The sequence below is a fragment of the Pseudorca crassidens genome, chromosome 7, assembly GCF_039906515.1.
Source record: "Pseudorca crassidens isolate mPseCra1 chromosome 7, mPseCra1.hap1, whole genome shotgun sequence".
Classification (NCBI taxonomy): Eukaryota; Metazoa; Chordata; class Mammalia; order Artiodactyla; family Delphinidae; genus Pseudorca; species Pseudorca crassidens.
In genome coordinates this window covers 108,486,122-108,624,201 of record NC_090302.1, presented here as the reverse complement: position 1 = coordinate 108,624,201, position 138,080 = coordinate 108,486,122, and the positions used below count along the sequence as shown (strand labels likewise).

General features: G+C 47.2%; 2 protein-coding genes and 3 long non-coding RNA genes across 9 annotated transcripts; 2 read left to right on the top strand and 3 right to left on the bottom strand.

Annotated features, from left to right (window-relative positions):
* Positions 1-26,416: 26,416 nt before the first annotated feature.
* On the bottom strand, positions 26,417-29,541 carry LOC137228206 (uncharacterized). The gene is made up of 3 exons (XR_010945196.1): positions 29,373-29,541; positions 28,939-29,119; positions 26,417-26,958 (listed from the first exon to the last, which is right to left on the bottom strand). It is a non-coding gene; the product is annotated as an uncharacterized lncRNA (long non-coding RNA).
* A 9,028-nt stretch (positions 29,542-38,569) lies between these two features.
* LOC137228205 (uncharacterized) lies at positions 38,570-48,871 on the top strand. Its single transcript, XR_010945195.1, has 3 exons — positions 38,570-38,664; positions 39,113-39,763; positions 48,018-48,871. It is a non-coding gene; the product is annotated as an uncharacterized lncRNA (long non-coding RNA).
* Positions 48,872-59,641: 10,770 nt separating this feature from the next.
* LOC137228204 (uncharacterized) lies at positions 59,642-62,070 on the bottom strand. Its single transcript, XR_010945194.1, has 3 exons — positions 61,918-62,070; positions 61,297-61,416; positions 59,642-60,194 (listed from the first exon to the last, which is right to left on the bottom strand). It is a non-coding gene; the product is annotated as an uncharacterized lncRNA (long non-coding RNA).
* CTSB (cathepsin B) lies at positions 60,674-89,718 on the top strand. The gene is made up of 10 exons (XM_067745336.1): positions 60,674-60,831; positions 81,739-81,889; positions 82,872-82,957; positions 83,868-83,982; positions 85,531-85,649; positions 86,389-86,474; positions 86,763-86,906; positions 87,237-87,353; positions 88,369-88,497; positions 88,832-89,718. The coding sequence occupies exons 2-10, from the start codon at positions 81,764-81,766 to the stop codon at positions 88,915-88,917; spliced, it is 1,008 nt and encodes a 335-aa protein (XP_067601437.1). The 5' UTR covers positions 60,674-60,831; positions 81,739-81,763; the 3' UTR covers positions 88,918-89,718.
* A 3,627-nt stretch (positions 89,719-93,345) lies between these two features.
* FDFT1 (farnesyl-diphosphate farnesyltransferase 1) lies at positions 93,346-132,848 on the bottom strand. 5 transcript variants are annotated; one of them, XM_067745332.1, is made up of 9 exons: positions 132,637-132,779; positions 129,949-129,995; positions 123,220-123,317; positions 122,237-122,420; positions 117,317-117,445; positions 113,155-113,346; positions 107,844-108,020; positions 106,572-106,724; positions 93,346-94,231 (listed from the first exon to the last, which is right to left on the bottom strand). In XM_067745332.1, exons 3-9 carry the CDS (start codon positions 123,222-123,224, stop codon positions 94,010-94,012), a joined length of 1,062 nt encoding a protein of 353 aa, XP_067601433.1. In that variant the 5' UTR covers positions 123,225-123,317; positions 129,949-129,995; positions 132,637-132,779; the 3' UTR covers positions 93,346-94,009. The 5 variants fall into 5 exon arrangements, with proteins under 5 accessions (XP_067601433.1, XP_067601430.1, XP_067601432.1 ...); XM_067745329.1 differs by lacking the exon at positions 129,949-129,995 and having other exon boundaries at positions 132,637-132,845; XM_067745331.1 differs by lacking the exons at positions 117,317-117,445; positions 129,949-129,995 and having other exon boundaries at positions 132,637-132,848.
* Between the last annotated feature and the right edge of the window lie 5,232 nt (positions 132,849-138,080).

Below are 138,080 nucleotides of genomic sequence, written 5' to 3'. Positions count from 1 at the left end.
AGAGGTACCCACTGCTGGAGAGGACAGCCTTGTGGTCCAGCTGCTGGGGAGATAGATACTCCCACAGCCAGCACGTCTCCCCCAGCCATGGCCACACCCCACCCTCAGCACCTGCCTACTAGGAAACCACATGATTTGCACACGAAGTCCTGGCCTGGGAGCCCGGAAGCTGGGATTTTCCCCACTCATACACTAACCATCTCTATGACCCTGGACACATCACTTCAACTCTTTGCACTAGGAAGGGTGGGCTGGATGTACCATGGTTCTTCCTGTGGAGGAGGGTGCCAGTCTAGAAAGCAGCCTGGAGACAGTAGCAGATGCTACTGTTCATGACTAGCTTGCTGGCATCACAGACACACGGAGTGTCCCTTGGGCAGCGTCCTACCAAGGGCAGAGAGGCAGTGGACACATCCCCTCAGCAGGCATTAAGGGGAGGGTGCACTGTCTGAAGAGGATTTAAAAACGATCATAGGGACTTCCCTGGCGGTCCAGTGGTTAAGACTTCGCCTTCCAATGCAGGGGATGCAGGTTCAATGCCTGGTCAGGGAGCTAAGATCCCACATGCCTTGCGGCCAAAAAACCAATACATAAAACAGAAGCAATATTGTAACAAATCAATAGAGACTTTAAAAATGGTCCACATCAAAAAACAAAAATAAATAAAAACAATTATAAAGCCAACTAACAGCCAGTCTACTATTATCACCACATGCCAGCAATTCTAAACAATGCCAATGATAAAACACTTCTGGGGACAGGGAGGGGCTACCACTCCTATTGCCCTAGATCCACAGCTCCCATCTCCTAGCCTGTAGATTTCCTAAAATGCTCCCTGTCAACCCCCACCCCTCTCTGTCTAGAATAATGTTCTTTTTCTCTGTGCCCCAGCTGCTGACGTCTCCCCCCGGCCCACTGCAACCACTGAGATCACCCAGATTTGAGAGCCTCAACCTTGAAAGCCCTAAGTTGCCCTCACCTTTGCTGTGCTCCCTCCCGGCTCTGTACCTGGCATGGAATCCTGACCAGCAAAAGAGAACAAAAGCTTGAATGTTAGTTATACCAACTCTGCCACCTTGGGCAACTCAGGTAACCTCTCTGAAACCTCAGTTTCCTCAGCTATAAAATAGGGATAATACACAGCACACACACTTGTGAGTATTGACCAAGATACTGCACATGCAAGCCTTTGAAAGATTTACACAAGTTTGAGTTGCTTTTGTCTTGTTTTGTTTATCCATCACCATTTTTACTATTTTGCTCAGCTCACTTGCTCTGAGCCACAGGACGTGGGTCGGAGCCCTGTGAACCTCTGCTCTGCTCTAAAGCTCAGTGTCCCAGGCACAGTTTTTCAGGCGTGCTCTGGCCAGCATAGAGACACCAGCAGCCTCCCCTCCCTGATTCTAGATTCCAAAATCCCATGAATGCAGCCTGAAACCAAATTCCCTTTGCAAGAATCGGTGACCACCAGTTTGAATGCTCCATCTACAGGAGGCACTTTTTCTTTTTCTCTGATGCTGTAATTAATCCTCCCAAAACGGATACTTGTGTCACTGATTTTTTTTTTCTTAAATTTGGCTGCGTTGGGTCTTCGTTGCTGTGCGCGGGCTTTCTCTCGTTGCGGCGAGCGGGGGCTACTCTTTGTTGCGGTGCACGGGCTTCTCATTGCGGTGGCTTCTCTGTTGCAGAGCATGGGCTGTAGGTGCGCGGGCTTCAGTACTTGTGGCACGTGGGCTCAGTAGTTGTGGCTTGCAGGCTCAGTAGTTGTGGCACAAGGGCTTAGTTGCTCTGCAGCATGTGGGATCTTCCCGGACCAAAGTTCAAACCCGTGTCCCCTGCATTGGCAGGTGGATTCTTAACCACTGAGCCAATCAGGGATTTTTTTTTTTTTAATCTAAGGGCACAAACTTACATTTATTCCAGTTTGCCTTTGTTTTGTTAGATTTGGCCTCTCAACGCCAGTCTGTTGAGATCTTTCCGGATCCAGACTCTGCCACCCTGGCAGAAGGCAAGAAGCTCTTGGCGGGGAGTGGGGTGGGGGGCAGGTCAAGCCTGAAACCTCCCCCAGGAAAACAGGGCGCCACAGGCCAGGCCCAGGGAACATCTGCGCCCCATACTCCACTCCTGGGATCCTTGCCTTCTGTTATGAGTGTACGTTCAGGGCAGTAATGAACAAATTATGAGGCAGAGGATGTTCGTATTTGAAACCTTCCATCTTTCTCTTTGCTGTCACCTTCCTTCTCCTTTGCTAGACCACCTACTGCCTCACTTTCAGCAGAGTTCATCCCAGAGTGTCCAAGGCAATTGACTCCATAAAGGGAATCTCAACTTCAAGACTCAACACACTTTTTCTGGAAGGGTCAGAGAATATACGTATTAAGCTTTACGTCCGGGCTTCCGTGGTGGCGCAGTGGTTAAGAATCCGCCTGCCAATGCAGGGGACGCGGGTTCGAGCCCTGGTCCGGGAAGATCCCACATGCCGCAGAGAAACTAAGCCCATGCGCCACAACTACTGAGCCTGCGCTCTAGAGCCCAGTTGCCACAACTACTGAAGCCCGCGCACCTAGAGCCCGTGCTCCGTAACAAGAGAAGCCACTGCAGTGAGAAGCCCGTGCACCACAACAAAGACCCAACGCAGCCAAAAATAAAAAATAAGTAAATGTATAAGCTTTAGGTCCATGTGATCCCTGTCACAGCTACTCAGCTCTGCCTTTGCAGTGTGAACGCAGCATGTTTCAATAAAACTTTATTTATAAAAACAAGCAGTGGGTAGGATTCCACCCACAGGGCTTGGTTGGCCAAGCTCTGCTCCAGGGGATGTTTCAGCCCCTTGGCCGACTGTGGAAGCCACGGGAAGTGCCGAGGGCCAGAGAGCCTGGGCCAGGGTGTCTGCCCTCAAGGGGCTTACAATCTACATGTATTCATGATAGATGAATAAGTACACGAATGGAAACATTTCATGGTATCTATCAGTATCACCGCTGCTTTTTCATTCGCTCCTCGAATATCTGTTGTTGACCTGCTATGCGCCAGGCACTGTGCTAGCCTGTGGGGGACGTAGAGGTGGAGCCCCAGCACTGCCCTTGGAGCCCCTCCTCCCACTACTGGCTGAGTGAGCAAGGCTTCTGGACTTCTACCCCAGGGCTATGTCAGGGATCACATGGTCAAGAGGGTAGAGGACAACAGCAAGAAGAAGCAAGGTCCCCAAGTCGCCCCATATACCTTCCTTCTTTATCCATCAGTGTGACTTTGGACCAGTCACTGAACTCCAAACCTCAGCTTCTCCTCCTAGTTAAGAAAAAAAAATTATTAGGGTGCAATGGAGTCAGAACTATTCAGCAAAGAAAAAGTTCAAGTGCCACGACTGGAATACTAAAGCACGGACAAATGCTTCATGTGTACTGAAAATGTCAATTTGGGATTAAAAACATTTAAATGTCAAAAAAATAATATTTATCTCAAGGGATTTTATTAAGTTTAAATGAGACATTTTCAAGACACAGGGCCTGACATATATTAGATGTTTAATAAGTGATAGTTACATTGATTCAAAAAATCTTCCTGGGCTTCCCTGGTGGCGCAGTGGTTGAGAATCTGCCTGCCAATGCAGGGGACACGGGTTCGAGCCCTGGTCTGGGAAGATCCCACATGCCGCGGAGCAACTAGGCCCGTGGGCCACAACTACTGAGCCTGCACGTCTGGAGCTTGTGCTCCGCAACAAGAGAGGCCGCGACAGTGAGAGGCCCGCACACCATGATGAAGAGTGGCCCCCGCTCGCCGCAACTAGAGAAAGCCCTCGCACAGAAACGAAGACCCAACACAGCCATAAATAAATAAATAAATAAGTAAATTTAAAAAAAAAAAAAAACCTTCCTTATAAACGCTATTCCTGACCATTCTATGCAATTCTGAGTCATGTTTACTCCTTCCAGGGCAAGAACGAAGCATCCCAAAATACAAAAACTCATTCGTGTCTTCATTCGTTTTTTGTATTCATTTATTCATCTAACAAAAATAAAATTCTTGGCTACTATGTGAATAGGCACACACACACAAAGGGTTGTGATCACCATCCTCTTTGAATTTATAACATACTAGCAGTGATAAACCAAAAGTAAATAAATAAAAAAGCAAGCAAATCAATAATCACAAAATGATTACTTCATATCTTTCTAAATGTTTACTGGGTTATCATTTTAAAATGTTGCCTTAATCATTAGATTCTATAGGAAAATCATAGTAAAATTGTCTTTATAAAAATCTATTCCCCCAAACATTTTAATGGAGCTTATATGACTTCACCAATTCTCACAAAGTTGAAGTGAAAATTACTATTGCCTTGTACTAATAAAATATATTTTGGTGAAATTATCTACTCAGTTACCAAAAAAATCACAAAAATGGTAATTGCTTTGAAGGAAGGGTGTAGGGACACATTAATATATATGTATATGTACATACATACATACATGTGTGTATGTGCATATATACATAAGTGTGCATACGTAGCACACAACCTATGTAACTACACCCAGATCAAGATATAGGATATTTCCACCACCTCCAGAAGATTCTCTCTTGCCCCTTCTCAGTCAATAACCCCTTCTTTTACCATCCGTTAGTTTTGTCTATGGTTGAACTTCATGTAAATGGACTCATACTGTGTGCAGTCTTATGTGCCTGACTTTCATTCAACACAATGTTTATAAAATCCATCCACTGTGCTACATGTAACAGTAGTCTGTGCTTTTTTATTACTGTGCAGGTACCACCGTGTATTTATATACCAATTTCTTCATGAATACTGACAGTTTCCAAATTGGCTGTGCCAGTTTAACTCCCATCAGCAACGTGTGAGAGTTCAGGTTGCCCTGCATCTTCACAAACACTTAGCATTGTCAGTCTTTACATTCTCACCGTTCTGGTGGACGTGTCTACCGTCTCTTTGTTATTTTAATTTGCATGTCTTTAATAAGCATAATGCTGAGCATCTTTCACATACTTATTGGCCACCTGGAGAGCCTGAGTTATGAAGCGCCTGTTCATACCTCTGGCCAATCTTTTATCGGGCTGTTTGTCATTTTTTTATTGATTTGTAGGACTTATAAAACATTTGAGTTGACAAATATGTCGACAGTAATGAAATGATCTTTATCTGCTTTAAAATCGAGCTGGACAGCCCTGGCACCATAGCTAAGCCATGAGGACATCACTAAGTTAATGACGGAGCCCAGACAAGAGCTTGGGTCTCCCAACTTCCACTGTGTCGCCTATTCCTCGGAGTATTGTAATGTTCATACACGCAAACTTGATACGGGGAAGATGAGAGGGGATGTGGGGGAAAAATGAGCGCCACAAAATGCTATTAAATTGTTCCTTTTTAAAACAATGAACAGTTGAGTTGTCACCCTGGACCAGGTCCCGGAGGATGTACCTTACTTGCTTATCACCTCTCGTTATGATTAAATAAATAATCGTGACCTGTCCTACAGACCAAGTCTAAATATCAATAGATCACGGGGCTGAAGGAAATCAATCCGTACCAAGGCAAAAACAACTTCATTTATGGAACAGTTCCTTCTGCTCTCTGTACCAGACGCGTGGCCAGCCAGCTCTTCCCTTTCTGTCCTGCTTGTTCGGGGGTAGCTGCACAGAGCACCCCGTATGGGGCAGTACTCTTTCCTGCCACCAGGCGGCAGACTCTGCCTGTTTTGCTCCCTCCGCAGCCTTCCGACTTAAGAGTCCACCGGGAGCACCCGCTGACCACCGCAGGACGTCTTCTCCAACGTCCAGCTTAACAACCAGCTCCTTCGTGTCCTTTAAGGTCCTCATGGTCAGCGCGATACTGGGCATAGAGTCAGCATTCAATCAAAAGCACAATCGATGAATGGAAGCAGAGCCCCCTCTGTGCAGTGATTTCTCCGCAATGCTGTCCACTTTCCAGAGGGCTCTGTTTACAGAACATGACAGTTTACAGAAACGAGGGTCCCAGCCACACAGCAAGTGAGAGTCAGACCCCACATGAAAATTTAAGCCAAGGACCACAGCCATTAGTGTCCTAACCGTGGGTTGGGGGAGGGAGCAGAGCGGGCTGAGGCTCTTGCCCTGCTGGGTCTGACCCAAGCACAGGCCAGTGAGGAAGCCCCCTCTTGTCTGAAAACACTCATGCACCGATGCCTGGGTCTGGAAAGGCCCTTAGAAATCATCACCACAGATGAGAAAACGGAGGCCCAGAGAGGGGAAGGGAAGCCACTAGTGAGGCCAGAACCCAGGAAAGGCCCCAGGTCTCTGAGAGGCAGCCCCGTGCTCCCTGCTCCACACCACGTGCATTTAGGGAAGGAGCTGGTCAAAATGATGGGCCACCATTTACATTTTTTAAATCTTTTTAACCGTGCCTGTTTGGGAAAATTGATGCGTGCCAACTTGTGTAGGACTAGAAATAAATTGGACCGAAATTAAATGCATCCGATGATGGTCCAAAAGGGACTCGAGTCGCTGAAAAGCCCCTAAGAGCTTTTGCTCTGAGCAGGTGAGTGACCGTGGGCGGGAAGACCCCGCCCACCCCATCCCCACCCCTCGGCGGGCGAGCAGGTAGAGCCTGTTCTCACCACCAGGGAGCGCTGCCTACCTGCTTTTCCCGCTCGGACGGGCGGCTGAGGTGTGCGCGCTTCTCCCATCCCCGTGGGCGGGAAGACCCCGCCCACCCCATCCCCACCCCTCGGCGGGCGAGCAGGTAGAGCCTGTTCTCACCACCAGGGGGCGCTGCCTACCTGCTTTTCCCGCTCGGACTGCGGCTGAGGTGTGCGCGCTTCTCCCATCCCCGTGGGCGGCGGTCTTTGCAGAGCCCAGACGACCCCTCTCGCCACTTTTCCACCTGTAGGAGGCAACATTCAACAACTTTTGAAAGAGTGGGACAGAAAACTGGAAGAGTGTGAACTTGGATATAACCTCACATCACACAGTAAGAACCAGAGAAATGAAATTGTACGTTGTTTGGTTTTGGGGTTTGGGGGGAATTTTTTTGCGGGGAGGGGAAAGGGGATTGGAAGGGGAGAGTATTCCAGTTTTGTAACGAAAGTCAATTTCTGACTGTTTAAGACATGGAAATCATTAGCAAATATAAATTGATAAGATGTATCAATTGGAGGTGAAGTTTTTTTAATTGTACGTTAAAATGTATATGAAAGGAAAGAAATTAATTTGGGGGGAAAAGGGGAAGGCAGAGCAAATGTAATAGAGAGTCAGTGACGAGAACAGCACTGAAGTGTTATAGACTCAGATGCAGCCTCCCTGCGTCAGGCCCAAGTGTCACCTACTAGCTGAGTGATATTAGGAAAAGCATTGAACCTCAGTTACTCATATGTAAATGGAAAATAATAATCACTCAAGAGGCCATACATAAGTTCATGCGGTTGGCACCGTGTCATGGTATGAGTCAATAGATGTGGTATCTATTTGTTGATAATAAGAATCAATGACACGGGTCAGATCTGTACCCAGATTCTGTTTCACAAGAGGTGAGAAGAGGCATGTTCCAAGGTACATCAGTGTTTTCTTATATAATAGTTCTAATTTTAATATGACCTTTGAAGTTCTCTGAATATGTATTTTTCATATCCATTTTTATACTTCAGTATACTTCTTCCTTTTATTTCACAATATAATGTTCAACTAGTTGAACAAAAAATCCAAAATCATTCTTTTGGAATGTTTCCTATGGAGTCAAAAATCACCACCAGGGGGCGCGGCTTACCTGCTTTTCCCACTCGGGCGGGCGGCGGAGGTTTTTGACTCCATAGGAAACATTCCAAGAGAATGATGCTCTGACTTTTGAAGGTGTGTTTCAAAATAATGATGGAGCTCTAATTTGAGAATAGTCACTGTCAGCTGGCTGGGTATCACTTAAAGAGCACATCAGCTGCAACTAGTCAAGAGCAGCTGAAAAAGGTAAAGACAGCTTTAGGGCCACACCTGAGAGCACTGCCCCGAGCCTCTAAAGGCTCGCCCTTCCACTGCTTACCAGCCACACCTTAGCAGGATGCCTGGCACTTGGGCACTGGTGGCACCACCTCCTCCAGCGGCCCCAGGGCCACCTGGTCTGTAACTGTCAGGTGGGCTCTGCAGCGGGCTCAGGGGCGTATCAGGGATGGGCTCCCTCTCCTGCTGTGCTCTACATACTAACACAGAGCAGCCAGCTCTGGATCTGGGTGGTTCACAGGGAGCACAGAACCAGATCCTGGGGCCCCACCCTTCCTGGTATCCTGGTGAGGCTGTGCTGTCCCAGGCCCAGCCCAGGGCTAAGGGCATCAGCTTGACATCTTAGCCTATACCGGCTGCTCTAACAAGATACCGCAGATTGGGTGGCTTACAAACAGCAGAAATTCACTGCTCACAGTTCTGGAGGCTGGAAGTTCAAGATCAAGGTGCCAGCAGATTGGGTGTCTGGTGAGAGCCCGCTTCCTAACTCACAACCTTCTTGCTGTGTCCTCACATGGTAGAGGGGCTAAGGAGCTCTCTGCGGTCCCTTGTAAGGGCACTAACCCCCCTCCTGGGGGCTCCACCCTCATAACTAAGCACCTCTCAAAGGCCACTCCTTCTAACACCATCACCTTTGGGGGTTGGGATTTCAACGTGTGAATCTGGGGGGGCGGACACAGACCACATCAGAGGGTGTGAGGCCCTGGGTTCCGGGCTTTCAGCTTCCCTCTGTTTCTGACCCCTCCCCTGAGTACATGCGCATCGTATCCCATGCTTGAGGAAGAGCACAACGTTTTTCTCTGTCTGGAGAAGCAACCCAAGATGGGCCTTCACTCCAGTCCAAGAGACCCACCCAGCGCTGGACTCAGTTTCCCTCATGCTCCACTAATCAAGAATAATGGCTGACATGGTGAGCGTTCCTCTGAGGCTCTTTGCTTCTGCTTCCAAGGCTCTGCCTGCTTTTGTCCACCTCCGTCCAGGGCTTGTCTCCGGCCTCTCTGTCCCCTAAGAGACACATCCTTCACTGTGCCTGGGCCCTGGACCCTGGGGCACAGATGGTCATTCTCCTGGTCTTGATTTCTTGATGTTTGGTTGGTTGGGTCTTACGCCCATGGGTGCCCTTGCCCTGAGTGGGCTCACACTTCTGTCACCCTTGTTACTTTGCCCTGCAACATCCTCTGTTGCTTCATTTAGGCACGAGGAGGTAACTTCCAGCACCGTCTCTCCAGGACGCCCCTCCCCCTCTCAGAGAGCTGGATTGGTCCACCGCTTCCCGGCGACCTCGGCACTTTGGAATGTCCTTTAGGTTCTTTCCTTCTTCTGTAGAGTGGCACATGGTCAAAGGAGTGCTTACATCAGATCCCGATTGAATCATTCCCGGTATCAGCTAGACAAACTTTGCAGAGACCTACAAATGCCCCGATCCCTGACATTTCCACCAAACTCTCATTTTCTCTTCCAGATTTGCTGACAATACACAGGCCTTCCCACCGGGCCCCCCGCCCTCCTAGGGCCCCCATTCCCACCCACCATCGCCTCCCCGCAGCGGGCACTGCCTAGATAAGACTCAGGCTTTCCAACCCGTGGCGCCAGCCTGGGGAAGGCAGACAGAGCAGGGGCCCTGTGGCCCCTCGGCCTGCTCCCCCAGCCCTTCCCTTCCCTGGCACCAAAACAGATGACTTCATGGCAGAACCCAGCTCCTATCAGCTCGGCCTCCCTGGGACCGGAGAGGGGAGGGAGCCTGGAGGCAAAGGACAGCCCGAGCTCTGGTTACTTTGGCACAGGCTGAGCCTCTGCAGACTGTCAGCCGCAGCCTTCAAATCCACGTGGCCCCGGCCTTTTTCTGGGGGTTCCTGCTGCCCCGGCCATCAGGGCACATGGCCGCCTCTCCTAGCTCAGCTTCCACCCCCCTCCAAGCTGCACTTGGGAACAAGGCCAGCTGCAAACAGAGCCACCACTTAGCCAGGCACAGAAGGGCAGAGGGAGTCTCCCCTTGTCCCCTGAAATAAAAGTCCGTGCTTGCTCCCAGGTCCCCACGACCCAGGCCATTTATTTCCATCCCTGTTGGCCGTCTCAGTCCAGCCCAGCGCGGCATTCGTCCAGCTCAGGAATTAAAGTCTCCGGCACGGTGCAGGCTCAGCATCCACTGTCCTCCTCCGGTGTCGTGTGGGTCTATGGAGAGAGCTGTGGGGAGCTGGGGGAGCCCAGGGGAACAGCCGTGTCACTGCTCTGCTGGCTTCACAGCTGGGGTCAGTTTCCAGTCTGGTCCAGCACTGCAAGGGCTGGTTTCTGCCCTGGCCAGGTGGGGCTCGCCTTGTCACCCCCGGAGGACAGGCCTGGAACTGGGCTTCCCACGGCCATGTGCTCTGAAGTAGAGACAGTTCCCTGAAACTCCAGTTGCCACATCTGTAAAATGGGAGTGTAACTGTTACTCCTCAGAGCATGTTGCAAGGACCAAATAGACTAATACATTAGTACTTCATGCCCGGCGGGCAGCAAACACTCAAGAAACATGTTCTTTTCGTCCCCTGTCTCTGAGAGATGGTGGTCTGCCCCTGCCGGGCTCCCTCAGCCCCCAACAGTCTGCCTGCACCACCTTCAGGTGTACAAATGAGGGTTCTATAACTCCCCCCCAGGGGCCCCCGGGCCCCCCTCTTGCTGGATCACAGGGCTCCAACCTCTCCCCCGAGACCAGGACACAGTGATTCCCGGTGCCTGGGCACTTCAGCCACCTCCTGACTTCAGGAATCGCTAGATGGAGAAGGGGACGTTTGTCACACATGAGGGGAGAACTGCACCGTGCCTTCCCCCGCCCCACACGGGTGAGGTGCCAGTGATGGAGAATGTGCCACCCGTACACATCCCAGGGCCTCTCTCTCCCTTCTGCTCGCTCCCTGTGCCCTTCTGGAAGCACCAGGCCAGTCGACTCTCACGAACGTTTGGGCAGACTCTGAGTGTCCCTTCTTGGCCAGGAGTCATCTCCCAGGTAAACCCTGCACCTCCCTCCTAGAGGTTGGATGCAGGGCAGATGGTCAGGGAGCACAAGGGGCCTAGAACAGTATTTCTCATCCCACGTGCCACCCAGATCTCACATTGTTGCCCATTTCCCTCTTAATACCTCTGATAGCTTCCTGCATTTTTGTGAGACTTTTATCTTTCCCTACCTGAATTGAATGCACCTCATCTCCCCGACAACAGCTCCACGTATTGGAAACGTGGTTTTTCCGTCTCTATCTTGTGCTCAAGAACATTGAGAAAGGAGAGAGCCAGTGACTTGCCCAAGGTCACACAGCTGGTTCGAGAATAGGATCTGGACCTTCTGGTTCTGGTTCTAAAGAGCAGGCCTGTATCTGTCCGGCTGCCCCCAGGGAAGAGGCTCGCTCCCTCCTTTAGGGATGGCGGGGCCAGGACACCTAAGGCTTGGCCTCCAGATTCCCCTCCCAGGCCCACAAACCCTCCCCCCCATCCGGGTGATAACCGTGAATTGCTAATACTTACTGAGGGTCTTCCACGTGCTGGGCACTTAAATTCCCCCAGACAGTAAGACCCTCCAGGACTATAGTCTCATGAGATCCCATTTTTTTAGTTGTAATATCAAGTACAGCAAGTCCCCTACATACGAACCTTCAAGTTGCGAGCTTTCAAAGATGCGAATGTGCACTCACATGCCATCACCTAAGTTAGCTCACGTGACTGGTGTACCGTGTCACGGGGCGTGCCTCCTCTACAAGTGGTTGTGCTTTTGTGTACTTTACTGTACAGGACTCTATAGAGTACAGTAGTACAGTATCTTTATTTCAAACCCAGGATGTCTGGAAGCAAGAGTAAAAGCAGCAGTGATGTACCTGGTACTACTGTACTTTTCAAGGTACTGTATTGTAAGAGAAACAATTATAACAGTTTTAAACATTAAAAATGTTTATTTTTTGTGTTTTTTTAATGTATTTTTTGTGTGAAAAGTATTATAAACCTATTACAGTACACTACTATATAGCCGCTTGTGTTAGTTGGGTACCTAGGCTAACTTTGTGGGACTTACAAACAAATTGGACTTAAGAACTCACTCTTGGAAGGGAACTCGTTCGTATGTAAGGGACTGACCGTATGGGCAAGAGTGCTGGTCAACAGGAACTGTCACCCCTTGCTGGGAGCAGTGAAAATTGAAACAACCTTTTTTGGGGGGAGATCGGACTCCACGGTTCAAAACACGTTAAAACCATGACCCGCAAATACTGCAGTTCTTCTCCCTGACCCTCCCTTCTGCTTCCAAACCTCTTCTTGACCCAGCTCCTAATCCCAGCTCCACATTAAAGCTTCACTCCTGCTTCTGGCCCAGTTTGGCATTGGGTTTTCCCGCTGTTTGATATTTAACCCTAGATTCTTTTATAGAATTCCGCCGTGGACCCCAGTGTATGACTCTTCCCAGTCTAGACAGGCTGTGCTTGGACTTGCGCAAGTTGTGGCCCTCACACCCAAGCTCAGGGCCCCGTCACACGGCTGTCACTGGGGTCAGGAGGCCGATGTGCGGTAAATCAGCAAGTAAAAAAGTCTGAGGGTTTGGGGTTTCAATCTGACTGGAGAACAAAAGGCTCAGACTATTTCTAAGGAAAAAGCCAGCAGCTTCATCAACTAGTGCTGGGAATATTAGGCTTATACACACACCCAGCCCATAAACCCCTCAAGCCCGCCCTTAATGTCTAATTTCCCCTTCTTAACCTTATTACACCTGGAGACTCATGTTGGGGGCTGAGCAGGGCATAAATGTGACTTTCTCTGTCTCCCGTCTCCCTAAGGATGCACACAGGGGCCTGGGCCCCAGGAGAACACAAGGGATACCCCCACCTCGTCCACCGAGAGGGCGCTTGCCAAGCTCCCGTGGATGTGACCAGTGGCTGGGCCCGCATTCCTCAAGTCCAGAGACGTGGGTTCTTCCCTTCCCAGCTGTGCCGCCTGGGGCAAGTCATTTAACCTTTGCAGGCTTCAGTTTCTCACCTGTAGCAGATGTGAGGAGCCCTGCCCCTCCCGCCCAAGTGGGAGGACCAGACATCATCAGGACGGGCCACCTTCACGCTCTGCACAGCCTGACAACATCTCCAGGCTTCCAAGCAGAGTCTCTCCGGCTCCAGCTTCTCCTTCTGAGCCCTGGATGCGGGGAGGTGGAGCCGTGTATTCCTCTGGCCTCAGGTTCGTCGCTGCTGGTCTCCCATGTGCCCGTCTCCAGGCTTTTACTTCACAAATAGCAGTAAGGACTCAAAACAGGCATTGTGAGCAGCTGATCTATCAGTGGCACCGAGACCATGAACGTTGGACACAGCAGCAAGGAACACGGGGCAGGGAGACATGGTCTAGGATTATAAAATAATTATAATGCCAGAGGGATCTGAGACACGTCTCCAGACCATGAGGTACTTGAGGGCAGAAGTGAGCACTTAACTGTGTTCCATTTCCTTTAGGACGAGCAGAGTCCCTGGCACTGAGTAACCTATTGCAGAAGCCGCAGCGTAGAGGCTGACAGGGCTGGGAAAGGAGGGAATGTTGGCAGCAGAGGGAGTCTTGTTACCAGCGCCATCCCACCCAGAGTGCCTGGTAGACAGAGCGGAGGAAGGTTCACACACCTGTTGGACGCACCCCTCAAGCTTGGCCACTTTGCATCCTCCCTTCCAGGCCACAGTGATAATGTGGGCCCCTGGGGTTACTCTCATTACTCCGATTGGCTGCTGCCATTCCCAGGTGATGCTGGGCACCCGGGCATCCCCAGCCACGCCGCAGTCGTGGCTGTGACCCCTGCTCCTAGGTCCTCATTGCTGTCCGCCCGCTCATTGCTCAGAGCTGCTGGCCCAACCCAGCCGCAGGCACAGCCGTGACGACGGTGGCTTCTCAGGACGGGCAGGCTGAGGGCTGCAGAGAAGCTGTCAGCTGGAGTATTATTGTCCAGATGTGGGAGGCCACTTATCTGGGACGCCCACACGGGGAAATGAGATAGTTTGCGGCACTTTTCCCACCAATAGTCTTATCTTGACTGGAAAGAAGATTGCGTTTGTGTGTGAAGACGTGTGTGTGTGATTTGACAAATTTCCGTGGATGCCTGTTTGAGTGATTTTCACTCCATGACTTCTGACCATATGGATTACGTTTGTGTGCTTTTATGACTTGAATACAAAGTATGAGTCTCTGAAGTGTGTCTGTGTTTGGTGTGTCGGAAGAGAGGCCGATGGCACAAAGGGATGGAGAAGTGGGAGAGTAGTGAGAAACAGCGTCAGGGAAAACATTGAAAAGATGAAAACAACCGGTTTTGGTGAAAGGATGAAGATATAGGTATTGTTATCATTTTTTTAAATTGATATATCGTTGATGTGCAGTATTATGTTGGCTTTTGGTGTACTACATAATGATTTGACATTTGCCTATATTATGAAATGATCACCGCAGTGAGTCTGGTAATCCTCTGTCCTCATACAAAATGCGCGGGCTTTCTCTAGTTGCAGTGAGCAGGGGCTACACTTCGCTGCAGTGTATGGGCTTCTTATTGCAGTGGCTTCTCTTGTTGCGGAGCATGGGCTCTAGGCGTACGGGCTCAGTAGTTGTGGCGCACGGGCTTAGTTGCTCTGCAGCATGTGGGATCTTCCCGGACCAGGGCTCGAACCCGTGTCTCCTGCATTGGCAGGCGGATTCTTAACCACTGCTCCACCAGGGAAGTCCTGGTATTACAATATTAATGGCCATATTCCTTATGCTGTATATTAACATCCCTATGACTTATTTATTATGTAACTCGAGGTTTGTACCTCTTATTCCCCTACACCTCTTTCACACACACCACCCACTACCCTCCCTTCTGAAAACCACCTGTTTATTTTCTGTATCTATGAGTCTTTTTGTTTTGTTTCTTTGTTTTGTTTTTTAGATTCCACATGTAAGTGAGATAATGTGGTATTTGCCCTTCTCTGTCTTACTTATTTCACTCAGCATAATATCCTCTGGATCCATTCATGTTGTTGCAAATGGCAAGGTTTCACTTTTTATGGCTGAGTAATACTCCATCGCGCATATATGTGTGTGTGTGTACCACATCTTCTTTATTCGTTCATCTATCAATAGACACTGAGGTTGCTTCCATATCTTAGTTATTGTAAATAATGCTGCAATAAACATTGGAGTACATATATCTTTTCAAATTAATATTTTTGTTTTCGGTGCGTAAATACCTAGAAGTGGGATTACTAGGTCATACGGTAGTTATATTTTTAACTTTTTGAGGAGACTCCATACTGTTTTCCGTAGTGACTATACCAATTTACAATCCCAACAGTGCACAAATGTTCCCTTTTTCTCCACATCCTTGTCAACACTTGTTATTTGTTGTCTTTTTGATGATAGCCATTCTGATAGGTGTGAAGTGGTATCTCGTTGTTTTGATCTGCATTTCCCTGATAATAAGTGATGTTGAGCACCTTTCTGTGTGTCTGTTGGCCATCTGTATATCTTCTTTGGAAAAAAGTCTATTCAGGTACTCTGCTCAGTTTTTAGTTGGGTTGTTTGGGGTTATTTTCTATAGAGTTGTATGACTTCTTTGTATATTTTGAATATCAACCCCTTATGAAATATATGATTTGCAAAGATCTTCTCCCATTCAGTAGGCTACCTTTTCAACTGTTAATAGTTTCCTTGACCGTGCAAAAGTTATTTCCTTTTTTTTGGCTGCGTTGGCTCTTTGGTGCTGCGCGTGGGCTTTCTCTAGTTGTGGTGAGCAGAGGCTACACTTCGTTGCGGTGCATGGGCTTCTCTTGTTGCGGAGCACAGGCTCTAGGCACGCAGGCTTCAGTAGTTGTGGCACACGGGCTCAGTAGTTGTGGCTCACGGGCTCTAGAGCACAGGCTCAGTAGTTGCGGTGCACAGGCTTAGTTGCTCAGTGGCATGTGGGATCTTCCCAGACCAGGGCTCGAACCCATGTCCCCTGCATTGGCAGGCAGATTCTTAACCACTGTGCCACCAGGGAAGCCCTAAATTTATTTTTTAATCCTGTTTAGGACTGTGTTTATTGAATCTAAGGCTACTTGTCTTTCATTAATTCTGGAAAATTCTTAGATACTACCCCTTCCAATATTGCCTCTTCAAATAATGCATTTTTTGCATTCCCTCCTTGTGCTTTAGTTTAGGTGCAAGTAGTTTATTCTGGAAGTGATCTCAGTGACCAGAAATAGTGAGGTATGGAGAGTGAAGCAGGAAATTCAAAAACGTCTGAACTAGTTACCACTGTGACCAACTGGGACTCAATCCTGCAGCAGATTCTTTAGAGAACTTTTAGCATATACCCCCAATTGTTTCAACAAAGGACAGTTTAATTGAGACATTTATTTACTTACTCTCATCCTCCATTGACTGAGGGCTGCTACTGCAAGTGTTAACACCTTCAAACTTCCAGCCTGTGCTTACGTGTAAACTGAGTAGGCTTTTGCAGTGTTGGTGAAAGCCCAGGTTCAGAACAGAGAAGTGGCACATGGTTGAGAAAGGATGTTGGCACTGGGCTTGGAATTATCCACCACCACTGCTCTAAATCAGGTGGGTCCAGGGACTAGCGCAGGGCACCACCAACATCATCTTCAGATTTATAGTTAAACTTCTCATTCCATCTTTCATGCCTCTTAAACTCACTTTTATATTTTCCATCTCTTTTTTGTTCTGGACCTCATTTGTCGAAGTTTCCTCAGACCTGTTTTCTCATTTGCTAATTTTCTCTTTAGCCATATCTAAACTGCTATTCTTCTGTATATAGTATGTTTTAATGGTTTCTAGTTCTTCTTTCATCTCTAAGATATTTATTTTCTTTTAGATTGTCCCATTATCTCACTCTCTTGGGTGGTAATCCTGCTGTTTCTCTATCGAGGTAGGTGATTTTCCTGTGTTTTGTAATTTATTACTATGAAACTATTTTCAGTGAGGATTCACCCTACCCCATACCCTGTCTCTCCACTCTACTGTGGGAACCAATACACTCTGAGAAGAGGATGGTTCCTCCAAGTAGAATTTTATTTGATTCTGCCAAATGCTCCAGGGATACCATAAACTTGGGACCAATTTTTTTTTATTGTGGTAAAGTATACATATATAAAATTTACCATTTTAATCATTTTTAAGGGTACAGTTTAATGGCATTAAGTACATTCACATTGTTGTGAAGACATCATCACCATCCATCTCCCAGAACTTTTTCATCATCCCAAACTGAAGCTCTGTCCCCATTAAACACTAACTCCCTGCTCTCCCCTCCCCTCTGCTGCTGGTAAACACCATTCTATTAGTTTGACTCTATGTCTCTATGAATTTGACTACTCTAGGTACCTCACAGAAGTAGGATCGCACAATATCTGTCTTTTATGTGACTGACTTATTTCACTCAGTGTAATGTCTTCAAGGTTCATCCACATTGTATCACGTGTCAGAATTTCATTCCTTGTACAGCTAAAACTAATACAATGTTATACATAGATTATATCTCAATTTTTTAAATAAATAAACAGCATTTTTTTCCTTTTTAAGGCTGGATAATATTCCACTGTATGTATATGCCACATTTTGTTTATCCATTCATCCATGGATGGTAGTTGAGTTGCTGGGAACTGATTTTTAAGTGAATTTCTCAGCTGGAGTTTGGGTTATCCTGGGAGATGTTTTCCCACCTAGAGCCCCAGGCACACAAAGTCTCCCTCACCAGTGGGTAGGCGATTTCTAGTCCCCCCCTTTCACTGAGCAGGGGTCTCAAGTCCAGCTCCCCTTTTTCACAGGCCTGGGGCCTCATCACCTGTCCCTGTGAGAATGTTGAAACCCAAGCCTTTAGCCAATCAGATCCATTTCCTGGTCAGAATCCACCCACCCAGGCTCCAGGGCCCACAGCACCAGCTTTCACACCAACACTCTGGCTTTCAATTCCCTCTTCACCCCCAGAAACTTGGGATTTCCCTTTCTTGCTTTGAAGAAGTGGTTTTCAACCTTGGCTTATAAGAGAATCAACTGGGGACATTTAAAAAATCTCAGGACACAACCAGACCAATCACATTCAAATCTCTGGTAGTGAAAAGTGAGTTTATGTAAATAAAAATATACTGTGTAAATAAACTACAAGAGGTAGCCAAACATGTAAAAAATTTTGAAGGTGAACCTGAATTGTCAAAATATGGTGATCCCTGCTGACTTTGTTTTTGTTTTCGTTTTTTGGCGGTACGCGGGCCTCTCACTGTTGCGGCCTCTCCCGTTGCGGAGCACAGGCTCCAGATGTGCAGGCTCAGCGGCCATGGCTCACGGGCCCAGCGGTTCCGCGGCATGAGGGATCTTCCCGGACCCGGGCACGAACCCGGTTCTCCTGCATCGGCAGGCGGACTCTCAACCACTGCGCCACCAGGGAAGCCCAGCCCTGCTGACTTTGTTAGGCGACTTCTGGGTTATAGTCCCAACTGTGGGAAGCTGTGGTCTGTGATCATCCCTAGGCTGCAACGTTAATCTGGAGATAGTACTGACTGTCAATTGTAACTACCTCCTTCAGCCTCCTACATGAGATCTTACGTGCAAATCCCAGATTCGGTGCCAGTAACATTCTGACGTTTTACACCACATCTCCTTATGGAGACTGGACCATTCTTCAGCAACAACGAAGAAATGAGTCTGTCCAGTATCAAACCAGCAAATGCATGTATCATCTTCATCTCGTCACCTCTACTGAAGAGCGCCATTCATCTTTAGCCCATACATGAGTCTTTGGTTGCTATTCAATTATTTGCATCAACTGCGGTAAACCTGTTAATTATAATAATAGCAGCCAGCAAGTATTAACAACTTTTGCTATTTAAGCTGCTCTGCTGCCATCAGTGCCAAAAACCTGGACCCCAAATTTTACATTCTTATTTTTTATTGTCCTTACATACATGTAATTATACAATACACCGTGAATATATAACTTTACTATATAATATAGTACAATAAACATATACTGTATAATAATCATTACTATTATTATAACCTATATTAAACGAAGAGATAAGTGCAGAAAAACACTCCATTATTACCTCCTCCAAGATTTAATTGATGTTGGCACTTTTTCATATCAGCTTCAGATTTCTTTAAAGGAAAAAAATAATTATTACATATAGAGCTAAAACCCTTACCACACTCTCCATCTCTACCCTCCCCAGAGGTAAGTTCTATCTTGAATGTATGCTTGTCATTTGAAGGCATATTTTATACTTTTTCTGCATGTGCTTATATTCATGAATAACATATGAATTGCATGCTTTTACACTTTTTTACACACTATAAACTGTTGGAATTAAGGGACGACTCGTTGCCCGGCGCACATGCACTGCCCACAAATTCCGGTAGATGTCGCTAGCGCTCCAGTCATGGGGATCCGGTTTCTCCGCTCTCAGTGCCGGGCTTGGGATTTCCTTCTGCGCAAGTTTCAACTCTCGTTTGCAGTTGGAAGCTGTCTACAGGTAAGATACCGGAGCGGCACAACCGTAAGCAGTGAGACCTCCGATGATTTCTTTCAGTTCTTTCCCTAGAGGGAAGGCCTGTGAGCTCTGGGGTGCGCAGAATGCTTTCAGCAGCGCCAACCTGGGCAGGCACGTTGGGTCCCTGGGCCTCGGTGCCAAACCCCCCTCACCACCCCCTCAACCCACCCCGAGAATCAGTGGTAGCAAATCGCTGCATCTCCCTGAGGCACTCCGGTCCTTTGATAGAGGCTCCCTGGGGGCTGCTCTGGGCAGAGGAAGGAAAGATTCCCTAATGCACGAGGACAGAGGGGAACTGGCCGCCTGCAGCCCGGTGTTCGCCATCCCAGAGGTGATGAGCTCTGGGGGGTCCTTCCGGCTCGAATCCACCTCCCATCCTCCCCAGGTGCTGTGTAGCAGCCCCCAGCGACTCGCAGGCCCGGGCCGTGACCATCTCCCATCGTGGTTACACGGGTTTCTATTTATCATTTTCTTTTTGAAGTGGCTGTGGCTTGAGTCCCAGGAAGGCTTAGCTGAGATGAAACCTTCTCGGTGGCGGCTTCAGGGTCAGAGCACAGAGGTTGAGAAAATGTTTGGAGCGTGATCAGGCCTTGGCTTTTCCTGAAACCACCGCCCAGATTAGCCCCGGGTACCGTCCCACCCCATCCACAGCAGGGCCCTGAACACGGAAGAGACAAATCGGACAACATGCTGGATCTGGTTCATTTACTTTAACCTTTGCTTTCCGCTGCTTTTGTTCACTGAAAAGATACTGTGTATACATAATGGCCTGCCTCAGGGAACCCTGCCCCTCTGCCTGAATATTGAACCAAAGTGCCTTTGTTCAGGGAAGCATCCGGACACTGTTCCACCTGGGGCTGGCAGCAAGAAAGAAGAAATTAACACATCCCCTCCCCGAGGCTGGCGATTCCAGAGGATATTTGCAAAACTTACTGGCCTTTTAACTTTAACTTCCTCATCTCCTCCCCGTCTCCGTGCTATATAAGAAACTGACATCCAAACCCCAGTAAGATGGTTATTTGGAGACTTTAGTCTGCCATCTTCTCGGTCCCCTTGCCTCGACACCTCGTCTCAGATTTATTGGCCTGTCGAGCGGCGAGCAGAGCGAGCTTGGACTCGGTAACAAATGCCCGAGTCTACTTCCCCACATACTAAAATCTGCCAGCAGATACAGCAAATTGCGATGAGACAAGAAAAAGTCCAGGGAAGGAAGTGCTGCCAGTTTGACATCTTCCCAGGAGTTACTGTGGCCAGTGGTCTGCCCAGCACACGTCCGTGCGTCCTAACAACTGTTTGGCCTAGAGGCAGGGGCTCGGACCAACAGTAAGGCCCTGAGCCCTGGAAGCCTGGGCCCCTGTGGGATCTCCTGAGGACCCCCTCCTGCTGGCCCCTCCCTGACCTGCCCCCTCTCTGGCCTCAGGGCCCTGGGGGAAGCCTGCCCAGGCCGTGGGAGTTTGGCTACCATTATCCGGCCCTTATCTGGGCCCACTTAGTTCAATGACCAGGAGCCGACCTGAGGGTCACGCCTGTCTCCAGGGAGCCAGTGCTATCTCGGTGACCTGCAGAAACCCTGGCGTGAGCTCATGTTTTCTGACGACAGAGAGGACCCCGCCGTATCGCTGCCCTGCATCCCCACCCCCAGCGTCTGGCAGGAGCCCGGCGGAGGCTCCACGGCTCCTCACTGAAATAGCAACGTTGATAACTGGGGCAGACAGAAACACATTGATGAATTTCCATTGAGAAAAGTGCCCCCTCCCATCCTCCCCCCTGTGTTCCCGAGGTCCCACTCCGGGGGACATTCGGGGCTCACAGGCGGGACCTTCTTCACAAGTGTCCTCAAAATTGTCCTCACCCTTACCACCACCACCATGAACTTGTGCGGTGACCCCAAACCCCTAGAAAAAGGATGTATCCAAGAATTCCTGCTGAAACGTACTTGTTCCTTGTTCAGGATAAGTAAGGATAGAAACTTTGTTTTCACCCATCTGTATGTTCCAAACTCTGACACCACCCAGCACGCAGTGGGCTGCTCAGTACTGAGAGACTGGGTTTGATTGGACTGGGTAGGGCTGGAAGAACACAGGACTAGGAAGCAGGGTGCTGCCCCCTGCCCCCGGACTCCCTGGGAACTTGGGTAAGTTAGTTTCCTCTCTCTGGTCCACACAGAGTTACTTTACACCGACTTAAAACCTTTGTTACAGGAGCATTTAGTGCATTTACATCTAATGGGATTACTAACATATTTGAGTTTACATCTACCACTTCTGTTGTGATTTTCTTTTGTCTTGGCTGCTCTAAGTTTGTTTTTCTCTCTCTTCTGGGCATCACTTGACTTGATTAATTTTATCATTCCTTTTTTTTTTTTTCCCCTCTCTACCACCTTGGAAGTTATAAGCCCTATTTTTATCATGATTACCCTGAAAATCACAGCATGCAGAGTTAACTACTTATCAAAGTGTAAAGTTGAACAATATGTTTATTCCACTCCCAGACAGTATAACAACCTATAACACTTTAATTCCACTTACCCCTCCAGCTGGCGTGCTATTGCTATATATGTCCGGTTTCCCAGTTCTTCTTTCAAATTAGTATTTTTGTTTGATACAGTGTATGTTCATTTACATTTACCCATATTTTCACTCACCTGCTTGGATCTCTATTATTGCAGCTCAGTCCTTCCATCTGGGATTGTTTTACTGTCAGTAGAATTCCCCTACATGGGTCTAATATTGAAAAATTCTTCTGGTCTTATTTATCTGAAAATGTCTTAATTTTGCTCTTATTCCTAAAAAAAAATGTACTGTATAGAATTCTAGATCGGCAGTTATTTTCTTTCAGCACATTGAAAATATTGGATTACCTCCTAGATTCCATTATTACTGGTGTAATCATCTCTGTTTTTTCTCCCTCTGGTGATTTTTAAGATTTTTTTTTCTTTGTCTCTGGTTTTCTGCAGTTTTAGTAAGATGTGTCTAGTGTGGATATATGTTTTCTTCATCCACCTAGGGATTTATTCTGTTACACTTGAACTTGTGGATTGGGACCTGTTACCAATTCTGGGAATTCCTTAACTATTATTTCTTCAAAGATTGTCTCTCTTCTATTCTCTCTTGTCTCCTTCTGAGACTCCAGCTATACATATGTTTCCCTCTTATTCTATCTTCTATATGGCTCACCCTTTCTTCTCCATTTTCCATTGTTTTGTCTCCCTGTGTTTCATTCCAGATGATTTCTTCTGGCTAATTTCCTGTTCTTCTACTTAGTTGTGTCTAATGGACTGTTATTTCCAGCCACTGAACTTTTAATTTTTGGTTACTGTATGTTTCATTCATAAACGTTCTGTTTGGTTCTTTTAAGATCTGTTATGTCACTTTGGAAAATTTCCTGCAGATATTTTCAAGCTTCTCTTTTATTTCTTTAAGCGTATTTAGTATACTTTTTGTGGGGATACACTTGGAATATTCAGACAGAGAGGAGAGCGACGTATTTGTATATCTGTTTCTATTATCTGTTATTTATGCTGGTTCTCCTCATGGTACCTTGTTTTCTTTTGGTGCCAGTTTATCTTCTATTGTGAGCTGCTCATTGTACTTGAAAAAATATTTATAGCAATAATTTAAGATCTGGGGTCAAACTACCATTCTCCAAAGAGGATTTTGCTTGCTTCTGTCAGGTATGTAGGGGCTATGCACCTCCAGAGCTGCCTTAAACTAAGTTCAAAGCTTAAGGTTCCTTGGACCACCCAGACAATGGGAATGCAATTTCTAACCCCCAGTAGGATGACTGTACATCAAGTTCACCCTTACTCTAGGGATGTAGCCCTTTGTGATGCCAGCATATTGCGGCAGGAATTTTCTATTAGACTTTCCAACTTACATGGGCTTGGACTTTTATTCCTGTCCTCTATCATCCAACCCATGAGACTGTCAAAGGAAAGTCCAGATTTTCCAGGATCAGCAAATGCCCTCAAGGCAAAAGTTGTTTCCAGATTCTGCTTACATCTCTAGGTACTTGTTTATACTTCAGTTTTGACCTGATAATTTGTTGCTGTTATATCCATACTTAAATGCTTTTAAGACTTTTTTTTTTCATTCCAGAATTTGTTGTTTTCGGGGGGGGGGGGTGGTATTTGGCCCAAATAACTTATCAGTAATTTGCTATGGCCTGATGTCTTGAACTTATTTAACATTCATTTAATGAACGGTGGTTTCCATCAACCAAAGAACATTCTGTCTGTCTCAGAGGACTATTTAAAGACAGTTAACTACGTACATCTTTGAAAGGACAGTTTTTGTGATTTCGTTCAAGATGTTTAAAACTAAAAGTAGTGTATCTTAATCTTTAACTTAACTGGATAATATGATTCCCATAGTTTTTCATGGTATTTGACGTACGTCAGTGTTTGCTACCTATTGCCACATAACAAATGATCACAATCTTAGGGACTTAAAAAAAAATGACATGTATTTATTATCTCACAGTGTCTGTATATTGAAGTCCAGGAACGGCTGACCTGAGTCCTCTGCTTCAGCTTCTCTCAGAAGGCTGCAATCAAGAGGTCAGTCAGGGGCTTCCCTGGTGGCGCAGTGGTTGAGAGTCCACCTGCTGACGCAGGGGACACGGGTTCGTGCCCCGGTCCAGGAAGATCCCACATCTTTTAGATACAAGGGTACCTTGAGCAAGTCAGGTAACCTCTCTGAGCCTCCGTTTCTGCATCTGTGCTGAGATCCTTGTCCCACCCACCTCCCAGGGGAGGACCTCCTGCTAGATGGTAAATTTGAGCTCCTTGTAGCTAAAGCATTTTATAACGCGGGTTATGTTCCCCTCCTGTTCCCCAGCTCCTCCCTGCCAACCCAGGCAGCCGGCACGACCCTCCGGGGACCTCCAGAGACTGCATGGAGGATGCTGGCCAAATCCGAGTCCCATCCCCATTTTCAACGCGATAAGTGTCCCCTCTCGTGGCACCCGCTCCACCCTTAGACGTACTGAACTGCCCCGGGAGCCTGTTTCAGGGTTCACGTCCTACCCGTTCATTCACTGAACTGACACTCTGGATGTCCACTGGGTGTCTGGCCCCGTGTTAGGCCTCTGCCACCAAGGGAAGACACAGCTCACAGGGCCACAGGGGTCAGGGCAACCAAGCGAAGAAGTGCAGGGTCTCTAGAGCACGGGGGAGGGTGTTCCACCACCTCGCCAGCCAGAAGAGGAGGACAGGCAGTGCTGCCCGGGCCCAGGAGGGTGGCAAGGGCCTGTGAGGGGACCGGTCTGTGCTGTAGGAGACGGGGGAGGGCCCGGGGGTGGAGCTGGCCCACTATCTGAAAGGGGGCCAGCCCCCTCCCCCTCCCAGGGACCACGGCCCTCTCCAGCGACAAGGATGGTGGATGCTCAGAGCAGGGACAGCAACGCTGAGACGCCACCAGCTGAAAATCTGAGACCCAGGCTCCCTGTCAGGTGAAACGTTCAGGATTGGTCCCCCCAGATAGGCTTTTTTTTTTTTTCCTTTTCTTCTTATCTGTGTCAGTACCCACACACGTTCCCCCGTTCCCCTTAGCTGAGACCAGGTCCAGCGACCTCTGAGTCTTTCCTTCCTCGGCACGGCCTCCCCCCTGCACCCCCCATCTCAGCCCTGTGTCTGCAGCCACATCCGACACCCGGGTGTCCCTGAGGACAGGCAGACGTGTGGGGAGACCTTGGGGAGATCAAGGGTGAGGGTGGGAGAGGAAAACAGGAAGGTGGAGGTGATAAGGAGAGTGTCTCAAGGGAAATGGAAAAACAAACTTGAAAACAGCAGGTTTGGGGAAATCCTGGCCTGAAGAGTAGCAGTCCCTGGTCATCAGAATGACAGCAGAGCTGGCCCAGGAACACTCTTTGGTGCAGGACAGGGAAGGAAGACCCTGACCCCTTCATTTACTCGAAATAACATTTATGGGGACTTCCTTGGTGGTCCAGTGGTTAAGACGCCACATTTCCACTGCAGGGGCATGGATTCGATCCCTGGTTGGGGAGCTAAGACCCCACATGCTGCACAGCACAGCCAATATATATATATATATATATCATATGTATATGACATTTATGGGCAGCCTGTTATGTTTTGCACAAACACAAATGTGGCAGGTCCCCGTGGGCTGAGGTGTCTTTTCCTGAACATGCCAGGTACACGCCCACCACAGGGCCTTTGCACTTGCTTTTCCCTCTGCCTGGAATGCTCTTCCACAGATAGTCACATCACTCCTTCCCTCATCTTCCTCAGGTCTTCAGTAAAATATCACCTTCTCGGTGATGCCTTCCTGACATCTGATCTAAAATTGCAGTGAGGCTCCCTTCCCCCCAAAAAGTCCCTATCCTTATTTTCCCGGGCCTGACCCTAACAGCTGTGGAGCCTGCAGCAAGAGTAAAACGGTGGTCCCCAAAATATAGCCCCTCCTTTCTCTTCCCACCCCCATTTCCACCTGGCCCCTCAAGATCTTCACCCACACACGTGAGCATCCCAGCTGTGTCCCCAGCAAGCAGCCACCTCCCGATCACGACGCGGACTTAGGGGGTACACACACCTGTGTTCCATTCTACCTGCTAAGATCAGACCTCAGGGAGAGCCATACAAGCCCTGGATGTGGACTCTGCGCCATTTGGGCAGGAACTTTTGAGATTCTGGGTAACCAGGGTGTGCTCTACAAAGGGGGTTCAGGCTCCCAGGGGTGCATCTCCTTGGCTTGGCAAGCTCCTCCCCCTGGAGGAGACCGGGCAGGCTTCTAAAGTGTGGGGCTTAGGGCAGGGGTCCTTCTAGCTCAGTCTAGGGATGGGACTGTCCCTTCCTTGCTTTGTTTTTCTCCATTTGATACAGTATATATTTTACTTGTTTATTTGGCTTATTGTCGGTTCCCTCCAGTAAAATGTAAGCGCCAAAGAAGGCAAGGATCTGTTTTGTTTGTTTGTTTATTAATTTTTTTTATTTTTTGGCTGTGTTGGGTCTTTGTTGCTGCGTGCGGGCTTTCTCCAGTTGTGGTGAGCGGGGGCTACTCTTCCTTGCGGTGCGCGGGCTTCTCATTGCAGTGACTTCTCTTGTTGCTGAGCGTGGGCTCCAGGCGCACGGGCTTCAGTAGTCGTGGCACATGGGCTCAGTAGTTGTGGCTCACGGGCTTAGTTGCTCCACAGCATGTGGGTTCTTCCCGGACCAGGGATCGAACCCACGTGCCCTGCATTGGCAGGCGGATTTTTAACCACTGCGCCACCAGGGAAGTCTTGGCAGGGATCTGTTTTGATCACTGTTATATTCTCTGTTCTTACAATAGTATCTGTCACGTAATGAGCATTCAATAAATATTTCTTGAATAAATAATGGATTTGGGGGGTATGAGATACCAGGATAGAAGCCAGGCTGGGGGGTCTTCATAAAGTTCCTGTGTCCTACAGAGGGCTTCTGGCATCAAGGGTGATGTGATGCATGTTGCCAAACTCCTTCTTTTCAAGTTTACAAACTCTGGAGAGGAAATTATGAGTTTTGCTCTTAGAGGGTAGTTTAAAAATTCAGTGGCTTTTTTTTTTTTTTTCTATACACGGGCCTCTCACTGTTGTGGCCTCTTCCGTTGCAGAGCACAGGCTCCAGATGCGCAGGCTCAGCGGCCATGGCTCACGGGCCCAGCTGCTCTGTGGCATGTGGGATCTTCCCAGACCGGGGCACGAACCCGTGTCCCCTGCATCGGCAGGCGGACTCTCAACCACTGCGCCACCAGGGAAGCCCCAGTGGCTTGTTTTTAATTATGTGCGTGATATTTACTTCAGTACATACATACTCAGTGGATGTGTTTTGTGACAAAGACTCTCTCCTTGACCAAACATTACAGTCAGGCTCCTCTGAGCCCTCCTCTCAACTGTGTCTCGACCTTGGCCCCCATCCTGTCCCCAGGCCGCTTGACTCAGTTTAGCAAGAATCCCCCCACCCTTGATAACTGATCACCCTGATATCTGATCACCCTGGGTATCTGATCAAGTTCCTCATGCCCCACCCTTGCTATCTAAGTCCTTGTCCTGTCTTTAGCAAGAATCCTGTTAGATCAGTTTAGCAAGACTGTCCCCTACCCTTGACATTTCCTCTTAGTAATTTTCCATCCATTACCCCCACTCTGCTCCTTGACTAGAAATCCCCGCTTGTCTTTTTCTTTTTTTTTTTTTTTGGCCACGCTGCATGGCTTGCAGGATCTTAGTTCCCGACCAGGGATAGAACCCGTGCCCCCTGCAGTGGAAGTGTGGATTCCCCCCAACTTGTTGTAGTAGGAGTTGAACCCCATCTCTTCCTCCTACTGCCAGAGTCATAACCCCCTTTGCAATAGTCTTGAATAAAGTATTTTTTACCTTTTTTTTCATTTTTTATATTGAAGTATAGTTGATTTACAATGTTGTGTTAGTTTTTCTTACCATTTTCACAAGTATCAGAATAATCTCTCTTTATAGGTAGGAATACAAAAATCTATCAGACAGGGTCCCAGCCTCAAAGAGTTCCAGTCAAGGTGGGAAATCAGTTGCCTAAACCAATAATAGTCAAATGCAATATAATAAATATGGAAATAAAGTATGGTCAAGCTGTCGTCAACACCCAGATGAGAAAGCAGTTAACACTGCCTGTGCGAATCAGAGAGTCCTTCAGACAGGAGTGACATGGGCTGGGCTTTGCAGGGTGAGTAGGAGTTCGTGCTTTCTGGAAGCTCAATAACTAGCTTCAGAAGCATAATTTTTTTTCAGAAGTATAACTTTTGCACATTAAAAGATTGTTAAGGGACTTCCCTGGTGGCTCAGTGGATAAGAGTCCATGCTCACAATGCAGGGGGCCCAGGTTTGATCCCTGGTCAGGGAACTAGACCCCACATGCATGCCACAACTAAGAGTTTGCACGCCGCAACGAAGGAGCTGGCGAGCCACAATTAAGGAGCCCGCCTGCTGCAACTAAGACCTGATGCAAACAAATAAATTAAAAAAAAAAAAAGATGGTTCATAGATATGATCTTATGTTTGTAAAATACATGTACTTTCACAGAAAAAATTATAAGTCTAGAGGAATGTACTAATTAAAATTAATAGTAGTTATATCAGGGTAGTGGTTTAATGGGTGATTCTTACTTTTTCTTGAAATGTTTTGTACAGAACAGCACACATATCACCCTTCTAATTAGAAGAACATTAAGATAATTAACAAACCGTGTCCACACGTCCAATATGAGCTTTTGGTCCTGGAGCTCGGGTGGCAGAGACTTGTCAAAGGCTCAGGGAGCAAAAGCAGAGCCTGTGTGGATGTGCAGATTTCAGGCCAAGGGAGCTGAGCTGCCTTCCAGGGGGAGACACTAGTGGGAAATTATGGGAATGTTCTGGGGGAACAGCGAGGCCACCTGTTGGAGGAGTAGGCTGAGCCAGAAGATGGGGTCTGGGATTGCGGGGGCGGGGGGGGGGGCGGGCTTTGATCCCTTACCTACAGGCTCAGGGGGCTCCAGCAGAGCTTGGAGGGTGCGAGCCAATCAAGGAAGCTCTGTTTTCGACCGTGAGCCTCTCCTGCCCCACGTGCCCTAGGTCAAGATTCTCCCATGGGGCACAGCTGTGTCTGGGTCTCAAGTCCCTTGACTGCACGCCTTGGGTCACTCAGCGGCAGACACCTGCGTGTACAGAAAACGGAGGCGTTTAATGAAAAAGAGGAAGGAGTGGGGAGGAACCGGAGGGGACAGGAATTCCCAGGAGGCCTGCGGGGAAGGCGAAAACTGAAACCCGCGCGCCGCGTGCATCTGTGAAAATGCTGCAGGTGCGGACGGGAGGCCGCCCCCACCCCGACAGACTCAGCACAGGGCTCCCCACAAGTCTCAGCCCTGGGAACACACAGAGCCCACTCCGGGGACGGGAAAAGGAGAAAACCTTAAGTCACGGCAGCAGAAGCAACGGAGGTGGCCCTAGCTGGCTTGTGTGTCGCCGTCCGTCCTCCACGGGGAGAAGGCCGCCCCCCACGGCCTGGGGTGGTTTCCATCCGACCCAGCGGATCGGGAACAAAGCGGGGCTCTCCCCACCGCTCCGCGCCCGGAAGCTCCCTCCCTTTCTCCGGGCGGTGGCGACTGTTCCCAGGTGAGCCGCTGGGTGATGCTGTCGGCAGTAACGGAGGAAGCCGCGGGCTCGCAGCGGCTGGAGAGGCGGCCTGGGGCTGGGCGTGGATCCTGGAGCTCCGCCGGGAAGACCGAGGCTCGTGGGGTTCCAGGGACCCACCGCAGTCTGAATTCGAAACGAATACAAACCCCGGGCGCCAGCTCTTGGCTGGCTTCAGCGTGAGGCTCCAGAAGAGGGTCTGTCCAATCTACGTACGACGAGAGGGCACGAACGGCGGTGGCCTGTTTGCAGTCTCGGGGAAACTGGTCCCTTGAGATTATAGGATTTACTCGGGTTTCTCTGGCTCCGGAGTCCAGTAAGTACACTTGTTTCTCATTTCGTTTTTTGTTCGGTGAACAGTGTATGTTTGTTCAATAAATAAAAATGGGAAGGCGGGATCCACAGGGAAAAGAGAGAAGATAAGGTACACCTGAAGCAGGTAAACTGTGTGAGAGGTCACAGCCATGTGATGCTGAGGCTGCCCTGGGAATGACTCCACCAGGTCTCTCTGGGCTGGAGAAGGAGTCCTGCCTCCATCACTCCCAGCCTGACCCTCGGTCAGTTTCCCTGTAAAATGGGCACACTGACCAATGCCCTGCCCATCTCAAAGGGGAAAAGGACACTAGGCAAGGACAGACTTTTAAATCGTTGTGTGCTCAGTAAGTGTAAAGAATTATTAATATCCTCACCCCAGTCATCATTACTGGCAAATCGTTGCCCTGTGATCCACAAAACCTCCCTGAGGCAGCAGAGCAAAGACCACCAAACCCACATCCCGGCTGCTTCGGCTTTACACAGACGTCAGTTTGGTGATAAGATTAAGCTCTGGTGTTTGCACTTTGCAGCCACATTTCCTGGTAATTTGTATGTCCGTAGTTTGAGGGGATTTCAACCTGGAGCCATATAGGGGCTGGGATCAAAAAAGTGGGAAGGGGTGCCCAGACGCAGTGACCTCTCCAGATACATGGACCCTGTTTCAGAGGTTACGATGCCGTAAGATGCCCACCAACCTCACCGCACCCCCGTGCTCTGCATGTGACCCTGTTGGCTGCATTTGCCCAGGTCCTTATAGTTCCCCTCTACCACCACCACCACTTGATGTGGGCAGCAAGCTATAAAAGTCAGAAGGAAAACTAGGCAGGGCGCACTGTCCCTGTGCAAATAATTTACATGTTTGTAGCACTCTCTAGACTTTGCATTTCACTCACTCAGAAGAAGACAAATGGCCCCATTTCAAAAACGGGCAAAAGGCTTGGATACACACTTCACAAAAGAAGGTATATGAATGGCCAATAAGAACATGAACAAGTGTTTAACATCACTAGTCAGCAGCAAATTAAAACCATGATAAGATACAGCTGCCTACCCACTGGCCTGTTACACTAAAGGATGACCACAGCAGGTGCTGGTGAGGGTGCGGAGGGGCTGGAACTCACACACTGCTGGTGGGAGTGTAAAAAGGTATAACCACTTAGAAAACCAGTTTGACAATTGCTTGAAAAATTCAGCGTACACCTACAGGCGATCTAGCCATTCCGCTTTTAGGTATTTACTCAGTAGGAATTAAAATACTGATTCACACAAAGACTTGCGCTCAAGTGTTCATTGCAGCTTTCTTTATAATAGCCAAGAAATGGAAACAACCCAAACTTCCATCCGTGGTGAGTGAATAAAACAAACTGTGGTCTATTCAATGGAATACTACTCAGTAATAAAAAAAAAAGTGAGCATGTACCTACAGAGACAAATCGACATAAAAGAAGCCAGACAAGGGACTTCCCTGGTGGTGCAGAGAATCCGCCTGCCAGTGCAGCGGACACGGGTTCGAACCCTGGTCCGGGAAGATCCCACATGCCCCGGAGCAACTAAGTCCGTGAGCCACAACTACTGAGCCTGTGCTCTGGACCCCGTGCTCTGCAACAAGAGAAGCCACCACAATGAGAAGCCTGCACACCGCAACTAGAGAAAGCCCGCGCGCAGCAACGAAGACCCAGTGCAGCCAAAAATAAATAAATAAATTTATTTAAAAAAAAAAAGCCAGACAAAAAGGACCCCATACTATATGATTCCACGTATATAAAATTCTAGAAAATGTAGTTGAATCCATAGTTAGAGCCAGTGGTTGCCTGGGGCCGGGGGTGGTGTACAGAGAAAAGCAGCAGGGAGGGGTTACACAGGGGCACAAGAACTTTGGGGAGTGATGGATGTTTTCATTATTTTGATTAATGTGATGGTTTCATTGTGCATATTCATGGGTCAAAATTTATCAAAGTGTATACGTTAAATACATGCAGTTTATTGTATGCCAATTGTACCTCAGTAAAGCTGTTAATATTGTTTAATTTTTAAAAAGGAACAAACTCACAGGGAACTCCACTGTACAGTAGAAACTAACACAACATTGTAAAACAACTATACCTCAATTTAAAAAAGTGTTTTTAAAAAGGAACAAACTATCGATACACATAATAACATGGATGATTTTCAAAATCATTATGTTGAATGCAAGGAACCAGACATAAAAGAGAATGCACCGTGTGGTTCCAGGAATCTAAAATTCTCAAAAATGAAAATGCTCAGTAACAAACAGCTTATCAGTGGTTGTCTGGGGTCAAGGGGGAAAGTAGGGATGAATTACAAAGGGGCACAAGGAAACTTTGGGGGGATGGAAGTATGTTCCCCGACCAGGGATGGAACCTGTGCCCCCTGCATTGGAAGTGTGGAGTCTTAAGCACTGGACCGCCAGGGAAGTCCCAAGGTAGGCATGTGTTGAAACTCATCAGCCTTATGGGTGATATGGAAAGCGTTTAGTGGTCTGGATAGAAGATCAAACCAGCCACAACATTCCCTTGATGCTGTTTGATAGCCTAATCCAGAGCGAGGCCCTAACTCTCTTCATTTCTTTGAAGGTTGACAGATGAGGAGGCTGCCAAAGAAAAGTGAAGCTAGCAGAGTCCTCCCTTTTTATTTCTTTTAAGGAGGTGGGCATTAACCGAGTGAGGGAGTAGTGACCTGAATCCTCCCGTGGACAAGGTATGTGTGTCCACACTCATCGGCTCTTGGTATCTTTTGGGGAGGAGAGGCAGAGCCAAAGATAATCTTAGCTACTAAAAGCCAAAAACAATGTTTAGATACCAACCTCTATCATAATTCAGGTATACTCACAGGGAATAACAGAGATTACCTTGTATATACATATATACACGTTTTCCCTTGTGCATGCTTTGCTGCCACACTCAACTCGGTACCCATACCCTCCATCAAAGAGGGGGGTAGGCATGTCTCTGTTTCATGCCGCTCCAGTGGAGGGGCAGCCAGAATCATCCTTTGGTTCTGCTTCTGTAATGGCGAGGCGATGGTAATGTATCAGGTTAAATTTTGAGGCAAGTGGGGAGTGCTTTCAGCCTGTCCAACAACCAGCAAAGATGACAGGATCAGGGTCACAACGGATAACTCATGTCGTCTCTGCCGCTCTTTCAATATTAGGAGGGTCTCCATCTTTTTCTGAAAAAGAAAAAGAAATACAATCTCAGGGAAAAGGGCCCTGGATAAAATTTATTACTTTATAGAACTTATAGGTTTAATAAGGCGCTCAGGCAACCAGCGTGCTCCACCTTCTTTGGTATTATATACACATGCGGATCCCCTCCCCCAGATGAGGAGTGGATCGGGTCAATGCCATTTAAAGGTCAAAGGGTCTTTCCACATAACTTGTGCATATTGATTTTTAGTTTCTTGATGCCAAAGGCGATCGGCGGCAGATCTACCATTATTATCTAATTGTAAAAAATTAATTACAAACAGGGCATGACTAAGAATATTTTTTGGGGAATTTTTTGTAGCAGTTAAATCATTATTTTTAAGCTTGGAAATGGTATTTTTAAGGGTTTGATGGGCTCTTTCTACTATGCCTTGACCCTGGGGGTTATATGGAATTCCCGTAAGATGTTTTATTTGAAGCCGGGTGCAAAAATCTTGGAAAGCCTGGGAGGTATACCCAGGCCCATTATCTGTTTTAATTATTTGAGGCTTGCCTAAAACTGTAAAACATTGGAGCACATGTGAAATAATGTTTTTTGTGGCTTCTCCTCCCTGAAGGGAGGCATATATAAAGCCGCTAAAGGTATCAATGGACACATGAATAAATTTTAATTTTCCAAATTCAGCAAGATGGGTAACATCCATCTGCCAGATTTCATTAGGTAATAGACCTCTTGGGTTTACCCCAAGATGTGGAAGAGGTAAAAATGTAACGCACCCTGGACAATTTTTTTACAATTTGTCTTGATTGTTCTCGAGTAAGCTTAAACATTAAGCGAAGAGTATGTGCATTAACATGATGTAGCTGATGAAATTGAGTAGCTTGAGAAACAGAATCAGAGGTTACGGTGCACATCAGGCGGGCATTTTTATCAGCTAAATCATTGCCCTGAGAGAGGGGTCCAGGAAGATCTGTATGAGCCCTAAGATGATCAATAAAAAAAGGCGCTTGTCTTCGAAGTATAAGACTTTGAAGTTGTTGAAAAAGGGGAACAGCATTGGAAGAGGGTTTAATATATGGAACAGTTTCTAAAAGGGGGACGGACAAAGCTATATATGAGCTGTCCGTATATAAATTAAAGGGGATATTCTGTAACATCTCAAAAACCTGAAGAATGGCAAAAAGCTCAACAAGTTGTGCTGATAAAAAGGGGGACTGTACCCTATAGGGCTGATTATTTATAACAAATACAGCAACACCGGATGATGATCCATCAGTGAATACTAGGGCAGCATCTCCCAGAGGAACAGCAGAAGTGATTTTGGGAAATATAAACAGATGTTTTCTAGCAAACTGAAGGAGCTTATCAGGTGGATAATGATTATCAATATTACCCTGAAAGGAGGATAAGGAAACAAGCCACTTATCATCAGTTTGTAATAACCAACTAAGCTCTTCTTTGGTATAGGGGAGAATCAAATGATCAGGATCTCTGCCAAAAAATTGACGGCTTTTTTCTCTGCCCAAAGTAAGAACCTGTGCTACTAAGGAAGGGTAGGTCTTAAGCACTTTATTAGGAGATACGGACAAATGTATCCACAAGAGGGGATGATCTTGCCATAGGACTCCAGTGGGTGTATGTGCAGTGGCACAAATAATCAAACTAAAGGGACGACCATAATCTAAAAAGGTAATCTGTTGACATCTAATGGCCTTTTCTACTAATTGAAGAGAATTTTTAGCCTCCTTAGTCAGCCTACGGGGTGACAAGGGATCTGATGGCCCTTGTAAAATTTCGAATAAGGGTTCTAACTCTCCTGTAGTAAGTTTAAGATACGGTCGTAGCCAATTAATATCTCCCAAAAATTTTTGAAAATCATTGAGGGTTTGCAAATGTGATACTTGTATGTGTATCTTTTGAGTGGTAATTATTTTTTTGTTTAATTCGAAACCAAGATAATAGTATGGATCTTTTAATTGTACCTTATTTGAAGCAATTTGAAGGCCAGAGGAAGCAAGATTATCTTTTAAATCTTGATAACACTTAAGGAGTTTATCAGTTGATTTTCCAGCCAAAAGAATATCATCCATATAATGAATGATATAGATACCAGGCCAACGAGCCCTAAGAGGGTCTACAGCTTGTGCAACAAATTTTTGACATAAGGTGGGGCTATTGGCCATACCCTGCGGGAGGACCTTCCATTGAAAACGTGGCATTGGGCCTTTAAAATTAATTACTGGGAGACTAAATGCAAAACGCTCTCTATCCTGAGGATGGAGAGGGATAGTAAAAAAGCAATCTTTAAGATCAATAATGATTTTAAAATAGCCAGCTGGAATGGCAATAGGAGAAGGCAAGCCAGGCTGTAAAGCTCCCATAGTAAACATTGTTTTATTAATTTCCCTAAGATCTTGGAGAAGTCGCCATGAGCCAGATCTCTTTTTTATCACAAATATAGGGGTATTCCATGGCGAAGTAGTGGCTTCTAAATGTCCAGCGGCCAATTGTTCCTGCACTAACTTTGTGGCAGCTGTAAGTTTTTCTTCTGTTAGAGGCCATTGGTCCACCCAAACGGGATCATTAGTTTTCCATCGTATTTTGTCCGCATGGGGCACAGGAAGGTCAATGGCCGCTAAGAAAAAGGCGAACTGCCTAGGCCCTGGCGATTTATGTTAGATGCCAGGGAAATAGGTCGTGTAATACCCTGATTATTTTTTCCTAAGCCTAAGCCTGGTAGAAACCCTTGGTTTAGCATTTGTTGGGTCACCACCTCATTGGGGCTGGCCATGACTAACTTTAATTGTGACAGGATGTCACGTCCCCAAAGATTCAACGGGATATGTGGCAAAATATAAGGTTGTACCTGTCCAGTATTACCTTCAGTATCTATCCATGTAAGAACTTTAGAGCTCCGTTTAGGATTGGTAGAATGTCCTATGCCTTGTAAATGAGTTATAGACACTGTACAAGGCCAAGAGGAGGGCCAATATTTTTCCGAAATAACTGTTGCATCGGCTCCTGTATCGACTAAACCCTCAAATTTCTTTCCATCTAACCACAGGGTTAGGAGTGGCCTTTCAGGAGTAATTTGTTGGACCCAATAAACATCTGAGGAGCCAAAAGCAGCATCTGCTCTAGGACAATTAGTATGGCTCTTATTTAAAGAATTTAGGGGCAACAATACTAACTGTGCTATCCTTTGACCTTTAGGGATTGATATAGGGCCTTGTAAAGCAGATGCCAAAAGGGTAATTTGACCTGAATAATCATTATCAATAACACCAGGTATAATTTGGAGGCCAGCCAAAGCGGAACTACCTCTTCCTAAAATTAAACCAAAAGTATTTGGGGGCAGGGGGCCATAAACTTCTGTGGGAATTGGTTGTACTCCTTGTTCTGGGACTAATATTGAGTCGGTGGAGGCACAGAGGTCCAATCCTGCGCTTCCGGGTGTGGCTCGACAGAGGGAGCCAACATCTGGGTGCAGGGAACTTGTCCAGATTTTTGAGGAACAAACCGAATTGCCCCTTGGTTTGGTTCCAAGGAAGGGGCCAGGGGCTGGCCCCGTGAAAAGTTTCCCTGTTTTTTGGGGAGCAATTGGCCATTTATATCCGTTTTTGAAAAACATTCTGAAGACCAATGTTTGCCTCTTTTACAACGAGGGCAAACGGTGGTGGGAGGAGCCCGGGATTGATATCGGGGTTGTTGTGGGTTAGCCTTTAATGACTGTCCTTGTCTATGTAATGAACAATCCCGGGCAAAATGTCCAGGTTGTTTGCAATTATAGCAAGTTTTTTGTTGTTTATCTAGGACGGATGTATCTTTAATAAAATCTTTTAGAGCAGCTCCAATCGCAAGACCAACAGAATGGGAGGGACCAATTCCGGAGCACAACTTAATGTAATCAGCCAGGCTACCACCACGATGAGCCCGAAGGGCAGCTTGGCAGGCCGGATTGGCATTTTCATAAGCTAAATGTTTAACAAAGGCATTATCAGTTTCACTATCACCCACTACACGCTCGGCGGCGTCCGTGAGGCGGCTAATAAACTCACAATAAGGCTCTTCTGGTCCCTGGCGAATTTTTGCCAAGGAAGTTGTGGGCGAACCCTTAGGCGGAAGACGGCGCCAGGCCTTAAGGCCAGCATTTTGTATTTGAGCCAACAAACCAGGGGGAAAAGCAGCCTGAGACTCATTGGATTCATAGGGGGGACGGCCAAGTAATTTATCTCGGGTCCATGATCGGGAAGTTGTTTTCAGCATTTCTTTGGGCAGTTTCTCTACAATTTTCCGCAAATTCAGTGCGCCATAAAACAAAATCTCCCCCAGAAAGGGTGGCCCGAGCCAGGGTAAGCCAATCATTTGGGGTCAGCCAGCGATCGCTTAATCCCTCCAAGATTGCCAATGTATAAGGGGCTGTGGGCCCATAATTATTGACAGCAGATTTTAAATCTTTTATATGTTTTAAATTGAGGCGGCGATATTTATGTTCAAAAGGGCCGCCCCCAGAAGAATTATGAATATCTGGTCCCTCATCAGGTTCAGGAGATTCTTCTCCCTCTTCCTCTTCCCCTTCCTCACTATCTTCAGCTTGAATTTCACCTTGAGTGGGTAAATTTTGACTGCGAGTAACAGGGAAGGCTAACTTAATGGATCCTGGTTTTTGTCGAAGCGGGGGTTTATTGGGACCGTTCGAGACATTAAAAGAAGTAAGCTCCACCTCAAGGGCCTTAAGCTCCTTTAGGAGATCCAAGCGTTCCCGTTTTTGTTGTAAAACATCTCTCAAAGAGGAAATTTCCTGGGTTAAGGCCATCTTAGCCTGTCGAAGGGGATCAATCAGGGGGGCAATGGGAGCGGGGGCGCTAAAGGCAGGCATCTGATGAGGAGTATTATAAGATGGTGGAGGCTTCAAAAGGGGGAATCCCCAGGAATCATCATTGCGATGATAACGAGCAGCCTGCTCATCGAGAGTTTCCTGATCTTGGAGGGAAAGCTGGTCATCATTGGGATCACCCTTAATAGCAGTAAGGGAAGGATAAATCTTTGGGATAACTTTATCATCTGTGGGATAATGATGACCGGTTTCTGGAATTTTTGGGAACTCTTCATTTGAACCCATATCAATGGTAACGGATGGACAAGCTGAATGGAGACGAGAGGCTGCTTTAAGAATTGTTTCCCCGGTCTCTACAACCTTTTGGACATTGGGGTCAAAAAAATGACCCATGAGAATCTCCCTAATTAAATTCCAATACGAAAATGCAGTCACAGGCACTTTAGAAGGCCCAAAGGTTTGATAATAATCATTTAAACAATTTCCTACACGATTCCAGCATTTTTTATCTATTGTCCCTTCCTGTGGGAACCATGGGCAAACATCAGACAAGAACATAAAAAATTCACGCAAATCTTTTTTTTCTAGCCTTAATCTTCCGCATCTTGAGGGAATCCTCGATCCCCTGAAGAAAGAGTTCATGGGAACTCAATTCCTGTCCCATATTTATAGCTCCGCTTACCTTATCCTCAGGTCACGACTGCCGAAGGGCGGCCAGTCCTCCGGGGACCTAATCAAGCTGCACTTTCGAGTAAGTCTCGCGGCGGCTCAGTGGGTGCCTGGCCAGGCGTTCGTAAGCGTGCTACCTCCGTCAGGATCCGTTCCTCGAGCCCCACGTTGGGCGCCAATTGTGTACGGCCCCGGGCGTCCCCGGGAGTCCCGACCAGCAGGACAAATCCTTGTGAGTCTGAGGAGGAACCTGTGGGGGTTGAAAAAAGGGGGAAGGGCAGGAGACGCGAAAGAATGGAGGCAAGACAGAATTCTGATCAAGCCTCAAACTTTTATTGCTGCGGTAGCTGTATTTATACACTGCAGAGAAAGGGGGGCGGGATTCAGAATGAGGGAAGTACTTGGCTAATCATCATTGGTGCTGCATGCGCGGGCTTTCATTTTAGGCGCGAACTTCTATCTCATAAATCAGGAAGAGAAGCAGGGTGTCGGCCATCTTCTAATGGCGAAAACTTCTTGGCTCCCAACAGCAGAGACGGGTTCATGAGGTTGAAGGAAAGAAGCCGTCTCCACCACGTAAAAGTGCAGAGTGAAGCAGCAAGTGCTGATGGAGAAGCTGTAGAACCCAAGAGATCCAGCTCAGATCGTGCACGAAGGTGGCTGTGTAATAAGGAAGACCCTTTGTATTCTATTACAAGTTCATCACTAAAAGGATGTTTCCCAGAAGCTTAAATGATACATAAGGGCCCATCTCTGGGAACCCTGCCCCCCAGGTAGTGAGCATTCAGCTAAACTACCTGTGTTTAGCTCCCAGGAAACATCCTGACCAAGCCCACGTGTGAATGGCTGCAGGAAGGAAGAAATTAACCTATCCCCTCTGGAGGCTGACTGAACCAGGACTTTACTCCCACCCTTTCAGTATAAAAGAAGTCTGAATTCTCACTAGGGGAAGATGGCTCCTTGGGACACGAGTCTACCATCTTCTGAAGCCAGCCAGGAGCCTTGCTGCTTGTGGCCCGCGGGCCCCAGATTGGGGGATATTCTGGTAAGGCCCGGGCAGCTGCTGGGAACACTTGTCCTGAGACTCTTTCCTTCAAAATTCCCGGAAGCAGCACTGGCTGCCCCTTGGCAAATGGAGCAGGGAATTGACATCTGGGAGCTGACAGGCTCAATACAGTAGGGTAAGTCACTCTGGTGTACAGCCAGAAATTTTATTTCCTCTGTTTTGGGCTTTTTTTCTCCAGAATAAGGCAATTTGCTTTGTATTTGAGTGGGGTACCCTGTTGGAGAGAGGAATGAGTTGCTAGCCTTGTACCTGATCTGTGAGCCAGTTCGTTTGTTTCTTTGGATGCTACTAGCATTTGTGTGTGCCATTTGTGTTTTGTTTGTCTGGTATTTCTGTCTTTCAAAATTGGGGAATGTTTCAACTAACCCTAAAGAAAGTCCTCTGGGGTGCATTTTGCATAAGTGGTCTGATTACAGCTATGAACCCATGACTGACAGGAAGGTGACATTTTATTGTAACAATGTGTGACTACAGTACCTGTTAGGGTCTCCAGGAGTGGCTTAGGCAGGGTTATCTTGGGACCCTGTGCACCATGTACTGTCACCCTTGCTGTGTTAATTACATCGTTTGTGGTCTCCTGTATCATTGACCTGGCCAAGGAGTCACATTGCATGGGGGTTGGGTTGATGGTTCTTGTGATATGTAAAACCCCGAGACAAAACTCGAGGGTTTATTTAGGGTTTTCTGTTTGTTCTTTGGGTTTCTCATTTCATTTTGTTTTGGTACCATTTCTCCATTTACAGACTGATGTCAAATTGAGGAAAAGAACCAAAAAAACCTGTCTGCTCTTGTCCAAAAGTGGGACATTCCCAGGGAAAAGAGAAAGTTTCCACTTGGTTCCTAAAATCACCAAAAGCCCCATCCCAGAATTCAGCCCAGTTAGTTAATGCCAAGGCAAAAAGGCATCCTTTTAATGAATGGTTAGAGATGATCAATTGCTATTTATGGTTTCACGGTGGTCTTTGAGTGGCTCTATAGCTGTTCTGTGAAGACGTGAGGAAGAATGATGAAATCCTCTATGAGAAAGCATTTGTGCTCTTATATCAGGGTGGGAAAATGTCAGACAGTTGTCACCTTATGGTAAAAGAAACCCAAGGGAAAATCTGTCATACAGGAAGAAAGGAAAGGGAACAACGTTTAGGATATGGTGCCCCAACCTCTGGCCAAGCTGGCTGTCCCAGCTGCTCTAGCTGTTATGCCAATATACCCACCCCTCCCACTGCCTCTCATTCCCATCCAGCCCCAATTCCTGACACTGGGGCTCAGGAAGCTGTGGTACTGGCTCCCCCTCCTTGTAGGGATCAATTAGAAAATCCTGTGTTAGTTCCTGGGGCACAGGGACCTGGCCTGGTATCATGATCTAAGACCCAATAGGGCACCCAGCGTGGGCCAGGAGCCGCTCCCAGGGCAGGGCGGTTTCCTTTCCGTCATTGTCCTGTGGGGGCCTAAATGCAGTGTGAGCTTGGAATCCATAACAGCTACACTAAAGAACAGATTTTCAGTGTAGACGAAATGCCTTATATTGGAAGAAGGTGCCACCTAGGAATTTCATAGCTAGAGAGGAGAAGTCAATGCCTGGCTTCAAAGATTCTAAGGACAGGCAGACTCTCTTGTTAGGCTCATGCAGCTGGTGACTTTAAGCTGAAACCAATGCTCATATACCATTCCCAAATTCCTAGGACCCTTAAGAATTATGCTAAATCTACTCTGCCTGTGCTCTATAAATGGAATGACAAGGCCTGGATGACATGACATCCGTTTACAGCATGGTTTACTGACTATTTTAAGCTCATGTTGAGACCTACTGTTCAGAATAAAAGATTCCTTTCAAAATATTACTGCTCATTGACAATGCACCTGGTCACCCATCATCTGATGGAGACGGACAGTAACATTAATGTTGTTTTTATGCCTGTTAACACAATGCCTGCAGACTATGGACTGAGGAGTCTTTTTGACTTTCAAGTCTTACTATTTAAGAAATACACTTCATAAGGCTATAGCTGCCATAGATAGAGATTCCTCTATCTATGGGCAAAGTCCATTGAAAACCTTCTGGAAAGGATTCACCATTCTAGATGCCATTAAGAATATCCATGATTCATGGGAAGAGGTCCAAATAGCAACATGAACAGGAGTGTGGAAGAAGCTGAGTCCAGCCTTCATGGATGACTTGGAGGGGTTCAAGACTTCAGTGGAGAAAGTCACTGCAGATGTGGTGGAAAACGTAGGAGAACTAGAATTAGAAGTGCAGCCTAAGGATGTGACTAAATTGCTACAATCTCATGATAAACCTTGAATGGGTGAGGATTTGCTTTTTTTAAAAAATTAATTTATTTTTGGCTGAGTTGGGTCTTTGTTGCTGTGCGCACGGGCTTTCTCCAGTTGCAGCGAGTAGGGGCTACTCTTTGTTGTGGTGCGCGGGCTTCTCATTGCAGTGGCTTCTCTTGTTGGAGATCACAGGCTCTAGGTGCACGGGCTTCAGTAGTTGTGGCACGCGGACTCAGTAGTTGTAGCTCGCGGGGTCTAGAGCACAGGCTCAGTAGTTGTGGCTCATGGGCTTAGTTGCTCTGCGGCATGTGGGATCTTCCCGGACCGGGGATCGAACCCGTGTCCCCTGCATTGGGAGGTGGATTCTCAACCACTGCGCCACCCGGGAAGCCCCGAGGATTTGCTTCTTATGGATGAGCAAAGTGTTTTCTTGAGATGGAATCTGTGAAGATTGTTGAAACAACAACAAAGGATTTAGGATATGACATCAACTTAGTTGATAAAGCAGTGGCAGGGTTTGAGAGGATTGACTCCAATTTTGAACGAAGTCCTACTTTGGGTAAAATGCTATCAAACAGCATTGCCTGCTACAGAGAAATCATTCATGAAAGGAAGAGGCAATGGATGAGGCACACTTCACTGTGGTCTTATTTTAAGCAGTTGTCACGGCCACCCCAGCCTTGAGCACCCACCACCCTGATCAGTCAGCAGCACCCACATTGAGGCGAGACCCTCCATCAGCAAAAAGATTGTGGTTTGCTGAAGGCTCAGATGAGGGTTAGCATTTTTTTAGCAAGAAAGTATTTTTTAGTTAGGGTATGTACATTGTTTTATTTTATTATTATTATTTCCTCTTCTGCCTGAGCCGCACGGCTTGTGGGATCTTGGTTCCCCAACCAGGGCTTGAACTCAGGGCCCCGGCAGTGAGAGCACAGAATCCTCACCACTGGACCGCCAGGGAACTCCCTGTACATTGTTTTAGACTTAATGCTATTGCACGCGTAACAGACTGCAGTATAGCATAAACATAACTTTTATACGCACCGGGATACAAATTCATGTGACTCGCTTTACTGCAGTATTCGCTCTATTGTGGTGGCCAGGAACCAAACCCACAGTACCCTGAAGTATGCCTGTACTAGTTTTGGTGTAATCGGTTGCTCACACTGTAGTTGGCGATGGGCAGAAGCACTAAACCTGAGACCCAGGGCTGAGTTTCAGTTCCTGCTCTTCCCCTGGTTCTGTGTCACTCTACACTTTGAGCCTGGTTATTGTCCTAGTCAATTCAGAATCAATAACAAGGATACCGTAGATTGGGTAGCTTACCCAACATTTACTTCTCACATTTCTGGAGGCTGGAAACCCAAGACCAAGGTGCCAGCAGATCCAGTGTCTGGGTGAGAGCTGCCTTGTCACCGTGTCCTCACGTGCTGGAGAGAGAGTTCTGATCTTTCTCCTGTGAGGACACTCAACCCATCATGCGGGCCCCAATCTCATAATTTTATATAAACTTAATTATCTCCCGAAGACCCCCACCACCTAATACATCCAATGGGGGTAAGGACTTCAACATATGAATTTGGGGGGTGGAGGGAGGAACATAAGAGTTGTCTTTTAAAAATAGCATGAAAATACTACTTGCCTCACAAGTTTGTTTAAAGGGTCGAGCGTGTACAGAGCACCCAGTGCCGAGCAAGGCCCAGAGAAGAGTCAATAAATAAATACCAGCGTCTTCTCTGACCACACTTTTCCCACCCCATTGTCCCACTTGACAGTGGACCATCCCCTCCGTCAAATGGACTTGGAGTGCCTGCCCGCAGGGTTGCTGCAGGAATCATATGGGAGTGTGTTTGGAGAAGCTTCGTAAACCAAAGCAGCCCGTGAGGGCTGTCATTAGCGGGTCAGGGCCTGTCTCAGGACAGTGTGCGCTGTGGGTTCCTCTAGGGAGGCTCAGATTGGGGCGCCCCAGGAGTCACTGCACTCACGTGGACGGATGGAGAGCGGCGGAGAGACTTGTCCACACTGCTGACCTCGGGCCCACACGTTACCTATGGCCAAAGAGTTGGGGCGTTATAAAGCTCAGACTCCAAGGTAGAGAAAGGCATGTGACTCCACAGTCAGGAGACGCTGAGGTCACTGCATGGGCCAAAGATACAGAGAGGAAGCAAAAATGCCAAAAATAAAAGACCCTTCCTAACCACTTCCGAAGAAAGCAGCAGAGTTTTGCTGCGCTGTGAGGTTTGCGCCCTGCCCTGAGCCGTCCAGGGGCTCTGCCCTCGGGTCTTCCTGAAATGGGAGCCGGGCTGGGCAGGCTCAGGTCCGGTAAGCGCGCAACCCTCTGAAATCATGTCCTGGCAGCAGGCGAGGAAGTACGCAAACAGGGAGGGAAAGAGGAAAGAAAACAACCATGACTTGGTCAAATCATGCCACAGGTCCCTGTGTGCAGAGTTTGGCTCTCTGAAAATGTTGTCTCAAAATCTTATTTTCCTTTTTCCCCACCTGTATTCCTTTATTCCCAAATACCTGGACAAAGCCATAAATGAATACATTTGTAAAGCAGGCTATACAGCCACGAAACTGAGTGCAGAACAGCTATATAAATCAGTATGGGTCAGCGTTAGGCGTATAACATTGAACCAAAAAATATGTCCCAAAACTCGGATGTACACCATTCTAATAAACCTCAAAATAAATAGGACTGAACAATTACCATTTACAGATTCATAATTCACAGCAATACTATTTTTAAAAAGGTAAAATAGTGATAGAAGTTCAACTTTGAATATTTATTACCTATGAGAGGGAGGAGGTAGATAGGGAAAAAGTATACAGGTGATGCACTTTCATGGCTAACACTGTTACTCCTGGGTGGGTAGCGGGGTCACAAACTCACGTCATTATCATGTTCCATCACCTACGTGTTTCACGTACTCTCTTAAAATCTGGATTCCTTTTATGCAATTTTCCTATAATATTTTCCACAGAAGTGAATATAAACATATTAAAGAATTTTGAAAACTTAAAAGGGAGAAAGTCTTCCACAGTCCTACTATTTCAGCTTTCCCTCTGCAGTGGGTCTCCTTTTTACCCGATCATAATCACACTGTACATAATTCTGCTTTCTGTTCTTAATTTGGAAAACTGTTTATAATAGTACCTGAAAATCTTCAAAGTCATCCTTCTTCATGGCCACATAGTGGAATATCTCTACTTAATGAAAATTCCAAGAATATCAATGACTTCTGTATAGTATACTTAAATTTAAAAGAAAATACATATGGTGTTGTATGAGTCTCCTAGGGCTGCCATATCAAATTACCACAAACTGGACTGAAAACAGTAGAAATTTATTCATTCACAGTTCTGGAGATCAGAAGTCCAAAATCAAGGTGTCAGCGGGTCCATGCTCCCGTCAAAGGATCTAGGAAAGAATCCTTCCTTGTTTCTCTCGTAGCTTCTGGTGATTCCTGGCAGTCTTGGATTCCTCAGCTTGTAGCTGGCCACTCTCATCTCTGCCTCTGCCTTCTTATCTTCACATCCCCTTCTTCTCAGTGTGTCTCTGTGTGTCCTCCTCTTCTTCTTTTTTTTTTTTCCTGGCTGTGTGGTGCGGCTGTGTGGTACGGTCGGGATCTTAGTTCCCCGACCAGGGATCGAACCCAGGCCCACAGCAGTGAAAGCACCGAGTCCTAACCACTGGACCACCAGGGAATTCCCTTCCTCTTCTTATAAAGACACCCGTCATTGGATTTGGGGGGGGGGGCAACCCTAATCCAGTAGGATCTCAACCTAATTACATCTGCAGAGACCCTCCTTCCAAATAAGGTCACACTCTGAGGTTCTGGAAGGACATGAATTTTGGGAGATACTATTTGACCCACTCCAGCTGCCTTCTTCAAAACTCTGAAATGCCAAACACTGGCTTTTGAACAAGGTGTCAATGGGCTGCCACAAGCCAACCAACCCAAGTGCGCTGGCTGTTGCCTCTTAATCATATCGTAGAAAGTTGGCACCAGAAGAGACCTTGGAAATCTGTCCAAACTTCTCATTTCATCAATGAGGAATTTGAGAGTCAGTGGAAAGGTGATTCATCCCAGGAGACTCCAGTTTCCAGGTATAGTCAAGGAGTCTGCCTCAGACCAATGTTAACTGGGCCCAGAATAAACTCCAGCCTCCATCTCAAAGAGCTATTTCAGGATTGTGTTATTTACCTACTGCCAAGTAACATTAGCACACCATTCCTTAAAACACATCTACTATCGCACAGCTGCTGTGGGTCAGGAATCTGGACACAGCTTTGCTGTCCTCTGCTCAGGGTCTCTCACAAGGCTGTAGTTGGCCAAGGTTGAGGTCTTGTCTGAAGGCTCAGCTCAGGGAGGATCCGCTTCCAAACTCACTTCTGTGGTTGTCAGCAGGATTCAGTTCCTTTGGGGCTGTTGGACTGATGAGGGCCTTAGATCCTAGCTGGCTTTTGGCTGGAAGCCACCCTCAGTTTCTTGACTTAAGCAATAGAAATTAATTTTTTCACAGTTCTGGAGCCTGGAACTCTGAGATCAAGGTGTCAGAAATGTTGGTTTCTTCTGAGGCCTCTCTCCTTGGCTTACGGATGGTCACTAAATCAGGTTCCTGAACCCAATTCTAATTGGGGGGGCGGTGGTCCCCCATACCAACAAACAATCCTCAGACACCACCAGGGTATCTTACAATTCAACTCAATTCTAACATGTCTACCCAGAGATAGCATCAGATCCCACAGGTTAAGAATTCAATCCTACAAGACTGCCCCTCTCCCCCACTTCAGACACAGTTAATTTGCTAGAGCAGCTCACAGAACTCAGAGAAACATCTTACTTACTAGAGGACTGGCTTATTGCAAAAGAATGTAACTCAAGAACAGCCAGGTGGAAGAGGTGCACAGGGCAAGGTATATAGGAAGAGATGGGGCACTTCCATGCCCTCTCCAGGCACACGGCTCTCCCTGAATTTCCTCGTGTGCACCAACCCAGAAGCTTTCCAAACTCCATCCCTTTGCGTTTTTTGGATACTTCATTACCTAGGCACGGTTGATGAAATCATTGGTGACGGCAACTGATCCAACCTCCAGCCCCACCCACCTCCCCAGGGGTTGGGGGCAAGGCTGAATGTTCCAACCCTCTAGTCACTTGGTTGGTCTCCCTGGCAGCCATCCCCCATCCTTAGGTGGGATCCAAAAGTCACCTCATTCACATTTATCACTCTCAACCCTTAGGAAGTTCCGAGGGTTTGGGGAGCTGTGAGTCAGGGACAGAGACCAAATATATGTGAGGAATATATTTTGGTCATCTGGGTGACCAAATATGTAGTTTTTATATATCACAGTGTCACAGTCTCCTTTTCACCGTGTGCTCATGTGGTCTTTTCCCCTCTGAGTCCTCTGCCTGGTCTCTACATTTTTTCTTCTTATAAGGACAGCAGTGAGATTGGATGAGGGCCCACCCTAAAGTCCTCATTCTAACTCAGTCACCCCTTTGAAGACCTTATCTCCAAATATGGTCACACTCTGAGATATCGGGGCTTCAACAGATGAATTTGGGAAGGGGCACAATTCAACCCATAGCGGGGACCTGGCCTCATTTCGCAGCCCTTACCACCCCTGGCTCTCACCAGAACCCCGGCCCCAGCGTCTGCCTGACAGGATGGCTGGACCAGCAGCCCTGGAGCTCAGGGAAGACCCTTCCCCTGGGGGAGAGTCCAGCGTACTCTGGAAGTCAGCCCCAGTGCCCGGGGCCCGCAGGGGACACCTCTGGACAGCTGTTTATCCTCACCCACAAATTCCCACTCACTCGTAGGGGCCGCTCCCCTCACACCCCGGCCCTCCCTGAACTGCTGCTGAATGCGGCCCCCAGCTCCGTGCAGCTCGCTGGCCCACCAGGGACCCTCACCCCGCAGGTCTGTGCGGCAAGCGATTGTGTAGAGCTCCTTGGAATGCATTCTTCATGGGATTCCCCAAGGACACACCCTCCTGGTCTCCCTTCTCTTTACCACCAAGAACTAGCTCACTGCTTGAGGACTAGTAAGGGCACCACTGCATCCAGACTGACTCATCCCTTTTTTTTTTGCAGTACGCGGGCCTCTCACTGCTGTGGCCTCTCCCATTGTGGAGCACAGGCTCTGGACACGCAGGCTCAGCGGCCATGGTTCACGGGCCCAGCCGCTCCGCAGCATGTGGGATCTTCCCAGACCGGGGCACGAACCCGTGTCTCCTGCATCGGCAGGCGGACTCTCAACCACTGCGCCACCAGGGAAGCCCCCCCTTTTTTTTTTCATTCCTTTTTTTGACTGCACTGCATGGCATGTGGGATCTTAGCTCCCCAATCAGGGATCGAACCCACGCCCCGTGTGTTGGAAGCACAGAGCCTTAACAACTGGACCACCAGGGAAGTCCCCAGACGGGCTCATCCCTGAGATCAAATGTCCCAGCCTTGCTGTGAGGACAAAAATGTGTTCATCAAGAAATTGTGATATATATATATGTAACTGAATCACTTTGCTGTACATCTGAAACTACGCCATTGCAAGTGAAGTATACTTCAACTTTAAAAAATGGTTAGAATTTTGTTTTAATTAAAAAATAAAAAGAAATTATGAACAACAAGGTCCTACTATATAGCACAGGGAACTATATTCAATAACCTGTGATAAACCATAATGGAAAAGAATCTGAAAAATAATGTATATACATATGTATAACTGAATCACTTCGCTGTACAGCAGAAATTAACACAACATTGTACATCAACTATACTTCAATAAAATAAATTTAAGAAAAAAAAAAAAGGACGTTATGGAACCAAAGCAGGGAGGATGGCGCCATCATTAGAGGAAAATCCTGCAGGTCCCATAGGTGCTGCCCGGCCAGACAGCCTTCAGAACTGCATTCTGCTGCCCGAGAGAATGTCTCCATCCCATAGGTGCTGCCTGGCCAGACAGCCTTCAGAACTGCATTCTGCTGCCCGAAAGAATGTCTCCATCACTCTGATGACAGTTTTCTTTCTCTGTGTGGGCGATGAGAACCACTCACTTCTATGGCCAGAATCTTCCAGAACTGAGCAGAAGTTATCCCTTTCTTTAAGGCTTACATGCTCTATTTCTCCCAACTCCTCACCACCCTCTTAGTTTCTCCCCAACACTGAGGCCAAGTATTAGTTACCACTCCGTCATAATCCCTGAATTGTTTTTTCTTCTGATAGAGAAGTAGTTCTCTGAGCCAGACTCCTCAAAAACGGGAAAAGGACCTCAGAGCCGCCAGCTCAGGGAAGCCTCTGATGGACTCTGACGTGACAAAGACAGTGTATGAAATGCAGAAGGGGGCCCACGACGTGGTTGTGTACCTTTGTGCATTCACCTCCTCATGTCTGTGAATGGCTCCCCCCAGGGTCATGCAGTGAACAGTCTGCACAGCTATTCAGTGTATCCTGGAGAAAGATAAGATACAGCAAGAAGGATGCAGATGTGGCCAGCGGACGATGGCCCCCACATGGGGCTGGCAAAGTGCACTAAAGCTGACAGAGGAGCCCTTTCAGCTTTACTAGGATAGAGAAGAGGAATGAGGAGGCCTTGGGCTGGCAAAGCACAGAAGGAAGTGAAGGCCTTTAACTCCTTCCTCCTTTCATTTTCACCAAAGTGCGTGAAGCTCAGAGGGGAGGGGCAAAGCAAGCATCAGGTGGCCTCTGATGTGCAAGGTTAGCGATGTGCACCTTGCCCTTGTTCGTGCAGGGGCTGGCGCCGCGGAGGCCTCCAGACTCGGGAGTGAGTCCGGCACAACTGGCCGCCCTGGGTGAGGCCTCACCTCCACACTTTCTGTCACAGTGAGAAGCAAGTTTCTGGACAGTAAGAGACAGAGACCAAATGGCTTTGTGTTCCCTTTATTTCCTGACCTCCCGACTCTCCCTGGGCCACAGGGTGAACCTTGATGGGCGCCCAGGACCTGCAGCCAAACTCAGGGGCAGCACACTGGAGAGTGGCTTGGAGCCCCTCTGTCCTTCCCCTGGGGCAGGAAGGGGGCCCACAGAGATGCGCTGCCGTAATTCTGCTGCATCTGTGATACTGAAGGGCAAGTGTCCTGGGTTTGAACTGTCCAACAGAAACAATAAAATGCCAGTGAACTTTGTAGACCCAGAGGCGCTCCTGCAAGAGATCTGCCGGCAGGAGGCAAGGCGTTCCCCCTTCTCTGCCTGGCACGTTTGCTGGGAAAGGGGAACGCAAACCGTGTGAGGGTCCAGACTAGACAGGGGTCCAGCTTAGCTCCGTCTGCCCCCGGAGGAGAGAAGCTTATTGCACAGTGAGTGCTGCGGCCTGGGGCCGGGGGGTGAGCGGCCAGGGGGCTTCCGGTGCAAGTCCACGGACTTATTCAGAGGAGGGGCTGGGATGAGCACCACGTGCAGGGACAGAAACGGGGTCCTGGAAAGGGACAGAGGTGAGCAGGGTACCGTCCCTCCCTCCCAGGGCTCCCAGTGTACTTACTCCGAATGACCACAAGCCATTAGCTCCAGTAGCTCAGGAGGGTGAGGTCCTTCCCGCCACGGGATCAATAAACGCTTCAGGGAAGAATTGCGTTTATTCTTAGCCTGGAACTCCGGTGGAAATAAAGAGGGGGAGACCATTGGAAGCAGAGGGCGCTGCGAAGACAAATTCGAAGTTCCAAAGGCACGACAGGGAAAGAGCGTATGTAGAAATTCTTCGAAACAGGAGCCGTGCCATCACCATCACCCCAGCCCTTCCCCTGCTGAGTCCTCACCCCCAGGCCCCTGGCCACACCCAGCCCTCCTCAAGATGTGCCTGCCTCGTCCCTCGGCCCAAAGCTTTGTTCCTGCTGTTCCCTGACTGGAGGGATCTGGGGCCTCTGCTCCCCAAGTCCCTTCCTCCTGTTCAGACTCTACTGTCTCTCAAAGTCTAACTCCGAGGTCACTTTGGTGAAGCTGTCCCAGATTCTCTCAGTCAGAACCCCCGTCCTGCTCTCTTTCTCCCCCTCCTTTGCCGGACACGGACGTGTGTGTGTGTGTGTGTGTGTGTGTGTGTGTGTGTGTGTGTGTGTGTGTGTGTGTGTGTGTGTGTGTGTGTGTGTGTGTGTGTGTGTGTGGTGTGTGACGTGTGTGTTTGCGGTGTGTGTGTACACGTGTGTATTTGTGTGTGTTGAAGTACAGTTCATCTGGCTCCCCAGTAAAATGCCACCAGCCGGTTGGGCTGCGCTCTGGGGCCCCCCTGCTTTCTGCCCGCCACCTTCCCCCGGCACCTGGCTCTGGGAGGGCCCTTGGCGGCGCTGGTTACTGCTCCCGACTGATTTGCTGAATCGCAGCCAATGAGCAGATTCCGTGTCCCAGCTTTAGTGCTGACTGGCTCTGGGTCCTTGGCCAGGTTACCTCACTGTTCTGCCTCAGTTTCCTAATCTGTTAAAAGATCTTACAGGGTCGACGTAAAGACTGAATGACATTGTGCACTGAAAGTGCACGTAGACTCTTATGATCTTTCTTTTGGCCCTGTCTCGCTGCTGGCAGGACCTTAGTTCTCTGATCAGGGATTGAACCCAGGCCCTTGGTAGTGAAAATGCGGAGTCCTAACCACTGGACTGCCAGGGAATTCCTTACTATGATCATTTATATTTACTTGTTGTGTATGTATAACATATATTTTAAAATCTGTCTTGGCGAATTCCAAAGTCCCTTTCCCCTGGAACCCAGAGATAAGAATTTGCTTCAAGGACTGCCGTTGAGCAGAAGAGGCTGGCCTGTCCTTGGGCTCACAGCGACCTGGGAGTGTTCTGGAAAGACAAAGGCATACCTGTCATCCTCTTTGCAGCTCAAACCACAGGTCAGGCTTTTAGAAATCCATAAAATATTTAAGGCAAAGCCTTTGTTACACCATAGCTGGTCAACATTACTATAAATAAATGAACATTATCATTCATCACAATAAAGGGGATGAGAGACAGGTGACTTGATTGTGTAGCCCTAACCCAACCCTAATGCAGAGAAGGGAGAAAGTCAAGTGATTTAATGAAGAGTCTGGACATTAGGAATTTGAGAAAAAAGACTCTTGCCTTTAGAGAAACCATCCATGAGCGCACTGCTTGTGGAGAAAATGGCCCTTGGGTCTTGGTGGGGAGGGCTGTCCCCCATCCCACCCCAGGCACTGCACTGTTCTGCGTTGGGTCCATACTGGAGGCCATGCTTTCAGGGAGATAGTGGTAAATGGTAAGAAACCCGACCAGGATGAGGTCAGGTCTGGGAACCGAATCCCAAGAGCATGAGCTGATGGAATCGAGGCCATTTGGCCCAAATCAAAGGATGTGGCGGCCTCACCTGGGCAGAAAGTGATACTTGAACCTGGGGGGGCGGGGCGAGTAAGACAGAGATCTAACTCCGTATTCAGATGTCAGGGAGACCTGGTGAGGCAGCAAGCATCCTAGCACCCTCGCTGTTCAGGCACAAGGCTAGTGACCACCAGCCAGGGTTCAAGTTACCTATAGAAAGTACTACTTGCCTTGTAACCTTTGGCAGTGGATGTATGGGCTATTGTAAACAGTTGACCTCCGGGAGAACAGAGAGCCTGTCGAGACCCTCTCTGTATTCCCAACATCCAGGACAGTACCTGGCACGTACAAGGCCCTCAGTCACGTTAAGGTGCCTTTCAATTTTAAGATTACTTAGACTTTTTCAAGGACGACAAAAATAAATAATAATGCTACTGGACTTCCCTGGTGGTCCAACAGTTAGGACTCCACGCTTCCACTGCAGGGGGCATGGGTTCGATCCCTGGTTGGGGATCCCACATGCCATGCAATGTGGCCAAAAAAAAAAAAAAATGCTACTAAGAGAGACCTCACCAAAAAGGCTCCACTAATGTGGATGTAGAAATATCCTCTAAACACCCTTTCTTCATTTATGCAGCAAACACCCCATCACAAAAGGCACAAGAGGTCGGTTGTAACCACCAGCATGTTTTTGACCTGGGAGTAACACATTTTCCACATATTCAGAACCAGCGACAATTTCTCTACTAGTAAGACTAGCCCAAGGGAAGTCCCTGAGGGTAGACTGTAAAGCAATGCTGAGCAGGCTTTTCACGTTTCCTCTCTTCTTGCCATTGATTAGTTTTTACTATTAAGCTCTGTGGAAAATACTACTATCACCCCCTGCATAATTATCAAAAGCACAAAAACATTCCAGATTTAGGAGCAGGGAGAAAGAGGCTGGGGGAAGAAATGGCAGGGTCTCATAATAATGAGGATCTGTGGAGGCCACTACTTGGCTAGAAGCTTTCCCTGGTGTTACGGGCTGAATCGTGTGTTCCCCCTGCTGCCCAATATTCATATGTTGAAGCCCTAATCCCCAGTGCTTTTTTTTTTTTAATTTATTTATTTTTGGCTGTGTTGGGTCTTCGTTTCTGTGCGAGGGCTTTCTCTAGTTGCAGCGAGTGGGGGCCCACTCTTCATCGCGGTGCGCGGGCCTTTCTCTGTTGTGGCCTCTCCCGTTGCGGAGCACAGGCTCCAGACGCGCAGGCTCAGCAGTTGTGGCTCACGGGCCCAGTTGCTCCACGGCATGTGGGATCCTCCCAGACCAGGGCTCAAACCCGTGTCCCCTGCATCGGCAGGTGGACTCTCAACCACTGCACCACCAGGGAAGCCCTCCCCAGTACTTCTGAATGTGACTGTGTTTGGAGATAGAGCCCTTAAAGACGTGATTAACTTAAAATGAAGCCAGGCCTTGAGGATGGGCCCTAATCCAACCTGACCTGTGTACTTATAAGAAGGTGAAATTGGAACACAGAGAGACACCAGTGGTGCTCAAGCACAGAAGAGGGACCACCACAGGGCTGAGAGAGACAGCGGCCATCTGCAAGTCCAGGATGGAGGCCTCAGAAGAAACCAACCCTGCTGACGCCTTGATCTCAGACCTCCAGCCTCCAGAACTGTGAGAACACAAACTTCTGTTGTTGAAGCCCTCGAGTCTGTGGTTCTCTGTTGCAGTAGGCTGAGCAGACGAATGTACCTGGGATACTCCCTTTCATCCTTATAACCACTCTGATTATGTTGCAGAAGAAATCAAGGCTCACAGACGTCAGTTAACCTGTCCCAGTTCGCACAGTGACTGAGTGGCAGAGCCTGGATCTGGCATGAGGTTTGTGGGTTGCAAAACTCACATTCTGGGCTTCTTCCCTTCTCAGCTCTTGTTGCAAATTCACCAACTTCCCCCACCTACTCCCTGATGACTAATCCACTACTTCCCTTCACACACACGCAAATTAGATGACTAACAATCAGAAGATACTTTATTCATCCAGTCACAGACCAATGCCAATTAGAGGAGGTTTTCTCACCTCCACAGAACCCAACATAAATAGACTAAATAGATGAGGATGGGAGCTCACACAGGCAGACATCTGGAGAAAACAAAGGATTTCATATCTCACCATGCATTTCTTTTCTTTCTTTTCTTTTTTTTTTTTGAATTTTTTTGGCTGTGCTGTGCAACATGTGGGATCTTAGCTCCCTGACCAGGGATCGAACCCGTGCCCCCTGCAGTGGGAGCATGGAGTCTTAACCACTGGACTGCCAGGGAAGTCTCCTCACCATGGACTTCTAAAATCTAAAGACATCCTCAAGCAAAAGAAGAATTCATGAGAAATAAAAGATCTTCTCTGAAGATTAGTTGATTTTTGAAAAGTACTTATTGGCCATCTACAGCAAACAAGCCTTCTGAAATCGATAGAGAAATTACACCATCTGTCCATGATGACCTCACTGGTCTCTAAAATGAGCCGGAGCAATGACTATGCATTTAAATGGGAACAGTTTACTCTTTACCTTCCCTTAGCAAAAAGAATCTCATACTCAGAAACGATTTCTGCTGGTGTACGGTAATAAAACTTTTCTCCCATTTGAGCCCCAGATGATGGAGAACTCTGAATTGGGGTACTTCCCTATTGTCACTCTTCCTGATGACTTTGCTGATTGTATGTTCTGTATTCACTGCTGACGGCATGGAGCTGCTTTTTCACAGAGAGCTAAGTCAACAGATCTGTCTCTAGGGGACACTTAGTACCTAGGACAGAAACAAGTCTGACACATTCCAGGAGACCCCCAAGTATGGGACCGAAAGCGGACTCGTCAATTCTCTGTAACTCAGACCCCTTTGCGAGCTCCTAGGCAGCCTTGGAGTGGGTCCAAGGGGACACATTTTGCTAAAGATGGTGCCGGTGACCTGAGAAGAAGAGACAGGAAACACATGGGCTGAGTCAGGAGACTTAAGGGCACGTGACTTTGGCAAATGGCCCAGCCTCTCCTGGGTTTTCTCATCTGGAAGAAGCCTACCTCAGAGGGCGGCTAAGAGGCTCCAAGTGGGAAAGATTATGAGGGTGAGACTGCTTTGCAAACTGTAAAGAGCTATGAGTACAAACATACTCACATGTGTGGTCAGCACTCTTGATCTGGAGTGTGTTTCCTGTGCTGGGCGCTTGGTGCCTTACATGTATTAACTCCCTGCCACGGACTGAATCGTGTCCCCCCAGATTTCACATGTTGAAGCCCTAACCCCCAGTGAGATGGTATTTGGAGATGGGGTCTTTGGGAATTAGCTAGGTTTAGCTGAGGTCCTGAGAGTGCCCTTATCAGAAGAGACTCCAGAGAGCTTGCTTCCTCTCTCGCTCTACTTTTAATTAAAAAAAGAAAAGAACCCCCATTGCTTCAAATCCTTGCCAACATTTGGTATCGTCCATGTTTTAAGACCAGAACTTTCTATATATCTTGCTCTGGCCATTAGAAAGTGGGAGGAGCTTTGTAAACTTGAAGAGTGTATTTGTGGGTGTTACCAAACCAAACTTGGTTCCGCTCACCCAGATGTGCAGCAAAGCCAATATATTGACACCGGGTTGTGGTGAAGGAAAGTACAGCATTTATTGCAGGGCCAAGCAAGGGGAATGGACAGCTCACGCTCAAAAGACCTGGACTCCCCACTGGCTTTTAGGGAAGGGTTTTTAAAGACAAAGTGAGAGGGAGGGTCTGGGGTACATGATCAACTCATGGACATCCTTGTAATTAGTTGGTGAGGCGGTAACAAGGTGATCTCAATTATCAGTTTTCTGGCTCCAGCTGGTCTGGCGTCTAAGTGCTGCTGGTGGTCCGAATGTAGTTAGCATCTTCCACCTGATGGGGGGTTTTTGTCTCTGCAAAACAACTCAAGGATATGGTTCAGGATATTATCTATAGTCCTTGAGGAGGAACTAAAGGTCCTTGACTCTGTTTTATGGCTAAACTATTATTATTTTGTCTTGTTTCACTGTTTTCCTTTGTTTCTGCATTTTTAAATTTCTCTGATTAAATCTGCTGTTTGGAACTTGAGGAAGACCTAGGAAGTTAAAGGTTTTTTTACAAACAAGAGGTGGGGAACATGGCGGGAGTTTGTCACCAGGAAGGCCCCATAGTGTCCTGCTTGGTTTCATGGGCACTGTGGTTGGTGCACTACACAGAATCTAACTTAAATTATCCCCTCATAACAACCTGTTTAGAGGCTGGGAAAAGTGAAGAAACTTTGGAACTAGAAATCAAACCCAGGTTTTTCTGGCTCTGTTTTTTTTTTTTTTTTTTTTCCCTACCCTGGCTAGGACCAGTGGGAAAAAAGAGTGTTGATAAGGGAGATTGTAAGCAGATAGGGTAGGGGGTCCTGGAGAAAGGGAGCCAGGAATGGTTTTCTTGGTACAAGAGAACCCATTTTGGCCTATGCCCTTTTGTGATCTAAGCCTGGCCACAATGCTTGCCCTTGAGTAGGTCTCAGTAATTAATGATTTTAAGGGAACAAAGGAACGCAGGAACAGAGAAAAGGCAGTCAAATAGTGCAGTGATAAAGCAGAGTCCTAGTTTCTCCTCAAGGGGTATACATAATAATATATCCTTTTAAAAAATTTATCTCTTGTGGCTGAATGGCATGTGGGATCTTAGTTCCCCGACCAGGGAAGTCCCACCAATATATCTTAGAGTTCTGCGGGAAAAAGGTCCCTACCCAGGTGGAGGACAGAATGATGACGTTGACCCTCCCGACTTCAGTCAGCTTAGCCCCAATTCTGTGCTAATGGTCCTCTGCTCAAGCCCCTTCATTAATATGTATGTACCCTTAGCTTAAACCTTCCCCAGTTTTGCTGTTTGGGGAGACACTGCTTTGGGAAAGATCTCCAGTGTTCTCCTTCCTTGCTGCAAGTAATAATACATCCTTCTCTTTGTGATCTTTGACTTGGTTGTGTCTGTTGGCTCAACATCCACCAAGAGGTGAACCCAGCTTTCAGGGAACAAGATCTCTGTGCAGGAGACTATTGTCAACTCTTCCCATTGGTCAGAGCCCTCCAGGAAGCTCAGAAGATTCTGGTTCATGGTAGAATCCAGTGCTTCTGGCCCTGTAGGCTTGAGTGAACTGGGGGCAGGGCATAATGGGGGAAAGAAATCCTCCTTCAAATACTTCCTTCCTTCCACCTGCTAGAGGTCTCAGGAGATCACGCTCTCAGGCTCATAAAAGGCCTAAAGTAAGAATTAGGGGCCCAAGGAGACCTTCAAAAGGTCTTATCTGTGGGACTTCCCTGGTTGTCCAGTGGCTAAGACTCTGCGCTCCCAATGCAAGGGGCCTGGGTTCTATCCCCAGTCATGGAACTAGATCCCACATGCATGCTGCAACTAAGGAGCTGGTGAGCCACAACTAAGGAGCCCGCCTGCTGCAACTAAGATCCCACACAACCAAATAAATAAATAAATATTAAAAAAAAGAAGGTAGAGAGAGGATTTGCTCTTATCAGTTGTCACTCTGTTGGGTTAACACCTGGGAGGAAGAACTAGCTGATGCCCAAACCGTCAGACTCCACTGTCAGCTACTAAAGAGCCCAGTAAATATCGACAAACCATCCATTAAAAATCTCTCCACCACCAGCCTAACTTCTCTGGATTTAGAAGCTGGCAGAAAGAGGTCAGTGGAAAATGAATTTACAAGTGTTTACAAAAGAGAGAGAAACAGATCAGATATTTCTTCAGGAAAGGGACTTTTTAAAGGACAGCCAGAAAAAGTGGGGGGGGGAGGGTTGTTTCTACTTTAGCCTTTTCCAGTACTTCCTTAATCAACCCTCTTTTTAAATTTTTTTGTAATAGTTTTATTGAGATATAACTGACATACCAAAATATTTACTCATTTAAAAGTGTACAATTCAATGTTTTTTTTTTTACTATGGTCATAGGGTACATATATATCCATCACCACAATCAATTTTAGAGCACTTTTATTACTCAAGAAGTCCCATACCTTTTAGCTATCACCTCCCAAATCTCCCATCTCCCTGTCTGCCCCCCCAGCCTGAGACAATCACTAATCTACTTTCAATCTCTATAGATTTGCCTCTTCTGGACATTTCATATAAATGGGATCATATAATATGTGGTCTTTGTGACTGGCTTCTTTCACTTAGCATAAATGTTTTCAAGGCTTATCCATGCCGTAGTATGTACCAATATTTCATTCCTTTTTATAAATGAGTACCATTCTGTTATATGGGCATATGGCGTATTGTGTATCAATTTATCAGTGGATGGGCACTGGGTTCTACCCTTTGTTTATTGTGAATAATGCTGCAATGAACATCTGAATCCAAGTTTTTGTGAGGATATGTTTTTATCTCTTTTGGTTGTATACCTAGGCCTCTTTTCCAGAAGCTCAACAGGCAAACATCTTCTGCACATACAGGCCAAGGCCCTTCTGTACATTCTGAGAGCTATTCCCTGGTCCCAAACCTGGCAAGTTAAGCCAAAATTCTATTAACCTTCAAAGTCCATTTCATTCATTTATGAATTCACTCAGTGAACAAGTGTTCGTTCTCTACTAGGTGCCAAGCACGCTACTATGTGCTGGGGATGCAGAGGGAACAACACAGGCAAAATCCTGGTCCTCTTGGAGCTTAAGAACCAGTGAGAGCAAAGAGGGAAGTAACATAGATCCTGTGGCATGTTGCTTCCTCCACGAAGCACTCCTGGATCTCCCAGGAATGGTTCAATTCTACTCTAGTAGTACCTGTTTATTTTTCTTTTGCTCTATTTCAAAAGGGATTTCTATCTCTATAATGGCACCCATCCAAAATCCCGTAAAATTGAGAGAATGCATGAAAAGCACTTGGCACTCCTCTTGTCATGCTATAAAGAAGAGAGAGGGAGAGAGATTTATCATGATCATGGGCTTGTCCTCCTACTTTGTGCCTCTTGCGAGCACTATTATGGAATTCAAGAATGACTGATGTCATATGAAGGTGACTTGGCAAAACACTGACTTGCAGTCTGGAGTCCAAGGCTGGAGTCTCTTGATCCCCTGCTTACAACTGCTGTTGTAAGTTCCTTGGATATTCCACACACTTGAGGATGCAGCAACCATGTGTGGACTGAGTCTTTTTTCCTTCCACTCTTACCCCTAACTGGGACCAAACAGGTGTGACCACGTGTCCGGAGACTCTCTGAAGGGCCCTGGCATGCACAGGGACTGTGTCACAGCTCATGGCCAGGCATCTGCAGGACACAGCAGACATCCAGGGCCTCCTGGAGTTGGCCAGATCTACAGCTTTCTTACTACAGGAGCACCAGGATAAAATACCAGACTTTTCTGAGCCCGTTGAATAATACTGGGATCATACCAACCTCGCAAGATTGTCATGCGTGTTAGAAACATCCAGGGGACTTCCCTGGTGGCGCAGTGGTTAAGAATCCACCTGCCAATGTAGTGGACACAGGTTCTAGCCCTGGTCCGGGAAGATCCCACATGCCACGGAGCAACTAAGCCCGTGCGCCACAACTACTGAGCCTGCGCTCTAGAGCCCGTGAGGCACAACTACTGAGCCCGCGTGCCACAACTAATGAAGCCCACGCGCCTAGAGCCCGTGCTCCACAACATGAGAAGCCACCGCAATGAGAAACTCTCACACTGCAATGAAGAGTAGCCCCCGCTCGCAGCAAGCAGAGAAAGCCCGCGCGCAGCAACGAAGACCCAACACAGCCCCAAAGTAAATAAATAAATAAATTTATTTTAAAAAAACATCCGGGGAATCATGGAACCAAGTGGGACTTGAGCCCCTCCATCAGCCTCCATAGGGACCCCCACCCCCAAGTAAACTTCAGGTACAACAGTGTGCTTGCTGTGTACGACCTCTTCAGGACCGGCCTCCTGGCAACCACTCTTCCAAACAGATTTTTGCCTCTCAGGTGCTTCTCTATAGAAATCCTGATGCAGCTCCTGAAATTAGTACTCAGTGGTAATTAACTACTACCTTTTTTTTTTCTTACATAGCTGGACGATCTGATAGGCACAGTCTCAGAATAGTAAAGCTAACAGCCTTTTAAGGCTCTTCTGGGAAGCCTGCTGTCCCGATACCCCCATCTCTGGCAGTTGTTTCTGGATCAACGAAATAAGAAACAGCTGTCCCCTCCCTTAAGTAGGAATTCGGGCTTTGGCTTTGATGCGCTGCGTCTCGGCCGGGTGGGCCCCGGGGAATCTCTCCAGGCGGGGTGAGGCCCCGAGGGCCGCCTCCAGCCCCCTTCCGCTCCGCACGGGTCCCAGCGCGCAGGGTGGAAGCCGGCGGCGCTCAGAACCCCTCTTCCCAGGCGGCTGGAGGCCCGGGAGCCGGGCGGGCGCGGCGGCGGGGCGCCGGCGGTCACGTGGTGAGTCAGCCGGGCGCGGGGCGGGGCGGGGCGGGGCGCCGGCGGTCACGTGAGGAGTCAGTCGAGCGCGGGGCGGGGCCGGGCGCTCTACTTAGCGCGGGGGCGACACTGAGGAGCTACAGCTGCTGCTCAGGCACCGGCACCATCACCAGCGCCGGCCAGGGCGGTCTCACGCTGCAGGCCCAGGCCCTCTGCGGCGGCGGCGGAGCGCGGTGAGTGAGTGCGTGCGGGCGGGTCGGGGGGATGGGGAGACCGGCGTCCCTGGCCGGCGGAAAGGGGGACCCTCGGGCAGTCGCAGCCGGGCGAGCCGGGGCGAGCCGGGGCGGCACGGCGTCCTCTCGGACGTCGTTGTGGTAAGAAAAGGAAAAATGAATCCCAGCTCTGGTAGCCGGTGCTCCTCCCCCATTCCCACCCACTCCGGCTGGGAGGCTCGTGTTCCCCCCCCCCGCAGCCCCCAGTCCCCGAGTCGTGTTCTGACCCCAGGCCGGGTCATCCAGACCCCACGGTCCGCTGTCTTCAGGGCCGGGGAGGGCCGGGCGGTGGGATCCGAGGGAGGAGCCTGCGAGGAAGAGCTTGGCCCGGGCCCCGCTGACTTCGGCGGCAGCTCGGCTCCCCAGCCCCTTTTGAGCTAATGGGCCTCAGTTTCCTCGGTAAATTGCTGGGATGATAATATTTACCTGCATCAGTTTTAGGTGTATTCTTTTTCTAAAGGGTTTGCCCGGGCAGTTTCTTGCACACAATCACACCCAAGTCCGGGGACCCCCAGAAGACAGAAATTGGAAAACAGGAACCTGGAACTGGGTGGAGGAAGGTGGGACCCACAGAAAGAGTTAAATCCACAGATGGGAGGAGAAACTAAGCAGAGGGGGGCACAGGAGGCTGTAGGACCCGGGGTGCCAGCCCCGGGAGTGTGGGGGGAGGGAGAGGCTGGGCCCACCCCTGGTTTGCTAAGGAAGGGAGCCGGTCTGGGCCCAGGGTGCTGCGGGAGAGGCGAAGGCAGAGCAGAGCCCCGGGGGCATCGCCTGTCGCTCAGCTGATGACCGTGGAGGCCTCGGAGAGGGAGCGTTGTGGGGTGACCGAGTTTGGGGGTCCGCCGGCTGTCCAGGTAGATGTGAATTGGATTTGTCTTCTTCGTGGGCCTCGGTCAACCCCTTCCCCCGGCACTGAGGAAGCCAGTAGGCTGGCACGGGGAGAAGGACAGTAGCTCAGGCTCCACATTCCCTCCCTCTGACCCAGGAGAGACTCGTACCCAGTGCGGGGAGGAGGGGTTCAAAGGGAGGCCTAGAACCTTTCGTTACCTTTGGAAAAACTGACCCTCAGGTGCCTCACTAGAGGCGAATGCAGCTGAGGTGCGTTCATCTAATTGAATCTATAGATGCAGGGTGATATGAGGAAGAGCCTTAGCAGGGCGTCTGCTTTGGTAAAGGCTACTTTCCTTTTCTTTCGTAACATCCTTAACTTCCTGGAGGATTGTTTCCTGTTGGCACTGGGGATGGTGACTTAGCGCCTTTGAGCTTCATAGAGAAAGGGGCTGTGCTGCCCCCAACCTGTGTGGCTTTCCCAACGAGTTGAAGGCACCCTGGAGAATGGATTCACTCAAACCTTTGGGGGCATTTTTGTCCCAGAGCTGGGGTGCAGCCAAGTGGAAGGGTGCAGATCCCTTATCTGGGGGCGTCCCAGGCCCAGGGGAAGGCGACTTGCGCCAGACACAGCCCTGGCTCCACTTGAGCTCCCCTGCTGCTGGGTCTGGACAGCCTGTTTCTGAACTGGCCAGGCAGTGAGTGTGGAAGCCCTTTAGCTCCAGGAAGCACCTGCCTGTGTGCTGCCAATTCAGCAGCCTGAGCTGCGGCCCTCCTTGTAGATGGGCTCTTTCTTTCCCCAGCTGCCGGCGCTGGGAGTTGGAGTAGGACGTGGTATACATTTTAGGGCTGAGATACCTTGTGTTACCATTGGCAGCTGGATTGGGAAGTGAAGGAAGAGTGCTTTCAGGTGAGCCTTGGGATGTCTCTTGGGTGGTTTTCTTAAATGTGGTGATGAGTTGGGGTTGTATTGAATATCCCTGTGCTCGGGAGAGAAGAACTGAAACGTTTCAGGGTGAGGACCCACAGTGTCTGCCGCCTGTTTTGGGCAGTTTAGCATAAGGAAAGCGTTGGAAATATGTGAGGCTGAACTATATGAAATGGTAGTTTTTGTACATCAAGGAGGATTGCAGTCAGGCACTTGGATATGGTTCAGCCTCACGTGTAGAGGTGGTCAGGATTGACGGTAAATTGACGAATCTAGTTGAAGCACACGCAGGTGTGTGTTGGACTCACTGGGTTTTGGGAGGCTGTCGGCATTCCACCCCTTGTCCCGTGTCTTCATTTTTCTTGGTTCACGCTCAGCGCACACTCCAGAGCTGCCTCAGCAAGGGTGCCTGGGAGATGACTCCTGAGTCCCTCCATGCCTGGTATGTTCACATCCCAACCTAGCTTGGGTAGGAGGGGGATCTAGGGATCAAACACCATTAAACATTTAGACTTCAGTCCCGTTTTAAAGCGCAGGCCTCATCCCCACCTGCTTTTTGCAGCACCCACAGCTTCTTATCTCAGAGGTGTGTGTGTGTGTGTGTGTGTGGTCGGTCTTAGAGTCAGTGCCTTCCCTGCTGGTCATGGCCCCCCGTGGGCAGACAGCAGCTTCCAGCTTCTTCACTCTGCAAATCTGTTACTGGTGTCTGAGGGACCTTGTAACTCTTATCTGCTCTTCTCTTTATGATTCTCCTGCCTGGTTGGGTTTTTTTCTCCTTGTTCTTTTAATACTTTGTATCAATTTGTGAATAATGTTATTGAAATTAACACACTAATTATACTGCATGTGTCCTTTTTCCACTTGTGTCTGTGAGATTGCTTTAGGTTAATACATAGCAGGTCCAGTTCATTCATCTGAAATGCACGGTGTATTTATTTCCTGAGGGACAGTTAGTTTTGCTTTTTCACTGTTCTCAGCACTGCAGTATCCTTGTGTCTGTCAGACACTTGCAAGAGTTTCTCTAGGGCAGAAGCAGAAGTCAGTAAGTTGCTGGGTCCTAAGGTGTGTGCACCTTCCATTTTTCTAGGTACTGACAGTGCTGTCCAATGAGGTTTTACCAGCGTATATTCCCAGTGGCCTTGAGGGTTTTTGTCTTTCATATTTACCAACACCAGACATTATCGGACTTTAATTTCTGCCAGTCTGGTGCGTTTGAAATGCTGTCCTTGTTTTGATTTGCATGACTGGGAAGTCAAATTTAATTCTTTGCTCTAGGAAATCATTGATGAGGTTTTTCTATTTTTGTTGTTGATCAGTGATAGTTTGTGGGTTTTAATGTGTTTGTCCACAGCTAGAACTTAAGAAGGCTTCTTTTGATCCTAACCTAGGTATCTGGACTTGTCTGCAATTAGATAATATTTTCTGATTTTTTAACTTTGAGGATGCGTGTGGGTTTTGGGTACTGGAAGTCTGACTCTTCCACTTCACAGGTGAGAAAACTGAGGCATCTGCGAGTTTGTGACACGACAGGTGTCACGCAGATAATTGTGGAGGAATCTCTACAATTCCATCTCTTGGCAGTTCTGTCCCTACCCAGGTACACCATCCAGAGCTTGCCTTGGGTCTTTTCTTAAGCTTCAGTTCCCCTCACCTGGGAAACAAAAACCTTAATCAAGACCAGAGGCCCTTTTCCATCACTACCATCTTATGAATGCTGGGTGCTGGGAAGGATGGTGCCTGCAGTCTTGACTGTATTACCTGTCTCTACGGGGCAAATCACTCACTTAGTCTGGTCATCAAGATAACCTAGAGTTACCAGCACGGATGCGGCAAGGAGGATGGGACAGATACCATCTAGATAGTGAACTGATCCAGTATAGAGCAGTGTGAAACCAGCTACTCTGCCGAGAGACCCAGCGGGGCTGAGCTTCTCCGTGACCCCCTGACCTGCTGACCTGGACTGGGGCAGGATGTGCTCACTGGAACAAACCAGTCACATGGCCTCTGGGCTTGCGCAAGACCTGGGAAGGCGATGCTGCCCAAGGGGTTCAGCTGCTCCAGGGTACAGGCCTTGTCACACATCAGCTGGGAGCAGTCAGCCCCCCCCTTCTCCAAATACTTAGCCCTGCAGGTATTTGGGGGGTACTTTGTTCTGGTGGTCAAGATAGCAGGATAAACCATCATCTGAGTAGGGGGATCCTGATTTTTCTTCCACACTGGGATACAACCGAGAATAGAAAGAATTACCCTGCGATGGCAGGAGTTAACCGGCCTGTGCACGGGGAGCTGTATGTTCGCGCTGCTGGCGCTGGTGCGTGAGGGATTGTTTTCTGGTGGCAGTAGGGCTGTCCACACCCAGCCAGGCTGCAGGGAAGATGTCTCCTTCCATCTCCCAGCAGCCTGGTGAGGGGAATGTATCTTCCCAGGGCCCCAGGGGAGGAAACCCAGACCAAGCCGGAGAGGCGAGGCCTTTCTGTTGCTTGTTCTTGTGTCTGCCAATCCCCCCCAGCAGTGCCCAGCCAGCAGGGAGATGTACTCCAGCCTGGGATTGAATTAGGGAGCTGCTGTGTTCCCGCGGGCTGGAGAGGCATGGCACACTCATCTCATTTGAATCTCCAGGGATTTCTGAAAGCTTTCATGAAGTAGCCCCAAGGTCCTTCAGGATCCAGGCAGCACGCCCGTTTTAGAAGCTGAGACACAGGGATGAAGCACCTCTTCAGCATCACACTAAGTCAGGGTCAGCGTCGGGGAGCAATCCAGCAAGCAAAAGCCTCCAGAACTTTCCAGAACTTTGCCCAAATGGTCATGTTTCTCAAAACTACAAAATGTTTTGACCGCTGAGGGCCTTCTTGGGGGATCCATGGTTTTAGGCCTAGGAGAGTAACTTTCTAAGTGTGCAGGTTATGAGCTGCTGTGGATGACCTTAAGCAGTGTCCCATTTGTGGGCAGTGTAGCCGCGCGGTTTCCAGGCATCATGGGAGAGCAGCTCGAGGAGGCCTCCCTGCTGAGCCTGGTGGGAATCAGTCACTTATTTCAGGCAGACAACCGGCAGACGGGGAGCAGGGGAGTCCCTGTGAGTGTCCGAAAGGGTTCAGGTGCCGGAGGCAGGTGGGGCCTTCTCGCAGCTCCTGGAGCCTGCAGTGACGCGCTGGGTGCCTTTTCTGGGCCACACAGTGCTTGCTTGGGCGCATTTAGCTGTGGGGAGTCGGGCTGTAGGGGCTGGAGAGCCAGCGATGCCTGGCCATCTGTCTCCTTAAAGCTGTGAGGATGAAGACTGGCAGCTGTTTTTGTTTGGTTTTGGTTTTGATTTAAAGATTATAAGCCAGAAAGCAGCTTCACATGTTTCCATTAGGAACCAAGACGTAAAACAGAAAGACCACGTCAAGGCTGTGCTTCGGACTCAAGGAGAGGTCCTGGGTGTCCTTCGGGTCGATCAGAGCACATCTGAGGTCGGGTCGCTTGTACCGCTCCAACATGGAGGTGTAAGTGGGCGGATGACATGGAGGGGAAGCGCAGGCCTGCCTGCTTCTGTGTGGGTGCGCTGAAATGGCCCAGGCTCCCGGAGCCAGTTCCGCGGTGACAGCAAGGGGCAAGAGCAGCCTTTGTGGAAGAGAAACACAAGCTGTAGCAAGGTCCCACTGAACCTTCACAACCCTCCAGCCCTTCCACCTTCCCCCCGCCTAGAGCCACTTTGCTGACATGTAAGAAACAACCTTAATTTGTGGCTATTGGCAAAATGAAGGCACTCAGTTCTTTAGAGCCAACAGTGAAAGGGGTCAGCAGTATTTAAGCGGCAGCAGTGGGTAAGGGAGAGCAGAGGACCTGATGAAAGACTGTGGCTGGACATGCATCCATCTTCTTCTGGATTAGTCAGAAGATTGCAGCTGGCTGATTTGGAAATTTCAGGTACATGTCCTGTCTCCTTAGATCAGATTTAGAAACCAGTCTACAGAGGATTCTTAACTGTGTAAGAAGGCTGTTTTAAAAATCAAGCTTGCCGTATGATTATCTCAAAACATGCAGAGAAAGCTTTGGACAAAATTCAACACCCATTTATTATAAAAGCCCTGCAGAAGTAGGCATAGGGGGAACTTTATTCAACATTAAAAAAGGACATATATAACAAACCCACAGCCAATATCGTCCACAATGGTGAAAAAATGAAACCATTTGCACTAAGATCAGGAACAAGACAAGGTTGCCCACTCCCACCAATCTTTTTTTTTATATGGCATTTTTTTTACATCTTTATTGCAGTATAATTGCTTTACAATGGTGTGTTAGTTTCTGCTTCACAACAAAATGAATCAGTTATATATATATTATATATATATATATATATATATATATATATATATGTTCCCATATCTCTTCCCGCTTGCGTCTCCCTCCCTCCCACCCTCCCTATCCCACCCCTCGAGGCGGTCACCAAGTACCGAGCTGATCTCTGTGTGCTATGCGGCTGCTTCCCACTAGCTATCTACCTTACGTTTGGTAGTGTGTATGTGTCCATGCCTCTCTCTCACTTTGTCACAGCTTACCCTTCCCCCTCCCCACATCAAGTCCATTCTCTAGGAGGTCTGTGTCTTTATTCCTGTCTTACCCCTAGGTTCTTCATGACCTTTTTTTTCCCCTGAAATTCCATATATATGTGTTAGCATACGGTATTTGTCTTTCTCTTTCTGACTTACTTCACTCTGTATGACAGACTCTAGGTCTATCCAGCTCATTACAAACAGCTCAGTTTCGTTTCTTTTTATGCCTGAGTAATATTCCATTGTATATATGTGCCACATCTTCTTTGTCCATTCATCCGATGATGGACCCTTAGGTTGTTTTCATCTCCGGGCTATTGTAAATAGAGCTGCAGTGAACATTTTGGCACATGACTCTTTTCGAATTACGGTTTTCTCGGGGTATATGCCCAGTAGTGGCATTGCTGGGTCATATGGTAGTTCTATTTGTAGTTTTTAAAGGAACCTCCATACCGTTCTCCACGGTGGCTGTATCAATTTACATTCCCACCAGCAGTGCAAGAGGGTTCCCTTCTCTCCCCACCCTCTCCAGCGTTTATTGTGTCTGGATTTTTTGATGATGGCCATTCTGACTGGTGTGAGATGATATCTCATTGTAGTTTTGATTTGCATTTCTCTAATGATTAAGGATGTTGAGCATTCTTTCATGTGTTTGTTGGCAGTTTGTATATCTTCTTTGGAGAAATGTCTATTTAGGTCCTCTGCCCATTTTTGGAGTGGGTTGATTGGTTTTTTGTTATTGAGCTGCGTGAGCTGCTTATACATTTTGGAGGTTAATCCTTTGTCAGTTGCTTCATTTGCAAATATTTTCTCCCATTCTGAGGGTTGTCTTTTGGTCTTGGTTACGGTTTCCTTTGCTGTGCAAAAGCTTTGAAGTTTCATTCGGTCCCATTTGTTTATTATTGTTTATATTTCCATTTCTCTAGGAGGTGGGTCAAAAAGGATCCTGCTGTGATTTATGTCATAGAGTGTCCTGCCTATGTTTTCCTCTAAGGGTTTGATGGTTTCTGGCCTTACGTTTAGGCCTTTAATCCATTTTGCGCTTATTTTTGTGTATGGTGTTAGGGAGTGATGTAATCTCATACTTTTACACGTACCTGTCCCGTTCTCCCAGCACCACTTACTGAAGAGGCTGTCCTTTCTCCCCTGTACATTCCTGCCTCCTTTATTAAAAGTAAGGTGACCATATGTGTGTGGGTTTATGTCTGGGCTTTCTATCCTGTTCCTTTGATCTGTCTTTCTGTTTTTGTGCCAGTACCATACTGTCGTGATTACGGTAGCTTTGTAGTATAGTCTGAAGTCAGGGAGCCTGATTCCTCCTGCTCCGTTTTTCGTTCTCAAGATTGCTTTGGCTGTTCGGGGTCTTTTGTGTTTCCATACAAATTGTGAAATTTTTTGTTCTGGTTCTGTGAAAAATGCCAGTGGTAGTTTGATAGGGATTGCATTGAAGCTGTAGATTGCTTTGGGTAGTAGAGTCATTTTCACAATGTTGATTCTTCCAATCCAAGAACATGGTATATCTCTCCATCTGTTTGTATCATCTTTAATTTCTTTCATCAGTGTCTTATAATTTTCTGCATACAGGTCTTTTGTCTCCTCAGGTAGGTTTATTCCTAGATAACTTATTCTTTTGGTTGCAGTGGTAAATGGGAGTGTTTCCTTGATTTCACCGTCAGATTTTTGTCATTAGTGTATAGGAATGCCAGAGGTTTCTGTGCATTAATTTTGTATCCTGCTACTTTACCAAATTCATTGATTAGCTCTAGTGGTTTTCTGGTAGCATCTTTAGGGTTCTCTATGTATAGTATCATGTCATCTGCAGAAAGTGACAGCTTTACTTGTTCTTTCCCGATTTGGATTCCTTTTATTTCCTTTTTTCTCTGATTGCTGTGGCTAAAACTTCCAAAAACTATGCTGAATAAGCGTGGTGAGAGTGGGCAAAGTTGTCTTGTTCCTGATCTTGGTGGAAATGCTTTGAGGTTTTCACCGTTGAGGACGATGTTGGCTGTGGGTTTGTCATATATGGCCTTTATTATGTTGAGGAAAGTTCCCTCTGTGCCTACTTTCTGCAGGGTTTTTATCATAAGTGGGTGTTGAATTTTGTCGAAAGCTTTCTGTGCCTCTGTTGAGATGATCATATGGTTTTCCTCCTTCAGTTTGTTAATACGGTGTATCACGTTGATTGATTTGCGTGTATTGAAGAATCCTTGCATTCCTGGAATAAACCCCACTTGGTTATGGTGTATGATCCTTTTAATGTGCTGTGTTGGATTCTGTTTGCTAGTATTTTGTTGAGGACTTTTGCATCTGTGTTCATCAGTGATAGTGGCCTGTAGTTTTCTTTCTTTGTGACATCCTTGTCTGGTTTTGGTATCAAGGTGATGGTGGCCTCGTAGAATGAGTTTGGGCCTCTTTCTCCCTCTGCTATATTTTGGAAGAGTTTGAGAAGGATAGGTGTTAGGTCTTCTCTGAATGTTTGATAGAATTCGCCTTTAAAGCACTCTCGTCCTGGGCTTTTGTTTGTTGGAAGATTTTTAATCACAGTTTCAGTTTCAGTGCTTGTGATTGGTCTGTTCATATTTTCTATTTCTTCTTGATTCAGTGTTGGCAGTTTGTGCATTTCTAAGAATTTGTCTATTTCTTCCACTTTGTCCATTTTATTGGTATAGAGTTGCTTGTAGTAATCTCATGATCTTTTGTTTTTCTGCAGTGTCAGTTTTCACTTCTGCTTTTTCATTTCAAATTCTGTTGATTTGAGTCTTCTCCCTTTTTTTCTTGATGATTCTGGCTAATGGTTTATTTATTTTGTTTATCTTCTTAAATAGTCAGCTTTTAGTTTTATTGATCTTTGCTATCATTTCCTTCATTTGTTTTTCATTTATTTCTGATCTGATTTTTATTTTTTTTCCTTCTGCTACTCTTGGGGGTTTTTTGTTTTTCTTTACTTGCTTTAGTTGCAAGTTTAGGTTGTTATTCGAAATGTTTCCTGTTTCTTAAGGTGGGATTGTTTTGCTATAAACTTCCCTCTTAGAACTGCTTTTGCTGCATTCCATCGGTTTTGGGTCGTCCTGTCTCCTTTGTCATTTGTTTCTAGGTATTTTTTTATTTCCTCTTTGATTTCTTCAGTGATCACTTTGTTATCATGTAGTGTATTTTTTAACTTCCATGTGTTTGTGTTTTCTATAGATCTTTTCCTGTAATTGATATCTAGTCTCATAGCGTTGTGGTTGGAAAAGATACTTGATACAATTTCAATTTTCTTAAATTTACGAAGGCTTGATTTGTGACCCAAGATATCTATCCTGGAGAATGTTCCATGAGCACTTGAGTGAAATGTGTATTCTGTTGTTTTTGGATGGAATGTCCTAAAAATATCAATTAAGTCTATCTTGTGTAATGTATCATATAAAGGTTGTGTTTCCTTATTGAGTTTCCGTTTGAGTGATCTGTCCATTGGTGAAAGTGGGGTGTTAAAGTCCCCTACTATGAATGTGTTACTGTCAATCTCCGTTTTTTAGGCTGTTAGTATTTGCCTTATGTATTCAGGTGCTCCTATGTTGGGGGCATAAATATTTACAATTGTTATGTCTTCTTCTTGGCTCGATCCCTTGATCATTATGTAGTGTCCTTCTTTGTCTCTTCTAATAGTTTTTATTTTAAAGTCCATTGTGTCTGATATGAGAATTGCTACTCCAGCTTTCTTTTGGTTTCCATTTGCATGGAATATCTTTTTCCATCCCCTTACTTTCAGTCTGTATGTGTCTCTGGGTCTGAAGTGGGTCTCTTGTAGACAGCATATATATGGGTCTTGTTTTTGTATCCATTCAGCCAATCTGTGTCTTTTGGTGGGAGCATTTAGTCCATTTACATTTAATGTAATTATCGATATGTATGTTCCTATTCCCATTTTGTAAATTGTTTTGGGTTCGTTATTATAGGTCTTTTCCTTCTCTTGTGTTTCTTGCCTAGAGAAGTTCCTTTACCATTTGTTGTAAAGCTGGTTTGGCAGTGCTGATCTCTCTCAGCTTTTGCTTGTCTGTAAAGGTTTTAATTTCTCCATCTAATCTGAATGAGATCCTTGTTGGGTAGGGTAATCTTGGTTGCAGGTTTTTGTCCTTCATCACTTTCAATATGTCCTGCCAGTTCCTTGTGGCTTGCAGAGTTTCTGCTGAAAGATCAGCTGTTAACCTTATGGGGATTCCCTTGTGTGTTATTTGTTGTTTTTCCCTTGCTGCTTTTAATATGTTTTCTTTGTATTTAATTTTTGACAGTTTGATTAATATGTGTCTTGGCGTATTTCTTCTTGGATTTATCCTGTATGGGACTCTCTGTCCTTCCTGGACTTGATTAACTATTTCCTTTCCCATATTAGGGAAGTTTTGCACTATAATCTCACCAGATATTTTCTCAGTCTCTTTCTTTTTCTCTTCTTTGTTGGAACCCCTATAATTCGAATGTTGGTGCGTTTAATGTTGTCCCAGAGGTCTCTGAGACTGTCCTCAGTTCTTTTCATTCTTTTTTCTTTATTCTGCTCTGCAGTAGTTATTTCCACTATTTTGTCTTCCAGGTCCCTTATCCGTTCTTCTGCCTCAGTTATTCTGCTATTGATCCCATGTAGAGTATTTTTAATTTCATTTACTGTGTTGTTCATTGTTGCTTGTTTCATCTTTAGTTCTAGGTCCTTGTTAAATGTTTCTTGCATTTTGTCTATTTCCAAGATTTTGGATCATCTTTACTATCATTATTCTGAATTCTTTTTCAGGTAGACTGCGTATTTCCTCTTCATTTGTTAGGTCTGGTGGGTTTTTATCTTGCTCCTTCATCTGTTGTGTGTTTTTCTGTCTTCTCATTTTGCTTAACTTACTGTGTTTGGGGTCTCCCTTTTGCAGGCTGCAGGTTCGTCGTTCCCATTGTTTTTGGTGTCTGTCCCCAGTGGCTAAGGTTGGTTCAGTGGGTTGTGTAGGCTTCCTGGTGGATGGGACTAGTGCCTGTGTTCTGGTGGATGAGGCTGGATCTTGTCTTTCTGGTGGGCAGGTCCACATATGGTGGTGTGTTTGGGGGTGTCTGTGGACTTATTACGATTTTAGGCAGCCTCTCTGCTAACATGTGCGGTTGTGTTCCTGTTTTGCTAGTTGTTTGGCATAGGGTGTCCAGCACTGTAGCTTGCTGGTCGTTGAGTGAAGCTGGGTGCTGGTGTTGAGATGGATATCTGTGGGAGATTTTTGCCATTTGATATTATGTGGAGCTGGGAGGTCTCTTGTGGACCAGTGTCCTGAAGTTGGCTCTCCCACCTCAGAGGCACAGCACTGACTCCTGGCTGCTGCACCAAGAGACTTTCATCCACATGGCTCAGAATAAGAGGGAGAAAAAGTAGGAAAACAGAATTAGTAGAAGTAGAAAGAAAAAAAGGAAGGAAGGAAGAAAGGAAAGAAGGAAGAAAGGAAGGAGGAAGGAAGGAAAGGAGGGAGGGAGGAACAGAGGGACGGAGGGAGGGAGGAACAGAGGGACGGAGGGAGGAAGGAAAGAAGGAGTTAAGGAAGGAAAGAAGAAAGGAAGAAGATAAAGTAAAATTAAATAAAATATAAAGTTATTAAAATAAATGAATAGTTATTAAGGAAAAAATTAAAAACAAAAAACGGATGGGTAGAACCCTAGCAAATGGTGGAAGCAAAGCTATACAGACAAAATCTCACACAGAAGCATACACATACACACTCACAAAAAGAGGAAAAGGGCAAAAAATCATAAATCTTCCTCTCAGAGTCCACCTCCTTAATTTGGGATGATTCGTTTTCTATTCATGTATTCCATAGTTGAAGGGTACTTCAAGTTGATTGTGGAGGTTTAATCCGCTGCTTCTGAGGCTGCTGGGAGAGATTTCCCTTCCTCTTCTTTGTTCTCACAGCTCCCAGGGGCTCAGCTTTGGATTTGGCCCCGCCTCTGCGTGTAGGTCGCCGGAGGGCGTCTGTTCTTCGCTCAGACAGGGCGGGGTTAAAGGAGCCGCTGATTCGGGGCCTCTGGCTCACTCAGGCCTGGGGCAGGGAGGGGTACGGTTGCTGGGTGAGCCTGTGGTGGCAGAGGCCGGAGTGACGTTGCACCAGCCTGAGGCGCGCTGTGCGTTCTCCCTGGGAAGTTGTCTCTGCATCCCGGGACCCTGGCAGTGGCGGGCTGCACAGGCTCCCGGGAGGGGAGGTGTGGAGAGTGACCTGTGCTCGCACACAGGTTTCTTGGTGGCGGCTGCAGCAGCCTTAGCGTCTCATGCCCGTCTCTGGGGTCCGCGCTTTTAGCCGCCGCTCGCACCCGTCTCTGGGGTCCGCGCTTTTAGCCGCGGCTCGCACCCGTCTGTGGCGCTCCTTTAAGCGGCGCTCTTAATCCCCTCTCCTCACGCACCAGGAAACAAAGAGGGAAGAAAAAGTCTCTTGCCTCTTCGGCAGCTTCAGACGTTTTCCCGGACTCCGTTCCGGCTAGCCGTGGTGCACTAGCCCCTTCAGGCTGTGTTCACGCCGCCAACCGCAGTCCTCTCCCTGCCGTCCGAAGCCGAGCCTCAGCTTGCAGCCCCGCCTGCCACGGTGGGTGAGCAGACAAGCCTCTCGGCCTGGTGAGTGCCGGTCGGCACAGATCCTCTGTGTGGGAATCTCCCCGCGTTGCCCTCCGCACCCCTGTTGCTGCGCTCTCCTCCGCGGCTCCGAAGCTCCCCCCCTCCGCTACCCGCAGTCCACGCCTGTGAAGGAGCTTCCTAGTGTGTGGAAACCTTTCCTCCTTAACAGCTCCCTCCCACTGGTGCAGGTCCTGTCCCTATTCTTTTGTCTCTGTTTTTTACTTTTTCTTTTGCCCTACCCAGGTACATGGGGAGCTTCTTGCCTTTTGGGAGGTCTGAGGTCTTCTGCCAGTGCTCAGTAGGTGTTCTGTAGGAGTTGTTCCCCATGTAGATGTATTTCTGGTGTATCTGTGGGAAGGAAGGTGGTCTCCGCGTCTTACTCTTCTGCCATCTTCCCCTCCCTCACCATTCTTATTCAACATAGTTTTGGAAGTTTTAGCCACAGCAATCAGAGAAGACAAGGAAATAAAAGGAATCCAAATCGGAAAAGAAATAAAGCTGTCACTGTCTGCAGATGACATGATAATATACATAGAGAATCCTAAAGATGCTACCAGAAAACTACTAGAGCTAATCAATGAATTTGGTAAAGTAGCAGGTTGCAAAATTAATACACAGAAATGTCTGGCATTCTTATACAATAATGATGAAAAATCTGAAAGGGAAATCAAGAAAACACTCCCATTTACCATTGCAAGAAAAAGAATACAGTATCTAGGAATAAACTTCCCTAAGGAGACAAACGTCCTGTGTGCAGAAAATTATGACACTGATGAAAGAAATTAAAGATGATACAAATAGATGGAGAGATATACCATGTTCTTGGATTGGAAGAATCAACATGGTGAAAAGGACTCTACTACCCAAAGCAATCTACAGACTCAGTGCAATCCCTACCAAACTACCACTGGCATTTTTCACAGAAGTAGGACAAAAAATTTCACAATTTGTATGGAAACACAAAAGACCCCGAATAGCGAAAGCAATCTTGAGAACGAAAAACGGAGCTGGAGGAATCATGCTCTCTGACTTCAGACTATACTACAAAGCTACAGTAATGAAGACAGTATGGTACTGGCACAAAAACAGAAAGATCAGTGGAACAGGATAGAAAGCCCAGAGATAAACCCTCGCACATATGGTCACTTTATCTTTGATAAAGGATGCAGGAATGTACAGTGGAGAAAGGACAGCGTTTTCAATAATTGGTGCTGGGTAAACTGGACAGGTACACGTGAAAGTATGAGATTAGATCACTCCCTAACACCATACACAAAAATAAGCTCAAAATAGATTAAAGCCCTAAATGTAAGGCCAGAAATTATCAAACCCTTAGAGGAAAACATAGGCAGAACACTCTATGACATAAATCACAGCAAGATCCTTTTTGACCCACCTCCTAGAAAAATAGAAATAAAACCAAAAATAAACAAATGGGACCTAATGAAACTTCACTGCTTTTGCACAGCAAAGGAAACCATAAACAAGACCAAAAGACAACCCTCAGAATGGGAGAAAATATTTGCAAATGAAGCAACTGACAAAGGATTAACCTCCAAAATGTATAAGCAGCTCACGCAGCTCAATAACAAAAAACCAATCAACCCACTCCAAAAATGGGCAGAGGACCTAAATAGACATTTCTCCAAAGAAGATATACAGACTGCCAACAAAAACATGAAAGAATGCTCAACATCCTTAATCATCAGAGAAATGCAAATCAAAACTACAATGAAATATCATCTCACACCAGTCAGAATGGCCATCATCAAAAAATCTAGACACAATAAACGCTGGAGAGGGTGGGGAGAGAAGGGAACCCTCTTGCACTGCTGGTGGGAATGTAAATTGATACAGCCACTGTGGAGTACAGTATGGAGGTTCCTTAAAAAACTACAAATAGAACTACCATATGACCCAGAAATGCCACTACTGGGCATATACCCTGAGAAAACCATAATTCAAAAATTGTCATGTATCAAAATGTTTATTGCAGCTCTACTTACGGTAGCACAGAGATGGAAACAATCTAAGTGTTCATCATTGGATGAATGGATAAAGAAGATGTGGCACATATATACAATGGAATATTACTCAGGCATAAAAAGAAACGAAATTATTTGTAATGAGGTAGATAGACCTAGAATCTGTCATACAGAATGAAGTAAATCAGAAAAAGAAAGATAAATACTGTATGCCCACACATATATATGGAATTTAAGAAAAAAAATGTCACGAAGGACCTAGGGGTGAGACAGGAATAAAGACACAGACCTAGAGAATGGACTTGAGGATATGGGGAGGGGGAAGGGTAAGCTGTGACAAAGCGAGAGAGAGGCATGGACATATATACACTACCAAACGTAAGGTAGATAGCTAGTGGGAAGCAGCCGCATAGCAGAGGGAGATCAGCTCTGTGCTTTGTGACCACCTAGAGGGGTGGGATAGGGAGGGTGAGAGGGAGGGAGACGCAAGAGGGAAGAGATATGGGAACATATGTGTATGTATAAGTGGTTCACTTTGTTATAAAGCAGAAACTAGCACACTATTGTAAAGCAATTATACTCTAATAGAGATGTAAAAAAAAAAAAAAAAAAGCTTGGCTGTGTGTCCCTGGGATGTCAGGATGCCTGTGTTCATTTCCCTCCTTCCTGAGCCCCAAGGCCCATGGTGGTCCCAGGACTGGATTCAGCGTGGTGTGGGGAGCAGCTCTGTTCTTAGGGGAGGCTCACAGCGTCACCTGGACGCAGGCCCTAGTTTGCCCAGGACAACATTCTGCGGAGCTCGAGCGGAATGTGCTTTCATATAAACAGTCAAGTGCTCTAAGGATTTGGAGTGGAAAGAAGTGACAGAGCTTCCCCCCCCCCTTTTTTTTTTTTGCTCTCACTGTTGTGGCCTCTCCGGTTGCGGAGCACAGGCTCTGGACACGCAGGCTCAGCGGCCATGGCTCACGGGCCCCGCCGCTCCACGGCATGTGGGATCCTCCTGGACTGGGGCACGAAGCCGTGTTCCCTGCATCGGCAGGCGGGCTCTCGACCACTGTGCCACCAGGGAAGCCTGAGAGCCCCTTTTTTAAAGCCAGAGAGTAGCTTGGAAAAGGGCCAGGGGGTGTAATGGATCCCAAGGTCTTCCCAGGAAGTAAGCTGACTGAGGGCTGCAAGTCACATCTGCCCACAGCCGCCCTTCCTCCTGTCCACACCCTGATGGGGATCTGGTGACTTGCAGGTGTCCTAATCCTGTTTGGGGCCCTCTTCCCTCACAGTAAGGACTTTCTGTTCTTTCTCTCTGGTTTTTAAGGGGAGAAGAACCGCCACAGAATTGAGAAAAGGGAAGTGTTTGTTCAAAAGAGGGGAAGTGGAAGCTGGTGGTGTTTCATGCTGAGACCACGAGTGGGATCGTGACTGGCTTTGTAACAGCATAGCTCATGCTTTAAACCATTTGTACTTAGTTTGTCCTGTTTCAGGATGCATGTGGATGTGGACAGAAAGCAAGAGGTGGTGTTCACTGGAATGCAGGGGCATCTGTCTGTCCCCACAGGAGGAGAAATCTGATTCCGTATTCTCTGGCATCTCAGCAACCTCCGGACCCTTAGAAGGAGAGGTCCGTTGGGAGACTGATTGGAGTTAAAATCTCAGTTTTAATTGGGGCTCTTTGTGATGTGGAGGTATTTTGGGCGGGTTTGAGTGAACTGAACTTGTCTGGCATGGACTGCAAGTGGGGAGAGGAGAGGAGACAGGAGGAGAAGGGTGGGGCCTCTGCTGCCTTCTGACTGGCAGGCACCCTCCTTTCACTCTGGACTTCCACCCGGGGACACGAGTGCTCACCAGCTCCATTTCACAGGTGGTGAGACTGAGGCTCAGTGAAGGCGGGTACACAGTTGTGAAGTAAGCGGAATCCAGCCCCACTCTCATCCTCTCCAGCGGCTCCGGCGGCTGTTGACCACTTGAACTCCAGCCCAGATGCTCTCCTGTGATGCTGTGGCCCCGGCGGGCGGGCTGCGGCTGCAGGGAAGGCCCCATGACCAGACTGGAGTGGTGATTCATACTGCACCCTGACCCCAGGCTCACGGGCCCGGTTCTCACTGAGGCCAGGGATGAGCAGGGAGAACAGTTGGCAGGAGCCGTGGAGCAGGAAAGGAGGGTGGACCGTGGGGCAGTTGTCAGCACGGCAACTGAGAACCAAATGGGAGCTGCCCACGTTCCCCGCCCCCGCGAAACCAGAGAATCCTTTCGTCTTTTTTTTGGCTGTGCCACGCAGCTTGCGGGATACCAGTTCCCGGACGAGGGGTGGCCAGGGATCGAACCCAGGCCCTCGGCAGTGAAAGCGCCAAGAGCTAACCACCGGACCACCAGGGAATTCTAGAAACCAGAGATCTGTGCAGTCCGGTTGCGTGGAGGGGTCCCACGCTCCACGTGAGCGGCCGGCTAAGTCCGCAGGGGGCCCTGGGGACGCTCCTGTTTGACACACGGGGAGTGTTCTGCGCAGATGGCCTCTGATTTCCTGAGGACCCTGCCATGTTCCTGACACCTGGACAGGTAGTGGTGAGAGCCTAGGGTGGCGACCCTTCCAGGTGCGATTCTGACGGGCCCATCAGCCAGGCCTCCCCCTGCCTGGTGGGTCCAGACGCCCTCTTGTGGGGAGCACACTTCCCATCTTGGGGCAGTGTTAAGATGCCAGGGGTAAGTCAGGGTGTCTATATAAAGGAACCCTCTGCTTTGCGTCTCTGCCCAGAAGACTTTTAAAACAGGCCCCGGACAGCTCTGTCGCCCCTCCTGCCACACGCGGACACGGCAAGACGTTTCCTAACAGTTTGGAGGCTCCTGACACAGGGTCACGTGAGCATCAGCTTCCCCATGAGTCACTGAAAATGGGAAGGTTAAGCATTCTGAGCAGGAAGTCACTGGGGAGAAGGCATCTGATTGGAAACAGAGCGTTTGGGGGCTCATCAGAACAAGTGTTCTTTCAGGTGGGTGGCTCCGGGTCTTTGGTAGCACCAGCTATTATTCTTCCTTAAAAAAAAAAAAACCCACAAATATAACATGCTCATTTTAAAAAAATATATATATATATATATGTAACATGCTCGTTTAAAAAAAAAGGCGGCTATATAGTGAAAATCAGTTTCTTGGGACTTGTGTATGTTTTTCTCAATGTTTTGCACGAATGACAGGGATAAACATGTACGTGGCTTGATGGGCTCACACTTGCCATGACTCACCTGCTGCTTTGCTCCCCTTCACTTACTGTCTGTTTTGGTCTTTTTTACCAGTACAGTGTGATTCACTTCAACTAGTTCATTTCTTAATGGCTGCTTTTGTATTCTGTTATTTAAGCATTTACCACAGCTGTGACAGTTAATGTTATTAGTTGCTTTCTTTCCGGTCTTCTGCGAACACCAAGAATGTTTAGTGAACACCCGTATACCGGTATCTTTCGTCTTGAGGCTTGTGGGATACATTTCTAAATGTCAAACTGCTGAGTCAAAGGGCATGCAGTTAGGAGAATTGATAGAGTTTGGGTCATACCTACCACTGGGTATTCATCAGCGTTAGCGTCTGTTTTCTCTACACGTCTAACCCCAGCTGAAAACTTTCCACCCCTGCCACCTTTGCCAGTCTGAAAGATACATACCTCTTTGTTGAGCATCTTAAAGTATCTGTTGGCCTTCTATAGTATTTTCTGTACATTTACTGTATATGTCCTCTGGCCATTTTTCTATTATGCTTTTTCTATTCTGATTTTTTGAGTCCTTTGCGTATTAGGGAAACAGAACCCTAAGTATTTGTAAGGACTGGTTTTTGTCCATTTGTCACTTTATATTTTGTTTTTTTCTAGAAGAGAGGCTTTATTTTCATGTAATCATTTTCCCCTTTAAGATTCTATTTGATGTCGATCTTAGGCATTCCTCACGCCAATGTTACATTTTTAAAAGTGCCCTTATTTTCTTCATACAACTTCTGTTCTTATTCAAGATCTTTGTTTCATGTAGCACTTTTTGTATAGTAAGGACTTGAGGCTAAAGATTGAGTCTTTTGGGGTTTTTTCCCCAAAATGCACAGCCAGTTGTGCAGGCATCATCCACCAAGATGTGCTGTTTCCTCCCTCGTAGGATGTGCTTCCAAATGGCCCGTTTAGTTGATGCAGCTCTTCCTGGGCTAGCATCACCCAGGGTTTATCATACGTTTCCCACCCCAGACCTTCAGGCCTCCATCACTGTTCTTCTCCAGAACCGTCTGGCTATCTTCACACATGGATTCCTCCAAGTTAATTGTTGCTTAAGCAACAATTAAGTTAGGTTTTCCCCTGAATATAAATCACTGTGTGGAAGGCAGCATGTTCAGTGCTGTCACCTACGTCATCTTCATGTACCCCTCACAAAAACCTGTGACCCGAGGTGACCCAGTGACCCTGCTGTTCCAGCCCGAGGTCAGGGACAGGAGATCCCAGCACGCGCACGCGCGCATACACACACACACACTCTCTCACTCTCTCTCTCACTCGCTTACTGAGTGGGCATCTCACGAGGCCCTGCAGTGCCGTGGCGCCCAGGTCACATTTCTTGCTCTCATCAGAGCTTCTTGCCTAAGAGTGTGCCTCAGAGGCTGAGCTGGAAGTTGGCAGTCTCCTGACCTGCAGGCCAATCCAAGAGCTAAGGCCTTGGTGGTGATGGGATGGCTTCCCTTCTCGGGAGCCCCGTCTCTGAAACTGGAAGCAGAGCCCTTGGCTGACTGGAAAAGCCACGGACAGTTCCGGGAGACCTGTGCCACCGGCCAAACCAGCTGTTTCCCAGCTCTCGAGACGGCACGCGCGGGGCTGGAGGTGGGCTTGTGTTTGCTTGTTTGGTGTCCAGAACGTGGCTCATGAGATCGATCTTCTCTCGCGTGTTTGTCATCCCACTGGTCTTCCACTTGAGACATGATCACGGGGAAAGGCTGTTTATTCCTTGGGAGCACAAACTTGGGAGAAGTCACAAACTTTGTTCCAGGAACCCATGGAGAGGCAGGTTGACCACAGTGGGGAGGGCACTGGATTCGACTTTGCCTGAAGGTCCGGGTTTGTCCATTTGTTTGGGATGGACTTGTTGAAACTGCTTGTCGCCTGGGCCCTGGGGTGGGTTCTGACAGATAGCAGAGCGGCCTCGGCCCCGACCTCCCAGCTCACGAGATAGTTGATCTACAAACCATGCAGTGACCAGCATCATTTCAGATTGTGAGCCCTGCCCTGGCCCTGCAGCAGCTCTAGAGACCGGGTGACGTGGCGTCCTGCCAGCATCCAAGGAGGCCTCACGCACACAGCACAGCCCTCTCTTGGCTTTCTCTCTCGTGCATGCTGCCAGCCACCTGGAGGAGAAGCACACAGTCTGTCTTAGCCATTCAGGCCATTACAACAGAATGCTACAGACGGTGGCTTCCAAACAAACTTACTGCTCACAGTTCTGGAGACTGGGAGCCCCAGATCAGAGGCCAGCATCGGCCAGTGAGGACCCCCTGCCTGCTCAGACTTCCCCTGTGTCCTCACATGGAGGAAGGGGGGCCAGCGAGCTCTGTAGGAGCTCTTTTATAATAAGGGCAGTAATCCCATTCATGAGGGCTCCACCCTCATCATTCCCCAAAGGCCCCACGTCCTAACACCATCACCTTGGGGGGTAGGATTTCAACTTGAATTTGGGGGCGTGGGACACAAACATGAGTCCATTTCACAGTCCTGCATGCTATGGGCAGGGGCTGGGACTTTGAGACAAGGCCTGAGAGCACATGGTCACCGAGGCTTGAAGGCTGTCTGCTGACACCTCAGTTCCAGAAGAGGAAACTGAGGAGCACAAGGGGGCAGGTGGTAGAGCCAGGACGGAATGGGATCCCTTTGACCACTGGGTTGTTTGTGGCCCCAGAACAGTGCTACCTGAGGTGACACCTTGTGTGTGTCAAGCACTTGAACTGAGGGAAGAAGCATCCTGACGTCTTGTGTCCTTCCCTTTCCAGGTTAATCTAGGATCCAGTTTCCAAAATGTGGCGGCTCCTGGCCACACTCAGCTGCCTGGTGGTGTTGACCAGTGCCTGGAGCAATGTGCATTTCCCGCCTCTGTCAGATGAGCTGGTCAACTTTGTTAACAAGCAGAACACTACGTGGAAGGTGGGCTGGGAGCCCCTTCTGTGTACTCTGACTCCTGAGGGAGGGGCTGCAGCTATGGCCCACGGGACAGTGTGTCCTAGACAGTTGATCTGATTCATAGACCTGGCCACTGAGGCCCACGCGCACCGCCCTGTCCCCTTCCCTGGTGTATGTGTTGTCCGTGTGTGAGAGTGTGTGAAGGTTCATGGGGGAAAACCAGCTCTGGAAGAGTTCACCACCGGGTAGACACTGTAACCCCACCGTGGTAGGTGTCACAGCCCATCAGTACCACCAACTCCGTGATTCTGCCCAGCCCTGAGGCCCGAGGCTACAGGAACAGAGGGATGAGGGATAAGCCATGTTCAGGGCATTGGAGGGTCTCTCGTGACGTCAGCAAGTGGTACAGCTTGGGGGAGATCCCCACTGGTCTGAGAGCTGCCCACTGCCCGTGTGGTCACTCTGGGCCGCTCCCCGCCTGCTCTGCAGATGCCTGTCTTAATCCATTCAGACGGCTGTAACAAAAGCGCAGAGGTCAGTGCCTGTAAACCGGAATGTGTTGCTTGCAGTTCTGGAGGCTGGAGGTCCAAGATCAGGGTGTTGGCACGGTCGGGTTCTGGGGGGGGCCCTCTTCCGGGTTGCAGGTGGCTGACCTCTTGTGCCCTCACTTAGCCTGAGGGGTAAGCTAGCTTTCTGGAGTCGCCTTATAAAAGGGCACGATCCCATTCATGGGGGCTCCACCCTCATGACCTAAGCACCTCCAAAGGCCCCACTTCTTAACACCATCACATTGGGGTTAGGTTGCAACATGAATTTTGGGGGGGACACACATTTGTTCTGTAGCAGTGCCCCAACGTTGCCCTTGCTCTGCGGAGGTGGAGGGGCCCCCGGCCTTGTCAGGGCTTGTGTGGGTGGTGTGCGTGCTCCACCCCGTCTCTGGAAACATCCCCACCCCGCTGCCGCCCCGTGTTGGTGGGTGACTGCTATGGGTGCGGCTGTCTTCCAGGCTGGACACAACTTCTACAACGTGGACCTGAGCTACGTGAAGAAGCTGTGTGGCACCTTCCTGGGCGGGCCCAAGCTGCCCCAGAGGTGAGTGCCCACTACTGGGGAGGACGCACAGCTACACCAGCACTGCTGCCATGGGAGCAGAGATGCTTGGCACAGAGGGTAGGGGGAGGCAAGAAGGCTTCCCTGGCATCTGTAGGCCTCACTGCCCCCAGAGCTGCAGGGACTCTGCCTGAGGTACAGGGGCTAGCCACCGATGCCAGAGTTTCCTACGGTGCTTCTCCAGGCGTCCCAGCTGCAGTGGGAAAGGCCCCAGGTCTGGGTCTCTAAGATCTGAATGGACCCAATCTTGAATAATTTAAGGAAAATCTAAGAAAAGCCATATGATCTGCTGTTAATGTTTTTTTTTTTTCTGGAAAAGTCTGCAGTTTCTGTTTTCATGTAGATACTACTCTTGAAGGAAGTGTTAGAAAAACCTAATAGGATGGGATAGTTACGTTATGGGGACCATTACACAGTTGTGAAGGTATTTAAAAAATGATGAACCTGGGCAGATGTTTGATTCGGGGTCGGGTTGGGGAAGCAAGAGATACAATTATCTGGACCCTGTGGCGAAAACTCTTCAAAGATATCCATAAAATGGGTGTAGAAAGAAACGTACAGAAGAGTAAGTTACGTGGAGCAGTAGAACCTATTTTGTTTTAGAAATTCCAAGGGGGGAATTCCCTGGTGGTCCGGTGGTTAGGACTCCACGCTCTCACTGCTGAGGGCCCGGGTTCGATCCCTGGTTGGGGAACTAAGATCCTGCAAGCTGCACGGCACAGCCAAAAAAAAAAAAAAAATTGTGTTTAAATAAATAAAATTCCAAGGGGACACCCTTGCATACGCCCTCCTTTGCATGTCCTTGTGCCTGGCCCCTTCTAGGTGACCTTTGCGGGGATAGGAGAGTGGGTTCTAAGGTGACAGCTTGTGACAGAGACCTTCCTTTTTCCAGAGCTGCCTTTGCTGAGGGCATGATTCTGCCTGAAAGCTTCGATGCCCGGGAACAGTGGCCAAACTGCCCGACCATCAGAGAGATCAGAGACCAGGGTTCCTGCGGCTCCTGCTGGGTGAGTACCCTGCTGGCCGGGAGGGCTGGGGCCAGGGGACAGGTTGGGGTGGGAGAGACCAGGGGAGTTGAGGTTAGACCAGCTGTGACTAGGGAAGTCACAGAAGGTTCCCAAGTCTCAATCTCCACCAGTATAAAAACAAGAAGGATCCCTAAGGTCGTGAATCATTGCAGGACCAGGCGGAAGAATCAGTACATGCAGAATGCCCTGTACAGGGCGTGCCCCACGTATGGGTTGTGAAGCAGTTTTTATTTCTGTTTGACACACTGTCCCAGGCCATCAGCAAATACCATTAACTTTGAAGAAGCATCCCATCTGTATCAATGGCTACCTTAATTGTGTTTGTTTGGGTAAAATACACGACATAAATTTAACCATCTTAATCATTAAATGTACCACCCAGTGGCGTTGGGTCCATTCGGGTTGCTGTGCAGGTATCACCACCTCTGTCCACAGAGCCCTTCATTGTGCAAAACTGAGACTCTGTCCCCACGAAACACTAACTCCCATTCCCCTCTCACCAACCCTCAACAACCACTCTTCTGCTTTCTGTCTCTTGTGGTTTTATTCCAGGGTAACTCGCAGGGTGGGATTGGGAGGAGGGGTTGAGTGGGGACGGCAGTCCGGAAGCACGTGCAGTCACATTCTGCACTGCTGAGGAGCCCCTGGGACATTTTTTTTTTTTTTTTGCGGTACGCGGGCCTCTCACTGTTGTGGCCTCTCCCGTTGCGGAGCACAGGCTCCGGACGCGCAGGCTCAGCGGCCATGGCTCACGGGCCCAGCCGCTCCGCGGCATGTGGGATCTTCCCGGACCGGGGCACGAACCCGCGTCCCCTGCACCAGCAGGCGGACTCTCAACCACTGTGCCACCAGGGAAGCCCCTCCCTGGGACAGTTTTATAGCTCACCCAGGGTATGGGGGGGTAGGTAGGTGCTTGGAAAGGGAAAGTACATTCTTAAGATTCATGAATGGGTAACTGGTCTGTTTTGTGGGTACCAGGAATATGTCAGCGAAGGTTTTCATCATTGTTTGGGGACTAACAGAACATAGAGGCTACCAGGCCCTAGTGATTATTAAAATCTAGTAAGTACTAAAACCTTTGATGACACAGAAGTGATTGACTGCACCGTGCATTCCTGGGTAGGGTCAGCAGAAGAATCGGAGGAACTGTAAGGGCCCAAGGGGGAATCGGTCACGCTAACAGCTCTGTGCTCCACCCCCTTTTTTTTTTTTTTTGGTCTCTCACTATTTTAACTAGTCTGGGTACCTCATATGTAAGTAGATTCATACAGTATTCGTCCTTTGTACAAGCTATATTTTTATGTCAGAAACCAAAGACCGCATGTTTCAGCAGCGAACTGAATGCCCAGGTAGAGGTTTGGGGTGGACTTGTCTCTTGATTTAATGCCCAGCTTGAGTACCAGGCCCCTCCGCTGCCGTGGAGAGGGACCAGCCACCAGGAAGGCACGGGGTGCCTGACGTCGCCCCCCGGGTGGAGGCTGGAGGGCCCGCAGTGCAGGATGGGGCTCAGTGTGCCGGTTCTTGCAGGCGTTCGGGGCGGTGGAAGCCATCTCTGACCGGCTCTGCATCCGCAGCAATGGACGTGTCAACGTGGAGGTGTCCGCCGAGGACATGCTGACCTGCTGTGGCGACGAGTGTGGGGAGGGGTGAGTCGGAGGCCCTCGAAGCCGCCCAGCAGACCTGCGGGTGGGCGCTGGCCGGGGGGCTCCCTGCGGGTGGGAGCGCCGCTCCCTCAGGCAGGATGACGCCTCTGCTGAGACACGATGGGGACCCGGGGCGTCGGAAACCAGGCCGGCCGCGCAGAGCTGGGTGTGGGCCATGGGGGCCAGACACAGGTTCTCCGCACAGGCGGCTTAGCTTCTGGGTTTTGTCGTGCTGGTTCCCTTCCTGCTTGAGGAAATGTAGTGGTCTCTGGGGCCTGTCTCCTCTGTAATTAAGGGTGGTGGGCTCCCAGATAAGCCACGTTCGTAACCAGATCCTGTCTTCTGCCAACTCTGCCCTTGCTTCTGCAACAGTGGTTCTCAGATGCGGCTGCGGATTAGCAATACCTGAGAGTTTAAAAAAAAAAAGCCCAGGTCTCACCCCACAGCAATGAAATGGGAATCCCTGGCATTGGTGTTCTGTAAGAGCCACAGGGGATTCTAACGTACTGCCCTTCGAGAACCGCTGTCTAGACAGAAGACAGAGCCTGATTATGAAAGTACTTCCTGTCTGCTGGGGGCGAGTCCCTGCAACAAGTGGCTGTCGGGAGGATGAATGGGGCATTTGGGGGTCTGGGAGAACTGTCGCGCCAGTTGCCAAAGGCAGTGGTGGTGCACCGGGCTGTGGTCTGGGAGCAGCGAGAACCACTCTCACCATAAGTTTAACCAGTGGTTCTTTTGTCAGCTGTAATGGCGGCTTCCCCGCTGGAGCCTGGAACTTCTGGACGAAACAAGGCCTGGTGTCCGGGGGCCTCTATAACTCACATGTGGGTGAGTGTCTGCCCTCAGCCCCCATCTGGCCAGATAGATTTTATATGCAGGAATAATAGTGGTCTCATTTTCCCCTATAAAGTAGAGGTTAAGGGTTGAGGGCAGGAATGCTGGGCTGAAAATCCAGGTCGAAAGACAAGGCAGCCTTGTGTATGGCAGTTAGCAACAGGAGGACAGGGTCAGTGTCGCAGACTTGAGGCTTCTGTTCCCGCGAGCCGTTGCCCCGATTCTTCACTCTGGCCTCGACGGGCCTCCTCCTGACACCCACCTTTGTCCTTGGCCCTCCAGGCTGCAGGCCCTACTCCATCCCCCCCTGCGAGCACCACGTGAACGGCTCCCGGCCCCCGTGCACGGGGGAGGGCGACACCCCCAAGTGCAGCAAGATCTGTGAGCCCGGCTACACCCCATCCTACAAAGAAGACAAGCACTTTGGTAAGCGGGGCGGGCGCCCCCAGTGCACCGGCCGGGGGAAGCCAAGGAGGGAAGACCAGGGCTTTGGGGTCTTAGGTCAGGAACACAGAATGGGGCCTATCTTAAGGGAGGGAGCAGCACACTGCATTCTGCCCGTTTCCACCCTGAAGTCTGCGGGAATGGTGTCTTAGAACTCCAGCCTAGGAAGGAAGAGACCAAAGGTCTCATTTCATGGGGGAGTAGTCTGCCCTAGAATCCTTCTGGGTGCTGCCTGCCCTGTTTCCAGGGTCTCAGGCCCCGTGCGACCCTCTGTGGGAGGCGCCCTGCCTGACTTGGCCGGTCTCTTTGCAGGATGCAGTTCCTACAGCGTCTCCGGTAGCGAGAAGGAGATCATGGCGGAGATCTACAAAAACGGCCCAGTCGAGGGGGCCTTCTCCGTGTATTCGGACTTCCTGCTGTACAAGTCTGGTGGGTCTCAACCCCTGGTGGCAGCTGGAGGGGGAGGGAGGGCTGGGTTCCCGGCTGGCAGGACCTCCTGGGGGGAGGTGGGCCTCCAGGGGGAGGTGGGGCCACACGCCCCTGGCTGCTCCTTGGCTGGTGGTAGAGCTCTCCGCAGCGGAAAGGCCAGCTCACATCTCTCCTTGGGGAGCCTTTCCATCCCCGCCTCCATTGCTTCCTCATCGCATTCACGTTGGCCTTGGCAGAGTCTAAGCGTCATGCCCAGCACCCAGTGGATGAGGAAAGAGGGAGCACCTTGCTGTGGGGATTCAAACGGCCGGGGACAGGATGGTCCCCGCCTGAGAGCTTAGAAATCCCCCATTCCAGACGAACAGTCTGTGCTGAGGGCTTCTGTCTCATTTTATATGCTGCTAGATCGAAAACTCCAAAGCTCTCCAATCTTATAGAAAAAAAACCAAGGTGCCTGGCAAGAAAAATGATAAAGTTGGTAGTTCTTAACAGTCTCCACCAGTATTATATGAGAGGACGCATTTCCAATTCGACGAAGTGATTCACCAGTGAGGCGGTAGCCTGGGGGTCCTCAGAGCACCTTAGCCAGCATCTTTCTGGGTCATCAGCACTACCAGCCCAGCCCCTCTCCCACAGCACCTCTGCAGGGTGTGCCCCAGAGCAGCAGTGAAACTAAGCCACGGAACCCTTTCGACACATCATTACGTGAAGTCACTGTATGTAACACAGTTAACTGTTGGTATTTTTATTAGAATTTACAACTTTAGTTTTAAAGGGAACCAACAAACACATTTGATCGGCCTCCATCTTAATATTTACCTCCTATAGTGTGTTTGTTAGGCTTTCAAAATAAGTAATTCCAAAATGTTGTGGGAACCCCTGGAGCTTCTTGTGGAACGCCAGGGCCGGTCCTTTCCTCCGGCCCCGTCCGTCCTGCCCGGGGTGACCAGTGAGCTGGAGGGGTGCTGTGGCAGATGGGGCGGCTGCCCGGCCTGACGGCTGTCTCCTTTCCCAGGGGTGTACCAGCACGTCACAGGAGAGATGATGGGAGGCCACGCCATCCGCATCCTGGGCTGGGGAGTGGAGAACGGCACCCCCTACTGGCTGGTCGGCAACTCCTGGAACACTGACTGGGGTGACAATGGTGAGCGCAGCCCCTTCCTGCTGAGAGCAGGGCCCCCTGAGCAGGGCACAGCGGGCGTCCTGTCCTGCTCCGCCAGCTGCGCAGGTGCCAGGGAGCCGGGGCTTCCACGAGGGCAGCCTCTGATCCCGGGAGGGTGTGTGCTGGGCCTGGGTCCCCATGGCACCAGGTGCAGGGGCCGGATGCGGGCTGAACGGAAGCCGGCAGAGCACCTTGTGGGCCGGCTGGTGACAGCTTTGGGGCTGGTTTGTGACTTCCGTTTCCCCGTTTTTCAGGGGTGGGTCTGGATATGTCGGCAAAAGCCAAGCACTCTCTAAAGGGGTCTTCTGCTCTCTAGGCTTCTTTAAAATCCTCAGAGGAGAGGATCACTGTGGAATCGAATCGGAAATTGTGGCTGGAATCCCATGCACTCGTCAGTACTAGAAGATGTAACTCCTGTGGGCCTGTCCGCTGGCCCTGGGGCAGTTTTTCCCTAAATACCGCCATTCAGACTGGGGATGAGATGCAGGGGTAGGAATGTCTGAGTTTTAGCCAGGGCCTGAAGGACTGGGTCAGGCCGAGCCTCATGTCTGCCATCCGCACTGTCTTCCAAGGAGACGCAGCCAAGGCCAGCCCAGCGGACGGGCTGCTGTCACGACGCAAGCACTTAGGCAAGTAAGCGTCTGCCGAAGCAGAGCGAGCCTCTGCTGTAGACCAGCTGTGTAGTGCCTGCTGCCCCCGCCTCTGCGTCACCAGGGAGCAGGACAGACCGGAAGGGTTTGTAGTTTCCCAAAGGAGTGGGAAGCAGCGCTCTCCTAGCTAGATGGATTCCCACCCAAGCAGGCAGCTTTCTGGATCCGGAATAGGTTGAGAAGAGATAGATAGTGGGGGCAGCCCTTTGGAGAAAGCCACGTTCTCCCAGGGCCCCTGCGTCTGTCGAGGTCTGCAGCGCTGCTAACCCTCGCTGGTCTTGTCCTTGGCATGATTCTTAGGTTTTCTGTTGTGTGCTCCTCGGCTGATCAGGTGGATGAGAGTCTGCTGGTTGGAAGAGCTGTACTAGTGGTACAGATCGTCTCCTTCAAACTCAGTGGTTGAGATTTCTCTTACCTGCTGCTCTCTGATAGCCCTCTGATACCACAGTCTGGGGAGAAGCCGGCTTTTACTGTTTTGAAATCACTGCTTCACCCTGTTAATATAACAAAGAAAAGAATGACTGCCAATAAAATGCCTCTTCTTCAATGGGAAGTCTGCGTCCTGGTGGCATCTCGAAGATTGTTTGTCACTGTCTGTAGACATTTAGCTGCTGTCTCTCCTCATGGATCTGGGTGCCCTTGAACCTCTAACCAGGGATATCTTGCCTGGGTTGAGTGGAACAAAATAAATACCTAATTTTTAACTTCACTGCTGCAGCCATACCTTCAAACCACAGCACCTCCTCTCTTCTTACTTTTCTGTCATTCTCATCAACCCTTTTCTATAAATCTACCACCCCACACTGCCCCAACCCTCGATGAACTCTGTGCCTGCTTAATTAAAGAGGTAAGAACTCTTACCTCTTTTTTTTATTTTACCAACTGCACACCAGCAGTGACCTGAGGGTTCCTGCAGGCGTGGTGTGCTGGTGGTGTAACCAGTCCTGCTGGAAGACCAGCTTCCCGGGTCGGGGCAGAGCCCGTGTGCAGTTATGAGCTCCTGCCTCTTGGGACGCTCGTTAAGAGCTGCTGCTTTGCATCATCCTAATTACCCGTACACAACGGGAGGACCCCAGTTAGTTCTCCAGGGAACAGGAGGCTGAATCTCCACCTCTACCCACACCCCGGCCTGTCAATACCCCAAGTCATTTCCCTTCCACAACTGGGAGTGGAACCAGCTCCTTCCAGAAGCACAGGAGGTTTAACTTCTGATGTGCCCCAGAAATTAGGATCAGAACTACCTCAGATACGCTCTTGAACACCTGGTGAACATCACTGCAGGAAAAACTGGTGAAACTCATAGTACTTACAGAATGTTTAACAAGGGTTAAAGCTACAAATTCTTCATTGCAGTATCTGTACAATTTCAGCTAGGATACATTCATAAGCTCAGTGAAGTTCTAACATTTTCTACCCACTCCCAAACTGCGTTGAATAATTCTGTTTACTACTTTCTCCAATTCGCACCCCTTACCCACCTCCATCCTCACCCGAATGCCAGCAGAGATACACTAAGTGAACCGAACTGGACCTCGGGGCATCTTCGTGCTTGGCCTGAGGAGTCTGTTAGAAAACAGAAAGCAATGTTTACGATTGGGATTGCCGCCACTACTTCAGGACACACTACCCCACTACCACCACCTCATTGCCTCAGTTCAGTAGGTGGGAAGTTTTTCTTGGGTGCCCCCAAACAAGATGACAGTTGGAAGTGACAGTGCCTTTTCGTTTACATGGAGAAGGGCGTATTTTTGTTCAGATTTAGAAGGGTGAGCAAAGGTAGTCCAACCTTTCCCGTTCCTTTAATAGGCATCAGAAACTGTACTTGGGAGCCTCAGGAGTGGTCCATGGACCAACAGCATTGCCATCTCCGAGGTTCTTGCAAGAAATGCACAATTTGGGGACAGACCGGAATCTGCATCTGTAGTTAACCAAGACTCCAGGTGACACGTTCACTATGGTTTGAGGAACGCCTTAGAGCAGTGGTTCCCAAGCTGGTCTCCTGACCAGCAACATTTGTGTCACCAGGGAACTTGTTAAAAACATAGGTTTAGGGGCACCTCCCCAGATCCACTGAGAAATCTAGCAATCTGGAACCTTCAAGCAGTTCACTAAAGTTTAAGAACCAGCCTTAGAGCTCTGTTTCCAAAACTAAGAATAACCTAGGGCTTCCCTGGTGGTTAAGAATCCGCCTGCCAATGCAGGGGACACAGGTTCGAGCCCTGGTCCGGGAAGATCCCACATGCCGCGGAATGGCTGGGCCCGTGCGCCACAACTGCTGAGCCTGCGCTCTACAGCCTGTGCCCTGCAACAAGAAGCCACCACAATGAGAAGCCTACACGCAGCAACGAAGACCCAATGCAGCCAAAAATAAATTAAAAAAAAAAGAATAATCTAGAATGCCTGTTAATTAACAAATGTCTAGCCACCCCTCCTCCTCCCCCTACACCCGCGGCCACAGAGAAGGGGCTCAGTAGATAGAAGAGTGGCGCTTGCAGGTAGTTGTTTCCCAGGGCAGGGTGTGGGTGTGTGTGCAGGTCTCAGCTAGGGCTCCAGAGAAAATTCCCCAAATGGGGTTAGGCTCTGTTAAGTTTCTTGATTTAAAGCCCTGGATTCAGATAGGTCAGATATTCCTCTGAGGAAAACTTAAAATCTCCCACTGTATGAGTCACGGAGACTATGCCAGGGATGCTGTACATTTAATTACTTACCTTAAAAGTGTGGAGTAGACGGTGGGGTTGCCAGATTAAGCAAGTAAAAATACAGGATGCCAGGGCTTCCCTGGTGGCGCAGTGGTTGAGAGTCCGCCTGCCGATGCAGGGGACACGGGTTCGTGCCCCGGTCCGGGAAGATCCCACATGCCGCAGAGCGGCTGGGTGCGTGAGCCATGGCCGCTGAGCCTGTGCATCCAGAGCCTGTACTCTGCAACGGGAGAGGCCTCAACAGTGAGAGGCCCGCGTACCACAAAAAGAAAAAAAAAAAAAATACAGGATGCCAAATCAGATTTGAATTTCAGAAGTCATTTTTTAGTATAAATATGTCCTGTGCAGTATTTGGGACATAATTATACTAAAAAACCATTTTATCCGAAATTCAAGTTTAACTGGGTATCCTGTATTATCTGGCAATTGCAGTAGAGAAAACATTTAGAAGGGAAATGTTCTTCCAAAGGAGTGGGCATGCGAGCTAAGACCTTTATAGCTTTACAGCTGGGAGGGACCTAAAAGATCATACAAACCACCAGAAGCTCAGAAAGCCCCACAGCTGAGCCAGGAGAGAAGCTTCCAACGCATCCACCTCAGACCAAGGCTCTTTCCAGCGGGTTGTCCCGTGTCCTACATGAACTGCAGCAGAACTAATAGATTTCAACACACAAATCTTAACACCTACCTTGGAATCGCAAACCAAGTTTTGATGCTTAAATTACTCACTGCTGAGTCTGGCTTACAGCTGGGCTCTAAGTGGTAAGTGACTTTGGCTTCAATGTGGTGACTGGTTCATCCAGGACTGAGTCTCAAATGAACCAAAACAGTCCACGGTCAGGCGGCGGCCCACACGAGAAGAATCAGTGTGGGTACGTTTGTCACAGTGCAAACCCAACGTTACTGCTGGAACATAGCTCCTTCAGTGACTAAGTCACACACAGCTGCAGCAAAAGAGGACTGACAATACACTACACACCAAGAGCACAGCTTCGGGAAAGTACTGTAATGCCCTGCGACAGGGATTCTCGGCCCGAGGGGCTTTTTCAAACACCCCTCTGAGCTGAGACTCTTAGGGAGTCACTGGGTGGGCACAGCCCAAACCTCGGCGATGCTGGGGGGAAGAGGGAGGTGGACCACCGTGCTGGGGGAACTGGGCTAAGTGCCACTTGGCTTTCAAGCCAATCACCCGAAAACATCTGCCTTTCTTGAGAAACAAACAGAAAAAACCCCCAAAGCTGAAAATACCGTCCGAATGCAATAAAACTTCTGAATGCAGCTAAGAGAATCAGCTAGAAGTAGAGCAGGCTGGCGGAGGTGATGCCCTTGCTCCCTTCCCGGCAGGCACAGCGCAGGGTGGGGAGGCCGGGTCCCTGCTTCCCAGTGGCAGCAGTGGCCACCGTCCCTCAACCAGTAACTCCAGCCTGGAGTTCCGTACCTGCCACGCTCACCCAGGCTTCAAGTGAACTGCCCTTGACAAATGCCGAGTAATTCAGTTCTTTATTATAAAAGTCTCAAAAACGTCAGCCTGAACTGGAAACCAACCTGCTACGATGGGACCAAAGGCGATCCTGAAACCTCAACTTTTAAATGAGGAAATAATGCTAACCCCACCCAGAAGTTACTTCCTAGCCTTCACGTGCAGAAGACAGTCTGCATCCTTAGGAAACGGGGGAATATTCCTAGAACTCTAAACATTCACATCTACTACATTCAAGTCCACTGAAGAAAACAAAAGGATGAGAAAAACAGGAACAGAACAGAAAGAAAATGCACTTCACTTTCTACTAGGATAGGTATTCAAAGGTTGCTTCAAATTAAATACATTTAATTCTAGCCCGTATTCACATTAAGTATGATCTCTCTGCAGGCCTGGATGCAGCCCTGACTGTGACCCACAGCAGTGGATGCTCAGCCCTCAGTCACCCCGCCCAGGTGGGCACAGGTGAACACAGGTGGCCAAGGCTGAAGTGTCCTTTCCCTTTAATCTTATCTTCACCACATGTCACAGTTTCTAAAGTTCTAGGCCCACAGAGTTCCTTGAGGAATTAAAGCAGGAGGGAAAAAAGGGGGGAAGCCCACATCCATCCCTGAAGAGAAGGTCAGTCCATTCCCCAGGGTGTTCTGTCTCCCGACCAAGCCCAGTCAGCGTTCTCCGGTCTGAACATAGTCCTCTGTGACCTGGGACAGGGTGCTCAGATACTGCCAGCTCAGGGCCGCCAGGAGCATGACAAACGACAGGTAAATGGGTGAGTAGTGGCTCCGAGAGATGAGCTGACAGTTGGGAAGATTCTGTGACCTGATCGTGGAGATGATCTGCCTTGTTTTAGTAGAACATGGGTCGGAGTTGGGGATTCTGTGATAAATCTGTGGAAGAAAGAGAAGAAAATAGTAAGTCCTAGGAACTTTATAAACATCTCTGTTCACTTCTTACCACAACCTGAAACAGGTAGGCATTTTACGCCCATTTTACCAATGAGAAAAACTGAGGCTCAGAGAACACAAAAGCAATAACCCCAAGTCACTCCACTAATAAGGCAAGGCAGGATGTCAGCGGGGCTTGTGTGATCCCACGGGCCATCCCGGAGCAGCAGGGTGGCCCCCAAGAGCCCCACCCTCAGAACCTCGCAGAGCCAGTGACATCCACGTTGCTCGCTGAGGCTACAGCAGAGCCACACGGAGGAGGAAACACACTGCAGAGACCGGGCACGGGCACTCAGGAGAACGCGATGGACCGTGAGGTGTGCGCAGCAGGCGAGAACAAAGCAGGGCCCCCGAGAGTCACCCTGGAGGCCTCCCAGTCCCTGCACACCCTCCCCTCCGAAAGCTCCAGAATCCGCGCTGAACCCAGGCCTGCAAACACTGCTCCCGCTTAGGTCAGGCCCTCCCACCGGAGCTTCCAAATCGAGCTCCTGCCTCTGTGCTCGAACCCTAAAGCCACTCACCTGCCCCACCACGCTGTCACCAAAGAGACACACAACCCCTTCGGCGTGACAGCCTCGGGGGTTCCCTATCCCCGGCCGCGCGAGGCCTGAGCTCCTGAGCGTGCACCTGGCCCTGCCCAGGCCCCCGCGCATGCCAGCAACAGTTGCCGGTGATCGTCTTCCGTGTGCGATGCTGCTGTTTCTGTTCCCTCCCCGCTCACACCATTCCCTCTGCCCCCGGGAACGCTCCTCCCACGTGCCGTCGCCGGGCTGAGTCCCACCTCCACCCAAGTCTCGGCCTAGGTAGCTGTCTTCCATGTCACGCGGCCTGAATGCCTGGGTCGGGCCGAGGGCCCCCTCGGGTATATACTCTCTCCCCGTCGCCCACGCCGGGCCACCATCTGCACGTCGCCCTAAATGGACCGAAGACCTGAAGGCACCGTGGCTTACTTGCCTTTCCATCTCCGGCCCAGCCCTGTGCCCGGCACAGAGCAGGCCCTCGATCAATGTTTCCTGCCTCAAACCAACCGACCCAGAGGTCATTAAGGTGGGAAGCGATGGGGACCTGAGCCCAGACGGAGGCAAAGTGGATGAAGAGGACAGAGCAAGCATCTATAAAATTATTATCTTCAATTTTTCCATTACACAATGGGTATGTTTTTCCCACAAACGTTCTCTTATATTCTTGCCCCCGTAACCCCAAAAAGCACAGCTACAATTTAGTATAGCGAGGAAATAAAAGAACATGCTGACAGGAACACACCAATGACATCTAACATCTAACGCGGTACTACGAAGCACAGCTACAGAGAGAAGACCACACGGAGAGAAACTATAATGTCTTCTCAAAACACTGTAGATAATGGAATTATACTTACAAAAATAGGAAAAACAAAAATAAATCAAAATTCCCTTACATTATCCCCCCTCGCTTTGTCCTTATTAGCCTATACATATAAATGTACAAACAGTCACATATTAATACATACATTAATGTAATATGATATACTGGTGTAGTTGATTCCTGGGTTTATTCCTGGGTTTATTCCAGTAATGCAAGGATTCTTCAATATACGTGAATCAATCAACGTGATAAACCATATTAACAAATTGAAGGAGAAAAACCATATGATCATCTCAATAGAGGCACAGAAACTTTCGACAAAATTCAACACCCATTTATGATAAAAACCCTGCAGAAAGTAGGCACAGAGAGAACTTTCCTCAACATAATAAAGGCCATATATGACAGACCCACAGCCAACATCGTCCTCAATGGTGAAAAACTGAAAGCATTTCCAGTAAGATCAGGAACAAGACAAGGTTGCCCACTCTCACCACTCTTATTCAACACAGTTTTGGAAGTTTTAGCCACAGCAATCAGAGAAGAAAAGGAAATAAAACGAATCCAAGTCGGAAAAGAAGAAGTAAAGCTGTCACTGTTTGCACATGACATGATACCATACAGAGAGAATCCTAAAGATGCTACCAAAAAACTACTACAGCTTATCAATGAATTTGGAAAAGTAGCAGCATAAAAAATTGATGCACAGAAATCTCTGGCATTCCTATACACTAATGATGAAAAATCTGAAAGTGAAAGCAAGGAAACACTCCCATTTACCACTGGAACAAAAAGAATAAAATATCTAGGAATAAACCTACCTAAGGAGACAAAAGACGTGTATGCAGAAAATTATGACACTGATGAAAGAAATTAAAGATGATACAAACAGATGGAGAGACATAACATGTTCTTGGATTGGAAGAATCAACATGGTGAAAATGACTCTACTACCCAAAGCAATCTACAGATTCAATGCAATCCCTATCAAACTACCACTGGCATTTTTCACAGAAGTAGAACAAAAATTTTCACAGTTTGTATGGAAAAACAACAGACCCCGAAGAGCCAAAGCAATCTTGAGATCGAAAAACGGAGCTGGAGGAATCAGGCTCCCTGACTTCAGACTATACTACAAAGCTACAGTAATCAAGACAGTATGGTACTGGCACAAAAACAGAAAGATAGATCAATGGAACAGGAAAGAAAGCACACAGATAAACCCACGAACATACGGTCACCTTATCTTTGATACAGGAGGCAGGAATGTAGAGTGGAGAAAGGACCGCCTCTTCAGTAAGTGGTGCTGGGAGAACGGGACAGGTACATGTAAAAAGTTTGAGATTAGATCACTCCCTAACACCATACACAAAAATAAGCTCAAAATGGATTAAAGGCCTAAACGTAAGGCCAGAAACTATCAAACTCTTAGAGGAACACATAGGCAGCACACTATGACATAAATCACAGCAAGATCCTTTTTGACCCACCTCCTAGAGAAATGGAAATAAAAACAAAAATAAACAAATGAGACCTAATGAAATTTCAAAGCTTTTTCATGAAAAAGGAAACCATGAACAAGACCAAAAGACAACCCTCAGAATGGGAGAAAATATTTGCAAGTGAAGCAACTGACAAAGGATTAATCTCCGCAATTTACAAGCAACTCAGGCAGCTCAATAACACAAAAACAAACAACCCAATCCAAAAATGGGCAGAAGACCTCAATACACATTTCTCCAAAGAAGATATACAGACTGCCAACAAACACATGAAAGAATGCTCAACATCATTAATCATTAGAGAAATGCAAATCAAAAGTACAATGAGATATCATCCCACACCGGTCAGAATGGCCATCATCAAAAAATCTAGAAATAATAAATGCTGGAGAGGCTGTGGAGAGAAGGGAACCCTCTTGCACTGCTGGTGGGAATGTAAATTGATACAGCCACTGTGGAGTACAGTATGGAGGTTCCTTAAAAAACTACAAATAGAACTACCATATGACCCAGCAATGCCACTACTGGGCACATACCCTGAGAAAGCCATAATTCAAAAGAGTCACGTACCAAAATGTTCACTGCAGCTCTATTTACAATAGCCCGGAGATCGAAACAACCTAAGTGCCCATCATCGGATGGAATGGATAAAGACAATGTGGCACATATATACAATGGAGTATCACTCAGCCATAAAAAGAAACAAAGCTGAGCTATTTGTAATGAGGTGGATAGACCGAGAGTCTGTCATACAGAGTGAAGTAAGTCAGAAAGAGAAAGACAAATACCGTATGCTAACACATATATATGGAATTTACGGAAAAAAGATGTCATGAAGAACCTAGGGGTAAGACAGGAATAAAGACACAGACCTAGCAGAGAATGGACTTGAGGATATGGGGAGGGGGAAGGGTAAGCTGTGAGAAAGTGAGAGAGAGGCTTGGACACATACACACTACCAAACGTAAGGTAGATAGCTAGTGGGAAGCAGCCGCATAGCACAGGGAGATCAGCTTGGTACTTTTGACTGCCTGGAGGGGTGGGATAGGGAGGGCGGGAGGGAGGGAGACGCAAGACGGAAGAGATATCGGAACATATGTATATGTATAACTGACTCACTTTGTTATAAAGGAGAAACTAACACACCATTGTAAAGCGATCATACTCCAATAAAGATGTAAAAACAAAACAAAACAAAACATTTAGAGAAGAGCTAACACCTATCCTTCTCAAACTCTTCCAAAAGATAGCAGAGGGAGGAACGCTCGCAAACTCATTCTACGAGGCCACCATCACCTTGATACCAAAACCAGACAAGGATGTCACAAAGAAAGTAAACTACAGGCCAATATCACTGATTAACATAGATGCAAAAATCCTCAACAAAATACTAGCAAACAGAATCCAACAGCACATTAAAAGGATCACACACCACGATCCAGTTGGGTTTATTCCAGGAATGCAAGGATTCTTCAATATACGCAAATCAATCAACGTGACAGACCATATTAACAAACTGAAAAACCATATGATCATCTCAATAGACGCACAGAAAGCTTTCGACAAAATTCAACACCCATTTATGATAAAAACCCTGCAGAAAGTAGGCACAGAGAGAACTTTCCTCAACATAATAAAGGCCATATATGACAGACCCACAGCCAACATCGTCCTCAATGGTGAAAAACTGAAAGCATTTCCAGTAAGATCAGGAACAAGACAAGGTTGCCCACTCTCACCACTCTTATTCAACACAGTTTTGGAAGTTTTAGCCACAGCAATCAGAGAAGAAAAGGAAATAAAACGAATCCAAGTCGGAAAAGAAGAAGTAAAGCTGTCACTGTTTGCACATGACATGATACCATACAGAGAGAATCCTAAAGATGCTACCAAAAAACTACTACAGCTTATCAATGAATTTGGAAAAGTAGCAGCATAAAAAATTAATGCACAGAAATCTCTGGCATTCCTATACACTAATGATGAAAAATCTGAAAGTGAAAGCAAGGAAACACTCCCATTTACCACTGGAACAAAAAGAATAAAATATCTAGGAATAAACCTACCTAAGGAGACAAAAGACGTGTATGCAGAAAATTATGACACTGATGAAAGAAATTAAAGATGATACAAACAGATGGAGAGACATAACATGTTCTTGGATTGGAAGAATCAACATGGTGAAAATGACTCTACTACCCAAAGCAATCTACAGATTCAATGCAATCCCTATCAAACTACCACTGGCATTTTTCACAGAAGTAGAACAAAAATTTTCACAGTTTGTATGGAAAAACAACAGACCCCGAAGAGCCAAAGCAATCTTGAGATCGAAAAACGGAGCTGGAGGAATCAGGCTCCCTGACTTCAGACTATACTACAAAGCTACAGTAATCAAGACAGTATGGTACTGGCACAAAAACAGAAAGATAGATCAATGGAACAGGAAAGAAAGCACACAGATAAACCCACGAACATACGGTCACCTTATCTTTGATACAGGAGGCAGGAATGTAGAGTGGAGAAAGGACCGCCTCTTCAGTAAGTGGTGCTGGGAGAACGGGACAGGTACATGTAAAAAGTTTGAGATTAGATCACTCCCTAACACCATACACAAAAATAAGCTCAAAATGGATTAAAGGCCTAAACGTAAGGCCAGAAACTATCAAACTCTTAGAGGAACACATAGGCAGCACACTATGACATAAATCACAGCAAGATCCTTTTTGACCCACCTCCTAGAGAAATGGAAATAAAAACAAAAATAAACAAATGAGACCTAATGAAATTTCAAAGCTTTTTCATGAAAAAGGAAACCATGAACAAGACCAAAAGACAACCCTCAGAATGGGAGAAAATATTTGCAAGTGAAGCAACTGACAAAGGATTAATCTCCGCAATTTACAAGCAACTCAGGCAGCTCAATAACACAAAAACAAACAACCCAATCCAAAAATGGGCAGAAGACCTCAATACACATTTCTCCAAAGAAGATATACAGACTGCCAACAAACACATGAAAGAATGCTCAACATCATTAATCATTAGAGAAATGCAAATCAAAAGTACAATGAGATATCATCCCACACCGGTCAGAATGGCCATCATCAAAAAATCTAGAAATAATAAATGCTGGAGAGGCTGTGGAGAGAAGGGAACCCTCTTGCACTGCTGGTGGGAATGTAAATTGATACAGCCACTGTGGAGTACAGTATGGAGGTTCCTTAAAAACCTACAAACAGAACTACCATATGACCCAGCAATGCCACTACTGGGCATATACCCTGAGAAAACCATAATTCAAAGAGTCACGTACCAAAATGTTCATTGCAGCTCTATATACAATAGCCCGGAGATGGAAACAACCTAAGTGCCCATCTTCGGATGAATGTATAAAGCAGATGTGGCACATATATACAATGGAATATTACTCAGCCATAAAAAGAAATGAAATTGAGCTATTTGTAATGAGGTGTATAGACCTAGAGTCTGTCATACAGAGTGAAGTAAGTCAGAAAGGGAAAGGCAAATACCATATGCTAACACATATATATGGAATTTAAGAAAAAAAAATGTCATGAAAAACCTAGGTGTAAGACAGGAATAAAGCCACAGACCTACTAGAGAATGGACTTGAGGATATGGGGAGGGGGAAGGGTGAGATGTGATAAAGCAAGGAGAGGCATGGACATATATACACTACCAAACGTAAGGGAGGTAGCTAGTAGGAAGCAGCCGCATAGCACAGGGAGATGAGCTCGGTGCTTTGTCACCGCCTGGAGGGGTGGGATAGGGAGGGCGGGAGGGAGGGAGACGCAAGAGGGAAGAGATATGGAAACATAAGTATATGTATACCTGATTCACTTAGTTATAAAGCAGAAACTAACACACCATTGTAAAGCAATTATACCTCAATAAAGATGTTAAAAAAATAATCTCTGAAAAAAAATAGGTTATCAACAAGGACCTACTGTATAGCACAGGGAACTCTTCTCAGTATTCTGTAATAACCTATATAGGACAAGAATCTAAAAGAATGGATATATGTATTTGTATAAATGAATCACTTTGCTGTACACCTGAAGTTAACACAACATTGTAAATCAACTATAATCCAATATAAAATTTAAAAATATTTTAATTAAAAAAAAACACTTATTGCATGATGTAAAAAAAACCAAAAAACAATCCTATAGTTGTTTATAGTTTAATTATTTTATTCTTTGTCCTCCCCCACCCCGCAACTTCTATCTTAGCAGGCTTGAAAAAACTAAATCTACTTTACCCCAGAGTAGTGCTTTTGTAGGAAATAACCCAATAGTTTACTTCTGTACCTGCCTCATCAGTATCAGCTGGGAATACCCTGTAATCGTGACATTTTATTAACCTCTGCTGTAAAAGCAGGAGAAAGAATACTCATGGTATTTTTCTGTGCAAATGGTGGTTAGAATAAGGGGTGTTGTAGGGGTGTGAGGGGAAAAGAAGAGAGAGTTAATGAAACAGAGTAAAAAAAAAAAAAAAAAGAAAAGAAAAAATTGTAGATGATGGAATTATGCTTATAAAAATAGGCAAAACAAAAATAAAGAAATCAAAATTCCCTTACATTATTCCCCCTCGCTTTGTCCTTATTAGCCTATACATATAAATGTACAAACCGTCACATATTAATACATACATTAATGTAATATGATATACTGGTGTAGTTCCTTTTATACCTCTTGCTACACCCATATAAGCCTCTATACAAACACAAAATGTCATAGAGATGTATTATATATTATACGTACTATATATGATTATATATGATATACAAATATATATCATTCTATATTATCCATACTAAGTTATACATACACACAATTTTATTTAAATTGTATACGTATTTTAAATTTTATTTAAATTGTAAACCTATTAAATTAATAGGTTACAAACATATTGTTCTATAATTTGACTTCCTTCACTCACACGATTTTTTATGGACATTTTTTAACGCTAGCACCCACAAAATAATGTCATTCTTTTTTTAAACACAAGCTGCATAGTATGAATGTACTACAATTTAATCAATTCATTCCCAACGAGGCATGAGGACAAAATGCTCCAATAAGCATTGCTGCACATTTTCTGGTTATTTTTTTGTAGGTAAAGTTCTAGAAGTGCTCGGTCAGAGGGTAATGCGCACAAAATTGTGACAAGTATGAAAGCATAACCAGAACAGCCAGGACGTGGAGATTCCTGAGGCGGGTTAGGGAGAACAGAGGAGGACATGCAACAGCCTCCAGGCTACCTGGATTCCACGATTAGGTGAAAGGTAATGTCATCAGACAGCAAAAAGAAGTTAATGACCAAGGCCAGAGCTGGGGGAGCTGGAGAGCCCTTATGTGGTGAGGAAACACGAAAATCAAGAACGAACCCCAGGAAACACCAGCACCAGGAGCCAGAGGAGAAAGGAGCAGGCAGAGGGGTAAGAGGTTGAACTGGGGTCAAGTGTCACAGAAGCCAAAAAAGGAAAGGGCTTCAAGGAGAGAGACCCACAGTGGATACAGTGGGATCAGCGAAGAGTAAAGAAAGTGCTCATGAGATCTGTGCGCGGTGGGCGGGGGGGGGGGGATGATCATCAAATCACTTAGGTAAGAAAAGTTCTAATGACAAAGGTAGGAAACAGAAGTTACAATGAAGTAGGCTGAGAAAAAAAAGGGAATCAATAACATTAAGAACACCTGCCCTGGGACTTCCCTGGTGGTACAGTGGTTAATACTCCACGCTCCCAATGCAGGGGGCCCAGGTTCAATACCTGGTCCGGGAACTAGATCCCCCATGCATGCCACAACTAAGAGTCCCTTGAGCCACAACTAAGGAGCCCACCTGCCGCAACTAAGACCTGACGCAACCAATTAAATAAATAAATATTTTTTAAAAAATGAAGAAGAAGAAGAAGAAGAACACCTGCCCTTTCAAGAAGCTTAGCTGTGAAGGAAAGGAGAGGGAGCGGGGAGGCAGAGAGCTGAAGCCCAGGAGGAGTTGGGATGTGCCTGCTGTCTGCAGGGACTGACCTGAGCGCAGATATACACCGAGAGGCAGGGGCGGGGGAGAAAGGCGGAGGAGCTCAGGCAAGAGGGCAGGAGGGAAAGAGTGCTTAGATGGGGGTCAGGACACAGACAAAAATGCAGCGAGTTCAGACATCCGATCGCAAGTTCACAGCATCCAATTCTGAGTTCACAGCATCCAAACCCAAATTCACAGCATCCGGTTCCGTACTTGCTCACAGGGTTAAATGCACAGCTGACTGAGAACGAGGTGGGGAGCTAGAGCCGTGCTCTGCAAACTGTGTTCACAGGCGCCACCTGGGCATCCTGCTACGGGCACATTCTGACTCAACGACTGAACCGCTCACATGCCGGCAGGGGACGCAGAAGCCGGGAGGAGGACCACACTCTGAGTCACAAGGACCCACAGGGACCGAGAGTACGGCGCCGCTCTGCACCGACCACAGCCAAACGGGAAGCCCCACCCGCTTGAAAAAGTTGGGCCTTGCCAAGGAATCATCTTTGGCAGAGAAGGAAATAAAAGTTTCTGGCTGTTTGCCTGAGCATTTGTTTCTGCCCCGGAATAGCTGGTTGAGCTTCTCACCAGCTGCCAGGTAGCCAGACTGGTTTCCAGCTGGGGCTGCTCCAGAGGATGAGGGCCTGAGGGGCAGCTCCCCTGCTCAGAGGATCCGGGCTTCACTCCACCTCGTCCTTTACACCTTAGAGTTGCAAGAGGAGAACTCTGAAGTCCCCTGCAGGTGCGTTACTGCTACAACCAGGGACCTGAGGGGTAAATGTCTTCCCCTCTTACTGCAAAGGACAGACGTGGTCAGTGAGGAGATGCAGGAGTAGAGTTAATGTCTGGCCACCAGCAAAAAGCCTGACAACTTGTGGACTTCATACAAAAAGTCTTCATTTGAAATTGTATTGACGGAATGTCCTTGGGCTCCCCTGGTGGTGCAGTGGTTAAGAATCCACCTGCCAAATGCAGGGGACACGGGTTTGAGCCCTGGTCCGGGAAGATCCCACATGCCACGGAGCAACTAAGCCCATGTGCCAGAAGTACTGAGCCTGCGCTCTAGAGCCCGAGAGCCACAACTACTGAAGCCCGTGCTCCGCAACAAGAGAAGCCACCACAATGAGAAGCCCGCACACCGCAACGAAGAGTAGCCCCCGCTCTCCGTAACTAGAGAAAGCCTGCGTGAAGCAATGAAGACCCAATGCAGCCAAAAAAAAAAAAAAAAAAAAAAAATGTCCTTAAGGCTGATATTAAAACCATTATCACATTCTATTACTTGAGACTTAGAAATTTTCATTTTTTTGAGACAAATCAACTTATTAGTATTTCCTCCAAAATACCCTGAGTTTCACTAGAGTAGTTTTATAGACTTTTAAAAAAAATATTCATTTATTTATTTGGCCGTGCCGGGTCTTAGTTGCGGCATGTGGGATCTTCGTTGCCACGTGTGGGATCTTCGCTGCGGCATGCAGGATCTTTTGGTTGCGGCATACGTGTGGGATCTAGTTCCCTGACCAGGGATCGAACCCAGGCCCCCTGCATTGGGACCGTGGAGTCTTAACCACTGGACCACCAGGGAAGTCCCTAGAGTAATTTTAAACAAAATAATTCATGCCCTAGATCAGAGGTCAACAAACTTTTCCTTAAAGGTCCAAGCAAGTATTTTCAGCTTTGTGGGCCCCCTCTGTTACAGCCACTCAGCTCTGCTGCTGTAGAGCCGAGAAGCCGCGGACAATACAGAAACAAATGGGCATAGCTATGTCCTAATAAAAAGGCATTTACAAAATCAGGGGGTCAGCCAGCCCTGCTCTAAATCAAACTGTGAATCACAACTAGATTTAATTCCAGTAGTTAAGGAAAATACCTAATAAAATCTGAAGTTTAATATAGTATGGAACTGCCTACCACTTTTTTTAAACATCGTTTTCTAAAATCAGTGATCAGAATAAAACTGCAAAACTAAAATATTCTCTGAACTACAAACCATACAGAATGTTTCTAATTTACATAAAATGGAGAAACAGCGCCTAAAAAAGGCACTATTCAGTTTAGAAAGGGTAATTCAAGCCCTCAGAATCTTGGTGAACAGTGTAGGCTCCGAAGCCAGCCAGACCTGGGTCCAAATTCTGGCCCCAGCCGTGGGGTTAGGGCCTCAAATTTCCTTGACGTTAATAGTATCCACCTATTTGGCTGCTGTGCCAGGCACAGAGTACGCCCCAAATAAGTGCTGGCTGAACAGTGAACCCCAATTTCCCAAGTCTCGTCAGTAGCAGTTTTTTAGTCAATGGCTGAACATATTCATCTAGTCAGCAGAAGAATTTTAGGATTTTTTAAAAATCTGATTTTTCTCTTATACCTTCTATAGGTGCCTCGGGCAGAAATGCTGAGGTGCAAAACTTGGCAGGTGCGAGACAGGGAGGAAATACAAGGAGAAGGTGCAATATGCAATGGGAATCAGAGGAAAGAGTTGTTTTGTAGAATTCTGTTTAGATGAAACTGCTGCTACAAATCTCACCCCTGTCAAAGCATAACCGGGGGACTGGAAGGGTCAGAAAACTAGGGGCAGCAGTGATCTGCGGGGAGGGAGACCTTATGTTTTCATCTCCTTCTGCAGTATTTCAGTCTTCACTAAGAAACAACCTAAGGATCTCGGGTGTCTACGCACCAGATGGTAGTAGCCACTCACACCCCAGCGTGACAATCAAAAATGTCTCCACACATTGCCAAGTGTCCCCCAGGGGAGGGGGAAGCCAGATCACCTCCATTTGAGAAGCCTTACTCCAGGGCCTGGCAAGTAGAGTTCTAGGCTCTAAGAAAAAGTTCTTTTGAACCAAGTCATGGATTACACCCTCCAGAGTTGGAGATTTGACTAGAACAAGCATGTTGTTTTACAGGATGGGTTTGGGCATCTGAAATGGGATCTGCATTAGAAAATTTAGAAATAGTTGCAGCTTGATGGTTTTCCTTTGCTGAATCCCCCACAATGGTTTCTCAACTGAGGTCCCTGCCATAGTGGAAAGTACTGGACCGGGGTGTCGGGAGTGTGGCCTGGGGTCCTGGATCCATTCAGTCAGATGCTGCGTCAGCAGCCACAGCCTTGGCTTCACACGCCTCAGCCGTGAGACAAGAAGCCTGGTTGGCTCTAACTTCATCTTCCAGCTCAGAAAATAGGATTCTCCTGGGAGCTCCATCCTAAGGCCTGGCTTCCTTTATCCCCTCTGACCAGGGTACCGGGCAGCTCCCAACACTCGGCGCTCTGTGCCTATTCTTCCAAATAAGGGACACCAACCCGTCAAACACCAATGCCGTACCGTAACACTGTGAGCTGTTAAGATCATCTAATATCCAAATACGAAATGTTTAAATAGTGATATTATTAAATGAAAGCCCACCTCTTCCATGTACTGGTGTATTATAGCTTTTACAGCGGGCATGCTGGTGGCATCCATCATCAGGGTGACTGCTTGCCCTTTTCGTATCTTCACCACCCCTTTGAATACCTGTTGATTATTGTAACAGGCGGCCAAAGTGGCAATGGCCATGACCTACAGATAAGGAGAGAGAGGAAACACTAATTCATCTCATTTCATGAAAAGAAGTGAGAAACTGCACGGTAAGCAATCATGAGAAGGGAAGAGAACCTTCGGTAGAAAGTGCCGAAGGGCTAAGATGCAACTAACCAAGAGAAAAGACCCATAAAGAAAGCATGTCAAGACCTCTCCCTTTCCCATGTTTCCCCTTCGCAGCAAAACACAGAATCAAGTGCCCTTTGCAGTCTTGAGTAATTCTATAGTTTAGTCACGATATTTCCTTTTTATTTGGAAAAAACAAACACAAGCCAATGTAACATTTTCCATGCTGGGGCAATAGGTTATTAGGTCTGAAAAACAGATATTCCAAAATAATATCTGGAAATATCCAAAATAATATCTATTTTGTTTTTTCTCCCCATTTTTCCTACAATGAACATAATCATTATACATTAAAAAAAAAAGTAGCATGGGGGTGGCAGGGGACAAAAGAAAGGGGGCCGTGTAGTTTCCCATGCTCAAAGGTAAATTATTTCTAGGATAGATGGAAACATAAGTCTGGCATAAAGAGTTTAGTTCCATCAACTGGTCAGATTGGTCATTAGAACAAGACGAAACCATGCTTCCAAATCAGTTAAATCTTATAACTTTCTTCATTTTATTTGAGTTAAAAACGGAAATAACTGGTAAAGGCATTTAAAAAGTATAAGCTCCTAGGTCCACAGGACCAGGTTCTGTTATCCCAAGATCTGGGAAAGGAGAGCCAAAATTAGGTGCTTAAATAAGACTTTTTAGTAACAGCTTCACCTGTGTTTCACCCAGCACTCCTCATAAATCTGACTCAAAGCCCTAGATTTAATTGTGAGGATAAACATCAAACTAGCTCGTTTAGAAAAAAGGGTTCTAGAAGGTTCTGGAAAGAAGCAGGCTTAACCTCAAGGCTGACCTGAGTGTGATGGCCATGGGGCAGAGGGGAGGTGTTGTGAACGTGCCTGCCCCTGGCAGAAGAAAATACACTAGAGTCATTTTTTTGAGGAACCACATTCCGGAATACGCAGACCAAAACAGTACACGCATTCCAGGCATGCCCTTCCCAGCACACCACCCCGACCCCTCGGCCTCCCTGATCCACACCTGTGGAATAGCACAGAAGTTGAATATGCTCTGGTTTCTGAGTCGTGAAAGGTAAGTGATGACGTCAGGGATGTGGTGCAGCGTGCTAGCTATGAGCTCATTCAGGCACTGCACGGCCAAGTCCATGTTCTCTGGCTTGGCAAAGTCACCCAGCTTGTTCACATACTTGCTCCAAGCCTAGGCAGATAAGATCGAAAGACGAGTCAGCACATGCACAGGGGAACAGTGTACAAGTCACATGAAAGGATCTTTGTGTATAAGAACTATGATATACAAAGCCTTTCTTAGCTGCTGCCTCATCTTTCACCAAGACCAAGTCCGTTTTAACCTCTATGCAATGTCTATTATGACTACAATCAAGATCTAGTCATAATCAAGAGTCAGTTAAGTATTTGGGAAAGTGTCCCTTTGGGACAATTAGTGCAGCATGTACTAAGCAATACTTTGATGACCTCAGGCCAAAGAGGCCTCCTGTTATGTGCAAGGCATGGGTCTGTTCCTGAAAAGATAACCAGCTTTAACAAAATCAGCTACAACAGCACTACAAGCTGAACACTAAACATTCTCAAGATGGCCAAGGCGTCAAAATAATTAATGATTAACATTACATTCCCAGTTCTGATAAGAACACTGCTGAACAAGCGTATCTGGGGAAATGAGCTGAGTCTCTACTGTAAGAACATTACCTCCTTGACCTTAGTGACCTGAAAATGAAATAACAGCCTCAACTCCAACAACAGAATTGGTTTGATGATCTTTAATAGTATTTAGAGGATTCTCTGAAGCTAGCAAATAACTTACTTTTATCCTTGGGTATTCTTAAGCTTCCTAAAGAATAACGCTTACTGTAACTTTATACACTCCCCAAAATAAATGACTAGGCCTAAAAGGACTAAGAGATTCTATGGTAAGTCACGTTTGCTATCCATTCTTAATTTGCACCTAAACCCACTCAGATTGCTGGTACTAGACTGTCCTGCAGAACCTGGAGAAAAATGCTAATGGGCGCCTACATATCCATCCACTAGCTTCAACAGTTACTGACACTTGGCCAATCTTGTTCCAGCTATATGGCCCCAGCCCCCAAATTATTCTAAATTAAAGCCCTAAGATATCATTTTATCCACAAATACTTCATTATGAATATCTAAAAGACTAGGAACCTTTCTTGTACATATATCTTATCACAACTAAAAGTTAACGATAAATATTTAATACAAATTATCCAATTAGCAGTTGTATTATCCCACTAATTTTTTTTCCACTTGGTTTCTTCCAGTAAGTACCTAAACAAGATTCATATGTTGCATCTGGTTGATGTCACATAGGTCTCGCTGCTCAGTTTTTATTTCACCCCTCAAGGTGGGCCCAATCCTGGAAGAGAATCCTGACTGGTCTGTGTCCACATCCAGTTCAAGGGGGCCAATGCACTCCAGCTCCTCCAGGCTTCCCCTTGGCCCCCGTGGACTCACCCACAGCCAGAGAAGGAACACCCATTCCTGTTTCACCTGCTCTTCTCAAATGGGTCCATCCCACTGTCCACTCCCGCTCTCGGGTCTGAGACACCTGTAGCACCTTGGCTTTGTCCTGCACAGGTTTTGCAGGTTTTGTTTTTGGAGCTGCTGTTTTGTCTGCACCCATCTGTGTTTTGGAGTTCCTGGGGGTGCTTTGTCACTTGTGCTTCTGGACATGCTATCCATTGTTTTGGATACATCTGTTTCAGTTTTTTGGTTGAGTTTTTGTCACTTTTTTTTGGGGGGGGGGTGAGAATCTGGGAAAATTCAAACACTATGATGCTACCATCATCACAGTTTTGCAAAATCCAAAATTCCAGCTAATAAATGCAGAAAGGATGACAGAATTAAGATAGCACCATTTAGCATCTCCATTGATAATGGATCTAGGCAGTGACCACCAAGGAGGAGAAAAAGAACCCATAACGTATACGGAAAAGAATTAGATTTTCAACAGCCAGTCCTAAAGAGGGAGAACATGGAGTAACACGTTTAAGAAACTCGAAAATGTGAGATAAAAACTTTACATCCAGAAAAAGTGACCTTGAAGTATAAAGGACAAACTATTACCAACATGTATAAACATAGGGAAGTATCGTTCTTTTTTTTCTTCAAAATTCATAAATATTAATGGACTTCCCTGGTGGTGCAGTGGTTAAGAATCCACCTGCCAATGCAGGGGACATGGGTTCAAGCCCTGGTCCGAGAAGATCCCACATGCCACGGAGCAACTAAGCCCGTGCGCCACAACTACTGAGCCTGCGCTCTAGACCCCGTGAGCCACAACTTTCTCTAGTTGCAATGAGTAGAGGCTACTCTTCATTATGGTGTGTGGGCTTCTCATTGCGGTGGCTTCTCTTGTTGTGGAGCACAGGCTTTAGGCACACAGGCTTCAGTAGTTGTGGCACGTGGGCTCTAGAGCACAGGCTCAGTAGTTGTGGTGCACGGGCTTAGTTGCCCCGCGGCATGTGGGATCTTCCCGGACCAGGGCTCAAACCCGTGTCTCCTGCGTTGGCAGGTGGATTCTTAACCACTGCGTCACCAGGGAAGTCCAGTCTTAATGGCTATCTGATCTGACAATTTAGATATAAATACAATATAAAAATAGGGAATTAGCTAGCATATGCGAAAACATATTTTCAACTGTGCTCAGTAGTCACACTTGGTAGCAGTAGCACTAGAGTCACTATTCAGAGACTGCGGTAATGTGTAATTACATCTGTAATGTGGGAAAAAAGCAAGTGAGTCATTATGGGATATACTAATTCTATCATCTCCTATTTTCCTTGAGAAATACGACTGTGGATGAGGAAGAGGTAGAGATGTAATACAGAAGAGACTAGGTAACAGTCCTGAGTTTGAATTGGAAATATCAATATAAACTACAAGGTAAAAATTTTAGATTTAAAACTAAATATACACGACGACTACTCCAAGAGCAATGACCACCCCGAGTGCCCAAGTGTGGTCTGGAGGCCCCATTTCCCACTAACAGAAAGCTTAGGCTTCCTGAAGAGCTGGGTGAGTCCAAATCCCAGTCAAAAAATGTACAAAATGAGCTTGGAACATCTTGACATACCACCAAATGGCACGGCAGCTATCAAAGACTATTAGGGTCCCATCAAGGGGACTGAGGAGCCACTTGAACCTCTTTCTACAATACAACTCTTAGTGGATGGAGCTAGAATTTTCTAAGAGAAACGGTATCATGAGTTCATACCGATATTTCCAATCCAGTTTAGGATCACTGGAGTTTTTGCTTAACTTCAGTGTTTTCTATCTTTGCAACTTTTATTTTAGACTGAAAATCTTGCTTCCTAATGATACGAACAAAATTACCTATCTTCTTTAAGCTGTAAAGTTTCTATAATAGTTTCAATATTATTATTCACAATATAATTACTGAAAACTTTATTCCTTTCTGGTTTATCCTTCCTTTGGAACTACACATACTGTTACGCACCTTGCTTTTTTCACTTAGTAATATAACCTGGAGCTCACTCCACAGGAGGATCGCTCTTTTGGTGCTCCACTGCGTGGATAGACCATAGTTCATTCCCTCCGTCCCGTACGGACGGACATCTGAGTCGTTTATAAACGTAACTATTACAAACAGTGGCTGCGGTCAGTAACCTCCCACAGCCGTCACTGGCCAAGCTTGCGCTCACCACCCGCACGGGAGCACCCATTTCCCCAGCATGGCTTACGGCTTATCAAACTTCCGACACTTTGCCAATCTGATGCAGGAAATAGTATCTCACGACTGTTTTTTGTGGTCGTTAAGCTGCTTGAACTGACGTTTACTAAGCACTCTGCGCTAGAAGTTTTTCTCATTTTATTCGCACCACTGCCTGGTGGTATAAACTATTCTATTTTACAGAAGAGTGGGCAGTGAGGCACCTGCAGGGATGCAGAGCCTCGTCTGAAAGGCAGTGTGGTTTCCTGGACAGGCACCGGGCTGAGATCCAGGAGACAGAAGCTCCCCTTCTGGGAGTCCTGAGACAAGCCCCTTCCCTTCTCTGAGCCTTGGTGTCAAAGGAGGGTCGTCAAGAGCTGTTTCTCGACCTCGCTGCACACCACAGTCACCTGGGAGGCTTGAAAACCTATGATGTCTGAGGTCAGGGGAGGTTTAATGTGAATTTCACCTATCAGGAGTAAGGTTGATCACTTCCCAGATATTTAAGGATCATTTCCATCTTTCTTTCTGTGAACTACCTGTTCTTATCCCTTTACCCATTTTTTCTGTGCAGTTGGTCTTTTACTTAACTTTTGGCAGTTCTTTTAATATTAGGAATATTAACTCTTTATCTGCAGTATAAATTCCAAATATCTTTTCCACCTTCTCACCTGCCTTTTTTCACCTTAAAAGCACTTGGTTCTAGGAAACCGTTTTTTTTATCTTTTTTTAAAAATAATAAATAAATTTATTTAGTTTTGGCTGCGTTGGGTCTTCATTGCTGTGCGTGGGCTTTCTCTAGTTGCAGAGAGCGGGGGCTACTCTTGGTTGTGGTGCGTGGGCTTCTCATTGCGGTGGCTTCTCTCGTTGAGGAGCACAGGCTCTAGAGCGCAGGCTCAGTAGTTGTAGCGCACGGGCTTAGTTGCTCCGCGGCATGTGGGATCTTCCCGGACCAGGGCTCAAACCCGTGTCCCCTGCACTGGCAGGCGGATTCTTAACCACTGCGCCACCTGGGAAGTCCCTAGGATACCATTTGATGGATTAAAACAAAAGGTAAATGCTGGAGTAAAATCAGGAGATAGTCATAAGATTTCCTAGCTTTCCTTCTGAATAAAATCAATGTCAAAGCCCTTCCTTTCCCTGTCCATTTTAAATTAAGTCAAAGATCCACTCTTGTCTCTGATAATGAACATCTGTAGTGGGTGCCCATCTGGTGCCCCTTCTTGCCACCGAGTCCTTCTTTCTTGGAGGAAATCCATTCTACATGTGTGGGCAGACATACTCCAGGTCTAGACTGAGTGCTCAACGCTCTGGCTACTAACTGATTAAAGGATGGGCATAGGAACCAAGCCTATGAGTGAGTCATGGGACGTTATACCCACCACTGGACAAAGCCTGTCCAAGAGGTAGAAAGGGGACAAAGTCTTATTACACAGTCTGAATCCCTGGATGCAGCCCGTCCCCCTGAAGCAAACTAAATCCTAACCTAGTCTACACCGTCTCCTATGCTGTCTAAGGGAGCTTGATTTGTGTTTCTGTCACTTGCAACCAAAAGGGTTTAATGTTTTGTTGTCAGAGAGCATTCAAAATTATTTCTCCCCAAATCCCCTGAACCTATTACCTCTTGAGGCCAAAACTCTCTTCCTTCTCGCTGGTCTTCCAGATAATCACGGATGATGTTTGTTTTCTGCAGAAACAGGCCCATAGAGTTGGCAAGCTCTGTGTCTTCACCAATTAAGGGATCTTCTAACTCTGAGGCCGAGAACAGACGAGAAAGGCCAATTCCCACCAGCCCAGCAACGTAGTGACAGTACTGTAAAAGATGATTTTTCAAGTACTTTAATAATGAAACTTTTACTAAAACAGAAATGCTACAGATTAGCTATAAAAACCAGGTTCCAAAAAGAACGTAAAAGATCTCATTTTGCTTAAAACAACCACATTATACACCATGTACATGTAAAGAGCAAAAAACATTCCAAGAAGGATGTGCACAAAAGACTTAACAAAAGTGATCTCTGGCTCATGTGATGTTTCTATTTTTTTTATTTTATTTTTTACTGTATTTTCTATATCTGTACAATGCACATGCACTGCTTCTAGAATAAAAGGTTATTGAAAAAATAAACTAGTAAACTTTTTGATATCCCAAATTGGGAGTGAAGGCCTTGAGGGAATAAGGAATATTCTAACAGAAACTAGAATACCAAGCAGAATTTAATCTTGAAGACATTTTAAGATCTTGCAGTGTCTCAAAATCCTCATTAAGTAAAAGAACGTAGTGGTACTACTTTGTTTTTTTACATAACAAGGATGTGTTTTATTTATTTTTTAAATATACTTTCCTAAGTTTTTCACTCATTTTTTTAAAGTTTTTTAAATTTATTTATTTAGGCTGTGCTGGGTCTTAGTTGCGACACTCGGGATCTTCAGTTGTGGCATGTAAGATCTTTGGTTGAGGCATGCAGATTTCTTAGTTGCGGCATGCATGTGGGATCTAGCTCCTTACCAGAGTTCGAACCCAGGTCCCTTACAGTGGGAGCGCGGAGTCTTACCCACTGGACCACCAGGGAAGTCCTCAATGATGTGTTTTAAGCATGCTGCATATTCGGTCCTCACAAACATCTTCTGGGGCACATTCACTAATTATCACCATTGTGCAGATGTAGAAACTGAGGCACAGAGACGTCACTTCACTTGCACAAGATCACTCATCTGGCGCGTCAGAGGCCAGGGATTCTCAGCCAAGCCATACGGCTTCAGAGGCAGGTTGAACAACTTTGCTAAAACTCTGCCTTTCTCTCAAATGAAGTCTGAGTAAATGTAAATCTTAATTGTCAGAGAAGTTTCTTTCTATACAAGTGGTTTGTCAAAGCTGTCCTCCCCGGAGAAGAGTATTCCAAGACAACTCAATGGAATACTCTTTGTTTTTAAATTGAAATATAGTTGATTTACAATATTGTATTACTTAAAGCAATACGTTTATAAAATGAATGTCCACTAGACAACTTAAGAAGTGAAGAGGAGTTAATGAAGGTACCCTCTGCAGCAGAGTTAGGGGAAGACCAGAGTAGAGAGTGTCTCTGGTTTAAAGTAATACAGGGCTTCCCTGGTGGTGCAGTGGTTAAGAATCTGCCTTCCAATGCAGGGGACAAGCGTTCGAGCCCTGGTCTGGGAAGATCCACATGCCACGGAGCAACTAAGCCCATGCGCCACAACCACTGAGCCCGTGTGCTATGGCTACTGAAGCCCGCATGCCTAGAGCCCGTGCTCTGCAACAAGAGAAGCCACCGCAATGAGAAGCCCGTGCACCACAATGAAGAGTAGCCCCCGCTCGCCGCAACTAGAGAAAGCCCGTGCGCAGCAACGATGACCCAACACAGCCAAAAATTAAGTAACTAATTAATCTTTTTTAAAAAAGAAAGTAATACAAAGTCACAGACTAATCAAGGGGTACGATGAAATGGTAGAAAAAGCACTTGAAATATGTTCCAGGAGAGGAAGGATCTGGAAAGAGTAAAGATATGCTGAAATCAGAGAGAAAGCAGCTGTGGACAACTACAAGAAATTTTTAAAAGACTTATTAGAAATTAATAAAAAACATTACATATTACATTACAACATCCATATTGCTGTCCAAGGAAAAGTATATTTTAAGATAACAGTTCTTTGGGTAGAAATACTCCTAGAATGGAGGTATTCATTTTCCTCTCAAGTTGAAGGAAAAGAAAAATATTTACAAGTATTCAGTTTTATCTGATCCGAACTTCTACTCAACAGCCTATAATTAAGTTTCCTGAATAGATCTGCATGGCAGAAAAGGAAGTTACTGTGCTGATAACCAGTGCTGGTTCATGGCCAGGAGTTTCAGCTTTAACTTTAAATTCATAAACTGATATTCTAGCAGCAGCCACACTCACACTAACTTGTGGAGCATAAACCACCAGTTCCAAAGATGCTGTCATCAAGTTTTGAGTCGTGAAAAATGAGGAGGCCAGACCTTGGACCTACACTCACTCGATGAATATGCAGTAGCATCTCTTTTGGGATCCTAACCTAAACACTATTAGACACAAAATATGTACGCAGTTTAGACGTTTAAAACGTCTCTGCTTCCACTGAGGTGATGAGTAAGTCTCACAGAGGCCATTCCTATGGAAAATGGGCAAGACCCCCTCCCCTCCTATCTTGTATTTTGAGTCAAGTTTAGTCCCCGTAGTCAATTACGTCACTTTGTCCACAGAAGCAAGCTCTCCCCAACCCCTGGCCAACATCCTTCACAGCTGCTGGTCAGGGATAACCTCTGGCCAAATGAAAGCCAGTATAATTGTATCTGCCACATCATCTGCTCTCACAGCCCTTTCCAGCTGCTCTGTCCCTAGAGGAAGACAACCTGGGCCCCCCCAGGGCTCCTTCGTGTACCTCCATGTATGTGCATCTACAAGCACCATAAGAAGAGGTAGGTGGACGTCGAGAAACCTGGAACCTCTCACATCATCTTATTTCTATGAAAAGATGATGGGGAAGGAGGTGTGGGTATTAGAAAGGCACTCACTCCTCAGCGTAATGCAACTATGATCCAAGTTAATGCCTTGGGATCCTCGTGAACCGTTTTGTTTCTGAGGAACAGACACAGAATACAATTTAACAGTCTGATACCTACTCCTAAGTAAATGGGGCCAAGGTGGCCCTGAATTTAAAAGTAAGCTCGTGGGGACTCCCTGGTGGTCCAGTGGCTAAGACTCTGCACTCCCAATGCAAGGGGCTTGAGCTCAATCCCTGGTTGAGGAACTAGATCCCGCATGCCACAACTAAGACCCAGCATTCCGCAAGTAAGACCCAGCACAGCCTAAATAAAGAAATGTTAAAAACGAAAAGAGGGGCTTCCCTGGTGGCGCGGTGGTTGAGAGTTCGCCTGCCGATGCAGGGGACGCGGGTTCGTGCCCCGGTCCGGGAAGATCCCACATGCCGCGGAGCGGCTGGGCCCGTGAGCCATGGCCGCTGAGCCTGCGCGTCCGGAGCCTGTGCTCCGCAACGGGAGAAGCCGCAGCAGTGAGAGGCCCGCGTACCTCAAAAAAACAAAACAAAAACAAAAAAAAAACAAAAAAACCGAAAAGAAACCCAAATTTCATTTAAAAAAAAGTAAGCTTGTGTTATGAAGGAACTGGAAATGACTCAGAAACACACACACGTGCTCAGTAAAGGAAAAAAACACAGAAGACACATTTTAAGATGTGAAAAGTATTGATGTCTCTATATTACATGCAATAATTTGGTCATTAACCTCAAATTTCACAGCAAGTCAGAGACACTTTCATCAGCTTAATGTTTGCACCTCTGGGACGAGTTATATCTGCTTTGGCCTAACTCAGTGGTCCCCAACCTATTTGGCACCAGGGACCAGTTTCGTGGAAGACAGTTTTTCCACGGACAGAGTGGGGGTGTGGGGGATGGCTAATGCAAGCGACGGGGAGCGGCAGATGAAGCTTCGTTCGCTCGCCCACCGTGCACCTCCTGCTGTGCGGCCCGGTTCCTAACGGGCTGTGGACCTGTACCGGTCCATGGCCCAGGGGTTGGGGACCCCTGGCCTAACTTGACAATAAACTCCCCAGAGCAACGATTATTCCAGGTATGATGACACGTAAGCCCCTATTAAGTGTTTATGTGGAGACATTACAGCTGGGCTGTGAAACCATCCCTTGTCCCTCGGCCCGAATGTCATGGTGAGCACTGCCAGTTCATCAGTGCCACTCACACCGACAAGGCTCCACAGGGACACTAACCTTGTCCCACTCCCGTTCAGACATCACACGCTTATCCAGAAACTCTGCCATCCCAAATCCCATCTTCCGGCAAATGTCAACAATCACTGTTTGGTATTTCTCAGCCAGATTTCGAAACTCCAGGGAGATCTGAAATGGAGGTCATAAAAAAACAGAAAATTTGAAACACGTATTAAAACTGGGCACCAACAGGGTACCTACAGATCATAAAGCAAAGCAACAACAGAACGCATTAGGGAAGACTCCCAAACGATCCAGCTGTAAGTCTAACATCTAGGTTATGCTAGCTTTCTACATATAGAATAAGTTCGGCAAATTTCATAAATATTAAAATAGAAGGGTACAGAAATGCTAAAGTTTCTAGACTCAAAATAAGATTCAGGGAATTCCCTGGTGGTCCAGGGGTTAGGACTCTGAGCTCTCACTGCTGAGGGCCCGGGTTCAACCCCTAGTCAGGGAACTAAGATCCCACAAGCCTCGGGGCAAGGCCCCCCCACCCCAAAAAAAGAAGATTCATAGTCTTATTATACGCTCATCTTCCCATCTAATGAGCAATGAGATAATTCAACATAAAACTGGACATATGTGTAAGAATTTTAGGAAGAATGCCTCATTTTCAGACAAGCCTCATGATAATGAAGATTCATTTGTGCAAACATGTCTTGGCCACTTCCTATGCAACAAGCACTGTTGTGGGCACTGGGAATGCACAGCCGGGAGATGACCAGAAACTCCGCCCCCAGAGCTTATGTTCTAGCAAGGAGACCAGCCAACCACTGTCTATCCTCAGTTCCCGAATTCATACCATGAAGCTACAGTGTCTCCCTACTATAAGGCTACACTTTCTAATTCCTTAAACAACTCAGTTTAGTTCAATCTGCAGCAGGCTATCCAACATTTATTTTTCATAGCCCAAGCTTTAATGTCGAAAAGTACTATTGATGTTCTTAAAAGTCACTGCTACTGTACAAGTATCTTGCTTAAGTTCAAAGAAGTGTCTGTAGGTTATCAAAATAGAATATACTGGGTTGGGCAAAAAGTTTGTTCGGGTTTTCATCCCATCTTACAGAAAAACCAGAACGAACTTTTTAGCCAACCCAATAAAACACCATGAAACTTCTCAAATAACATGCTATCAACACACAATACTGAAAACAGTGAATAGACTTTGCTAAGCTTCCGCAGTGTGAGAAATACCTGGTCTATGTTTACAGAAAGGTTAGAAAAACTCCCTCAAGGAACACCTAAATTTAAGGACCTGAGAGAAACCCAGAGGGTTGCAGGGCACTGAAGGGGTTCAGAAGTCTAAGATCCTTTAGGATTATTCTGATAAACATAAACTGTTAAACCCCCAAATTCCATAAAACCAAACTGATCTCTCCAGAACTCTTCTCTACAGAACAGCTGTTCCAAGACAGAGCCAAAAGGTAATTCCCACGTGGACTGAAGCAAACGAACAGCTCTACCAAAGGTCATGTGAATCCCTGAATCTCCCAAGGACCTGGTCTTTCAACAGATCCCAGGCTGGGTCAGTTCTATTTATAAGAGGGGAAAGGCCAGCGAGCTGGGGGAGGAGCAGCTCAGGCTTGAAAACAAAGGCTCCAAAATAAACACTTCACTGCTGGATGTGAACCAACTTCAACTCCTTGGTACTTACTACATCATTATATAATTCAAAACATGAAAACAAAAATATCTAGGGAGGAGTGACCATGAAGAGCTCTACGTTCTCCCAGAAACCTGAGGGAGGGTGGGGAGGGAGGGGCCCGACTCCCCCAGGCAGCTCTGCCCGCGAGGTCAGCCAGGAGGGGCTTTTCCTTGTCCCTCCAGGGAATTCTGTTTCCCAGCTACAGTACACTTCTAGGTCCCGGGGTCACTCTCTAGTGATTCCAAGTGCGAGAAGGAAGGACACCACGGGGAGTCCACTGGTACAATGGAGAAAGGCCAGCCCCGAAGCAGGGGCAAGGGGAGCATGTACACAGAAATCTCCCTGATTATAAACTTTGGGGTGTTATGATCAAAACACTGGGTGGGGCTTCCCTGGTGGCACAGTGGATAAGAATCCACCTGCCAGTGCAGGGGACACGGGTTAGAGCCCTGGTCCAGGAAGATCCCACACGCCGCAGAGCAACTAAGCCTGTGCACCACAACTACTGAGCCTGCGCTCCAGAGCCCACAAGTCACAACTACTGAGCCCGCGTGCCACAACTACTGAAGCCCGTGTGCCTAGAGCCCATGCTCCTCAACAAGAGAAGCCACCGCAATGAGAAGCCCGCGCACCGCAACAGAGAGTAGCCCCTGCTCGCCACAACTAGAGAAAGCCCACACACAGCAATGAAGGCCCAACGCAGCCAAAAGTAAATAAATAAATTTATTTATTTAGTTTAAAAAAATATTTTTAAAAAAATGGTTTCCTAGAACCAAGTGCTTTTAAGGTGAAAAAAGGCAGGTGAAAAGGTGGAAAAAATATTTGGAATTTACACTGCAGATAAAGAATTAATATTCCTAATATTAAAAGAACTGCCACTAAGCCCATGTGCCACAACTACTGAGCCTGCAAGCCACAACTACTGAAGCCCGTGTGCCTAGAGCCTGTGCTCCACAACAAGAGAAGCCACCGCAGTGAGAAGCCTGTGCACAGCAACAAAGAGTAGCCCCTGCTCGCTACAACTAGAGAAAGCCCACGCGCAGCAATGAAGAGCCAACACAGCCAAAGGAAAAAAAAAAAACCACCAAAACACTGGGTGATGCTACCTTCACCTATATGCAAAGTTTTATTTTTAACCATTTTTTAAAGGGGCAGTAGAGTGTGCCAGGGATTAATAAGCACAAGGGTTCTGGATGTAGGCCTTTTGTGTTTGAATCCTGGTTCTGCCACTTAACTTCACAGGTGATTTGAGGCAAGGGGCTTAAATCTCTATGTCTCAGTTTCCTTATCTATACACACATGGTTAACAGCGTATCACGTCCATTACATGTTAAAACTATATTAATATTAAATAAAGCAAATGATAAACCGATAACGAAATACATTTCGTAACTCATAACTCAATAAATGTACGCTATTATTGCCATTATCATTTAAAAGTAACCCTTTCTTATTTCTCAAGCTGTGTTTGGAGGTAGATCTCTAAGACTACCAGTCTCCACTAGTACCAGGTGAAAAAGATGCACTCTAATTTAACCCCTAATATACAATGAGTGTTCTAGAAAGCCTGGTATCAACTAATGAGCACTGAAGCCTTATTACAGCCCCAGGTCCCATGTCAATGCTGACCAGAGGAAGCCTTCAGCCGCTTCACTCGGTTAGAAGGCCCCGTGGAGGCTCAGCCCCACCTTCCACCGGGCCTGGGGCAAGAGCACAACAGTGGCCACACGCCATGTGGCTCAAAATCTTAAACCATCAAACGAGCTAGTAACTTACCAAGTGCAGTATGTTCTCTTCTCCCACCCTGACAAACATACCTTCACAACCACCTGGAGGACTCGGGTGTGAATTTACAATTCTTGGCCCCTCAGGCTTCTGTTCCAAAATTAAATAGTGCAGAGACTGCCAGGAGGAGGAATCTCACACTCGTGTGTAAGGACACCCCAGACAGCAGGGTCAAGCTTCACCCACGACCCTCCTGAAGAGCCACCCTCAGGCCAAGGGTCACGGTCACTGGTGCACAGTACACCCTGGAGGAAATGGGCCCCAGGAAATGGACTGCAAGTCGGTGTGTGTGTGGGGTGTCTCAGGGAATTAGGGGCACGCAACCCCAGACCCCCAGAAGATGGTCTACAAGGGGAGCTGCACAAGCTCGGGGCAGGCATGCTCCCACGGCCCCCCTTGAGGGTGAGGTGGCCCAGAGGGGGGCCCTCTAAAGTGAGGGGCAGGAAGGGACTTCCCTGGCGGTCCAGTGGTTACGACTCTGGGCTCCCAATGCAGGGGGTACAGGTTCGAACCCTGGTTGGGGAACTAAGATCTCGCATGCCACACCGCGCGGCCAAAAAAAAAAAAAAAAAGATGGACTTAAGAAAAATAAATAAGTGAGGGGAGGGGGAAGAGCCCTTCTTGCCTCTATCTGAGAGCAGTGCTGTGTGAGGGAGGCCCTCGCCCCAAACCCACTCACTGTACACCTAACCCTCAGCAACCGGAATTTGTGGGATCTTCTAAAGCTCAAGATTTTAATTAGAACCCACTTAACTCCAACTGAGTGGACTAAATACCCAATATTTACAGAACACTATTCTAAGTACTCTACATGTATGAACTCATTCAGGCCTCGCAGCTCTAACTTTACAAATGAGGAAACTGAGGCACAAGGAAATTAAGGGGTGTGTCCAGGCTCACACAGCTGCGGGTGGCAGAGATCATCCTGCTTCAGTCCTCAGCTCAGCTGCGAAGAGCCCACGCCCTACCCCACAGCTGCCACCCATCATGAGCTGCAGCTGCACAGCACACCACCAGGTTCAGGGTGCCCCAGAGGCCAGCAGCGCAACACACCTAGGCTGCGTTCTCGGGTGCACTGGCTGGAGAACCCATCTTTCACGACACTGGCACTGGAGTACTCTTTCCACAGGAAGGAAGGCTGGACTTCCCAACAACATCCTGGTAATGACAGTAGCAGCTAACACTTAAGAGCTCCACCTACGTTAACTCTTTCCATCCTCACAACCACACTGGGAGGCAGGGACCATTATTCTCTCTGTCTTACCGATGAAGAAACAGAGGCACAGGCAGGCTATGTAATGCAGCACCAGTTAATGAGTGGGAGCATGGGGCCGCCAACCCAGGCAGTCTGGCTTGAGACGCACCATTGCCACATTATGCCACACTGCCCTGAAACTGCTGGTTTTGCAGTTCCCGCCAGGCACACGGGCCAGCTGACGGCCACCCCACCAATCATGCGCACAACTGCATCCCGTTAGTCCCGCTACCGTTGGAAAGTCCTCCAGGACTTGTCGGTCCTTCTCCTTGCTCTCCGTGAACCGCCAGTCGGGCTCATAAAGGTACGAGTGGAAGTTGTGTAACAGGGGGACCTTTCTTTCTATACTGATGGTCATGTCATCTTCCAGAGTGTCCAGCGCTCGGAGAACCAGATAAAATATGCATACTGCATGGCTGTAAGAAAGGAATAACTATCAATACATTGGAACAAACGTTCAAAGATATTTGTTTTAAAATCACATCTCATTTTTGCTGGGCCATTTTCTAAACCCTCCTACACCCTTAACTCTACAGAACTATGAAAGGATATCCAAAACTTTTCGTACTTAATGCAACTTCTTGGCTTCTCTTTCTCAGATGGGAGCAATGGACTTCTGTAGTTTATTTATAAAAATAAAGAAAGAACCTGCCAGCTGCACGTCACTACTACTCCCACAATGAGTAAACATTTAACTAATGCAGCACAACTGTAGAAAGACCAGCAGACCATTTGGAAGGAACTATTATTTTGCAGATAAAATAAAGTCAAAAGACACAATAACTTCTCACTATCAATACTATCATACCTAACGGCTAAGTCATATACATAATCTGCACAGAGGCAACTTCAGAAGAATTAACCCAATATACTAGAAATGCAAAGTAGCATAAGCGAAGCCAAGGAAAATGCATGAGCCGCTTAGAGACAGGTCCAGCTGCCAGCACTAAAAAAAGTTAATAAACATCCCCTCCCCCTCCCTGAAAGAGCTGGGCCTGCAGGGAAGCTATGAGATGGCCAGGTGCCTGGAAGGGCATTCTAAAGTAAACACAGGCGTGTTTCAACCCCGAACATTTCCTTCACCCACCGGGGCCTGTTCAGGCTACGCCACAAGCACGGCGACAGCCACGCGAGGGGCCGTGTCAAAAAGTGGCTTCGAATGGCCCGTAGCAGTTTTCTTCCCCCAGGTCACAAAGAGCTGCCTGCGCCACTCACCGCATTTCCCCATCCAGCGCCTGGATAACAGCTGCGAAACTGCGACTGGTCTGATTCAAGTACTTGTAACAAGTTTTCAAGCTGCTGCTGAGCGAGTCCTGCGTGCAGAGGAGACACACGGCGGTGGGAGACGCGGAGGGGCTGGAGTGGGGTTGGGTTGAGCGGCCGGCTACCGCGGGGCTCCGCAGCCGGCCGCACACGCCCTCTCCCCGCGGCCGGTCCTTGGTGGGCCAAGCGGCGGGGGGCAAGGGGCAGCCGCGCGGCGGAGTGCCCGCGCCCCTGGGCGCCGCGCCGGGGCTCAGCACCAAGGTCCGCTTGAAAAGGGACATGGCCTTGGTGCCGCAGGCGACTGCGGCCATGGGAACCGCGGGGCCAGCGCCGTTTTTCCTCCATAGACCCGAGAGGAGCGGAGGGGCACCCACCGAAGGGCGGGACCGGCTCTTGCTCCAACGCAATAGGCTTGGGGAGGCGGAGCAGTGAGCTGGCGTCCGCCGCCCCGCCCGCCCACGTGCGAGCCGAGCCCCGCCCCACACGCCCCGCGGCCAGCCCCGCCCACCCCGCCCAGATGCGAGCCCCGCCCCGCGGCCTATGGCTCACCACCCGCGCCTTCCTCACCTTGTTCCCCTTATGCCCAGAACCCGCAGGCTGTTGACGGAACCCCAATCTCTCCTCGGCCAAACTTTAGTCAGGCTCCTCAATCCTCCACCTTTGTACTTCTATGTTTATCTTTTGCGTCGCTCAGCTTTAGCAAGAACTCTGCTAAATTGGTTTAGCCAGAATCCCTCATCCGTCATGTATGATCACTGCACCATCTGACCCGTTCCTCTTCCCCCACCATCCCGGCGCCCTGACCTGCCTCCAGCAAGAATCCCGGTAGGTCGTTTCAGCAGAATGCCCCTTACCCCAGAGGTTTCCTCTTAGTACTTTTCCATCCACCCACACCCACACTCTGCTCCTTGTTGTATTCGGAACCGAGCCCAGTTCTATACTGAGGTCTCTTTCCTCTATTGCAGTTGCTTTTCTGAATGAAATCTGATTTCACCCCTTTAACTACTGTCCAGTTCTGGTTTTCCTTTAACACCTGTTAAACCTCTGTTATCCTCTGGAAAGCTAGCTATTCCTTTTAAGATTTCTAATCATCTTTCCCTTTCAAATCAGTGAGCTGTAACGATCTTTATGAATCTTATTAACTCTTCCCTAAGGAAGACAAAAACTGTTTTTCCAGAAAAAAAAAAAGCCATGTTCTGATATGCAAGCATATCAGAAAGAATTGCTGGCTGTTTTGTATATTTTTTTATGGAGACTTTATATTTTAGAGCAGTTTTAGGTTCAGGGAAAATTGAGTGGAAAATACAGAGTCCCCATATACCACCCCCCCAAGTCTCCCCCACTCTCTTTTTGAGAGAAGCGGGAAACATTTGCAATATCTAACAACAGGGGGGATGGTTTAAAATAAATATATGTACACACATATACATGTGTATATATACATATATATATGTATGTATATGGAAATCCCATAGTCACTTGGGAATGTCAACAGTGAACCTTGGGACCCTGCTGGGGTCCAGGTGAACTATCTTCTTTTCATATGTGTTTATTTCCTACCATGGATACATGTTCTTCTGTCAAGAGAATAAAGCTTTTCTTTTTAAATCACATAACCATGAGAAATTATTGCCAAGTTCAATTAAAAAAATAGTAAAAATTAACATTTACTAAGTACCATATATTAGTAAAATCATTTCGTACATACAGTCTGGCATATAAAAATACTCAGTGAAGGTCGGATGAGTAAATGAATAAGTTCAAAGAGTATTTAAAAACAATTCACCAACTCCTTCCCTATCAAAATGTGGAGAGGCAAGACTTCACAATAAAATAGAAGGAACAGAATAACAGCTCTTTTCTGACCTCTAAGCCAGCTCTTCACATACAACTGTTGTTATCAGGCCACAATGATTCCTTTCACTGCACTGCCAAATGTTTTAATCCCCGGATACAACTAAGGGTTTGGGGGCTGATGTCAAAGGTGCATCACACATTGGGACTTCCCTGGTGGCGCAGTGGTTAAGAATCCACCTGCTAATGCAGGGGACACAGGTTGGAGCTCTGGTCCAGGAAGATCCCACATGCCACGGAGCAGCTAAGCCCGTGCGCCACAACTACTGAGCCTGCGCTCTAGAGCCTGCAAGCCGCAACTACTGAGGCCACGCACCACAACTACTGAAGCCCCCATGCCTAGAGCCCGTGCTCTGCAACAAGAGAAGCCACCGCAATGAGAAGCCCGCGCACCGCAACGAAGAGCAGCCCCTGCTCGCTGCAACTGGAGAAAGCCCGCGCGAAGCAACGAAGACCCAACACAGCCAAAAATAAATAAATAAATTTACATATTAACAAAAAAAGGATCGTCGCACTCGTTCTGAAGAGCAACAATCTTGAAGGTGTCCCCCCTCCTTTCCAACACACCTTCTCCACCCTTCTTTTTTTAAAGCAGTCATCCTTGTCTCTTTTTTTTAGTATAAATTTATTTATTTTATTTTTGGCTGCGTTGGCTCTTCGTTGCTGCTCGCAGGCTTTCACTAGTTGCGATGAGCGGGGGCTACTCTTCGTTGCGGTGCGCGGGCTTCTTATTGCGGGGGCTTCTCTTGTTGCGGAGCACGGGCTCTAGGTGCGCGGGCTTCAGTAGTTGTGGCACGTGGACTCAGTAGTTGTGGCTCACAGGGTCCAGAGCACAGCCTCAGTAGTTGTGGCGTACGGGCTTAGTTGCTCCGCGGCATGTGGGATCTTCCCGGACCAGGGCTTGAACCCATGTCCCCTGCATCGGCAGGCGGGTTCTTAACCACTGGAGCGAGGTCACGAAATCACTTCGTATCTCCTTACCCCATCATTCTTTTTTCCTGGCACCTATTTGTGTCAATACCTCATTCTGTAACAATAATTTCCTCAAATTGACAAGAACATACAGGGAGATATAACTATGAAACACACTATGGAAAACACCACTGTTAAAAATATTTCCATTGCTTGCTTCCCATGAGCTAACGGAAAAAAAAATTTTTTAAATAAAAAGCTAAAGCTACTGTGGCCTGTCCCTAGAGCCTCCTGATGTTTTTCTTTGCTGAGATGAGCGTGCTCACAAGAACTCTCCAGTGAGAGAAAACAGGGATGAAGGGCATTGAGAGGAAGAGTGTGCAGTGGTGAGAAGGACAGGACTGTCCTCCCACGACTGGGGCTCCACCTGAAAGACAGTTCCACAAGTGGACGGAAACCAACCCGCCCCACGGCCTTCCATTCAGATTAAGTAACACAGGCTCCCTGAGAAGGGAGGGAAAACCTCACAAACTTGAGAAATGAAGTTACGTAACAGCAAGAGTAATATCTGCCACTTGCTGGGCAGCTACTACATGCCAAGCACAATACAAACATTACGCAACCTTTTAAAGATGACGTGATACAGACCTGCAGTCCACCCAAGGTCTTCATGGCCAGATGTGTAGCACAATTCAGAATCTGGAGTGTTTTAGAAGACAGGCAATGAAATGCACATACAGCCTGTCATTGTGGAATGGCTCCCTGTAACTGATTATCGACACTTCCTCAGCAAAACATTTTGAATAGTTATACTAAGTGGGATCACTTTATCATATATCAGAGCACATTGTACTGCCAAGTGACCTTGAGCCAGACTTATTAAAAACCTCTTTGTTTTCAGACCATTTTGGAGTTGGGAAATTGTGATTGACAGATTGTGATCCACTGTCTCTATTATACGGAGGAAGAACCTGTTGCTGGACGTTAAATCACCAAAAGGAATAGAGTCAGGATTAAACTTCATAGACATTAGTCTAAGTAATAGGATTTAGACTTGATAGAAGCCAGAACTGCATGATTACAAAACACTGAGTTTTTCCATTATGTGCTCTCTTAGTGATGTCACATAACTTACAGGTGGTAGTATGATGCCAGATTTACTTATATGCTCCTAAAAATTCAGGATAAGTCAATTTAGGGAACCCTGAACTCCTACAGCCAAATCCTTCTGTGACTGAAATAATCTCAGCCCTCCATGTCTGCTAAGTGTAATTTTTTTCCCCCAGCTTCTTCGTTACCCAAGAGAGAAACTAAGGTAATGTTAAGTGAAGGAAAATGGTTTTTCCTATGTTTCCTCTAACTAGAGGTATACTCAGCTATATTTTAAAAATGGTTCATGGGGGTTAAAAACGGCTCAGGAAAACTACAACTAACAAAATAGTACTGTACTGCATTGCTCATCAAATCTTAGAGCTAGGAGAGGAAATAGCCCAGGTCTCACTTTTTAAAAAATTTAAAAGATTATACTGTGAAAAGTCTTACCCCTACCCCTTACTGTGGCCACCCATTTGCCTCTCTAGAGGTATCCAATGCTACCATTTTTTCCAAGTCTTATTTCATAGAGAAGAAAATGTGACACAGAGAAGTCTCTGGACCCAAATCACAACCCTATAAATTGCGTCCCCTGACTTCAGACACTCAGCTCCCTTGCCCTTCTATCATTTTCCTTTGTAGTACTTCTCTCCACCTGAAATATTGTATATTTGCTTTTTTTCCCTTCTCTCTCTCTTCTATTAGAATGTACGATTCGCAAAAGCAAGGTCTTCACCTATTTGGTTCACCGTTTTATCCCAGCACCCAGAATAATATCAAGCATGCAACCGGCGGCCAGATGTTTGTTAAATGAATATAGGAAGGATAGGAAGGAGGGAGGGAGGGAGGAAATGCACAACAGAATTGGGAAGGGCAGATAGAAGCCAGAAATTGCTGTGTGCCCATGAAGTGTCTGGTGCACACGTGACAGCACTGGAATGTGATCAGCTCTCTGGGACCAGTCAAAGCCTGTGCTCTTTATTCTGGGTGGCCTCCAGAGTGGAAGCATGAAGGTCTTCAGACAGGCCAGGGATGGCATCATGGAACCACCACTCGAGAGCTTCCAAATTCAACTCCTTTACGCCACAGTTTCCTGATGTGTAAACTGGCAGTAACAATAGCACTTACCTCTTTAGCGTTGTCATCAAGATCGACTAAGTATGGTAAGTTACAAAATGGCCAAAGTTTGTGGCTCTTCCCATCAGGAGGTGGAGTCTATCTCCACCTCTTCGCACCTGGGCTCCCCTTGTGACTTTTTTTAGCCAAGAAGACAGTAGCAACTGTGAGTCAAGCAGAAAGCGGAAGAGTGCGTGCACACTGGGGTTTGTATGATTCTAGTCAATAGAGCAGAGTTCCCAGGCTAGCCTGCTGGATGAGACACACAGGGCCCAGCCTCCCCTCAATGTTCCGGCCTACAGCCTGCTAATCAGATGGTCCAGCCACATGCCAACCAGCCAGCTGAGCAAACCCAGTAGAAATCACTCAAGTTGGCCCAGACCAGGACACCCCAGCTCTCCAAGAGAACTGTGAACTAAGTAACAGTTGTTATTTTAAGTCACTGAGTTTGGTTTTTTACTTGTGGTAAAATATACATAACATGAAATTGACCATCTTGACCATTTGTGAGCGTGCACTTCAGGAGTGCTAAGTCACACTGTTGTGCACCCAGTCTCCAGAATTAAGCCACTCCGTTTTGGGGTGGTTACCCAACGAAAGCTAACTGATAACACTGACATAACAGACTTCAAGAGCTTCTCCAGTGCCTGGTACACAGAACTCAATAAATGCTGTCTATTAATATTACTATTATCGTTATTAATTTGATTATTCTCACAGTTTAATCCCCTAATTCCATTCACCTGCCAAACTACTGTTCCAAAACTACTGCTTTCATAGTGCCACAGGTGCATCTGACCATTGCCTGCTTCACGGAATACAGCTCAGCTCCTGGACTCCCACATGTACCCACTGCACTTTGCACTCAATTCCAGCCACACACACTGTGCTTAGTCCTACCTACATGACTGGCTCATACTGGCTTTCCCCACAGAGGATCCTCCCCCACTAATCTAAATCTAATACCTCTTTTCAAGGCCCTACACTTTGCAAAGCACTTCTGTGTTTTTTAAAAACTTTTCACTGTAAAACAGTTCTACTTCACTAAAATTTCCTGAAATCTCAATGTACTTAAGATGACTTGGCACTTCCTAGGTATCTTTTGTACACCTGCTCTCCATCAGGCTGGGAACCGACTGAGGATACACGGTTTCCAGTCTGTGTCCATCACACAAAGCGTGTTCAGCTTTTAGCTGAATCTGGACGACCCTCTGCTTAATGTGACTCTCTGGCCCATCACCTTAATGACCAGCAGCATGATGGGGTCAAGAGAGTGAGCTCTGGACTCAGACTGCCAGGGTCAAAGGCGGTCTCCACCAGTGAACAGCTGTGGGACCTCAGGCAATAACTAACCTCTCTGTGCCTTTTTTTTCATCTATAAAAACAGGAAAAATAATAGTAGCTTCCTCACAGGGTTACTGGAAGGTTTAAATAATACACGTTAGGAGGCACTGGGCACACAGTAAGAGCACAATAAATGTTAGCCATTATTATGACACCCTTTACCTAAAAGGTAAAGATCTAGGTTTAAAAAGTCTTTCAGGAGGACATCAAGATGGAAGAACAGACCTTGAAGGGATCTGGGCTGACCATGGTTCTAAGTCCACAGCATGGTGAGACTGCCTAAAAAAGTCAATGAACCAAACAGACTTAATTGATATTTATATAATTAAAGTGGCAGGATACACTTTCCTCTCAAGTACTCACAGAATATTCTCCAGGATAGACCACCTCTTGGGTCACAAATCAAGCCTCTGTAAATTTAAGAAAATTGAAATCGTATCAAGTATCTTTTTCAAATCACAACACCATGAGATTAGAAATCAATTACAGGAAAAAAATTGTAAAAAATACAAACACATGAAGGCTAAACAATATGCTACTAAATAACCAAGAGATCACTGAAGAAATTAAAGAGGAAATAAAAAAAATACCTAGAAACAAATGACAATGAAAACACGACAACCCAAAACCTATGGCACGCAGGAAAAGCAGTTCTAAGAGGGAAGTTTATAGCAATACAATCCTACCTCAAGAAACAAGAAAAATCTCAAATAAACAACCTAACCTTACACCTAAAGCAGCCAGAGAAAGAACAAACAAAACCCAAAGTTAGTAGTAGGAAAGAAATCATAAAGATCAGAGCAGAAATAAATGAAATAGAAACAAAGAAAACAATAGCAAAGATCAACAAAACTAAAAGTTGGTTCTTTGAGAAGATAAACGAAATTGATAAACCTTTAGCCAGACTTATTAAGAAAAAAAGGGAGAGGACTCAAATCAGCAAAATTAGAAATGAAAAAGGAGAATTTACAACTGACATCACAAAAATACAAAGGCTCATAAGAGACTATACAAGCAACTATATGCCAATAAACTGGACAACCTGGATGAAATGGACAAATTCTGAGAAAAGTACCTTTCAAGACTGAACCAAGAAGAAATAGAAAATATGAACAGACCAATCACAAGTAATGAAATTGAAACTGTGATTAAAAATCTTCCAGCAAACAAAAGTCCAGGACCAGATGGCTTCACAGGTGAATTCTATCAAACATTTAGAGAAGAGCTAACGCCTATCCTTCTCAAACTCTTCCAAAAAATTGCAGAGGGTGGAACCCTCCCAAACTCATTCTATGAGGCTACCATCACCCTGATACCAAAACCAGTCCAAGATATCACAAAAAAAGAAAATTACAGGTTAATATCACTGATGAAAATAGATGCAAAAATCCTCAACAAAATACTAGCAAACAGAATCCAACAACAGATTAAAAGGATCATACACCATGATCAAGTGGGATTTATTCCAGGGATGCAAGGATTCTTCAATATACACAAATCAATTAATGTGATACACCATATTAATAAATTAAAGAATAAAAACCATATGATCATCTCAATAGATATAGAAAAAGCTTTCAACAAAATTCAATACCCATTTACGATAAAAACTCTCCAGAAAGTGGGCATAGAGGGAACCTACCTCAACATAATAAAGGCCATATATGACAAACCCACAGCAAACATCATTCATAATGGTGAAAAACTGAAAGCAATTCCTCTAAGATCAGGAACAAGCCAAGGGTGTCCACTCTCGCCACTATTATTCAACATAGTTTTGGAAGTCCTAGCCATGGCAATCAGAGAAGAAAAAGAGATAAAAGGGATACAAATTGGAAAAGAAGTAAAACTGTCACTTTGCAGATGACATGATACTATCCAGAGAAAATCCTAAAGATGCAACCAGAAAACTACTAGAGCTAATCAATGAATCTGGTAAAGTTGCAGAATACAAAATACACAGAAATCTCTTCCATTCCTATACACTAACAACGAAAGGGCAGAAACAGAAATTAAGGAAGCAATCCCATTTACCACTGCAACAAAAAGAATAAAATACCTAGGAACAAACCTACCTAAGGAGGCAAAAGACCTGTCCTCAGAAAACTGTAGAACACTGATGAAAGAAATCAAAGATGACATAAACAGATGAAGAGATATACCATGTTCTTGGATTGGAAGACTCAATATTGTGAAAATGACTATACTACACAAAGCAATCAACAGATTCAATGCAATCCCTATCAAACTACCACTGGCATTTTTCACAGAACTAGAACAAAAAATTTTACAATTTGTATGGAAACACAAAAGACCCTGAATAGCCAAAGCAATCTTGAGAAAGAAAAATGGAGCTGGAGGAATCAGGCTCCCTCCCTCACTGTAAGATAACACCTCCTAAAAACCAGAACTCTCTGGAGATGGGCAGTCTCCAGAGGTAGTGAATTACCTGTCACAGGAGGTGTTCAGGAAACTGTATATCCTGGATTGTAAAGCAGTGACTATTTTTCTGTTTTGGGTCACAGATCCCTGGAAGCATCTGATAATAGTGAACAGAATTCTTTTTCCCCCAAAACACACAAATATACAGTAACATAAGTATCTGCAAATAATTTCAGGAAAGGGCCAAGTAAGAACTCTTAGCCAGAATCTCCTAATTAAACAAATATCTATTGATCAAGACACAGGAGAAATTTAAGGCTGTATTTCCTTTAGGCGTCCCTCAAAAGATTAATCCCCTATCCCAGCCAGCAGTGATTTTTCCCTTCTGTGAATTTCCTTATGGCATTTACTATATTCTGCCACAGTTACTTAAGTTTCTCTTGTTTAAAAACCTAGAGGTATCTTGAGGGCATTGCATCCACCTTTTGTTCATTAATTCACTAAAGGTACATCCCTGCCTTCCCCCGAGGGAAGGAGGGAGCCCGAGGCGTTTGGCACCCGTTGGCCGCAACCCTGGCCCTCGATTCTGGGCCCTGCCGGCCAGGCCCAGAAGCCGGCGGTCGCGCCCAGCCTCCCGGCTCCGCCGGGATGCAGGGATGCTCGGCCCACCTGGTCCATCTTGGGCATCACCTTCCGCCGGCCCCCCATCTGGAAGCGCAGCAGGTTGTAGAACTCCTCGGGGTGCCCCAAGCACTTCACGAACTCCATGCTGGCTGCGGCGAACTGTCGGACCTCGGAGCTCACCTCGCGGATACCTCGGGATGGCCCCTACCCGCAACCAAAGAAGGATTAGTCGGCGGTTGGGGCGGGGCGGAGGCGGGCCCAGCGCGGCGAAGGCGAGCCCCGCGCGGCGGCGCCACGCCCACTTCCCAGCCAACTTCAACTGGCCTCGGTCTCTCGCGCCGCTGCCCGTGGGCTCGCGGGGTGGACTGGCGAGCGCTGATTGGCCTGGGCCGCTCGCACCAGCAAGATGCCGGCCAATCGGCGGCGGGATGTGTCTGGCGTGAGGACCACATTCTAGAAGCTAATTGGAGGGAGAGAAAGAGGCAGGCGAGCGGGATTGGTGCTCCTAATGGGGGCGGGCCTTTGCTTTCCTCTGTTTTCCCAGTGCAGGGCTGGAGGAGCGAACCGAGACTTTGAGAAGCCCCCCGAGGCGGAGCTCAGTGCGTGGGAGGCTGGCTCCGAACGGGCTTTAGCTGAGAGCCCAGCGGGCCAGAGCCCGCTAAGCCCTCCACGTGTTTGTCCTGCCAGGCAGATTAGCTCTTCCGGGACGCGCTCGGCTCACAGCCGCGCCTCGAATGGGTGCAATCAGCCTGAGGCTTCGAGCACGTAAATTTTGTCCCAAAAAAGGATCTGAAGCGTTTCTACGGCCTATCAAAGGGTGATGTGGAAATTTTTATCTCGATCCTAGAGCACTCACAAGCCCTGGAAAAATACGTGCTACCCCAACCACCAAATCTATTTTAACACCGCAATCAGTGATCCTTTTAAAAATTAAGGCAGCTCTCATCACTGCCTAAAAACCCTGCAGTATCTGTCCATTTTACTCGGTAAAAGCCAAAGTCCCCACGAGGGTCTAAAAGCTCTGCACGAATAGCCCTCCATCCCCATTACGTCTCACCTGCATTTTCAAACCCCTCCCTCCTTGGCCCCAGGACTTGTCTACACTTCCTTCTTCCTGCAATATTTTTTCCCCCGGATATGCAATTGGCTAACTCGCTCGCCTCCTTCAAGTCTTCGCTGAACCCTCACCTCATTTAGGCCCCACCCCATCACACTGTTTTATACTACAGCTTGCCCCACCCTCACCACTGCTGACTCCCCGGCCTGCTCTAGTCTTTCCCGTCCTAGTGTTACTGACTAAGGTCTTTGGACTCTTTAGTCAATAGAAATTGATGAAGCCAGATCAGGAATTCAGGCAAGGCGTTACTGGGACTCCAAGGAGTGAAGACAAGTAACCGGTTCCCCTGCTCACTCTCTGAAGGGGGGAGAGCTTGTTCCTTAAATGGGGGGGAGGTAGAGGCAGATCAGTGGGTGGTGGGTGGGGCCGCAGGGGCGGCTTAGGTGGTCTGCCCACCCCTTCGGTGGTACTGTGTGCAGGGATCATGTAGTACCTGCTTTTGTTCCTGGCGCCTCAGAAGTGCCAGTTGGGTTTTGGTCTTTTTGTATCTTATTGTTCAGGATTTGCCCCAACTGCCCACGCAGTTATTTTTAGTCCCTTATAGTTTCTTTGTATTCTGTTGCTCATTTGTCCGGGTGCAAGCACTACAGGAAAGGGTCTCAGGTCCCAGCCTATCTCAGCACTGATCACGTTCTGATATAAAATACATAGTTTACTTACGATGTTTAGTGTCTGTTTTTCCTTGCTAGAATATAAGTTCAATGACGACAGACTTTGTTTTGTTTGCTCACATACCCCCAAGCCTCCAGAACAGTGCAACTCTTTGATGTCCCCTCAGCATTGCAAACTTAACATTGCCCTAACTGGACTCTCTCTCCCATTGAGACTGCTTCTCCTGTGAATGGCACTAACCGCCTCCCAGTTGCCTAATTATAAAATCCAAATGTCATCCCTAACTCCTCCTTTCTCTCCCTACACCTGCCCTTTGTAAGTCATTCAACAGTTCTCTGGAATCCAAGAAACAAACATCTCTCCTCTTAATCTTTCCTCTCTGCTCCGGCGAGGTTCAAGCCCCACCTTCTCTCTCAAACTGTTACAGGTCAGTTTACCATCTCTCTCTCTCTATCCATTCCCATGTAACAGCTTGAGTAATCTCAATCTTTCAGTTTTATTTTATAAGGTATTATGATTTTAATTAGCTTAAGGTGAGACCCTGTGGGCTTCTTGACTTTGGTTCCACGAGTCCAGTCTGGCAACACAGAAAAACAGACTGAAGGGAGCTTCGCTGAGAACTGACTCATTTACCTACAATTTCTTTGCGTTGTATCTGATGTTTGGTCCTTTTTTAAACTCTGTCAAGTTATAACTTTATATCTCTACTTGCATACTGCTTTTGGCCAGAAGACATAAAGCTAAGAGTTTTAGCACTCCCCTGCCTGTTAAAAGGACCCTGTAGAAAAAACATGCCCTTCTTTCAATTTTAAATTGCACAAAGGAAATGCCTTTCAAGATAAAATCTGAGAATTCTGGCATAGAATAAAAATCCTCCCATCATTTGTCACCTACATTCCCTTTGGATTTCAGCCTCCTATTCAGTCACTCGACAACTCTCAAACCCTGATCCAGCCCTGGCAGCACTCACCACACAGGCCACAGTAGTTCATACCCCAGGACTCAAGTAATTCACCTGCCCTGAATGCCCTTCCTCCGTCCTCACCAAGTTACCTGCCACGCCTTCATTACAGCTCAGGTGGACTCCCCTGCTTCAGGAACCCTCTTCTGAAGCTCCCTGGCCTCTCCTTTATCTGTTCTTCAGATTTAACAAACACCCACTGAGCACCGACAACAATGTGGCAGACACTGGAAATAACAGAGACAAAGTAGGTGAGGTTCCATCTCCCTCCCAAAGAGGGAGAGACAGAAGCATCTGGCACGGTGCTGCTGTTTACTAGGCACAGCTGGAGCCTCCCTCAGCTCCGCAGTCGGGTCCAGGTGCCCAGCCAGAGACTGTGGGAATGGACAGACAGACAGTGACCAGACCATATACAGTATCACAGTTCTGTCCCACAGCCTCTGCACCAACTGGCCTGGAATAGTCAGGACTTGATCAATTGCTTCTGTATTCTTTGCCTCCACTTCCAACTCAGGACCAACCACAGAAAGCCAAACATGCTCCCCAAACCAATCACGTAAGACAGCCCACTTCGAGTTAGTCTGCTTCCAGCATCCCCTTGCCAACTTCCTCCCATCAGAGCACAATGATGAGTTCATTTTTTCTTTTTTGATAAAGTTTTCCCACTCCCTGCCTGCCTCTGAGTTTCTGCCACATGCAAGTGGTGGGGGCTGATGCCCTTGCTATAGCAAGCTCTGAATAAAGGGCCTCACTTGCTTATTCTTATTTTGGTGGTCTTTATTTCCACAAACCTCAGTACTTCAATGATGTTCAGCGGTCACTCTCATCCTGAACTTTCTGTATGTTAATTATCCCTTGTCTGACTCTTCACCTCACCTTGAACCCCTCAAGGTCAGGGACAGTGTCTAAACAGGGTACCTGACACAGTACTTGCCACTTAAGAAGTCTCCATTACTTCTTATTAAATATCAGGGCTTGAAATAGGGACTGTACTGGAACTTTTAGAACACAGACAGGCAGTCACCTATCCAATCCCCCGCCCCCCCCCACAAAAAAGCACTTTACAATAACCTACTAAAGTGCTTCTAACACTCTGTTGTAACAAGCCCGCCTCCTCCTACTAGTACAGAAGTTTCCTTGTTTATCATTGTATTCCCAGAACTAGCATTTAGGAGGCATTTAAAAAATATTTTAGATGGCTAAGGCCACTGAAACCTCACACAAAATTGCAAGTTTTTTACAACGTCAGTAATCATGAAACTCCAGCTCATAAGTAACTCTTTACCCTGGAATCTGCTGAGTCCAAATGCATCACCTCTCTCCCTTCTAAGTGAAACCGGGACTCGCTGACTCTGTACCCCATCCCTCAACTGCAGCCTTTCCTTACGTCCAACAGGCACGCAGGCCACAGGAGTCATTCCCACTGTTCACCTCGCCAGCCCTGTAGGTTCTGTACCACCATCCTCTTCTCTTAACCCTCATTCAGCCCACCTCTGCTATCCCTGCCTTTCCCCTTTGCAGAAGTAACTTGAGACTTTCCGCCGAGAGCCTCCTGCCAGGATGAATGATAACCTCGCAGAGGGCTGCAGTAGCTGTGCTTTCTGTTGGCAGTCCACGTTTCCGCTTCCCCGCTGCTTCCATGCGGAACCCAGTCTATGCAGTTCCGATGCAGAACTCATGGTGCGGCCATCAGCCTTTACAACTCAACTGCTAGGTGCTACTATTTTCCCCCAATACAGACTGAAGTCAGAGAAATGATGTCAGCTCCTAAGAGGACAGGGTAGACTGAGGATTATTCTTCCATGTCTTGCTCTATAATCTTTTGTATGGCTTGAATCTTTTGATGTATTTTTTAAAATAATTTTAAACAACTTAAAAAAATAAGGATTCTCCTTTGCCCTCTTGGACTTCTACCGTTCATACCCTGACGACCTTCAACTGTGGGTTCATCCAGCATCCCTCTTTGGTTTTGACCCTAAGCTACTGGAGACTGCTGTACAAAGTTGGGAAACGGAGCGACTACTCTGGTCTCTAGTGTGGCTCTATAACCCTCCCTTGAGCCCTAAGCGGCTCTAACTTCCCCTCGTAGCTGTTACAAACCTCCCCACTCCTACTCTGTGCCAGCTGGTTTTCTCTGGGTCTACTTTTCTTTCCCCACCGGAGCCCAGGCGTCTCTAAGTGCTGGCGCTGGTGTCTCTCTCCCTCCTGGATTTCCCCTCACCCGATCACACCCGAATCCTCACATCACACCCATCCTTTCATCACTCTCCCTCCCTGACCCCCTTTCTCATTTCTTTCAAGGACAACCTTTTTTAAAAAAACATTTATTTATTTGGCTGCGCCAGGTCTTAGTTGCGGCACGCTGGATCTTTTTTTTTTAAGTTGTGGCATGTGGGCTCTTAGCTGCAGCATGCATGTGGGTTCTAGTTCCCTGACCAGGGATTGAACCTGGCCCCCTGCATTGGGAGCTCGTAGTTTTAACCACTGGACCACCAGTGAAGTCCCTCAAGGACAACCTTCTTGAAGAGCAGAGCACACTCACTGATCCCTGGGCTCCCACCCAGTCCTCAGCCCCTGCAGCCTGGCTACCACTCCACACAAATGGCTCTTGAAGGTCATGACCTCAAATTCGACCAAATCGAGGTCATGATCTCAAATTCAACCAACCGTCAAACTCGAAGGCCTCTTCTCCGACGTGTGCACCACTGGCTGCCCCCCGAAGTTCCTTCCTCCTGTTTTATCTGATCTTCCATTGGCTTGTCTTCTCTTGCCCCTTGAACAAAAGACCTTCTAAAGGTT

Bases quoted from the DNA above. Each gene is read 5' to 3' on its own strand.
- CTSB (XM_067745336.1), top strand. From the start codon at position 81,764: ATGTGGCGGCTCCTGGCCACACTCAGCTGCCTGGTGGTGTTGACCAGT. The intron at 86,907-87,236 runs GTAAGCGGGGCG...GTCTCTTTGCAG, and splicing joins CAAAGAAGACAAGCACTTTG to GATGCAGTTCCTACAGCGTC. The intron at 88,498-88,831 runs GTGAGCGCAGCC...TCTGCTCTCTAG, and splicing joins CACTGACTGGGGTGACAATG to GCTTCTTTAAAATCCTCAGA.
- FDFT1 (XM_067745333.1), bottom strand. From the start codon at position 123,578: ATGGCCGCAGTCGCCTGCGGCACCAAGGCCATGTCCCTTTTCAAGCGG. The intron at 117,446-122,236 runs GTAGCGGGACTA...CCTCCATTTCAG, and splicing joins TCCTGGAGGACTTTCCAACG to ATCTCCCTGGAGTTTCGAAA. The intron at 108,021-113,154 runs GTAATAGGTTCA...TTATCTGCCTAG, and splicing joins GAGAGTTTTGGCCTCAAGAG to GCTTGGAGCAAGTATGTGAA.